We start from the raw sequence: 144,179 nt of genomic DNA on the forward strand, positions 1-144,179 counted from the left end.
AAAGTTTCCAAATCATGTGTCTCCATGAGAAAAAGGAAGGATCATTCAATAGAGTACCATGTTTTCATGGATATATGACTATATTTTCTATACACGAGTTAATCAAATAATGTGAAGGTGCATCAGGGAAGCTGAAATTCAAGACATATTTAAAGCCTATCATGATGGCCCTGTGGTTGTTAGTTTGCAGAAAGATGTATTGGTCATAAGGTGTTATGCATGGGTTATTATCGACCCACCATATTTCAAAATGTTAAGAAATATGTTAAAGTATGTAACAATTGCTAGAGGATGGTCCAACCCATCCATTTTGATCAGAAGCCATTAAAGACGCAGCTAGTGATCGAGCCATTCAAGAAATGGGCTAATTATTTCATATGAACAATCAACCATCCATCGTATAAGAAATATTACATCTTGGTCTACATTGACTATATGACCAAATGGGTTTAGGAAAGAGCTCTTCTCACGTGCCACAAAACAAATTTTCATTGAATTTTTGTATAAAGAAATTTTCGTCAGATATGGGATACCAAGAGAGATAATCATATATGGTTGAGCTAAGTTCAGAGGCGACTAGGTTAAACCACTTCTTGAAAAGTATAAATTTGGAATTGGGTCACTTCTCCTTATCATCCACAAGAAAATGGGCAGGTCGAGAGAACCAATAAAGTATTGGAAAATGTTCTTACTAAAACAATGGCCAACCATCTTTATGTTTGGGCTAATTGATTACTTGAAGCCTTATGGGCTTACAAAAAAACATGGAGATATACAACAGGGTTTTCCCCATTTGAGTTGGTATATGGGAAATATCATCCACAAGAAAATGGGCAGGTCAAGAGAAAAAATAAAGTATTGTAAAATGTTCCCACTAAAACAATGGCCAACCATCTTTATGTTTGGGCTGATTGATTGCCTGAAGCTTTATGTGCTTACAAAAAAAATGGATAAATACAACAGGGTTTTCCCCATTTGAGTTGGTATATGAGAAATCTCCAATATTTTTTATAGAGTTTGGAATCAACACACTCATGGCTATAGTGGAAGTTGGCTTGGATTTATCAGTAGCACAAAAGAATTTGCCAAAACAACTAGATGAGCTAGATGAAATCTGTTTGGCCACATTAAAACACACAAATCCTATCCAACAATAAAGGGCCAAATGGCATGACCAACTAATAAAAAATAAATTGTTCAAACCTGGTGATTTCATGTTGTTATATGATTCCCAATTCAAATCATTTAAGGGGAAATTAGATATTAGATGGTTGGGACCATATGAAATAGATATAGTCTTTGACAATATAACAATCAAGCTAGTAACCAATCATGCACAACACACCCATTTTCTAGCTAATGGGCATCAACTTCATATCTATCATCATCCAACTTTAAGGGATTCCTTTTTCAAATAGGTTTTTGCTAGTCTTCAAGTATAAATCATGCCCAAATAAAAGCAACCCTCCACAACTATTTTCACATCTCTCCCTTTAAGAAAAAAAACAAGAAAAAAGAAGAAGAAAAAACAAGTAAAACTATAATAATCTTCAACTATGAAAATTATTAGGAGCATAGTTGGGGTAGCTTACAAGTGAAAATTAGCTTGGTGGCACTTGTCAACTGATTAAAAAAATAAAAATAAACAAAATTCCTCTATATACATTTGTTTGTGTGTTCTCCTAAATATACGATAATTCTTTTTTTAAAATAAATTATTGTTACTTGTTATTTTTTTTGATCCAAACCAAATGTTGTTACTTGTTGAGTAACAACTTGTTATTACTTATCAAGTAAAAACTTGCCGATAATTCTTCAATAATAACCTTCTATTACTTCTTCAGTAATATCCTGCCGATAATATCCTACAATACTTCCTTAGTAACAAACTACTCATATTTTAAAGCAACAGTCTTCTACTCATCCAACATCAGTTTTACTTGAAAATATTGCATTTCTTGCTATCTCCATCTGTAATCACAATGTATTTATTGCCACCACTATCTGTAGTTCCAACCTTGCCAAAATAACAAGTGACTTTGTTGTTTTATCAAGTCTCCTGTCGTCTTTTCTAACTGATTTGGCGGCACTATGCATGCCATGTGCAAGCATTATTATGAATTTTTGTCTCATCAACAATTAATCATTTGACTTCTGCCTCACATATGGTAAGATCAAATCAGGTATGGGTTTCTTGACATCTATTTATTATTTTAAATTAATGTGGATTAATATTGTGCCACCACCTCCTTTTCCCATGAACGAGATCATTCAAGCATTTAAGTTGGGATGGGGGGTGCCACCACCCTCGACGATTGAACCTCGCATGAACTGTTACAATACCCAATCATGTTGAACCCTACTACCCATACCTAATTGCATCAAACCATACTTGCCAAATTTAAATGTGAAACTTACCAAATTGTGAAAATCCATAGCATCATTCCCCCATCCTCTACATGCATAGCGAAGAGTAGTGTAAAACTTCAGTTATTTGGAATTAGTTTCAAAATGGGAGGCTCTCTAGTCTTCCATGAGCCTGAGGATGTGACACAATTGCAGAAGAATCAAGTTGTTTATCATGTATTCCAAAACGTGGGATGGACGATATATTTTGAAATATTACAGGATTTTGATGAGGATTTCATACTGGAGTTCACTCAGAATTTTGAAAATGAAAAGAATGTGGTTAAAGGAGTGGAAATCATGGTAACAGAAGAAATGGTAGCAAAATTCACAGGGATTAATTAGCAAGGGGAACGTTGGTTCATGAGAAGAACGTCATCGTTAAAGCGGTAAAAGAATTTGTCAAGAGAAAGGAGTGTCTCTAACCATGTAGAAAGGGTTACGTGTGTGACTCTTTGATGAGCTTGTGGAAGGGCGTAGATTTCTTTATACAAAAATATATAACCTGTGAAGGATGATACAAGGTAATTTTTTCTTACCATATGAAGTCATTATTACAACTTCATCATAATAAATTGATAAACATTTCATACTTCTTGTTGAAAACACTACAAAAAATGGATCATGCTATAAAGGGTGTGAAGCACCCCGTAAATATAGTAATAGACCATGGATTAGTGAAACTCCTAGTCCTTGAATATATAAACGAAACTCAACAAGCTTGGGAATAGTTCTTAGTATTACAGGTGAATCGGTGATAGCAGAATAGAGTGCAGAGGAAACATGGGAAGCTAGTGAGCCTGTGAAAAATAATGAAGGGTTTTATGATCAGGACAATGACCCTCAGGAGGTTGAAATTGGAGAGAAGTATGACATGCCTGAGATTGAGGTTGATTATCCAAGTAACTTGGAGGAATGTTGATTGTCTGTAATTGAAAAAGAAGTAGTAGAATCGTCGACTCCTCCTAAAAAAATAAAGAGGTCTATAAAGGAGTTTGTAGTCTTCTTACCGAAGAAAAGAACAAGGTTGATGGGATTTTATGCAAAAACTCAAGTTACACGACTGATGTTGAGAAAACATGATGTTGAACCTGATACACAAGAATGAGGGATCAACGAAATTGAGGTGATTGATACAGAAATTGTTGATATGATCATTAAATTAAAGAATCAAATTGCTGCTAACACGCAAGAACCAACTATATAAAGATAAATTAGCAAAGAGGATGTTCAGGAAGAGAAAAGGGAAATTGAGGTTGAGCCTGCAGTTGTTACACAAGAACCAATTGTGGAGGAGAAGTAAAAGTAGTGCCATCCACACAAGAACCTGACATAGATGAGGAGATGGGAATCACAAATGATACACAAGAACCAGGTGTAGAAGAGGAAAAAGAAGTGTCAATTACACAAGAACTTTACACAATTAAAGAATGTGAGCTTGCAACTAATACACAAGAACCAACTGCAGAAGAAGAAGTAAGAGAAGTGTCAATTTCACAAGAAGCTGACACAAATGAAGATATGGGCATCGAAATTGATACACAAGAACCAACTGTAGAAGAGGAAATAAAAGTGTCAATTACACAAGAACCTAACACAATTGAAGAATTTGGCATTGTAACAATCACACAAGAACTAGTTGTAGGAGAAGAATTGAAAGGAGTGTCTGATACACAAGAACCTGGCACAAGTGAAGGGCTCGATATTACAACCCCAGGGAATGAAGAAATTGGTGTCGAAGCTATTCCAGTAGAAGAATCCATGATTGAAGCATCTGAACTTGGCATAATTGAGGATGGTTTTTTTATTCCTAATACACAAGGACCAATCATAACGGAAGATCACGTTCCAATAGTACAAAACCTTAATGGGAGTAAGGAAGTTGATACTATATCATTATAACAATGGGGGTCAACAATGGAAAAACCAATGGGTGTTGAGGATACTATGAATAATGAAGAGGAGAAGCTTAATGTGGAGAATTTTATGAGAAGTGGGAAGAAACCCTTAGCCTTAGTCAGAAAAGCAGTAGGATTGAATAAATAGAATTAAAGACAAAGAGAAATAATTAGGGTATTAAGAAGTCAAGTGAGATTAGTGAAATTAAATACTCTAGTTAATAAACTAAAAATAAAGAAGAAACCTCTGCAGGAAGGAAGTCACAAGTTTTACTATATAAAGAAATCTTTACACAGACAGAAGCAATAGAAACCTATGATTCCCATTCCTTTGTATGTTACAAGTAGAGTGTGATAAATGGATAATTCTTGCTATGACTCGTCAGGAGTACATTTTTCTTTTGCACACAAATTAGAAAACTATTAGAGAGTTTGAGGAAAGGAAAGAAAATGCTTTTATTTTTTATCAGATGAAGAACATACAATGGAAGGAAGATAAGGAAAAATTGCAGAGTGCATAGGAGTAGGTAGAAAAGTTGAAAAGAGAGAAGAAAAAGATATGAGTACTCATCCAAGAATTGTTGGAATGTCCACCACCATCACCAGTGTATGCCTTGTTAGTTGTTCCTATAGGAAAATTTTATTTCTTTCAAAGTTACAACCATATTTGAAGACACACCTTATCAATTTCCATATGTAAGGAACTTTTGGAAATATTTTTATGAAGTCGATATTGCCACTCAACATGCCCTATGTGAATTCTACTTACATGATTTTATTTTTCCTTATGAGAGGAAATTTAACCCTATGCCCTACATACGAAATATTTAACTACGACCTTTGTCTCTCATCTTATGCATTAGGTTAAATGGAAGATAGCCCAAAATAATGTGGAACGTGCCTAGGCTACTTGTGAACTCAAAATTAGGGAAAAACCATCCACTGTAGATGAATGCATTTAGACCTAGAATTATATTTCCAGGGGACCTAGGGTTGCGAATATAGTTGTGATACTTCAAGCATAAATAATAGACAAATGTGTAAAGGTTATTGCTGATTTAGCTATTGATGCTCTACAAGGCTCTAATAAGAGATGGGAGTTTTTCGCCTTGCTTATCAGGACTAGAGAACCCTTTGGGTACCCAAATCTTCTTAGGGCCATGGGGTGGATAAAAAGGTATCTGAAATGTATTGAGCAAAGGAGATCTCATTGGATAGGTTTAAATTTTTTCTTCCCTTTGATTTGGTTACCTTTGGATATATATAAGCCAATGTATGACTTAACATAGGTGGAGCAGTTCTAGGCAACAAAAGTCAAAGTGGCAACAGGATTTAGGACACCTAGGGAAGCGACAGAGGAAGGTTATCAACTCAACACACTACATGAGACATATTCATGGGAAAATAAGGACCTCAATTTAAGATTGAGTACATTGGGACATGCAACAAAGTAAGTTGGGGGGAGATGTTGAGCCCTCAAATTATTCCTTTTGTTACCCCTTTTTCCTAAATCTGAGTCTACATTAACTACTTTATGTTATCCCTTTTTATGAAAATATCCTATTCATTATCACATTTTGATTAAGAATTGGCAGCACTTATAAAACGTTATTATTCAAGTGATAATTTAGAAATTTAAGTAGTCTCTCCCTAGTTTTGGTTTCTTATGTGTTGGTTTGGAGACATGTTTGATTGGATGTAGATTCGTGAAGAGTGTACAATTTTTGGTATGTTGTTACTCTGATGTTGTTACATGTGAGACCACAATATAATTATTCTATTATGCTATTGGAGCTTGAGCATCTAGTCTTTGACCAATGCTCAAGTGGAAAAGTGACAAAGGCCAATGTAGTATGGGATCTAAAGCTACTATGACAGTTGGAGTGTATTGTAACAAGTCACTCTCTTTTTGAACTACGAATGTAACAACATAAGATCTATAACAAAGTATTGCCTTAATATGTACAAATTAGTTTTTGATTTTCGATGGGTTTGTTACTCATCCAATTTGTATAAACTCAAGTGCCTTTGAGGCTACCATGAATATTGAACATTTTCTAGAATAGGGGATTGAATCATAGATTGTTGTACCATTTTGATATAATATATTATACAACCTCTTCCTTTCTGAAGTCTTAACTGCGTGAGTAACTTTCTTCAACCTTGATTGGTGAAGGAGCCCACCCTTCATTGATCAATTGTTGCGACCAACATGTCGAACCAACGTGCATATGCACTTTTATCAAAGCGAACCAGCGTACAAATCTAAAAATACTAACTTAAAACATCACAACTATTCCAAACTTCAGTCATTTCCAGATCAGAACATTTATAGCGTAAATCATGCATTAGCATTCAAATATAGACTATCCATGATTAGACCACATAATGATAATTCATTTCAGGTCTTATGATCCTGATCCATCATTAGATCTCTGTTGGAAATAATACTTAGAGGGGGGGGTGAATCAGTATTATACAATTCTTTTAATAGATCTTCTTTGTTTGTTCTTTGAATTATTTTTGCATGTCAATACCATAAAATAATGAGCATGAACAAAAGAAAATAGATAGTCACACCAAAGAACACAAGATGTAAGGTGGAAACCCAATGTGGGAGAAAACCACCTGCTGCAATATGTCTCTATCTTCTTTCAAATTAGAAACTCCTTTTACAATGGTTTTGTACTGGTGCAGTCCTTTACCAGTACGCAGGCTGCAACTTGCAGAGAGCTACAATTCTCTCTCGTTTTCCAGTCTTTCCTGGAAGGGAGCTACAACCCCCTACTTCTTTTCACAAGGCATCAAATGATCATCAAGTACATAAAGGTTACAGTCCACTACAGTGATCAGATCAGAAATAACAGAACTAACCCAGAACACCTTATCAACAGAAAGATTCAATCAACAGAACATTTTAAGACAGGGACGCAGTTTTCCCTTCTGTGGCCTGCGTGCCCACGCACTGTTCCTTTAACCGCACTGCGTACTATTACTGCAGGGACGCACCCAAATATACTATCGCGCCGCGTACTTTTACTATGCGGACGCACCTGAACCTTAGTCGCTCTGCGTACCGACGCAGCTCTCCTTCTTCTGCTCTGCGTACCGATGCAAGTCTCCTGTGTCTGCTCTGCGTATCGACGCAGATCTCCTGTTTCTGCACTGCGTACCCCCGGGCATAGATGATTTCAAGACTTCAGAAGTAACCCAGACAGTCAGATCTACAGATCTGAACATGCGCCGAAGAGATCTCGGTCCATCAGTAGATTCGCCTTCTTTAGATCTAGACCAGATCTAGCCCTCATGAGATATTCAACCCAAAAACATGCTCAAGCCAAATGATCTCCTTTGCTTTATATAGACAAGCTCCTCCTAAAATCATGGAACAATACCACGAGCCGACACCATAGTAACCCAATACCGTCGGCTAAATACCAAGAGTAACACATAAGAAAACCCCACATGTGAATTTCTTTGCCTTGAAATGTGTGCACTGGGGGGACGCACCTCCTGAACGGCTGGCCTGCGAGCCTGGACGTGGTCCCTGCATGGTGTACCTGCGGGTACGCACCTTCTGAATTGATTACCTGCGTACTTCTTAATTTTCAACAAATTGAGAGCCTTGCCACGGGAGTTGCCATCAAGTACAACATCTGTAACATATAGCCATACCAGAAACATAATGCCAACAATCTCCCCCTTTGGACTTGATGGCAACCTCACAAACTTCAGCTTCATTCTCCCCCTTTGACATCAAGGGCAAAGGGGTATGCTCCCCCTAAGATCATGCACCCCCTGAAAATGAACCAGATCTGCAGCAAAGAACCATAATCCACCATGAAATAGATAGAGACATATTGCAGCTATTTCCAAGATCTCCTTCTGACCATCCTCCATAATGCCAACAATGCATTATATGCTCCCCCTGAACCTGTACCATCAATTAGAAAAGGTTCAACAATAAGATGATGCATCAACAACCCCCAGCTTTTGCCTGAGGTATTCAAAAGTGTCCCTGGGCAATGGTTTGGTGAAAATATCAGCAACTTGTTCCTTAGAAGGAACATACTCCAACTTGACCTTCTGTTCAAGTACTTGTTCCCGGAGAAAATGGTACTTGATTGGTATGTGCTTGGTTTTTGAATGCATAACCGGATTCTTTGAGATGCTGATTGCACTTGTGTTATCACATAAGATGGGGATAGGTGGTGTACAAGTGATTTGAAAATCCTGCAAAGTATGCATCATCCAAAGGAGTTGAGTGCAACAAGATGCAGCAGCAACATATTCCGCTTTAGCTGTAGACAAGGCAATCGAACTCTGTTTCTTGCTGAACCAAGATACCAGTCTGGAACCCATAAAGAACGCACCACCACTTGTGCTTTTCCTGTCATCCACGCTTCCGGCCCAATCTGCATCTGTATAAGCATGAAGTGTAAGATCTGTATCTCTAGGATACCATAAGCCATAATTTTGAGTCCCTTGAAGATATTTGAAAATTCTCTTCACTGCCTGAAGATGAGTCTCCTTCGGATTTGCCTGAAATTTTCCAACTATTCCAACTGCATGCATGATGTCCGGTCGTGTACCTGTCAAATAAAGTAAACTTCCAATCATAGATCTGTAGGTTGGTTGATGTACTGCTGCAGATTCATCATTTGCACTGAGGCTACATCCTGTGACCATGGGTGTACATACTGGTTTTGCATCTTCCATACCATATTTCTTCAAAATCTGTTTGAGATATTTGGTTTGAGATAAAAGATTCCTCCTTCTTTTTGTTGGATTTGCAAACCAAGGAAATATGTCAATTCTCCTAGCAAAGACATTTCAAATTCTTTCTGCATGACCGAGGCAAAGCTTTGACTCATAGCTTCTTCATTGCTCCCAAAAATAATGTCATCTACATACACAACAAGTATTAGCAATTTGTCATTTTCAACTTTTATATAAAGATTTCTATCTGCTGATCCTTTTGAGAAACCTTGTTGATGAAGATATTTTTCCAAATGGTAGTACCAAGCCCTTGGAGCTTGTTTGAGACCATAGAGAGCCTTTTTCAATCTGCATACAAGATTTGGATCATTTCCAAGAATGAACCCATCTGGTTGTTCAATGTATACTTCTTCTTCCAAGTCTCCATTCAGAAAGGTTGATTTCACGTCCATTTGAAATACTTTGAAGTTTTGAAAACTTGAGAGAGCAAGGAACATTCGGATGGCCTCAAGTCTTGCAACAGGAGCAAAGGTTTCTTCAAAGTCTATTCCTTCTTGCTGCGCATACCCTTTACAAACAAGTCTGGCTTTGTTTCTAATTACTTCCCCATTTTCATTCAATTTGTTTTTGAAGACCCATTTTGTTCCGATAACATTCTTATCCTTTGGTCTAGGAACCAGCTCCCAAGTGTTGTTCTTTTCGATTTGCTCAAGTTCTTCATCCATTGCTTTCACCCAACATTCATCTTTGCATGCCTCTTTCACATTTTGTGGTTCAGTGGAGGAGAGTAATGCCAAATAGCTTGAGGCTTCTGCAATTGTTCTTCTTGTTTGTACACCTGCTTCTTTCTGCCCCACAATCTGAGATTCTGGATGATTCTTCTGAACATATCTGGATGGGGTTTTCTCTTCTATTCTTGTCTGCTCCTCTGGTTCTTCTTGAGCTTCTTCTTCTTCATCATTCTGTCTTTGAGGGTAGCCTTCATCTTCTTCGATGTCTTCATGATGTACTTGCCTAGGAATGTATCCCTTCTCATCAACCACTACATCAATGCTGTCAACAATTTTGCCAAGTCTTTTATTGTAGCATTTGTATGCTTTGCTATGTGGAGAGTAACCAAGAAGAATGCCTTCATCTGCTCTAGGTTCAAGTTTGCCAAGCTGCTCATCAGTATTCTTGATATAGCATTTGCTCCCAAAGATTTTGAAGTGCTTTACCAAAGGAGTCTTACCATTCCAGAGTTCATGAGAAGTTTGAGTGCTGTTCACCCAGACATTTGTTTTGTTGAGAATAACAACCGCAGCATGTGCAGCTTCACCCCAGAAAGTTGCGGGAGTTCCTGATTCATCAAGCATAGCACGAGCCATTTGTTGGACTGTTCTGTTCATTCTTTCCACAACTCCATTTTGCTGAGGAGTTCTAGCTGTAGAGAATTCTCTTCTTATCCCATGTTCTTCACAGAAATCGAAAAATTCATTTGAAGTAAACTCCCCACCTCTGTCGGATCTGAGGCACTTAATTTTGTGACCTGATTCATTTTCAACCAAGGCTTTGAAGGATTTGAATTTTTCGAATGCTTCATCTTTGTGCTTCATAAGTCCTAGCCAGACAAACCTGGAGAAATCGTCAATGAATAATATCAAGTATTCTTCTCCTCTATGTGTTCTTTTCCTGAATGGACCGCATGTATCTGTATGTACTAGCTCAAGAGGCATGCTAGCTGATCCTTCCTTCTCTGGAAAGTTAGTTCTGGTTTGTTTTCCAAACTGACATGATTTGCATATGGTGTTGTCAGGAATTTTGATATCTGGAAGATCGCGAACTGCCTGATATTTGCATGCTTTCCTTATTTGTGAAAAGCTTAGATGTCCCAACCTCCGATGCCATAGCCAGTGCTCATCATCCTTGCTCAGATAACATTGTTGTTGTCCTTCTTCAAATATGTACAGATTATTTGGAGTTCTTCTGCCTTTGATCACTGTTTTACCTGTATCAAGATCACGAACAAGACATCCATTTGATCTGAATATAACCTCGGTTCTTTGATCACACATCTGGCTGACACTTAGAAGATTATGCTTCAATCCATCAACATACAAAACATTTCCAGCCTTGACCTTTTCTTTTAACTGAGCAATGCCTTTTCCTTTTATAGTTGCAGGAGTATCATTTCCAAAAGAGACTTTCTTTCCCTTTTCTAGAGCAGAATAAGACTCAAGTTTTTCTTTATCACCTGTCATATGCTTCGAACATCCACTGTCAATGTACCATAGATTTTCCTGTCCCTCTGCATAGAATGCTATCCCACATCTTTCTGTTTGAGGTTCCTTTATTCTCCATGTTTTGGTGCCTGAGGCTTGTTCCTTTTTCTGCTGAAACCTGCTTCTGCATTCAGAGTCTTCATGACCAAAGTTATTGCAAATAGAGCATTCAACTTCATTTTCAAGAACCGAAAAGTTGTTATAGGTCCTTTTTGTAATCCCTTTCATACTTCTTTGTTTTTGAGCTTCCCTATTCATGATCGTTTTATATGCAACACATTGAGCTGCTTTGTGACCAAAGTTATGGCAAGAAAAGCATTGTCCATTGAAAAAACTTCTGCGGTTATTGAATCTACCAGCCAACTGATTGTAATTTTCATCTATTCTTGAACCAAATTGAGAAGATTTTACCTGTGGTTGGTTGTAGCTTTTGTTCACCCTTAAGATGGATTGCCCTTGATAGTTTCTGTTTGTAATTCGTCCCTGCTTTACCTGTTGATCTTCATTGTTCTTTTGCTCATTTCTTCTTGCTGCATCAAGATAACTTTTTGAGGTGGATGCTTGAGAAGTTTCTCCATTATAGCCCAGACCTGTCTTGTTTAGTGGAGACCGCTGCACATTGATAATCTCATCCAAAGTTTCAGATCCTTTGACAAACTTGAGATTAATAGCTTTTGTTTTCTCAATCTCTTTTCTAAGACCAACAATTTCACCTTCTAGTTTTTCAAGATGTTTTTCCTTTTCATCAATTTGAAATTGTAGAGTATCAATGATCATGTTCTTTTCTTCTATACATCTCTTGAGTCTAGTAATTTCATCATATAGGTTATCCACATCTACAGCATCCATATAATCATCATCTTCAAATGCCATTAATAACTTATATTCATTACCTTGTTCATCTTCATCACTGTTTGATAGACCATCACTATTTTCATGAGTGTAGTAGCTTTTCTTATTTGCGTTCTGTTTCTTGTTCCATCTAGCAGGTTCCTTTCCTTTATTCTTATGAGGACATTTTGCAGCATAATGACCTACTCTTCCACAAGCAAAGCATTTAAAAGGTAACTTACCTCTGAACCTTCCAGAACCCCTTTGAAGATTTCTGACAAAATTTGATTCTTCTTCCTCTTCTTCTGGGATGTGGCTTGCTTCATAATAATCTCCTTTGCCTGATGCCTTGAAAGCAGCTTCTCTTCTGTCTGATGGACCTCCCTTTCTCATTTCATAAGCAGTTAGAATTCCATGTAGCTGAGACATAGTAAGAATTCGTAGATTTTCCTTTTCTTCTATTGCAGATACTTTAGATTCAAACTTGGGGGACAATGATCTTAGGACCTTTTCAACCACAATAGCCTCTTTTATTTCTTCACCCAAATTTTTCATACAATTAACAACCTCATCTACCCGAAGAAAATAGTTAGCCACACTTTCATCATTATACATTTTGAGAGTCTCATACTGAATTCTGAGAGTTTGAAGTTTAGCACGCTTTACCTGTTCGTCTCCTTCATAGCTCGTGACAATTTTGTCCCATATCTCTTTTGCGGATTTATAGTGCATTACCTTCATGAATTCTGATTGAGATATACATCCTAATAGAGTACTGACTGCTTTCGCATTTGTTTCATACTTCTTTTTCTCGGCTGCATCTGTAGGAGTAGCTGAAGGAAAAGCATAGCCTGTCTCTACAATGTCCCAAACTTCTGTACCAAGAGATTGAAGATAGGCAGTAACTCTTACCTTCCAATAGTTGAAGTTTGTCCCATCAAAAACCGGTGGCCTGATTGATGCTTCTCTCTCGTAGTTGCTCATGATGAACGACCTACCTTCAAGCGATCAAGCTTCTCTGAAGGACCTGCTCTGATACCAATTGTTGGAAATAATACTGAGAGGGGGGGTGAATCAGTATTATACAATTCTTTTAATAGATCTTCTTTGTTTGTTCTTTGAATTATTTTTGCATGTCAGTACCATAAAATAATGAGCATGAACAAAAGAAAAAAGATAGTCACACCAAAGAACACAAGATGTAAGGTGGAAACCCAATGTGGGAGAAAACCACCTGCTGCAATATGTCTCTATCTTCTTTCAAATTAGAAACTCCTTTTACAATGGTTTTGTACTGGTGCAGTCCTTTACCAGTACGCAGGCTGCAACCTGCAGAGAGCTACAATTCTCTCTCGTTTTCCAGTCTTTCCTGGAAGGGAGCTACAACCCCCTACTTCTTTTCATAAGGCATCAAATGATCATCAAGTACATAAAGGTTACAGTCCACTACAGTGATCAGATCAGAAATAACAGAACTAACCTAGAACACCTTATCAACAGAAAGATTCAATCAACAGAACATTTTAAGACAGGGACACAGTTTTCCCTTCTGTGGCCTGCGTGCCCACGCACTGTTCCTTTAACCGCACTGCGTACTATTACTGCAGGGACGCACCCAAATATACTATCGCGCCGCGTACTTTTACTATGCGGACGCACCTGAACCTTAGTCGCTCTGCATACCGACGCAGCTCTCCTTCTTCTGCTCTGCGTACCGACGCAAGTCTCCTGTGTCTGCTCTGCGTACCGACGCAGATCTCCTGTTTCTGCACTGCGTACCCCCGGGCATAGATGATTTCAAGACTTCAGAAGTAACCCAGACAGTCAGATCTACAGATCTGAACATGCGCCGAAGAGATCTCGGTCCATCAGTAGATTCGCCTTCTTTAGATCTAGACCAGATCTAGCCCTCATGAGATATTCAACCCAAAAACATGCTCAAGCCAAATGATCTCCTTTGCTTTATATAGGCAAGCTCCTCCTAAAATCATGGAACAATACCACGAGCCGACACCATAGTAACCCAATACCGTCGGCTAAATACCAAGAGTAACACATATGAAAACCCCACATGTGAATTTCTTTGCCTTGAAATGTGTGCACTGGGGGGACGTACCTCCTGAACGGCTGGCCTGCGAGCCTGGACGCGGTCCCTGCATGGTGTACCTGCGGGTACGCACCTTCTGAACTGATTACCTGCGTACTTCTTAATTTTCAACAAATTGAGAGCCTTGCCACGGGAGTTGCCATCAAGTACAACATCTGTAACATATAGCCATACCAGAAACATAATGCCAACAATCTCATCCCTCATCAACCATTAAGCTTCATCCTTAGTTTAGATCAGCAAAGCTCCAGAAACCCATAACATGCATATTTGCTTTTGATCTCACTCTTCATAAGATATTCATTGCTTGCACACCTATCCCTTTGAGCTTCTTCTCCTTATATAGTTTTAGGCCTTTCTCAATACCTCAGACCAAAAACACTTAGGACCAATACCTCGGACCAAATACTTTGGACCAATACCTCAGACCAAATACCTTGTACCAATACCTTGGACCAAATACCTTAGCCTAATACCTTAGACCAAAACCTTGATTTTCCATTCCATACACGCTTTTCCTTCTGTGAAAGTGTGTGCATACATATATGCTCTTTTTGTTCCGTGAGACAGCGTGTATAGGTTACTTGGACAAAGTGAACCAACATATACTTCTTAAACTACTATCTTTCTTCAATCTCTGGATTCTGATATGTAATCCTTTATTGTTAACCTGTTGCACTATGAACTGTCATCTATGTGAGTTGCCATCAAGGACAACAACTGTATCATAATGCCAACAATTGGTATCAGAACGGGTCCTTTGGCAAAATCTTGATTGTTTGAATGAGATCAGTAGAAACAAGGGGAAAGAAGCTGTTGTGCTCTACAACAACCCCCCATTTCATATCATTATTTATTTAGGAAAACTATCATATGAAATGGGTCCCTTTAGTTTTGATTGGTATCAACATTGTATTATTCAAAAAAGGTCCAAAAACAAAATGAAAAAACATTATGAAAACCTTTTCGATAAACCCATTTTGATCTTAATAATACAAATAATCAATCTTTTATCATTGCGATAAAGTGATCGCAAGATCGCATATCACAATGACATAGGAAGCATACTTTAACGACCCATTCATTTTCCCCAATGCGATATTGCTATCGGCAATCGGCGATATGCTATGCGTGTTTTTAAAGCACCCCAGGTAATTCACTCTGATGCGATGCGATATTGCTATCGACGATCGGTGATATACCATCTATGCGTCCGTAAAAGTGCGAGAACAGAGGTTGCAAACTCTGCCTCTAGATCTGTTAGTGACAACCCCAACAACATCATCAAGCGAGCCTGAACAGGAACAGTCAAAGGAACCTCTGGTTACAACAAAAGAACAAGAAAAACCACAAGAGGAAATTCAGACTAAAGAGCAGGAGAAAGTGCGGGAGGAGACCCAGACTAAAGAGCAAAAACAGACCAACATTGAAGTAAATGTGGATACTCACATTGATCCTAAATTGCTCCAGGAATGGCAGCAATTTGATTATATTATCAGCAGTCTGGAATGTTCAAAGAACACTGAAACTTCGAAAGCAGCAGACACACAGGAAACCACTTCACAACAGGTTCAAAGTGGATCAAGCGGCCCACCCATTTCAAAGGAAGTAGAAATAATACCAAAGGACCCCTCCGATCAAATTATTTTGCAGGTAGAAGAGATTCCTCCCTTGGATGTCTTCTACAGCCCAAGGCATAAAGCTATAGTAAAACGATAGAGGAAAAGAAGAAGCACTGATCAACCTTCCCTTTTCCCAGAATAGACGGTCACGGGTAATGTGGTTTGGAAGGAGGAATTTGACCCCTCTGATGACCTGACAAAACTGTCACAATATGCTGGAGCCTATTCAGCAGCAACAATAGACAAGGCATCAGAGGTGAGTCTTTTATTGAAAACAAAAGACCAGGAAATCTTCTTATTACAGGCACAGCTAACTGAAGCAAAGCAGAAAGCGGAGCAGGAAGAACAGCAATTGTTGACACAACAGCAAGTGAACAATCAACTAACTCAACAATTGTAGGCAAAGAAACAAAGGATTGACCACAGCGCAATCCAAAAGCAAAAAGAATTGTCAGAGGCCTTGGCACAACTGAAGGCAGCAAATGAGAAAATGTTGAAAACCAAAGATGAGCAGATTGCTCAACTATCAGCAAAGCTTGAGAAGACAAAGGGCGTTCCACAAATAACTGAATTCAGAGTAGAAGCACTACAGATAAATACGGCACTGATAGCACAAATCAAACTTCTATGTCAACAAATCGCCCAGGCAGATCCACTATGTGAGTTAACGGCATCAATAAGTGAGAAAGTAGAAAAGGCTAGGACGGAATTGGATCAAGCTGAAGAAACAATAGCTGCATTTCTTGACTGGCAAGATACTAACCAAGGACAAGCGGCGAATTTACCAAGAATTTTAGAGTCACATAAAGATATATTATTTACAGAATGGCAGTCCCAGTTAATGAAAGCGGAGAGGGCAGTTTCAAGGTGCAAATCAACTTCAAGCAATTTGGTTGAATTAGTTAATAACACTCTCTACTTGTCAAACATGATTTCCCAATGCACACCAGGAAAATTGACAGCGATGAAAACATTGGAGCAGTCATGTTATCCAGATCTAGAGGAAAAGGGGAGATTAGTTGCTGGAATTAACAGTTTAACATGGGACACCTATTGGTTCTTCTTGGTAAAACCACACACTCAAAGAGCCGCTCTCAAGTGCCTTACAGATGCAATCGGGTATATTATCCCCGATATTCAGGATGCCACCTATGCTGCCCAGCTTAGCTCTCGCCTCAACAGACCACCCGAAGTGGAGCCGATGCTTGCGATAAGTCAGCTCAGATTCAAAGGCAAACAGCCTACCTGATGAGTCATGCGGCCGACTGCCAGATTGCTGAGGAAATTATGATCAAAATTAATTCATACCAATTAAGTAGGATTTCAGTTTCATAGATAGTTAGCTTAATTAAGTATTTATAGACCCTTTCATGTTTTTAGAAAGGGTCATAAAGTTTTGTACTTGACTTAAAGACTGAAGTTGCACTATTGTGCTTCAACCATATTCTTTTATAAAACTGGACCAGTTATTCTAATTTTGACAAGGAAGCTTTTATGCAAATGTGCGCTATTGTCTTTGTTTGAAAGCATCTCTGTGTTGGAAGAAGAATCTCAAATAGCGATTGATATTGGGAGTGTCTAGCAGCTCATATGGTACTATTATCTATGTCTGAATTCATTCTTTTCATATGAATTGTTATTTGATTGCCTTTGCTATTATCGAATATATGTATGTGTTTTAACAACATTTCTTTATTCTCTCCACTATTGGATGTTTATGGGATGCTTTTCCTTTGATCATATATGTATCGATGATATATAAAGTGTAGCAATATTGCGCTAATCCCTTTGTTTAACGATTTAAGCAGAGTAATTCTTGAATGAGTAAAAGTCCATGTTTATTGAATAGAGTCATCTACATGCCTGTTTATAAACATAGATCATCAAGCGCTACACTTTAAAAAATACAATAGTTCCCGGGATTAGTAGTATTTCTTTTATTTCACCGATAGATTAAGTTATTCGCCTATCATTAGATTAATCAACCAATCATTCATTCATCCCGTTTATCCATTACTGGGAAACTGGTCCCATTATCCCCAGTCGGAGCCACCATTCCAAACGGAAAAGGAGCTGTACTAAGGTCCGGCACGGGTGGTTATCCCCCAATGTTGATACAACGATTTTCGGGGCATCAACATTTTTGGCGCTAGAAGGAGGGCCCAACTGTGAATGGCAAGAAAACCCAAATTTACAGGCCATTCTAAGAGTAATTCTCCCTCCGTATCACCTCGTACTTCCCAATTGCATGCTGGTTCTCCAGTATCCAAACAAGAAGAAGAGGAATCAACTACCACTGCTCAAACCCATCATACTCCAGAACAATTAAGTCTTGAATCCCTTGAAGTCCAGTCTCTTATCCACAAACTTCAGAGCTTCTCGATTTCACCACAGAAATCTGAGGTATCACAAAGCAGTGCGACTTCGCAGTTCAATTTATCTCACCCTCTCACCAGACTTCAAAGCGAAAAGCTCGGTATTGAACCCACTGAGTTCCCTTTACCCAAAAGGAAAAAGGCGAAGAAATATACTGAAGGATCTGACAGTGAAGAGCTTTCATCCACATCCTCCATCTCACTTTCCCCTGTGCGAAGTCAACCATCCACTCCCCCATTACATATTGTTGCTCATCAGGGATTAGGAACTTTAACATCCTAGCCTGCTCACTCCGCAATATCATTTCCTTCCCAGACATTTGGAATTTCAACAGTAATATCATCTACTACTGCTGTTATAATGGCAGATCCATGGACCAGGCCTTGTGCAGTCAACATGCCTGCACCATTGCATGCATTTCCTGATGCTCCTGAAAAATGGCTACCCAAGTTTAACCCAGATGATGGGACCCAAGCTGAGGAACATATTAATAACTTCATGTTGGCAGTCAACTTGAAAGGAGTAACAGAACAAGATGTTGTTGTTAGACTTTTCCCTTATACCTTGCAAGGATCAGCAGGATCCTGGTATTTTTCTTTACCCTCTGGTTCCATTACCAGTTGGAACACTTGCCAAGAGCAGTTTCTTACTAAGTATGGAGATAATAGGTCTTTGGCTACACTAATAAACGATCTCTCCAATCTTAGGATAGAGCATAGGGAACCGATTAAGGAATTTAACGCCCGATTCAATAAACTCTTGAATAAAATCCCAACGGCCTCCAAACCAAGTGAGCAAATCCGAAGCAAATGGTATATAACCACGCTACGTGCCAATATAGCTATTTTTGTAGACAGGGCTGGGAAACCTACTTTAGCTGAAAATATGAAAGAAGCACTTGCTGTGGAGAAATGCATTAATGCTCTAGAAAAGAAAGCTGCTCTAGAAGACAGAAAAGCCAAAAAGGTTTCTTTTAAAGATGATTCAAAGAAGAAAACCCCAAAAGATCCATATGACATGGAGGGTCTGCAAAAGGTCCTCAAGACTTTGTCAAACGAAATGGTTGAAATCAAAAAACAGGTAGCCGAAACCTCAACCAAAAGACCCTTTAGAAATTTTAAGAAAAGTGAATCTAAACCACCAAATGTTATATCAAATGCAGATTCAGATCTTGAGGAAGGAGAAGAAGAAACAGTTACACCTACTGATGAAGAAGAGGAAGTTGTTGAATGTCATGGAATGTGGGATTTCATACTGCCTAACTCCGATACAGATAATGAAGAAGAAGCGTTTCCTGTTACCACTAGGAGTAAAAGTACCTCCGAACCTGTTCAGGCAACTTCAAAGAAAAGGAGTGCGGGTGCTGCTACAACAAAGGAAAAAGTATCTACAAAGAAGCCACCTGCAACAGGTCCTCAAAACCAACCTTCAACCTCAAACACTCCTCTAACATCTAAAACGTTGGTAGTATCTGATTCAATGGATTACAATATTGTTGATGATATGAAGAAAACTAAGGCAAACATTACCATGTTTGAACTTAGCAAGTTAAAACATCAGCAGAAATTGCTTCTCAAAGAATTAAATGCTGTTCCCACTTCACCTCTTCCCAGTGCTAAAGCCGCTAACGATGCAGGTCAACCACCTTCTGGCATGGTTGAAGCTACTGATGCAGTCCTAATAGGAGATAGATCAAACTCTCATACTCCACCTTTCCTTCTAACCTATGAGATCTACAATAGAAACCTGCACAACTGTTTGATTGACTCGGGGGCATCTTCTAACATAATGCCAGCTTCAGTTTGTTCCAAACTGAACATTGAACCCCAGAAGTCTGCTATTCATATTGTACAGCTGGACAGGACTAAAGTACAGGTTTTAGGAGAAATTAATTCCGTAACTATCAGGTTATCGGCTGATCCCAGAATAGTACAAAGGATCGATATCCTAATAGTCGATATACCTGAATTTTACGGTTTAATCTTGAGTAGGGATTGGTTTGAGAAACTACATGGGTATATTTCTATTGATTGGTCACATATGTGGCTTCCCTATAAGGGTAAGCCAAATCAAATAAGGATCGATCGAGAAAAGCATATGACCCATACAGTCACTGAGTTTGAGCAAGAAAACCAGCCAATAGCATTTAATAACAACATTTTGGGGAATTATTCATCAGAATCATTCTTTGGCAACTTCGCTGCCCAGCCATCCCCTTTCTCAGTAAACCATTTTACATCTCAGATTGAAATTTTTTCACAAATAGATAGGTCAAGATGTTTCAATGGTACTGAGAAAACTGTAAATAAAATTGTTAATACTTCTTTATTTTGGTCGTTATATTTCTATGGGTCCAAATCTAGTGAGGGCTCAGGAGCAGGATGTATTTTGATTAGCCCACAAGGGGAAAAAACAATGTTGTCCTGTAGGTTAGAATTTGAATGCACAAATAACACAGCATAGTATGAAGCCTTAGTCCAAGGACTATATAAAGCCATCGGCCTCAAGGTCCAATATTTGAAAGTGTTCGGAGATTCTGAAATTATTATCAAACAGGTAAGGAATACAATTCATTGTCTTTCCACCCATCTCAAGCATTATCAATCGCTGACACAGGAACTTACCGCCCACTTTTTGGCATTCAATATTTCTTCTATTCCCAGGTCTCAAAATTCGGCAGCTGACCTGCTAGCCAATGTTGCCTCCAAGCTCCTACCTTCTGAAGACTACAGCCCAGATAGATTTTCAGTAGAATTGCTTTTTAGGCCATCAATTCCTGAAAATGTCACTAATTGGAGAGTATTCAACCATGATGAAGACATTTTACAGTTCTTAACTTCCGAAAAGTCCTATGATGATCAAATCATCGAGGAAAATGAGCATGACCTTCAAATAAGAGGTAAACCTGAGGAAAATTCAATCCCTAAGCCTGTGGTAAAACTTGAAGATCTTTATGATATTAAAGACAAGTTTAAACTTGTGACTAATGCAAAGCTCCAAAGTTCTACCCTAAGGTTTGAATTGATAAATCTTGGCACTGAGCAAACTCCTCAAAACATTAATTTAGGATTAGGACTTTCCTTGGAAGAAAAGGAGGCATTCATTAGACTATTAAGGAAAAATAAACAGGTTGTTGCTTGGAAGTATGATGATTAAAGACATATGATACATCCATCATCCAACATACCATTCCAATGCTTCCCGATCAGAAACCAATTCAGCAGAAGTTGAGGAAAATACTTCCGAACTTAGAGAGTCAAATAAAATCTGAACTTAACAAACTCTTGAAACCTAAGATTATTTTTCCCGTTCGGCACTCAAACTGGGTCTCCAATATGGTGCCAGTTAGAAAGAAAAATGGCGACATTAGGATTTGTATTGATTTCAGAAATTTGAACAAGGCGAGCTTAAAAGGTAATTTCCCATTACCTACTATGGAGCAGATACTCCGATCAGTAGCAGGCTCTGAGTTAATGTCCTTTCTAGACGGTTTCTCAGGATATAACCAAGTTCTAGTCCATCCTGATGACCAACTTAAAACCACATTCAGAACAAAATGGGGAACATATGCGTATCAGAAAATGCCTTTCGGACTTATTAATGCAGGAGCGACGTTCCAAAGAGCGATGGATATAGCCTTTAAAGGGTTGATTAATAGAATAGTAGTCGTCTATCAAGACGATATTACTGTATTTTCTAAGGAAAAGTCCAATCATTTGCATGATCTAAATCAAATCTTTCAACGCTGCAAAAGATATGGTATTTCTCTTAACCCTAAAAAATATTTCTTCGCTCTTGACCAAGGAAAGCTCTTAGGCTTTATTGTGTCTAAAGACAACATTTATATTGATCCTGACCGGATCAAAGAAATCTCTGAAATCCCTTTCCCTCATAATAAAAAATCCATGCAGTCATTTTTAGGCCAAATCAATTTTGTCAAAAGATTTGTTCCAGATTTTTCTCAAATTATTTTGCCACTTCAAACTATGATTAAGAAAAATTCAGTCTTTAAGTGGGGATCAGCAGAAAAGTAAGCGTTTGATTTAATCAAGCAATCAATAATCAATGCCCCGACCTTAAATACTCCTAATTTTTCTAATCATTTTACATTGTATACTATCACATCCAACTTGTCCTATGCAGCAGTACTCACGCAGCTCAATGATCACAATGTGGAAGCACCTATTTCATTTTATAGTTCAAATCTTCAGGGTGCTGAATTGAATTACTCCGAAGTAGAAAAACAAGCCTTTGTTGTATATAAAGCTGTCAAACATTACAGACCCTTCCTTTTAAAAACCCACACAAAAGTTATAGTTCCTTTTCCTGCAGTAAGGCAACTATTGATCCAAAAGGAACTAGGTGAAAAAAGGGCAAATTGGGTTACAGCACTTCAAGAATATGACTTAGAAATTAAACCAGCAAAGATTGTTAGAGGCCAAGGTTTTTGCAGGTTATTGGCAGGAGCATCCAACATTCCAGAATCAGGTGATACAGATCAAATCGAAGAAATCAACCAGATAAGTATTACTGATTCTGAGTCACAATATGCTGACTTAATATTTTATTTGAAAAATGGATATGCACCTCCTAATCTGTCTTACAAAAACAAAAGGGCCATTAGATTGAAATCAAAAAATTTCACAATTATTGATGATGTGCTTTTTAGGCGAAATTATGATTTAATCTTATTGAGATGCCTAGAAAAACCTGAAGCACAAAAGGTTTTGCAGGAATTACATGATGGACCAGCAGGAGGACATTTTGGAGCTGACACAACAGCCCATAAAATCATTCATGCTGGCTATTATTGGCCCACTCTGTTTAGAGATGCTCATGAATATGTAAGGAAATGCCAAAATTGTCAAACTTCTAGTGGAAGACAAAGAAAATCAGCTTTTCCTTTGCAGCCAGTCAACATTGAGCAGTCATTTGAGCAATGGGGATTGGATATCATTGGGGAAATTACTCCGCATTATTCCAAACAACATAAGTATATCCTTACTGCTACCGATTATTTTACTAAGTGGGTTGAAGCAATTCCTTTGAAGACAACAAATTCTGAGGCAATCATTGAGTTTATAGATCAATTCATCATTACCAGGTTTGGTGTCCCAAATGCTCTTGTTTTTGATAATGCATCTTACTTTTTAGGCAATGCTATGTTTGATTTCGCTATTAAAAGAGGATTTAAATTAAAATATTCCGCTAATTACTATCCTCGGGGTAATGGTTTAGCAGAGTCTACAAATAAAAATCTGATTAAAATTATTAAGCGAACTATCGAACAGAACCATAAAACATGGCACAAATCCTTAATATTCGCACTATGGGCTGATAGGATAACACAGAAGGCTTCCATAGGATCTTCTCCGTTCAATCTTGTGTATGGAAAAGAAGCAGTATTACCAACAAATCGTGTTCTTCCTTCCTTAGCCCTAGTTCAGTTTATTGAGGAAAGCCCTTCTTCTTCTATTCAACTTAGACATGACCAAATTCTAAAATTAGAAGAGGAAAGGGAAAAAGCCAAGGTTATTCATGCAAAACATCAGCAAATCATCAAGTCATCCTTTGATTTAATCTCATCCGGTTCAAAACAATTTCAAGTCGGTGATTTAGTTCTGAAATGGGACAAAGCCCATGAGGACAAGGGAAAACACACCAAGTTCCAGAAGATGTGGCTTGGGCCATTTCAGATCTGTGAGAAGATAGGCCATTCGACCTTCATATTACAAGATTTATCAGGTTTGAGAGATTCTCTCCCTGTTAATGGCCTTATCTTAAAGAAATTCTTTAATTGAGGAGGTAACCCCTTCTCCTTTTTAGTTTAATAGAGTTTTGTAGTTTGTAGGACCATTAGAAAATAAAGTTGTAAGGTATCTTCCATTGACCTTTGCTGTATTTAAAAGTTGCTCCACAGAAGTAGTGTGGATATTTAATTTTAAATAACAGAAGTCTTATATAAGAGGTATAATTTCTAGGAAACTAGGTATAATTGCATTCCAAAATCACAAATCAATTCTTGTGAACCCTTCTCAAAGTTTAGAAGTATTGTAAATCATTTTATGTTTTCAGATTGGCCACAAAAAGGGTTATCAGTATCAGAACAGAAACTAATCCAACTTCAGCATCTGTAACTCTTACCTTGTCATCCATTTACTCTTAAGGAGAAAATTGTCCATCCCATTCACCAAAGTTTATGGTTACTCAGAGTGTAATTCTAAAAAAATCTGATATTAAAGATAAGAGTTCTTATTACAAGCCTGCTTACCATGTTCATAGGGAAACAGTTTAACCGACATTACCAATACTGCATACCAAAATAGGGTAATGGCTTAGAATTATAAGGCAAGGGGTCTCATCACGAGCCAGCTTGTTCGGTTAGATTACTACCAGTGAATGGCATTGTAAATAGCTGGCCACCAAACCAGGACAATGGCTTTTTATCTTAGCAATAACAGAAAAAGAAAGGAAATACAAAATGTGAGAACATGTTTTGAATTCATTTTGTTAATCACACTCTCAAATGGATGGGACAATGGACAATAATATGGTTTAAAGGTATCCCTGTCGAAACTATGAACGTTTGCTGGCAGCAGAGGCTCTACCTATGACAAAGGAGTCAATTCTAAAAGCTGATTTGGAAAGGTTCTCTGTTTTATCATTATAAACCAATAAACGCCAATTTAAAACTTAGAATGTATATAATTTTAAACAAGAGAGGAAATTAACAAAGATAGATTCATTTTATTAGAATGCATATATACCTAGTTATATTAGAATTTTCCCCTTTAATGAGAACTCTATTTTGAAAAAGTTAAAGTATTTCCATACTTTTCAGAGATAACTGTTTCTTCCAGCGAATCGCCAATTGTTGTGCTCTACAACAACCCCCCATTTCATATCATTATTTATTTAGGAAAACTATCATATGAAATGGGTCCCTTTAGTTTTGATTGGTATCAACATTGTATTATTCAAAAAAAGGTCCGAAAACAAAATGAAAAAACATTATGAAAACCTTTTCGATAAACCCATTTTGATCTTAATAATACAAATAATCAATCTTTTATCATTGCGATAAAGCGATCGCAAGATCGCATATCGCAATGACATAGGAAGCATATTTTAACGGCCCATTCATTTTCCCCGATGCGATATCGCTATCAGCGATCGGCGATATGCTATGCGTGTTTTTAAAGCACCCCAGGTAATTCACTCCTATGCGACGCGATATTGCTATCGGATCGGCGATATACCATCTATGCGTCCATAAAAGTGCTCACACTCCCGATGCGATGCGATATCGCTATCGGCGATCGGGGATTTCAAAAGGTATCAATATAAGGAGTTAAGTTTTCCCCGACGCCCGATTGCAATAAAGCCAAAAGCGCAAATTTCAAAAAAAGCCGTTAAGACAGAGTGATATTATGATCAATTCATATTAAAAGCTTGATCTGTCGAACAATGATTTAACTGCGCTCAACCGCCAAAACATCCAGGCACGCTTAAACAAATCATTTGGCCGATTAGTGATATGATGGGCATTTAAAGGATTGGCAGGTTCTAAACGACCATTTAATGTAATTGTAAGTCCTAAAATCTTCCCATAGATTGTATCCGCAGCCACTTTAAAGTTAATCCCTCATCACGCATTGATCAATATATCTCTCTCATATTCGATTTTCACTACCAATTCTCTGTGTTACGCTTATTTTCACGCCTGTGCAGAATTCTTCCAAAGCAGAAAACTCAAACAAAATGGGGAAGAAGTCTAAGAAAACCACAATCGCTTCCGCTGCGCCAGCCACAGGACAAGCCGTCGCTGATCCAACAAATAAAAAGAAAGGATTGATATCTGATACTACATGTTCTGGTCTCGGCAAAACTACTTGGCAAAGTACCTACAATTTGATTGAAGCCGAAGAACCTGAAGTGACAATAGTACAAGCCTCTGTAGATTCAACTCGGAAATCTGATGGTACTTTAAAGGACTTAGCTGACTCCTTCCTTCATCGAATAGCAGCTTGGGAACAAATTCTCCCATATACGGATGTAGTACGGTGGGCAATTGAGGAAATCCCAATCATGGACAGAACCTTCTGTACCAGAGACGGGAGAATTTTCGGGTCATTCAAGGCTGATGATTTAAGGCAAATGTATCATTTGCCTGAGCCAGAGAAGAAGTACAACAAGGCGTTCTTGGAGAAATTCCGAAAAGAGAATGAAATTGAATCCGAACCCATCCAGGATTGGAGACAAAATCCGGAAAAACACAAACATGAATCTTCCGGTAAGTACTCGGTTGATTCCCTATGTTCTCCTTATTGTTATGCTGGAATAATGATGTGTAGATTGTGGGGGTTACACGATTCCGCTAATTTCACTATAGAAATGGTTCCCTTGATGGAAGCGGCGTGTAATAGTGAAATAATGGATTGGGCAACTATACTCTCAGATAAACTAGCAACAGCTTTTCTTGAGTTTATAAATAAGACCCGCGTTACTGAAAGGTTAATTCCCCCATTTTACTACAGTGCCTATATTTTAGATACCTTGTGTTTTAATTCTGAATTTCCTGTGCTCGGCTGGAGGTGGATGTCACAAGACCCCACGCCTATTCACATATACCATCAGAAATTGTGGAAATCTTCTTATAAGCACCATTTATACCAAGTCTGCAATGGCTTTATGTTACCCATTCATTATTCTATCTTTGATAAACCTGCTCCCAAGATTTCCTACCAAGCCGGGATTGACTTAACATCAGTAGGAAGATGGTTCAGGGAGGAAAAGTTCACTTATATAAGAGTTTTCGGTAGCCAAGCCGAACCTCATGTCCTTCCCTTGTACATACCTGATAAACTGCTGGCGAGGGAAATAGCTTATCAGATCATTACCGAGGGAGTCACACAGACCCTCAAGAAAAATAAGAAGCAGGGCTGGCCCTCTTTTCCTTTTAGATGCGGTGTCTACACGTTACATGATTTCAAACATGCAGAGAAAGAAGCTACAAAGATAAAATCATTAACTCTAGCAACTCTCCCTAATAGGCAATTTGATCCCAACAAAGTCACCTATAATGCACTTGAACAAGCCAAATTGGCAAAGTTTGATCATAAAGAAGATATGTTCGATGACCTGTTCTCCTCAGCTGAGTCAATAATGCAGGTTAAGGAATTTGCCAGAATGAAATATCAAGATGAAGGGTTGGTTGAATTCAACAGACTTAGAGAACAGAGGTTGCAAACTCTACCTCTAGATCTGTTAGCGACAACCCCAACAACATCATCAAGCGAGCCTGAACAGGAACAGTCAAAGGAACCTCCGGTTACAACAAAAGAACAAGAAAAACCACAAGAGGAAATTCAGACTAAAGAGCAGGAGAAAGTGCGGGAGGAGACCCAGACTAAAGAGCAAAAACAGACCAACATTGAAGTAAATGTGGATACTCATATTGATCCTAAATTGCTCTAGGAATGGCAGCAATTTGATTATATTATCAGCAGTCTGGAATGTTCAAAGAACACTGAAACTTCGAAAGCAGCAGACACACATGAAACCACTTCACAATAGGTTCAAAGTGGATCCAGCGGCCCACCCATTTCAAAGGAAGTAGAAATAATACCAAAGGACCCCTCCGATCAAATTATTTTACAGGTAGAAGAGATTCCTCCCTTGGATGTCTTCTACAGCCCAAGGCATAAAGCTGTAGTAAAACGATAGAGGAAAAGAAGAAGGACTGATCAACCTTCCCTTTTCCCAGAACAGACGGTCACGGGCAATGTGGTTTGGAAGGAGGAATTTGACCCCTCTGATGACCTGACAAAACTGTCACAATATGCTGGAGCCTATTCAGCAGCAACAATAGACAAGGCATCAGAGGTGAGTCTTTTATTGAAAACAAAAGACCAAGAAATCTTCTTATTACAGGCACAGCTAACTGAAGCAAAGCAGAAAATGGAGCAGGAAGAACAGCGATTGTTGACACAACAACAAGTGAACAATCAACTAACTCAACAATTGCAGGCAGAGAAACAAAGGATTGACCACAGCGCAATCCAAAAGCAGAAAGAATTGTCAGAGGCCTTGGCACAACTAAAGGCAACAAATGAGAAAATGTTGAAAACCAAAGATGAGCAGATTGCTCAACTATCAGCAAAGCTTGAGAAGACAAAGGGTGTTCCACAAATAACTGAATTCAAAGTAGAAGCACTACAGATAAATACGACACTGATAGCTCAAATCAAACTTCTATGTCAACAAATCGCGCAGGCAGAGCCACTATGTGAGTTAACGGCATCAATATGTGAGAAAGTAGAAAAGGCTAGGACGGAATTGCATCAAGCTGAAGAAACAATAGCTGCATTTCTTGACTGGAAAAATACTGACCAAGGACAAGCGGCGAATTTACCAAGAATTTTAGAGTCACATAAAGATATATTATTTACAGAATGGCAGTCCCAGTTAATGAAAGCAGAGAGGGCAGTTTCAAGGTGCAAATCAACTTCAAGCAATTTGGTTGAATTAGTTAATAACACTCTCTACTTGTCAAACATGATTTCCCAATGCACACCAGGAAAATTGACAGCGATGAAAACATTGGAGCAGTCATGTTATCTAGATCTAGAGGAAAAGGGGAGATTAGTTGCTGGAATTAACAGTTTAACATGGGACACCTATTGGTTCTTCTTGGTAAAACCACACACTCAAAGAGCCGCCCTCAAGTGCCTTACAGATGCAATAGGGTATATTATCCCCGATATTCAGGATGCCACCTATGCTGCCCAGCTTAGCTCTCACCTCAACAGACCACCCGAAGTGGAGCCGATGCTTGCAATAAGTCAGCTCAGATTCAAAGGCAAACAACCTACCTGATGAGTCATGCGGCCGACTGCCAGATTGCTGAGGAAATTATGATCAAAATTAATTGATACCAATTAAGTAGGATTTTAGTTTCATAGATAGTTAGCTTAATTAAGTATCTATAGACCCTTTCATGTTTTTAGAAAGGGTCGTAAAGTTTTGTACTTGACTTAAAGACTGAAGTTGCACTATTGTGCTTCAGCCATATTCTTTTATAAAAATGGACCAGTTATTCTAATTTTGACAAGGAATCTTTTATGCAAATGTGCACTATTGTCTTTGTTTGAAAGCATCTCTGCATTGGAAGAAGAATCTCAAATAGCGATTGATATTGGGAGTGTTTAGCATCTCATATGGTACTATTATCTATGTCTGAATTCATTCTTTTCATATGAATTGTTATTTGATTGCCTTTTCTATTATCGAATATATGTATGTGTTTTAACAACATTTCTTTATTCTCTCCACTATTGGATGTTTATGGGATGCTTTTCCTTTGATCATAAATGTATCGATGATATATAAAGTGTAGCAATATTGCACTAATCCCTTTGTTTAACGATTTAAGCAGAGTAATTCTTGAATGAGTAAAATTCCATGTTTATTGAATAGAGTCATCTACATGCCTGTTTATAAACATAGATCATCAACCGCTACACTTTAAAGAATACAATAGTTCCCGGGATTAGTAGTATTTCTTTTATTTCACCGATAGATTAAGTTATTCACCTATCATTAGATTAATCAACCAATCAGTCATTCATCCCGTTTATCCATTACTAGGAAACTGGTCCCATTATCCCCAGTCGGAGTCACCATTCCAAACGGAAAAGGAGTTGTACTAAGGTCCGGACTGGGTGGTTATCCCCCAATGTTGATACAATGATTTTCGGGGCATCAACAGAAGCTAAAGAAGAAAATGCCTCAGAAAAAGAAGACATCTCAAAGGAACAATGACAGTAGGAGAGACAATTGGCCATTAGGTGGAAGCAAGTATTTAGATTCAGAATCACCTCAGGTTGAAGATGAACAAGAAAAAGAAGTATTAGGTACAAATTTTTGGTATTCTAGTGATACTTTTCTCTATTCATGCAATATTGTAGATATTGGAAGTGGTCATGAAAGAAACATAGAGGCAGAAGTTAAAAGACTTGTAGATAAAATTAGAGATCAACAAGATCTATTTAACAAAAGGGAGTGTTCCTTAAAAGAAGAAGTTACCAGATTAAAAGCTTAGTTGGAGGAAGGAAACAAAGTAAGGAAGCAGTACAAGGAAAAGGAATAACAATGTCAAAAGCTGCAGGATGATATAAATGAAAAGAGCACAACAATCAAGAGACTTAAAGATAGATCCAGTTACTATGAAAGTCTTGAAGCTAAGATCCTCTCTCTAAAAGAAGATCTTGAAAAATCAAATAAGCAGAATGAAGAACTACCTCAAGCAGATCAAGAACAATAAAATGAGATTCTAAAATTAAGGCAACAAGTGGAAGAAGGAAGAAAGGCTGAAGAAATCATGAATAAGCAATATCTTGAAAAGGAAGAACAATATCAGGTTGAGGTAAATATCTTAAAAGGTAAATTAGAAGAAAAGGATACACTGTTACAATTTCAAGATAGTACTATTATTTTGGATAATATTCTTAGTAGTCAAAGGTATCCTACCATCAAAATTAGTCTTGTTTTTCATGAATCTGGTGTAGGTGAATCTATCTCTCAGGATGAGGCAAGGAAATCTAATGCAAAATCTGAAATGATCAACAAGGAGATGAGAAGTCAACCCCATCAACAACCAAGGAAAGAAAGTCTTCAAAGAAAACCTTTTACTCCTAACGATGGAAGTGATAGTCGATTATTTCCTCTGATGAATAATCTTGAATGTTTTATATGTCATAATTTTGGGCATGTTGTAGTGAGATGCAGAAGTAGAATGGTTCAATACTGTCACACATAAAGATCTTCATATTCCAGGTACTTTAAGGGATATTGTTTTTCTTGCAATATGTTTGGTCACAAATTGATTGAGTGCTATAGAGCGAATATGAACCATATAAGATGTTATGCTTGTAACAAGTTTGGGCATATAGAAAAAGAATGCAGGAGAAAATTTTGGCCAACATACCAAAAGGAGAAAACATCATCACACTCCAAGGTATGGAAGAAGAAGGAAGTACAGTCAGAGAGATGTGGCATAGCAGAGTATATAGATATAACAGACTCAGGGGGAGTTGAAAGTTTGAAACTTCAAGATTCCAATACTCATACACAGTTATCATAAAGACAAGTCACGTATATACATGAGTTAGAAGCTGCACAGTCGAATATATGGTGCTTTGAGGAAAAAAGTAGTGGGATAGACTCAGGAAAAGGGGTCTGATATGGTTCAGTCAATTATCAAGTATCTTTTCTATTCTGATTGATGATGATTATAGTCTGCTGATGATATGTGGAAGTGTTTTTTACCCTCATAAACTGTTGATAGTTTCATGAATAACTAGTTGATGATGATTCCTTGATTATTCTTACTGACAAATGCAATGATCAGATCTGACAGTGAACAGATGGCACAGGTTCAGGGGGAGTATATGCTTCTAATAATGCATTGTTGGCATTATAATAGAATACCTTGGTATATGATGATACTTATAATGCTTTATTCACATAGTTGCTTTGATTCAGATGACTCTTTTGATGATGGACATATACAGGTTGTTGATCTTGATGCTGCTGACAGATGCTGATGGTGCAGATCATATATGGTGTATGATAGTTGTTGATGACTATCATGGTCTTGTTTAGATTGTTGGTCCTTGTTATAAATGTCATGTATATCATTTGATGTAAAGGTCATGAAAAGACCTAATTTTTAACCCCACTATGCATGGGAAGGATGATGTAATAATTGCTATTTCAATCATGTATAAACATTTGGTATATCCCCACTTGGTTGGGTGGATGAGTCAAATTTGGTGTATCCCCACTTGGTTGGGTGATTGATGTATGTATGAGTCATTGGTCTTAGGGAAGTCATACTCACTTAGTTGAGTTATAGAGTCATGTTATTCTTTTGAAAAATATCTTTGCAGACTCTGCATGTACTCAGGGGGAGCATGGACAGCATAATGAATATCAAAGAGGGAGAATATCTTGGTCCACCCTTTGCCCTTGATGTCAAAGGGGGAGAGTATCTTGGTGTTGTGGTTGCCATCAAGTCCAAAGGGGGAGATTGTTGGCATTATGATATAGGTGTTGTCCTTGATGGCAACTCACATAGATGATAGTTCACAGTGCAACATGTTAACAACAAAGGATTACAGATTAGACTCCAGAGATTGAAGAAAGAGAGTGGTTTAAGAACTACATGCTAGCTCACTTTGTCCAAGTAGCGTATACACGCGGTCTCACAGAACAAAAAGAGCATATACATATGCACACACTTTCATAGAAGGAAAAGCGTGTATGGAATGGAAAATCAAGGTTTTGGTCTGAGGTATTAGTCCGAGGTATTTGGTTTGAGGTATTTGGTCCGAGGTATTGGTCTGAGGTATTTGGTCCAAGGTATTGGTCCTAAGTGGTTTTGGTCCGAGGTATTGAGAAAGGCCTAAAACTATATAAGGAGGAGAAGATCAAAGGGATAGGTGTGCAAGCAATGAATATCTTATGAAGAGTGAGATCAAAAGCAAATATGCATGTTATGGGTTTCTGGTGCTTTGCTTGATCTGAACTAAGGATGAACCTTAGTGGTTGATGAGAGATGAGATCTAATGATGGATCAGGATCATAAGACCTGAAATGAATTATCATTATGTGGTCTAATCATGGATAGTCTAGATCTGAATGCTAACGCATGATTTACACTGTAAATGTTCTAATCTGGGTATGACTAAAGTCTGGAATAGTTGTGATGTTTTAAGTTAGTATTTTCATATCTGTACGCTAGTTCGCTTTGATAAAAGTGTGTATACACATTGGTTTGGCACATCGAAGTAGCGTATACATTATGAAATATGATGTTTGAATTTGCAGTTGCTTATGGTTGTTGATGCAGAGTTCTGGTTTCTACTCTGTGTTCTGGTAACTATGTTCTGGTGACAGTGTTCTGAATCTTCAGATTGATTGATTGTGATTTGCTTCAGTGATGATGGGTTTTCAGTGATTGGTTGTATTGAAGTGGTGATTGATTTTGAGCTTCAATGTCACTGATGGGTCCAATATGAAAATCGGATGAAACATGGACTTCAGATTGTGCTATTATGTTCTAAGGGTATCTAGTTTGAAAATTTATGAAACGTGGTCCTTGGAGGAAGAGAGAAGGTCGTAGCCTTCTGTAGGCTAGCCCCTACATACTAGTAAATGGATCAGCTAGTACAAGAGATAGGGGGTTGGAGCTCCCTTCTAGTAGCAGCTGGAAAATGAGTGAAGGTTGGAGCCTTCTATAGGCTGGCGCCTACGTACTAGTAAACAGATCAGCTAGTACAAGAGCTAGGGGGTTGGAGCTCCCTTCCAGTAGAAGCTGGAAAACGAGAGAAGGTTGTAGCCTTCCGTAGGTGGGTGCCTTTGTACTGGTATGAGTCTGCACCAATACAATATTGTAAACAAGTTTTTCTTATATTAAAATAAGATAGCAGCAGGTGGTTTTTATCTCGCATTGGGTTTCCACCTTAAATCTTGGTGTTCATGTGTGTTTCTTATGTGTGATGGTTTATTCTGTTATTACTGTACATGGTTACTATTTATATGGTTAATTAAGTACTGATGCACTAATTAAAGATCAACATATGATGAATTAACTAAATCATAAGTTTGTTGGATATATGGTGGTTGCTTTAAACACAGTTTCATGTACACACGAGTTACCTTCATTGAAGTAGCATATATAAATTTGAGTATGAAAAGAAAAGGTTATTGATTTGTAAATACTGGTTCAACCCCCCCCCCCCCCCTCTCAGTATTATTTCCAACAATTTCTTAACTACACGACCATTGGACAACCAACATTAGAAAGCATCCATCGCTTGCATATACCTTGCGCACAACCTTGAAACAACAAGATGAACCATGGTTTTAATAAGTAAATAAAAAGTGTTATAGTTACCTCAAGAAGACAATTCTACTGGCCGACAAAATGCACCAACTACCTTTTTGTATTTGATGAAAAGTGTTTTTAGTAAATATTTGGATAAATTCAAGTTAATTTTATTGATGATAATTTGATCTATTCCAAGACATTAGAGGAGCATAAATAATACCTAGAAATAGTTTTGAAAATGCTTCATGAACATCATTTGTATGCTAAGTTCTGTAAATGTGAATTTTACCTGGACAAAATATAGTACTTGGGTAATGTAATCTCTAAGGATGGGATAAATGTAGATCTTGAAAAAAATCCATTCTTAATTGGCCAATTCCCAAGGATGTAGCATATGTTAGATTGTTTATGGGTATCACAGGACATTATCATAGATTCATAAAGGGTTTCTATAAATTGTCTTACCCCATAACCTTCCTGCAAAATAAGGGGTTAAATTTGAATGGACACAAAAATTCCATGAGAGTTTTGAGCAGTTGAAACATCTGCTCACTGTTGCACCTGTGCTTAAAATAGTAGATATTGACAATGATTTTACATTTTTTACTAACACTTATTTATAAGGATTTGAAGGAGTAATAATGTAGGAATATTATGTGGTAGATTAAGAATATATAAAATTAAAGGACGATGTAATTAATTATGGAGTCTATGACTTGGAGTTACCTACAACTATCCATGCACTTAATATGTGATGACATTACTTAATCGGTAAAAAGTTTACCCTAATCATTGATCATCTTAGTTTAATATACTTTTTTCATTCACCTTGAAATGAATGCTAGACAAGATAGATGGATGGCCTTCTTTAGTGAATATGACTTTGACATTAAGCTTATAAAAGGGAAGAAAAATAAAATGGTCGTTGCACTAAGTTGAAGTTTGAAGTAGATTTGTGAGGTAATAGTAAGTAGTACTAAAACAGATTTTATAGAAAAAATCAAGATAACAACTTTGGAAGATAAAATTTATAATCATATGTGGGAAAAGATAAAAGATAAAATTGATCATATAAAAGAGAAAGAATACACAATTAATGAAAATGATTTCTAGCATTTGAGAACATAATTTATGTCCCTGATGTGTCCAGGGTCAAATAGTTAACTCTTGATGAACATCATAAAAGGATTTTTTCAGCTCACCCAGGTTATCATAAAATTATTTTAGCACTCATAAAATAATTCTTTTGGACTGGCATTAAAAAACAAGGATTCGTGTATTTGGAAAAATGCTAAGAATGTAAAAAATTAAAGGTAGAAAAACAACATCCAACAAGATTTCTAAACCCTTTTCCCATACTATTATGGAAGTGGGAGGTAATTTCACTAGATGTTATCACTGGTTTACCTACAACTAAAAGACACCATGATTTGATTATGGTTGTAATAGATAAATTGATAAAGGCTGCTCGTTTTATACTTGTTCAATCTACTTACAAAGCTATTTAGGTGGCAAAAATTTTCATGAAGGAAATTTTTAGATTACATGGAATACGAAAAACTATCATATTTGACAGAGATGCAAAATTTACTTCTAACTTTTGTAAAGCATTGTTTGCAGGAATGGGCACACAACTAAAATTCAACACTACATATCACCGACAAAAATACAGGGAAATCAAAAGGACCAATTATATCCTTAAAGACATGTTATGCATGTATGTAATGAATTCTATCTAAATGGGGTGATTATATGCATTTAGTTAAGTTTTCGTATAATAATATTTATCATGCATCCATAAAAATGGGTTTTTTCGAAGTTCTATATGGGTGAAAGTGCCATATTCCCTTGATTTGGAGTCAACTTGAAGATAGGCTTATGTTAAGACTAGATCTTTTGCAGGAAACACAATAAATTGTGAAGTGAATAAAATCGAACCTAAAAGTAGTTAAGGACAGGAAAAAGAGTTACACATTTGAAGAGGACATACAAATAATTCCAAGTATGGAAACATGTATATATTAAATTCTGACCAAAACAGAGTACCCAAAAATTGGGAATTTGTGCTAAGTTAGCCCCTCGATTTTGTGGTCCATTTGAAATACTAGCTAGGGTAGGGCCAATGGCCTACCATCTAGAATTTCCAACCCACATTAAGGTTCATAATGTATTTCATGTGTCTCTTTTGAAAAAGAATATTCATGATCATGCTAATTTGATTGATTGTAATGTTGTACAGGTCAAATCAAAAGGAAAATTCTAGGTCGAGCATCTATAAATATTGGACCAGAGGGAAACTATACGCTAAAATTGAGCCATCACCCAGGTTAAAGTGCAAAGGAAGCACTCTGGGCCCGAGGAAGCTACCTGATAGATAGGAACAAATGAAAAAGGATTTTCTTGTGTTGTTCCAAAGGAAATGAGTGAAGAAAAACACTAAGGACGATGTTCCCTTTTAAGGGGAGGGGAAATGTAGTATCCCTATTGGAATCAAATTTTATTTAGACTTTCATGATTTTGAAAAATGTGAAAATGCCTGAGAGGCTAAAAAATAAAGTGAATTTTTTTTTATAAGATTGTAAATATTTATTTACTATTAATAACATAATGTTGTTTATTTATATATTTCTATTAATGAAAATACTAGAGAAACCACCACGTGATTTGTTAAACTCCCAATTGTTAGGAAACAATTAGAATTAGTTATGGTCCAAGAAAAGACAAAAACACAGAAAAAGAAAATCCTTTGTTTCAGAAAGGGGAAGATTCCTTTTGTTCCAACCATTAGATTTATCATGACTGGAGATAGATGTCATGGGTGGAATATGATTTAAGAAGAAGATTGTGGTAGATAAAGGCAATTTGAATTTAAAAACAAGGTACTAGTGGGAGATAAAGACTGGACCTGTGTAGAAAAATAATTTAGCCCATAATTAATAGGACATTGTTAGGGATTGGGGAGGTGAAATTGTGAAAGATTTCTCATTTGTTTCCTAACAAGAAAGGAGTCTAGAGATTTGGGGGAACTAAAAATACAATAGTTCAATGATTGGGAGGAGCAAGGAAAATCCCTATATAAGTATCTGGGTTATTTGTGATTCTATGCTAAGTATGTGATTTCAAGATTAGTTTATGTTTGAAGTAGGAATAAGAATGAGAACGCTCAAAGATAAATTTTGTATATAAATATTAGGATTGGTATTATTAGATCTGTTGTATATGAATACATTATGGTCAAATCATTTTATGACTATTAGTTTATGTGGAGATATGTGTGTGTCTGTTTCTATTTAAATGTTTAAACTGGGTTGAAAGGAATGGAGAAGTGTTTAAAAGGGATCCTTAAGGCTATCTTCATGAACCCTTATAGACCCTAAGTATCTCTCTGTTGTGGAAAAACAGATGAGAAAACCTAGGACCAGGATCCCAACATCAATTCCTCGTATTACAAAGAGAGTGAGTTATTTTTCTTATCATAAAATCAAAAGAAAAAGGGCCTAGTTATATTGGAATGAAATGTAATACAAACACACACATGTGTACATGGGAAAATTATCTTATAACATAAAAATGTATGCTAATATTCATAATAATTGCATTGTAAATAAAGTATGTACTAAAGTCTTAGACAAGGTTAACAAGCATATAGGTTGGTAGCAAGAAAAAGAGTTTTCACGCCTACCTATGAATGTAAGTAATCCTTGCCTATTTTACTAATGGCTCTATGGGAACCAGATGCAGAAACCCATTTTTAGGAGTATTTAGGGTTACCCTAGCCTATATATACATCTACAGTTATATATAAATTTAGTGTAAGTATATGTATATAACACATAGTTAAGAGAGTGGAAACTATATGACATTGAGAAGCAAGGTTGTAGAAACCATTATAAATATGATGAACATATCATAAAATACATTTGCATATAAATGTAAACAAATGGAACATAATTTCCAAGCCATCGTGATGAAAAAAATCTTCATTGTATTCCCATATATCAAATGAAACCAATTATAACATAAAATTCATATTGGATGTTTATAAGTTACAAATGAAGTTTTTGTCATTTTTTCCTTACAGTCATAGCCAAATCAAATAGATATTACATTGCATGAGTGAAAACCCTTAATAAACAACTCAAAACATTTTTTTCAAGGTACAAGGGTTTAACCTTGTGTATATATGAATTACATAAGTAAATAACCTATCTAGACCGACTTGGCTTAGCCGGTTGGTATAACATCCTGAAATGAAAGACCCGTGACAGAGAAAACAACTCCATAAATTAAGTACCTGGAAGAAATCGAAAGGGAAAGAAAAAAAGGAAAACCATGACAAAATTCCTCCTTCTTGAGATTTCAAGTGCCATATTGGAACCAACTTGCAATGTCATTGTTGTTAGCAATAGGAAGGAGGATAAACTAACTAAAAATTAAAGAGAAAAAGTATTAGGGTATAAACTGATGATTACTTGGAAATAAAAGGTATAAATTCCTTTCTCTTGTCATGAAACAAGAAGGGGTTTTTCTTTAGTAACCCAATTCACTGGAAAACACAAGGGAATTATTAGAAATTAATAGGGTTCAAAGAACCAATGAACATGCATATACTTGAATAAACTAAGATAGTAGAAAAAATCAAGCCATGGAGCCAGGAGATGTGTCATGATAGAGAAAGGGAATAAAATATCCCTGCAGAGCCAATAACTTAACCAAATCAAAAGACGTAAAACCCAACAGTAAGAAAAAATAGTCACTGGAGGATAACTTTGTTACTAAAATTAATGAGGCAAGAAAATAATCAGAGGAAGGAATACAATCCTAATTATTAGGTGGAATGCAAAGAAATTTTCATTGACTGTATCATTTAGCATAATATTAGAGAAGAAAAATCTTTTTTGACAAAAATTTTCCATAGCAGCTTGCTTGGGTAGAGAACCTTGATATCTTGAAATTTCTCATAGTTACAAAGCTTCAGTCGCAAGAACCAGTTGTACAAATGATGGAGGCAACAAAAGAGGGTGAGGAGGATAGTTACGCTAACTACCAAATATCACATTTCCACGTTGATTCATCAAAATAATCTAAACCATCCACGTCCATCCACCATATGATAGGGGATGGGATGGATCAAAACTTCTAGGACATGTGGCCTCCGTCACCTGAAGGGGAATACAGTTGGAACCCCCTTGGTAAATAAAAAATGGTGCCATGGAAAAACCCCCCCAACGCAACATAAATACTCATATAGGAAGCCAAATTAGTATACAAGTTCAACGTAGTTAAGGACTTAATGAAATATGACCTTGGCACTAACTTGTTATGCATAAAACAAAATATATGTTATGAGAATACCTCTTACTATTGAAAATTAACATGAGAACTTATGTTGATATGAAGAACATATAGATTGGAATAAAAATGGTCCAAGCACCATGGCTAACATTTTAATTTTGAAGCTATGTAATCCTTTAAAAGGAATAATAAACATTGTCTTGTAATATGAAGAGTGAACCTAATTTTGTAAATGGAAATGATCTCTATTATGTTAAGATATGAATGGTTAAGGATAATAGTCTTATTTTCCATATTCCACCTAGCTTATGCATCTCTGATGTCAACCAAATACGATTTGAAACTCCAATTTGGCAATAGACTCTAGATTTCACACCTTCTTGGTTTTAGCAAAATCCTCCTCACCTCCTCTTCATAGATCAACAATGTTATTTCATCACTGTCATTGAACAGATGATCAAGGACGCTACTTGGACCCCATTTTTGGTGCACCGTGAGTACTCATGCAACATCTATCCCTTCCAAGAGAAAACCATAGCATTGTTATAGGAAATAGTCGTGGTGACGTGATCTTAAGTGAAGAAGATTTTTGTGGGATTTATCTCTCACCTCAACACCTAGATCAATCTGCAGACCCTGACTGACCCTGATTGCAGCCAACACTTCGACCACTCTAAGCTCCATCTTGTTGGCTGACTCTTGATTTCCTTCATGGGTCAATGATCTCACTTCATGGTGATCCTTTATTGCTCCTAATAGTGTGAGAGGATATTCTCCCTTGAAAATATACAAGGCGACTTTTCGTAGTGTTACCTCTATGGTTTCAACCTCACACAAGCAACTTCTCGTTGCTCAACTTTGTTGAAGAAAGTGTAACTAGGTTCGGTCTTCATATTGACTAAGTAATTATAAATCCATGTAATGAAGAGACAAAGATAATAAAACGTATTTTGTAATGCTTGCCTCATGGGTTTCATGAGCAAGGAGTTTTTTATAAGACAAATACTTCTTCTTGATGTATTTATGGATTTGTCATCTTATCATATATATATATAATTTAGAGTCATGTATATGAAGTGTTGTTACACTTCAAAAGAACAATTTATTGAAGTAATTTTATGCTCCAAGACCTTGTCAATAAGCTCCATAGAAGTCGGCTCAACTATGATTGAATATACCCCTTTTTGAAGTCGGCCTATCCATAGATGTCAAGTCGGCCTAGAAGAGGGAGACACTCCCTATATAAATGAGGAATTGCAGTCTCATTTAGAGACATCAATTCGGTCAAGTTCTAAGATTGAAGTGCAAGAAAAATTTAGTGTTCTGATGCGTAAGGAAGAGGCTATTCAACAAAGAACAAAGGGAGTTTAGTGATGTAATAAGGGCTATCTGTTTTGGGTTTGTACCTACCTCGCATCTCTAAGATAGGCCGAAGGTCACTTCAGGAGAGAACAATGACATAATGGATCTGTTATCTAATGTCGAAAACAAGTACGAAGAGGAAGGACCATAAAATAGGGAGGAAGGGACTACAAGGTGTGCAAAAATAGAGATGATATTATTCTCTATATTGATCTCAGATATTTCAAGAAAATACCAAAAGCATACATAGTATGAAGGAGGATTTCTACAGCAAAAAAGAGACCTTGATACTGTGTATCAAGTGTGTACAAAGAAGGACTGAAAAGGAATCTCTAGAAGGCCGAGTCTAAATCTAAGGAAGGTTGGAACGAAACTTATTGTAAAGGGCTATTAGACTAAGGACTGAATTTCCTTGGTTCTAGTGCAAAGCAGTACAGGAAGGAAGATCAACATAAGGAGCCTAGAAGAGCAGTGACAAGGTTTTGGAGGCATACTGAAGTAAAGGGTCTAGGGTTTGGAATTTGTCAATCAAAGTTTCAATAAGAGAAAATTGCAGAAGGGTTTTCCTCTATAGGTGAGATAAGCTTTTTTCCCTAACTGAGAGCCAACATATTATGATCTTGTCTCTTTTAATTTGGTAACTATTTGATGAAGTAAAGAGAATACAAACTAATAATAATAAGTAAAGATTGCGCTAACAAGAAAAAGAAAAATTACCTCACAAATAGTTATCATCGTAGAAGAATCTCACTATAACCCAGATGCCCTAGATTCTTCAACATGGTATCAGAGCTAAGGTGTTGAAGCTAAAGGAAGGGCATAAAAGAGACATTCAATAAAAAGTTTCAAGAAGGGCTTCTAAAGTTATGGTTACAGTGACACTCAAGGATTGGTTTACAATCATGAATGGAGATAAAATCACCTATATATACCCTCGACATATACCACATTTCGATGGTATACAGTCTTGATATATGTCATACCACAGTGATATGCCATAAGAATCTTCAATTCAGTGATAAGATCAAATCATAGTGCCACAGTTCAGTGAATGCTACTGATAAGAAGAATAGAATTTATACTATATTACAGTCACAGAAAAGAGTAATGTTTGGTATCTCATTAACACATTCTCATGTTGAAGTTTTGATGGTGACCACACTCCTCCTTAGCTTGATAACTCACACTTGATCTCAATCTAAGATTACCTCAATCACAATTTGGAGAAATGTTGTGACGAGGCCAAGTCTCCTTAGGCCTCCTCAAGAAAATTATCTCAATGTTGATCTACTATAACAATAGCTCTATCCTGGGCAGGTAGTGCCAACTCTCGGTTCTATAAAGTGATGATATGATATGGTAGTATAAGAAGGTCTCAAAGAAAGTCTAATTTCAGTGGTGTCAAGGAAGTGTTAGTTCATCAATCAAATCAAGCAAAGATCTCATCCTTACCCAGTAAAGAAGATCATTCAAGGAAGCATCAAGGTGAAGATTTCATCTTCACTTGTCAAGTAAGTATCTTTCATTCTATGATCAAGTTTGGTTAAATGACTTCGTGTTTGCAAGGATATATATAAATTGGTTGGTTCATCGAAATTCCTTACATAATAAAGGAGGATAGATATAGTCCTCGAAAAATAAGTCATTGATATGTATGGAAAAGTCTCTAAAGGTCAAGAATTGTTTGAGTGCATGGAAAAGGAGAAAGGGGCTCATAGGATTCTTACGAAATCCGTCAAAGGTCCTCTCATCCCTATGTAGTAGAGGAGACATCAAAGAGATATATGAAATACTAGATATATTATTTGAAAATGCAATAAAGAAGTTCATATAACTTAGACATGATCTACACAAAATTCAAGGTGTCAAAAAATGAAGGGATATATTTATAATATCTCAATCGAGAGATGATAAGAAGATAATCATAATTGTTCTTAAATGCATTAAAGTTACCTCTTTTGAAAACTTGTGGCCTCTATGATAGATAGGAAAAGACAAGGTGAGGGAAAAAGTGTTGAAGGTTAAAGGACTCAAACATTTGCAGAAAGTAAAGGGAAGTTTGGTCCTCAAACAAGACAAAAAATTATAGCTAAGTTTCAATGTTATGGAAGGAAAGCTCATATCACCAGAAAGATGGAGGAAGCTGAAGAAAAAGGCCAAGGAAAGAGGGAGTAACATATCTCTACTATGATTGAGATGGTATCCCTCACAAAAGGGTCTTATCATAAGATCGTGAATCTTTTGTTATAGGTATGACCATGATAAATAATAAGATGCATTGTGGCATCATGTAAACATTAGAAGCAAGAGCTTGTGACATCACCATGGGAATAATGAAGGATAGAAGGAAAAAATCCATGGCAACCAAACATGAAGGATATAGATCTTGGGAACCTCATTGGACATTGAAGGAAAGGATGAAGTCATCCAAGTCAAGGCTCATCATGCATCAAGTAAAAAAGGAAACATCTTCCAAATGAGGATATGCAAGATCCTCAAGATTCTTTGATGGAATCCTCATTAGAGGGTTCACTAATCTAGAGAGGAAGCAAGTGTTCATCAGGAAATTCAACTTGTGGAATTCATGGATGATGGTATGATAACATAAGAGATGAAGAAAATCAAGGGGTTGAAGACACTTCAATCAAGAAAGTTGTTGAAAGAGGCCTAGATGACCTAGAGATAAATTAGGTATGTATGCTTATGTTTAAAATTACAAATTCATGTTGTATGGTTGCAGGTAACACGGATCATTACTTCTATCTTGAGAATCATGATCGAAGAAAGGAAATATCCTCCTCTGAGAAGATGCAAAAAGGCATGAGTCACACCAGATGAAATCAACATAATATGTCCTCATATGAAGTATGAGATAGTTGACTACAATTAAGGAACTCTGATTGGAAGCTCGTGGAAGTGGAACATGTAAGAGAGGAAGAGATTGTGAGATATGAAACCATGATAGAGGAAATCAACATCCTTCATAGGAATGGGCATATACTCCCTAGTTGAGAGGGAGAGATAGACACAACATTATTTTCTTCACTTGGGAAGAAAGAATGGATTATTGGGTAATCATCTGGCATCCAATGCTCTTTGAGGATGTGTAGGGCATCCAAGATAAGAGTAGGCAAGAGGACTAATATTCTTTGAGGATTGGGAACCTAAGATAAGAATAGTCCTAGAAGGTCATACTCAGTGAACACCCAGATGGGTATGTACCTTGAGAGACAATGATGAAGGTGTCTATAGTCATTGGTCTCACCAACATTATGCTATGATCTAATGAGAGATAGAGTTGTTAGTCAAGGCCTTGCTATGGAAACAATGTTGGTTACTATGATGCTATAAAAAATGGATTGCTAATTCAATTTCTCTTATGTGAATTATTCATATTGAAAATGTCCAAACACCTTGTAATGATGTATGAATACCTCCCTAGTTAAGATGGAGTGTTGATGAAAGTGTAACTAGGTTCGGTCTTGATATTGACTAAGTAATTATAAATCCATGTAATGAAGAGACAAAGATAATAAAATGTATTTTGTAATGCTTGCCTCATGGGTTTCATGAGAAAGGAGTTTTTTATAGGTTAAATATTTCTTTTGATGTCTTTAGGGATTTTTCATCTTATCATATCTATATATATATATATATATATATATATATATATATATATATATATATATATATATATATATATATATATATATATATATATATATATATATAATTTAGAGTCAGGTATATGAAGTGTTGTTACACTTTAAAAGAATAATTTATTGAAGTAATTGTATGCTCCAAGACCTTGTCAAGAAGCTCCATCAAAATCGGCTCAACTATGATTGAATATACCCCTTGATGAAGTCAGACTAGTCACAGAAGTCAAGTCAGCCTAGAAGAGGGAGGCAATCCCTATATAAAGGATGAATTGCGGTCTCATTTAGAGACATCAATTCGGTCAAGTTCTAAGATTGAAGTGCAAGAAAAAGTCTACATTCTAATGCGTAAGGAAGAGGCTATTCAATGAAGAACAGAGGGAGTTTAGCATTGTAATAAGGGATCTATGTTTTGGGTCTGTACCTACCTCGCATATCTAAGTTAGGCCGAAGGTCATTTTAGGAGAGAACAATGACATAATGGATCTTATATCTAATGTCGAAAATAAGTACGAAGAGGAAGGACCATAAAACAAGGAGGAAGGGATTGCAAGGTGTTCAAAAAGAGAGATGAAATTAGTCTCTGTCTTGATCTTAGATATTTCAAGAAAAGACCGAAAGAATACATAGTATGAAGGAGGGTTTCGATAGAAAGAAAGAGACCTTGATACTTTGTATCAAGTGTGTACAAATAAGGAATAAAAATGAATCTCTAGAAGGCCAAATCTAAATCTAAGGAAGGTTGGAACGAAACTTATTGTAAAGGGCTATTAGACTAAGGACTGAGTTTCCTTAGTTATGGTGAAAATCAGTGCAGAAAGGAAGATCAACATAAGGAGCCTAGAAGAGCAATGACAAGGTCTTGGAGGAATACTGAAGTAAAGGGTCTAGGGTTTGGAATTTGTCAATCAAAGTTTCAATAAGAGAAAATTGTGGAAGGGTTTTCCTCTCTAGGTGAGAGAGGTTTTTGCCTTGGATAATATCCAACATCTTATTTTCTTGTCTCTTTTATTTTGGTAACTATTTGATGAAGTGAAGAGAATACACACTAATAATCATAAGTAAAGATTGCGCTAACAAGAATAAGAAAAATTACCTCACAAATAGTTATCAACGTTATAATAATCTCACTATAACCCAGATGCCATAGATTCTTCAACAAACTTGTGTGATCCTCCATGTGATCATCCACATTACTCTTGCTAACAGTGATCCTCAATGCAACACATATTTTGTGTTGATATCTCTGTCTTGCATGCCACATAAATCCTTGGCAATAGACCTGTCTCTTTGAAGTCAAAATCCATCCACCTTCCACTTTGATACCAAATGTAAAAGTTACTTAAGGCAAAAGATATAATTACCAAGAGGAACATATATTCTTTGAGAGGAATGTTGATCTGATATTTGATCTTAAGTAATTATTAAGGTATTACAGACTCATGTGCATGGATATGCTTATGTTACTTTATGCAATGGATCGATAAGATTGCGAAATACATAGAAAATGAAGCAATAAGAGAAACATAATAGACAACACACATAAACACAACAAGTTTAATAAGGAGTTCACCCAACACTCTTGGCCTACATCTCTTGGTCCAGCCTTCAGTGGTGACCTCTCTATTATGTCTTCTAAATAGAGTTTTACAATAGTGACCTCAATTTGAGCCTCACACAACAGATACAAAACAATAAGGCTTTACTTGGATCCCCCAAGTCTCTTTTGAGTACACAGACTCTCCTCAATAACTCTCTGTCTCTGTTTCTCTGTCTTAGCACTGCCTGTCCCTGCTTGCTCTCTGTCTGTGGCTTTACAGCCAATCTGCACAGTCTGTTCATTTCTCCTTCTTGAGCTCTCTGTCTTCCCAACCTCTTTCCATTCAAATCCCCCTCCGAGCATTAGAAATTATTGCTAAATGCTTTCAACGATGGTGGCCACCTGTTCTATAACAAAATGGGTAATCGGGCCTTTGAAATCCCAAAATTGGTCGTTTTCTGTTTACACAGAGAAACGCTGCAAAACACAGGAAAATCCGCCAAATCACTGTTCATCGGATCTGAAATATTATAAGTTCTGCCTTATAACTCTTATCGGGTCTGCCTATACACCAACATCGCATCTCCACTGTTGATCTGAGAGGTCTTGATCCAACGGTTGAGATCCATTTCGGGCGTCTCTTTCATATGGGAGTTAATCGCCCAATGAGGGTGGTTTTCGCTCTCCTCAGCCTGGACACATAGCAGCCATTGTATGGGATCGAGCAGAGCTCGACTCAAACCACTTACCACCCTTTGCCCGCTCGAAATCCCGCTCATATCGTGATTTCCCTTTGTATTGAAAATACATTAAAAACATTGAAAAACCCCGTAAAATGGCTTTATCGGACTTGAAATTATATATAATAGTATTAATAAACCCTTTCGGGTCCGTAATATTGCATCAGTGCATTTTCTTTGGTTTTTCATTTATTCAACGAAAATGTGATTTACAAAAGAAAACTCTGTTTTCTAGATCTTAAATCATATCAAACATAATTTATAATCTTTATCAGGTTCGGATATTGGTCCTGCTCCGTTGTAATGTTCTGATGCGATATTGTGATGCGATCGATCACAATTGCATATCACACATGCCCCGGGCCAATTGTAATCGCTCCATTGTGGTTTGTTGACGCGATATTGCGATGCAATGTGGGCCGTCGATCTGCATGCTTGATCGACGATCCTCGTTGACCCTGCTGATCACTGTAGTGCATTCCTTGTAGTCTTCACCGATAGCCTCCCTTTAACACTGCCATTTGTGAATTTCCAATCAGATCTAGACCGTTGATCGGCCAGATCTAATGGCTCCGATTCAAAGTTGCTCTAAACCACCGATACTCTGTTTTTCAATGATTTCTCCATGTTTTTGCCTCTTGATAGTGTTATCCGCCTTCTTTAAAGGTTTTTATTAGGCGACAATTTTGAATGTTTAGAATATTTTGAATGTTTAGAAGATTTTGAAGACTTAGAGGTTTTCTAGGATCCATTTGGATCACGCCTTCCCACTGAAAAAGCTTTTGGACCACCAAAAGTTGGTTTTTAAGCATCAATCAAGTGAGGATACAACTTCCTCACTTGTCCAATCTCTATCCATCTTGCATTTCTTGGTTTTGAACCTTTGAGCCCAATTCTGAGGTACTCAACATCCCCTCTATGCATAGTTCTCACCTTCCTATCCAAAACTGTATCTTCTTGCAACTCATTGAGATATTCATGCAATAGATCATCAATAGAAGGCAATTGACATTTCTCTTCAGGATCTTCAATCAACAAAGGTTCAAATAGTCTCAAGTTCTCTGCATTAGCTACTGAATAGATGTGCATGTAAGCTGGCAAATCAAGGTGAAAAACATTCTCACCAATTTTCTCAAGTATCTTGAAAGGCCCATACCTTATTGGCTTCAGCTTCTTACCTTCACCTTGCATTCTATATTTGTTGATGTACAGCCAGAATTTTTCACCAAATTGGAAGCTATGCTCAATTCGATGCTTATCATGCCTTGCATTGTACTTGGCATGGCTCTTTTCTAGCTGTTCCTGCATTACTTGGTGAATTTCTTGGATCTATTCAATGAAATTGGTTGCTTTGTCCACATCACTGTGTTCATCAAGTGCTATGTCTTTACTAAAGACAAAATCCAAGGGAGACCTTGGTGTAAAACCAAAACAAGTCTCAAAATGATATCTTTGTGTAGAAGAATGTTTAGCACGGTTGTAAGCATGCTGCACATAACATAAATGTTCATCCCAAAGCTTGGGATGCTTACTACAATAGCCCCCAAGCAACTGGATCACTGTCCTATTAACCACCTCTGTTTGGCCATCTGTTTGTGGATGAAATGTTGTGCTCTTATTCAATCTAATGTCCATTAACTCCCATAGACTTGACCAAAACTTCCCAAAAAATTGGGAATCTCGATCAAAGACAATAGAAGTGGATAACCCAAAATGAACCCATACATGCTGAAAGAACAACTTTACTGTTTGTTCAGCTGTAATCTTCTTATTACAAGGTACTAAAATACACATTTGTTGAACCTATCCACAATAACATATAAATAATCATGACCTTTTCTAGATTTTGGCAGTCCCCCAATAAAGTCCATGGAAACACTTTCCCAAGGATGAGAAGGAACTGAAAGTGGAGTGTACAAGCCTAGTTTTCTATTGTTGGGCTTGATTTTAGCACACATGGTACACCCTTTAATATATCTAGAAAATGTTTCATGCATTCTTGGCCAATAACAGAATCTTTGCAGCTATGCAACTGTTTTACTTACACCAAGATGACCTGATATTAGACAAGTGTGTGCTTCTCGGATTATGTTAACTCATTCAGTTTGAGGAATGCATAAATTTCCCAAATGATACAAGAGATGGTCCTTAACATGATAATCCAATTCTTCTACTTGTTTTCCATGACTTAGAGTTGCATATACATATTTAAAATCTACATCTTGAGCATATTGTTCAATGTAGCTTTCATGCAATACTGAATTATGCTTAAGTATAGTAGATGCATTTATAATTGGTCTGGATAACATATCTGCAACCTTATTGTGTATGCCTTTCTTATATTTGATGAAAAGATGAAACTGTTGTAGAAAACCCATCCACCCATAGTGTCTTGATTGCTGCAATTTAGTTTGTGAGTGCAAATATTGAACTGGTTGATGATCAATATGTATAACTGTTTCTGTGCCCAATAGGTAATGTTTCCACTTTTTCACACTCTGTACTAATGCATACAATTCTTTATCATATGTGGGATAATTAACTACTGCAGAATTAAATGTCTCAGAATGATAACATATGGGTTTACCATGTTGCATCAATACTGCTCCCATGGCATAGTCACTGGCATCTGTTTCAATTTCAAATGGTCTTTGATGATCTGGCAATGTTAGTACTGGTGTCGTACTAATCTTTTCCTTCAAGGTGTTGAAGGCTTTCTGCTGTTTTCCTCCCCACTGAAACACCTTGTTCAATCCTGTTAAAGCATGTAAGGGAGATGCAATCAAGGAAAAGTTAGCAATAAACTTTCTCCAATACTGTGCTGCTCCTAGGAAGCTCCTAACTTCTATAGAAGATTTGGGTTTAGGCCAGTTCACAATGACTTCAACCTTAGAGGGATCTATCTTCAATTCACCACCCCCTACAATATGACCCAAATAATTCAAAGATGTTTTACCAAATTCACATTTTGATAATTTAACATAGGGATTTTCTTTTTTCAAAACATCTAGAGTCTGCTTTACATGCTTCAAATGTTATTCCCATGTTTGACTGAAAATAAGAATGTCATCTAAATATACAATTACAAAATCATCAATAAAAGGCTTGAGTACATCATTCATAACTCTCATGAAAGTGGCAGGAGCATTAGTTAAGCCAAAAGGCATAACTAGCCATTCATACAGCCCTTTCTTTGTTTTGAAAGCAATCTTCCATGCATCTTGTTCTGCTACTCTGACCTGATGGTAGCCAGTACGCAAGTCTAACTTGGAAAAGTAAACAACTTCCTTCAACTAATCCAATAGATCATCTATGTGAGGAAGAGGATAACGATTCTTGATCGTTATATTATTCAGTGCTCTGTAATCAATGCACATCCTCCACGAACCATCTTTCTCTCTCACCAACACGATTGGAGATCCACATGGTGATGTTCTTGGCCTTATGAACCCTTTTTCGAGCAGCTCCTGTACCTGCTTCTTGATCTCTGCATTCTCTAAAGTGGATAACCTTTTATACCTGCAGCTGTGACTATTGTTTCATGACCTGAGTCTGACCCCAAATCTTTCTGAATAACAGTAGCAGTCTTCTTCTTCTTGCCATCAAACTTCTTGGGTTTTAGCTTCGGATGCAAAGACCAACAGTGTTTGTTATATATCTAGGGGGGATAATATGGGGTACCAAGGGAGGTACCCAAGGTAATAATGTAATAATGTGATGGGCCATAGTAATAAATAAAGTGGTTAACCCATATCATGTAAGGGACCACAAGTAGTTAGTAATAATGTAATGGGCCCATGGTATTAGTTTGATGGTATGAGGGAACCATGGTGATGACCCATGGTATTGTATGTATGAGGCCTATATAGAGGCTAGAGACTCCAGGTCAACGAATAATGTCAAGGAATATTGTATGAACATGCATATGGCTTGTGGAGTGTTCTCCTTCCTTAAGGAGTGCATGTATGGTGTTGCCCTACCATAAGGGTTTTGAATCAATAAAGAAGCACTTCTATCTATTTTGATCTTGTTATTCTTGGGTTTATTTATATTATCATATATTTTTGGGTTAGATCTATAACAAGTGGTATCAGAGCTATAACAAGTGGTATCAGAGCACTTTCTTGGGCAAAAAAGTGGAGATTTTTTTTTTTTTTGCAGGATTTCAAGGGCGGTGAGTTTACAGATCATATCTGTACGTTTTGGTACAAGATCTGCAAAATATAATTACATATCTGGATTTTATGTGAAAAAATACCCGATTTCAAAAAAAAAATCAGCTGAATCGGAGTCTGGATGAAGGAGATATCACTGATCTAAAAATCAGTGGTGTTGTAGACAATTTTCCGGGCAGCGAATTTGCAGCGCAGATCTGGCTGTCCTGGCACAAGATCTACAAAATCTAATTGCAGATTTGGATTCTTTGTGAAAAAATACCCAATTTCAAAAAAAATCAGTCGAATCGGAGTCCAAATGAAGGAGATATCGCTGATTTAAAAAACAGTAGGGTTGCAGACAAATTTTTAGGGCAGCGAGTTGGCGGCGCAGATTTGGATGTCCTAGTGCAAGATCTACAAAATTTAATTGTAGATATGGATTCTTTGTGAAAAAATACCCAATTTCAAAAAAAAAAATCAGTCGAATCGGAGTCCAGATGAGGGAGATATCGCTGATTTAAAATCAACTCTTTTTTGCAGAAATTTTGGTGGCGGCGGGAGAGTTGCAATGCAAATATGAAATTAGAGTGCCTGGATCAAGATTTCTATCATATGAGCAGATGCAGAATGGTTGTTTCATTTCCAAAAACAAGTCATTATAGGGATTCTGAGCAATATTGACAGAATTGTGGCCATTTAAAATTTTCGCCAATTTTTTTGTGATGGCGGGCCAAGATTGGAGTTTGAGGGACTTGTATAAATTTGATGGCTCTCATCCAGCCAAATGGCTAGCACAAATGGAGAAATGTTTTAGTTTGAATTACATCATGGATGATGAGACTCGGCTGAGAATGAGAAAAATGTACTTGGACAATGAAAGATGGCAACGGTGGCAAAGACATCAACATTGCTATCAAAGGCCCTTGACTTGGGACATATTCACAAAAGCTATTATGGACCACTTTGATCGTAAAACTAATCTTGTGGATAAGCTCACGCAGACAGACACACAACCTAGCAAAGATTTTATTTTTACAGAAAAGAAGGAAACCACGGAACCTAAAGGGTTATTTTCTGCTGGTATCTCCTTATTGCAGGTTCATAGATTGATTCAGAAGGAGAAAATCGTTGTGTCTATAAATCCGAGTTGCAAGAAAAATCTCATAAATGTCAACTTGGAAAAAAAATTACAAATTCCAACAAAACACATTGAAAACACACAAGTGGATGATGAGGATGTTCAAGTGTACAAGGATTTGAAGATTTCTATAGATAAGTATATGTTACATGGTGATTTTTATGCTTCAGATATGGATAACATGGATGTTTTTTTGGGATACCCTTGGATGGAATCAGTGGGTACTATCAATATTAATGTACAGAAGAAATTCTTGAAGCTCTGGTATAAAAAGAAGAAAATTACATTACAGGATATTTCCATTAATAAACAGGTAGAGTCCAAGGAGGTTGAATCAGAAGATGTTCTAGGGTCTAACATATTAGATGATGAGCCAGTGATGATAGACAATCAAACACAAATAGAGGCTGAAGCAAAAAAGGTTACAGGTGCTGATACATTAGAGGAAGGCTCAGTGGTTGAAGTAATATTGAAAGATAAGACACCACAGCAGGCACCACAACATGCACCAGATAACAGTCAGGCTCCCGTAAGGGGTGAATTAAAGAAAAAGCCATCGTGGGTTAAAACTTCAACATATCATCACCCACATCACCCCGCAAGACAACCATCAAGATGGCAACCAATTAGCCACACGGACAACAACCCCCGCAGGACAGATAGAGAGGAGCGAAGATCCACCTACTACACATCAACACAGAAGAGCTACCATGGTCCACTTCCATCTCAAGCGAGCGAGGCACCAGCGAGACCGAGGGTTCACCTTTCTCTTGGATGGCTAGATGCACATGCATGGTATCAATGGACTAATATTTTGAGTATATCTTATTAATTTGTGTTCTTCCCATGTTTCGGGGACGAAACATGCTAAGGGGGGTGGAATGTTATATATCTAGGGGGGATAATATGGGGTACCAAGGGAGGTACCCAAGGTAATAATGTAATAATGGGATGGGCCATAGTAATAAATAAGTTGATTAACCCATATCATGTAAGGGACCAAAAGTAGTTAGTAATAATGTAATGGGCTCATGGTATTAGTTTGATGGTATGAGGGAACCATGGTAATGACCCATGGTATTGTATGTATGAGGCCTATATAGAGGCTAGAGACTCGAAGTCAAGGAAGATTGTCAAGGATTATTGTATGAACAAACATATGGCTTGTGGAGTGTTCTCCTTCCTTAAGGAGTGAATGTATGGTGTTGCCCTACCTTAAGGGTTTGATATTAAATAAAGTGAATCATTTCCATCTATTTTGATCTTGATATTCTTGGGTTTATTTATATTATCATATCAAATCTATAATATTCTGGGTTAGATCTATAACAGTGTTCCACATCATGTCCAACCTTCTTGCAGTGAGTGCATGAAGGTTTGTCTTTCTGTACAACGTTTGTCTTACTCTCTTTCCATTTCTACTTCCTCTTTTCCTTGTTCTTGCTTGCAGCGGGTTTTGATGATCCCCCAACCTCTGGGTTCACATTCTTGCCTCTAGCCTCTAGATGTGTAGCCTGAAAAGATACCTCATCTATGCTAGTAGGGTTAAACATGAGAATGGTGTGCCTCAAATAGCTGTGTAGACCACCTATATACTTCAAAAAAGTTTTAGGTGAGTCTAGAGAAATGCCTAGAATTAAAGCTCTTTTTCTACATTCATGGGTATAGCTTTCTACACTTTATTTTTGTTAAAGAGAGAGTCCATACAGGTTGGTAGAATTTATTTTTGTTTGTGGAAAAACCTGTGAACAATTATTGAAACCAATGTTTCGGACTAGTTTAGTGAGTCCATCATCAGGGCAATGTGATTTGTATTTTGAGAAGAGAGAGCGTGAAATTATGGAGCTATTAATAGTTAATTGAAAAATTATTCGATGTTTTTCTTTTAATTGTCGGCTTACAAATGACTAACTAATTAATAATTATTTCTTTATTGATTTATATTTATTTATTTATATACATATTTATTTATTTAGTATTATTAATTTTGTTTTTATTTTTAATTCTTAATTAATTTATTTTTATTTTTTGTAATTGATTATGTATATGTTTAAATTAATAATTTATATTATTATTATTATTATTATTATTATTATTATTAGTTTATCTAATTAATGTGTTTGTCTTAAGAAAAATTAATAAATATTAATCTAGGAAATATCTAAAAGATTAATGTTTAAGGAATTAATCTATTATTAGTAATAGTTTATATAACTTAATGTATTAATATAAACAATTAAATAATTTATTAATATATTATTTATTAATTGGAGAAGAGTTTGCAAACTCATCATAGCTTGTTGCATATATGCTAGTGGATAGAAATTTTTTTAATGGCAGAAACAAATTCACTCCAGGTAGAAAGAATTTTACTATGCTTCTTCAAATCAGCTTATGTCCTACCTTCCCACCACACTAGGGCAGTTCCTCTAAGGCAAAGGCTGGCCAACTAAACCTTTCTCCTTTTTGAATCGATTTTTTGCATCCTGCAATATACATCAATCTGTCTAATCTAGTTATCTAGATTTTCTACATTTAACTCTCCATCATATATTGGCAAATCAAATTTTACATCTAATTTAATCAAAGGGATAGAAGGAGATGTTGATAGGGGAGGCTCTTTCCCTTTTCCTTTGCCTTCTGAATGGCCATCTAGAAGAGGTTCCTCTATTCCTTTGACTTGTTTGGAGGTTGAAGTATCTTCAACTCGACCTTTCTTAAATTCTTGATACATCTCTTCTACCATGGCTCTCATGGTCATGAAACTCTCCATGAACTGAGAGTATGATTCCAAGGGAATTTCTTCTGCCATTTTTCTCCTAGGATGGACTCTTTCAATTTTTGGGTTAGTCTCAACCAGTTCTCCTTCTCCTAATTTGGTCTTTGACCTAGTTAACATTCAAAAATCCAACACAAGCTTGTCTAACCTTAGCAACCTAAAGCTCTGATACCACTTGATCTGATATTTGATCTTAAACAATTATTAAGGTATTACAGACTCATGTGCATGGATATGCCTATGTTACTTTATGAAATGGATCGATAAGATTGCGAAATATATAAACAATGAAGCAGAAAGAGAAATATAATAGACAACACACATAAACATAGCAAGTTTAATAAGGAGTTCACCCAACACTCCTAGGCTACATCTCATGGTCCAACCTTCAGTGGTGACCTCTCTATTATGTCTTCTAAACAGAGTTTTACAATAGTGAACTCAATTTGAGCCTCACACAATAGATACAACAAAATAAGGCTTTACTTGGATCCCCCAAGTCTCTTTTGAGTACACAGACTCTCCTCATTGACTCTCTATCTCTGTTGCTCTGTCTCAGCACTGCCTGTCCCTGTTTGCTCTTTGTTTGTGGCTTTAAAGCCAATCTGCATTGTCTATTCATTTCTCCTTCTTGGGCTCTTTGTATTCCTGACCTTTGTCCATTCAGATCCCCCTCTGAGCATTAGCAATCATTGCTAAATGCTTTCAGGGATGCTGGCCACCTGTTCTGTAACGAAATGGGTCATCAGGCCTTTTAAATCCCAAAATTGGTCGTTTTCTGTTTACACAGAGAAACACTGCAAAACATAGGAAAATCCATCAAATCACTATTCATCGGATTTGAAATATTATAAGTTCTTCCTTATAACTCCTGTCGGGTCTGCCTATACACCAACATTGCATCTCCACCGTTGATCTGAGAGGTCTTGATCCAACGGTTGAGAACCATTTCGGGTGGCTCTTTCATATGAGAGTTAACTGCCTGATGAGGACAGTTTTCTCTCTCCCTAGCTTGGACACGTGGTAGCCATTGTATGGGATCGGGCGGAGCCCGACCCAAACCACTTACCACCCTTGGCCCGCCCGAAATCCCGCTCATATCGTGATTTCCCTTCGTATTGAAAATACATTAAAAACATTGAAAAACCCCGTAAAACGGCTTTATCGGACTTGAAATTATATATAACAGTATTAATAAACCCTTTCGGGTCCGTAATATCGCATCGGTGCATTTTCTTTGGTTTTTCATTTATTCAATGAAAATGCGATTTACAAAGGAAAACTCTGTTTTCCGGATCTCAAATCATATCAAACATCATTTATAATCTTTATCGGGTCCAGCTATCAGTCCCACTCCATTGTAATGTTCCGATGTGATATTGTGATGCGATCGATCGCAATCTCATATCGCACATGCCCCGAGCTGATTAAAATCGCTCCACTGTGGTTTGCTGATGCGATATTGCGATGCAACGTGGGCCGTCGATCTGCGCACTTGATCGATGGTCCTCGTTGACCTCGTTGATCATTGTAGCGTATTCCTTGTGGTCTTCGCCGATAGCCTCCCTTTGCCACTGCCGATTGCGATTTGCCGATTGGATCTAGACTATTGATCGGCTAGATCCGACGGCTCCGATTCAAAGTTACTTTAAACTGCCGATACTTTGTTTTTCAATGATTTCTCCATGTTTTTTCCTCCCGATAGTGTTATCCGTATTCTTTAAAGGCTTTTCTTAGGCGACAATTTTGAATGTTTAGAATATTTTGAAGACTTAGAGGTTTCCTGGATCCATTTGGATCAAACATTAACAGTAACCGACAACAATAATAAAACATGTAAACTTTAACACAATTTTTACCGTGGGAAAACCCCATCTCTAGGGAAAAACCCAGCCAATGGATTTCTATTAATCCTTGGCCAAAACCCTGTCCAAGCTGGACAATTGATGTTTTTCCGCTCACATCTCTATCCTTTATTACAATGAAGTATTCCAAGCCTTTTAAGGGCTTCATTACATGTAATCCCATTGGCAGAAAAACATGAGTACGCTAAACCGTGTGCCCAAAACCACCACTAATGACCTAGTCAACTTTGACTCTTTCCCTCGAGTCAAGCTTACCAAACAATCTTGAACAATTCAAGTACCTCCAAATGGTTATGTGTGTATTGACATTAAAACTACTCACTTCTGACATTTTTAGTAGTAATACCAAATTTCATCATTATTGGAAGGCATAACCCTTCTTTCCATCCTCTTTCGACCATCATATGACCTCAGACTCATTGATTACATCTTCTTAAAACATTAAAATTGAATAAAAGCGACTAGTATAAACATTCCCCATATAAAGTGAAATCAAACAATTAAGATAATACATCCAAAAGTTACATTGCTTAATAATAAAACCAATTTTCACTGTTTTTATCCCTCATGAATATGCCCAACTAGGTATAATGGGAGGTTAGTTATATGTGGACCATCCTAAACCCCAATTACTATTGTTAAACTCAAGTTGGTCATATTTACTCACTATCTTGAAGAAAAATAAAGGGGATTTAACTACTTTCATTATAAATATAATACTTGAGGTCACTCCATCTATTGATGATCACAAATAATATTATATTATCAAAATATCATTAGAATATTATGGACCTCTTCCTCTTGATATTATGTTTCTTTCTTAGGTACTTTTCTTATCAACCAAGGAGAGAGTCACAAATAGATCAAAGAAGCCAAGTACACACCGCAAGGAGGGGATTTTGAGTTCATCAACTTCAACAAGCTCATCTATCAGGTGTGTTATTTGGCCTTCTCATTGGTAATAAAAAAGATATTTTCATTAGTTTAGATATCCTATCCATGTTAACCATAACTTCATAAAGAATGCTTGTAATAAAAGTCTTTGAAACTAATGAGATTTAAAATTTAAATGCTAACTAAAAGTTAAGACAAGTACTAAAGCGAAAGGTAGTCTTTCAATATTTCAATGATCCTTCTAAAGAGATCTAAGCATCAATTAATTCACATCAACTATACAAACTCCTTATTCAACCTAGATATGGACTATGATTCAATGAACATGTAATTTCAAATGGAAGAGTAATTTTAATAAGTCAAATACTAGGAAAAGAAGAAGATTATATTGTTTAACTTGTCTATGTTTTTATTCTAAAATTAAATACCCATTATAAAAAGCAATTAAAAAGGGTTCAAAGATAATAAAAACTTGAGTTGGTTTGAAAAGGAAAAGCTTAAGGATACAAAGAATAATTAAAAAACCAAGGACAAAAACTAATGCAACATGGAGGGCTTATCTTCCTCCAAATATTTTGTAATCTTAAGCACGTTTAAGAGATATTCAAGCAAGCTATGGTTATGAGCTTAATGTGTCAAAATAAAATATGTAACACAACCAAGAGAAATTTGAAAAGTTGAAGGTACTAGAAACCCTAGGGGCCTTTTTCCTATCTACAAAATTTCCCTAAAAACACACTATAATACAACAAAAACCTATAATTCTAAGAGATCCTGTAGGAGCACTACTTGGACTAAGAAAAAACGAAAAATGTAAAATATTTTGAATTTTAATAATAATACCTAAAAGCACCCAAAAAGGTACATTGAAAATACAAAAATAGGTCTTGAAATGTCTTGTATGAGTGCTCAAAACACCCTAAAAATGTGTTAGACTAGTGTAGATATAGGTGTCAAAATTTGTGTTGGATGAGCATAGATACTGGGTCAACTACATTATTGGTCCTTAAAATGATATTGCAAGTTTCCAATCTATATTTTCGGCAAAGATGAAGGGTTCCAAGCTAGTGACATATAGAAAAATAGAACATATAGAAATATAGAGAAAATCTAAAATCTAAATTACGAGTAAAAGGAGTGAGATGGATGACAATAACACTCACAACTAGGGAAAATTATATGGATCTTATCCCTATTGGAGTTTGCACTTTGTTGGGTGGAATTTATTGCAAGGATAGACAAACCACAATACCTTAATGGTTGTATTTCAATCCTACACAAAATGGATCGTAGAGGTAGAAAATCAAATCCTAAGCCTACTTTGCATGCTTCAAATCCTAACTTATTCTTGGAATAAAGAACAAATGAAATAAACAATTGCTTTAAGTTACTCATATTTTGTAGCTTTTATTTTTGGGTATATGTTTTCTCATAGAATTTGGTTTCAAGAAAAAAAAAATAAATATAAATAGATATGTAGATTCCATGGTAGGAATTGTACTAATTTCATATTATTTTCTCATTGGGGTTTCACTTTGGTTTCTAAATTGATTTTAAATTTCAATTGTGGAATATTTCATGAGATGTCAAACATTGTGGCAAGAAAACATCAGGACAAAAGGATGTGTTATCATACTTTCAATGACCTCAGTTTGCATTCTCTTCATGCTTTGAGGTATTTTTAATAACATTTAATTGAAGGATATGTAAACTCTTGTGATAATACATGTAATATCCAAATAAAATATGAGAGAATGGGCACATATAGTGATCAAAGTGGTATAAATGCATCTTCAATAGAAATTGACAGTGAAAATGTTGAAGGTTTTTCCTTGGAAGAGGATACAACACATTCACAAAAAAGGAAAAAAGGCCAATGAGACATAGGGAGAAACTTCCAAGAATTATATCTCTCAAAATCTACATCTGAGATTTCATGAAAAGTTAGATGCAATGTATGTAGTTGGAAAACTGACAAGGAAGTGGAATTTCAAAATAAGTTAGATACATAGACAAGCATGCAGGAAAGGTGTATGAGAAGAAATTTGTAAATGGTGAGTAGAAACATCTTATCACATGGAAATATTCTAAGGAATTTTAACGTGTCAAATTTGAAGATGAATATAAGAAATATTTAATAAGGTAGAACTTGAGGCAAATGGAGAAACTGTCAAATTTCTATTTGGAAATACAATGTAAATAAATTTGTTATCCAAGATGACATAGTTAAGCATTGTATTTCACTCCTGATCTAAAAGTTTTCCAATGACATATTTTCCATATTTCATCAAATATTTGTTTTCTTAAAGTGTCAAATTTTCCATCTTCACGTTGGTTTACAACAAGTGGTTGGTTCTGGGAAAGATATCTAGCTTAAGTAGAAAAGGATGTTATAAAACAAATATCTCAAAATCTAGATTTTTGTCAATGTTATTGGATGTGGTCACAACTATTGATAATACTTCATGGGTCTACATGAGTAGTTATATAGTTAATGACCATATTAGGCATTCGCATGTACTTGGGTTTTATAAAACGAGGGAGAATTCTAAAACTGCAAATATTTATGAACTTGTTATTAATAGTTGGAAGGAAATTGGTGGTATGGATAATTTAATGATTGGAAAAAGGTTGGTATGTGTCAAAGTAGATGGAACAACGATAATGCAAGGACAAAGAAATGGTATTTGTGTTAGATTACAACTATCATCTTCATTGTATAGACTAAGTATTCATTGTGTAGCTCATAGGATGAATATTTGATTTAAAATAGCAAGAAAGTTTTCTAAAGTTGAAGATGTTGTATTAGAGGCTTATGCATACTATTATTGTAGTACCAAATGGTTTTTTGAGTTTCAAATATTTGTTGATGGTGTTATAAATGGAAACAATATATTAAAAGACATTGATATGAGATGGATCTCATTAAATTGACCAACTGAAAGGCTATGTAGTAAGACCAATCATTGGTAGGGGTGATGTATGAACATTACTTAAGTGAAGATGAAGCTCAAGATATTCTCTTCCGATTAACTCACATATAGACATTGTTAACATTGAGTGGAATTCTTCCTATGCTAGATGAAATGAATGTTCTTGTGAAAATGTCTAAAAGTTGCACAATGTACATAGAAGAATACACAAATACAAGAAAATTAGCATGTGTTTCATTACATAATTTGTATACGATGTTGGAGACTTTTACTTGTCCACAATTTACAAATTGGACTACAATCATTAATATATAAAATACTAAAAAAATTGAACTTTGATGAAAAATGGATACTATGTATGGAAATGCATGGGTATATAATTCCCTTTCATTATATTGATAAGATAGGATGGATCACCAAAGGGTGCCTCATGTCAAAAGACCTTTTCAATAATTTTTTCATTTCAATAAGACATAACTTGACATAAATTGCATGATAACTAGCATTAGAGATAAGATAATGATTTCCTCGAGATGAATTGTTAGAGGCCATGTCTGTGGTGTATCCTCAAGATTGGAATAATCAATAGACTCAAAACACTTAAAAATATGACTTTGTGGCTAAAATTAAAACTTTAGTACACCACTTTTTCCATAAGATCCAAATACATGGATAACAAATTCAAAGTATTTTAGGTTAACCAAAATTGTTTACAAGCCAAAAAATGTGGAAGCATTTTAATGTTTTAGAGAATCATATAGAATATGGTGCAATAACAATATTATGGACTATTTTAGGTGCTATATAACAGCTATAAGAAAATACATCAGAATATTTGAAATTAGCATATTTGTGTCAATCATGATTTTAGGATTAGTGGAGGATGAGGGGATTTTTAGTGCATTATCATTTTTGAAGTCAAAGTTGAGGAACAAGCTTAATAAGAATATGGTATATGTTTAATATTATATGTAACAAAGTATGGCATTAACAATTTTCAATATGAAAGAACACTAGCTCTTTAGCGATTAAATTGTGATAGAAGTGGTGAAAACAATATAACAAACTTCTCTAATGAACTTGATATCAAACATAATACTTTAGAGGCTCAAAATTATAGTCCATATAGATAATATTGTGTTCAAAATGAAGAATATGAGCATAAAATGAGAACAGGGAAATTGATATACCACAAGATTTTATGTAGTCCAATATACATGAAGGCCAAGTGGACACTTATTTTTGTATACATGTTACATTGGTAGTACAACAAATAGTGAATGGAAATGAAATGATTATTTTTATTTGATTGAATTTATTGTTCCTTTTTTGGTGTAGGTTCAAAATTATTTATCATAAAAAGATTATTATGTGCCAATTTGATGTTGCATTTGAGGTAAAGATATGCTCTATAATTTGTATAATTTCATTGTAACATTGGAGCTACACTTCCTTGATGCAAATTATTTTAATAATTATGTCTTGATAGTTAACTATTACTTTATCTCTTTCTTGTATATGATAAGAAATGAAGCTAAAGTTTGATGATGTCGAGATCTATCTCTTCACATAGATAGTGTCCTAGTATCAAAGGAGAAATGATTGATTTAACAAGACTAGTGTTAAGCAAGATTGGGCTAATTTCAAGTCGATGAAGTATTTTCACAGTATTTTTGATGCCTAGCTCTAATATCTTAGCCAATATTAATGGTTTGTTTGTTTGTGCATTTGGAGTTTTTTTTTTCCAAGTTTGAAATTTTGGGTTTATTTTGGTTAAAAATTATGTTATTCCCTTGAGTGCTTCTAGTTATCATCTGATGTTTAATTGAAACTTTTGTTGTGGCATGATTGGTTTCATTTGACTTTTATTCATTCAAGGGTTTGGGTTAAAGTTAAAGACATTTGTTGAGTAAAAACATATTTTCTTTATATTTGTTTCATGTTTATTTGAGAAATACATCATATTAGGCTTAATGTATGGTTTTGATTATTCTCTAGGAATTCAATGTATTTTCCATAATAATAATTAATTTCTTTATATACTAGATGGTTCAAGGAAATATTTTTTTATTTCCTTTCACTTTGTGGCATGAATGAAGCATGTTCATGTCATGGAATCTACAATGTTTATTTTATTTTTCTTTGAAAATACTTATTGATTATTGAAAAAGGGAAATGTGCTCTTCTTAGCTAAATAGAGAGAAAAACAGTCTATGCACTAGGTTCCTATGTGTGAAGCTTATGATATCTATTATCATGACATTGAAATTCCTCTAATGCAATTATACTTTTGAATCCAAGACTTAAAGATACCACATGTAGTCAATGGAGGATAATATAATGTTTAGTGCACTATCATTCTCAAAGTGAAAAATCCCTTAATGATTATATTGTAACATCTTCTACTAAGTAGTGAACATGCAGAGACTGTTTCTTGAATTTATGTGGTATATTTTTGAATTCATAAATTGTGGGTTTTTAATGAGTTTTTGTTATCACTTTTTTGTTTATCATATGGAAAATAAGGTTACAATGTAGTTGTATCTTCCATTCAATCTCAATTTTGTTTTTTTTTTCAATTTCAAGGAATTGTTTGCTAGTTGAACATTATTAGAGTTATGAACAATAGAATAAAGTGAAGAAATAGATACAATAGTTACAAGTGAAGAAGGAAGTGAAAGACCCAAAATAGTGATGAAGAAACAAATCTTAAAGTTGTTGGTTTATATGAAGCCAAGGAACTATAAAAGTATCTAGTTGTTAGAGAAGCAATGTATAAGACAACAAAATAATTTTATGAAAAGATTCATGATTTTGAGATAGTTATTCATAGATATTATTTTCATGTGAAGCCTATAAAATATGAATTACACACCTTTGGGGTGCTTCTCCAACTATTTGCCCCTTGGGGGGCAATACGACCTTTGTGGTAAAAAATGATAAAAACATGCAAAGAAATTTCCAAGAGTGTATAGTAAGAACCTAGGCAAAGATAACCTATGATGTTTATTTTATCAATCATGGAAAATGAGTATATTATAGTGTAATTAAGTTTCTTTCATATTATTATATATGTTTGTATACATTATCAAGACAATGTTTTCTAATTTTGTGAAAGATTTTCCAAGATTTTACTGTGTTTTATAATTTTGTGAAACATTTACCAAGATTTAACAAGATCTTGTAATTCATTGAAAGATTCACCAAAAAATTATGTATGCATATTATATTATTAATAAAATAGGCTATACATTTTCCTATGTATCATGGAGATTCACTCATTTATTATACATATAAATTTGGGGGGGATTCTTGAAAATGTCCTTGTGCCCATGTCGCTCTTGTATATTTGAAAGCCCCCATGGGTGTAGTTTTCTTGGTGAGCAATATAAAAATGTTATGTAAACTATTATGAGGTCCTTAGTTCAATCGTCATAACTTATTCGTGTCCATGTTAGGATAATCATGGTGTACCTATTAGAAATACTGAGAGTGGGGGTGAATCGATATTTATTTCAATTGTTATGTTATGCTAGTTAAAATTTTGATCACAAGTTAAACTAGGGCACAAGAAATAGAAAAACAACTAATAATTTTATTGATGAAAATAGTGAGGACTCCAATCCTATTTTACAAGAAATTAGGCTCCAACCTATACAAAAAAATATTTGACTTCTTCAAGGCTCCAATTTTGAACAAGAACTCCAATCCTGAAACAGAAATCTAGGCACCAACCTTGTTAAAATGAGGAATACAATCCTCTCAACAAATCCAAGCACCAAGTTGGTCAAAATGAGGAATCCAATCCTCTTAGGATCTGGCCTTCAACTGCTTCTAAGAATTCAAACGCGGATTCATAATATCCTCCAAATAACTTCAACTCTATGACAAATTCTTCACATGCTACTCCAAAGAGGTTGCTACAAAAATATTCAAAAACTGCTATGAAGAACATGAAGTTTGTTCACAAATAGAGGTTTCAAAGCACTTCAAAGTCTGATACAAAAACTAATCTAAGTCTGCTTCCAAATTGGTTTGAACTTTGGTCCAAATTCAACTCATAGACTAATCAAATTGTGTTCATAAACTAATCCAATTATACTCTAAAAACACGATTAAAAAACTCAGGTCCAAAATACTACAACGAAGCCATAGTCTGAGGAACTATAATGAAGCCACAGCCTGAGGAACTACAACTAAGCCATAATACGAGGGTGTACAGTCTGAGCCATAGTCCGAGGAGCTACAATTGAGCCACAGTATGAGGGTTGCAGGAGGCCAAGAGTTGTAGGAGGCCGAAAGTTGTAGGAGATAGAGGTTTTCTGATGTAAGTCAAGTTCTAGTCTGATGTAGGCTGAGGTCTACTCCCAAGGAGGGCTAAGATTTATCCACAAGAAGATCGAAATTTAACAATAGACTTCCTTAGAAAATGTTGATCAGAAGAACTTCCAACAAATCTTGATCAATAAAATTTAAGAACATATCAAAATGTCACCAAAACCATATCCCATGACCCTTATAATCTAGAAACCATAAACCCAGGTGTATCTTCTTCAATCTGCTACAAGGTTCATGAGATATGAACTTGTAATTCTTCTTTCTACAAACTGAAGTCCTTGTCTTGTCCTTGGATGAGTTTGAGGAAAAATGGAGGAGAAGAGTTAGCATATTTATATTGATTCGATCATAATTGAATGAACATGTCTGTTGGGGAGGGGGCTGACTTGAAAAAGATAAAAAATAATTATTTTCCAACTTGTAAATTCAAATTATCTTCAACGAGGAGGATTTAGGAGGCAAGTAAATACTCATTCGAAAGGGCTTAAAGTCCTCTTTAAGCTTATGTTGTTTTTATCTTCATTTGAACAAACTTTGACATCAATAAAAATTAATTTCTCCAATAGTTCCTGTTGGTGTCCAGGTATGAACGATCTATTCACCCCTTTTCCTACATTAATGTATCAATCTAGGTGCGTATTATTTTCAAGGCAACATGCAAGGTATATCCATGGGCAAGGTTACAGCATTTCATCGACCAAGGGTTCGCGATTACCAAATGAAAGCATTGCTGAAACAGAAATAGAAACTCAACTACATAACTTAAAAAGGTATTCACAGTGATCTAAAGAATTTGCAACAATAATCAAGAAATAAACACAGCAATGAACAATACACACATAACAAGGAAACACGCAACACCTGATTAGAAGAGCGGGGCCAGCTCTCTGATCAAGGATGCATTACTCATAGTGGAAGATAGACTAGCAAGAAGGGTTGTATTTTAATAATTTGAACAATGCTGTTACAATAAAATGCTGGGTCTGGCTAACCACTTGTACAGGAATGACCCATATTTTATACAGTACAAAGGGGAGTAACATATCTCCCCAAAACCTGGCAACTATATGCCCAAAGATATACATCATTTCAACACAGCACTAGCGCTGAAAGAGCAAGAACAGGAATGATCCAAAACATGTTGAGAACAACTGCAAATCAATTATGATGTTTCATCGTGATCAATCAGCTGTTGTGAATCGCAGAACTGCTGCGATATGCCGTGAGTTCAACACCTGCGTTCCATAATCTGCAGTCATAACATGTTTTATTGGTTCACATAGGTAAAACCCTCATGACTCTACTTCATTAATTAAATATCCCAAGAGACGATAAAAGGGGAATTACCTCATAGTTTTACATAGTAAATGTATGTGAATGAATACAAAAGGGATGAAAAGAGGAGTGGAAATGCAGGGAAAAGATAGGCCATTTTGGTGCCCAACATTTTCCCCCAACTAGCCTTCTACACGTCCTCATGCAGATCGCCGTCTCCGCAGGTCTGGGTTAGATAGGCTGTGTGCTTCATGAAGCTAGGCGAGATCGTATTCCTCAACCATTTCTGTTCCTAGAACCTTAAACCCCTCTGAGAGAATAAATTCCTTCCACCAATCATTTGGTACATTATATGCTAGGGTGTAGTGCTCTGTTGGCAACCAAAGGACAGTGTACTGAAATCGAATTCCCATCCACCGGACCCCACATGTTTGGATGCATGCCACGTATATTGGCACCCTAATGAGTGCTTTTGCAAAATTTGGTGCTCCATACGGTTCTCTGTTCTGGATAGATGTAGGTGACATCATCCACCTTTTCTGACAACTATCCAAGGCCTCAGCTTGAAACATGACTAATTGTTTGACACAGAGATCAATGCACCAATTTTGTGTCCTCTGTTGGCATTATGACATAGGTTTGGCGCTATGACACAGGTGTTGTCCTTGATGGCAACTCACTCAAATGACAGATCATAGTTCAGGCCCTCAGAATGAAGGAAAAAGAAATATACGCAAGTTCCTCTTAGCCAAGTCGCGTATACACACAGGATAGGCGATCAAAAGGCGCGTATACATATGCACGCACTTTCATGCAAAGAAAAGCGCGTACATTTGGGTAAAATTATTTTTGGTCCATGGTATTTAGTCCTTGGTATTTGGACCTATGGTTTTGGACCATGGTATCTCGTCTGAAGTAGTGAACCTAGGTATTGGGTCCATTGTATTGATTCTCTATGGTTCTAGACCATGGTATTGAGTAAGGCCTAAGACTATAAAAGGGGAAGGAGATCATTAGGCAAAGGCATTCACTCAAGCATTGAAGATCTTATGAAGAGCAAGATCTAGAATTAGGTTATGGTGCATAGTTGGATCCGAACCAAGGAGGAACCTGAGCGCTAGATGAAGGATAAGTTCTATTGATGGGTCAAGATCTTAAGGGTTGAATAGTAGTATCTTTGTGTGATTTTGATCTGTTATATTTGGCGCATGAATTGATCTATAAATCTGATAATCTGGGTCTAACTGATGTCTGAATAAGTGAAAAGGGTAAATTATCTTTTATAGATCTGTATGCAGGTTCGACATAGCAGAGGCGCGTATACCCGCTGGTTAATTAATTCAAAACAGCGTATACACAGGTTGGCCTTAATACAGCAGCGTATGCATGCAGGTTATGCATATTGAAGTAGTGTACGTCTCATGAAATATGTTTTAGCTACTTCTGTTTATTGTTGTAGTGATCTAGGTTCAGGATTGGTTCTGGTTAGTGTAATTGTATTCTGGTTACAAATTTCTGAGAAGTGATTGGTTGATTCAATAGTGGTTTGTACAAAGGAGAATGGTTGATGCAGATATACTTGATGTTATTTATGGATCCAGTCTGAAAATTTATGAAACGTGGTCCCTAGAAGAAAAGAGAAGGTTGTAGCCTTCTGTAGGTTAGCGCCTACGTACTAGTACCTCAGCTAGTACAAGAGCTAAGGGGGTTGTAGCTCCCTTCCAAGAGAAACTGGAGAACGAAAGAAGGTTGTAGCCTTCTTCAGGTAGAAGCCTGTGTACTGGTATAAGACTGCACCAGTACAAAAATACTGTAAAAAGAAGTTTCCTATTAAAATAATATAGAGATGAATTGCAGCAGGTGGTTTTCACCCACATTGGGTTTCCACCTTATATCTTGTGTTCTTATGTGTGACTACCTATTCTATTTTACTATTCCTGGTTACTGTTTATATGGTTTTATGCACGGATTAATGATCAACATCTAAAGAATAATTTAAATTACAAGTCTGTTGGTTATACGCTAGTTTCCTTAACTGCAGTTGCGTACATATGCGGTTTTTACTAACTGAAGTAGTATATACAAATCTGATTGTGAAACGAAAAATAATTGACCTGATAATATTGATTCACCCCCCCTCTCAGTATTATTTCCAACAATTGGTATCAGACCAGGTCCTTCAGAAGAAGCTTGATCGCTTGAAGGAAGATTTATCGTCATGAGAAACTATGAAAAGGAGGCATCTATTAGGCCACCAATCTTTGATGGAAGCAACTTCATCTATTGGAAGGTAAGAATCATAGCCCATCTTCAATCTCTTGGTACAGAAGTTTGGGATATCGTGGAAACAGGATACACATTTCCATCAGAAACTCCTACAGATGCGGCTGGTAAGAAGCGGTATGAAATAAATGCAAAGGCTGTCAATACTCTATTAGGGAGTTTATCTCAATCAAAATTCATCAAGGTTATGCAGCTCAAAACTGAAAAAGAAATATGGGACAAGATCATTCTGAGCTATGAAGGAGACGATCAGCTAAAACATGCAAAACTACAAACTCTCAGAATTCAATATGAAAATCTCAGAATGCACAATGATGAAAGTGTGGCTAATTATTTCTTACGTATAGATGAGATTGTTAATCGTATGAAAAACTTGGGTGAAGAGATAAAAGAAGTTACTTTGGTTGAAAAGGTTCTAAGATATTTGTCTTCTAAGTTTGAATCAAAAGTTTCTGCCATAGAAGAAAAGCAGAATCTACAGAGCATTACCATGTCACAACTGCATGGAATCCTAACTGCCTTTGAAATGAGAAAAGGGGGACCATCAGACATGAGAAGATCTGCATTCAAAACCTTAGGAAAAGGAGAATACAATGAGTCAAGACATATGTCAGAAGGAGAGGAAGAATCCAACTTTGTCAAGAACCTTCAATGGGGTTCTAGAAGATTAAGAGGTAAGCTACCTTTTAAATGCTTTGCTTGTGGAAGAGTCGGTCACTATGCAGCCAAGTGTCCTCATAAAGATAAGCTTGACAAAGGTAAGGAACCAGTTAGATGGAACAGAAAATAGAATGTAAGTAAGAAGAGCTATTATACACATGAAGACAGTGATGGATTTTCAAATAGTGATGAATATGAACAATGTAATGATTATAGACATTTGATGGCTTTTGAAGATGATGATTTCTTGGATGTTGTAGATGAAGAAGGTATTTATGAAGATATTTCTAAACTTAAAATTTGTTTAGAAGAAAAGAATATGATTATAGATAATCTGACATTCCAACTTGCTGAAAGGGAAAAACACAATAAAAAGTTAGAATGTGAAATTGTGGGACTTAGAAAAGATATTGAGAAAACAAAAACTCTTAATCTTAGATTTGCTAAAGGATCTGAAACTTTAGATGAGTTTATCAAAGAGCAGCATTCTCCTATAATCAAGACAGGTCTTGGATATACTGAAGAAGCATCTCAAGCACAGAGGCCATCGACCTCCAAAAGTTATCTTGATGCAACAAGGAGAAGTGAACAGGTTGACAATCAACAATGAAGGCATAATGCAGATCACCAGGTAAATCAGGGACAATTTACTTCAAGAATGAACAGAGATCACCAAGTAAATCGGGGGCAATCTACTTCAAGGATGAACAGAAGCTACAACCAACTGCAGGTAAATCATTCTCAATGTTCCTCAAGAATGGATGTCAATGGAAACTACAATCATTTGGTTGGTAGGTTTGATAATCGCAGGAATTTCTTCAATGGCCAATGTTTCTCTTGTCATAACTTTGGACACAAAGCTGCTTAATGTGTTGCGTACAAGACCATCATGACTAGAGAATCTCAAAAACAAATGAGTCTGACTAGGTTCATGAAAGGGACCTACAATATCTTTTTTGCTCTTGAAAATGAAATAGAATGTTCTATTTGTAACAACTTTGGTCATGAAGATTCTGAATGCAAGAGTAGGTTTTGGCAAACAACTCAGAAGGAGAAAGCTTCATTGAGTCCCAAAACATGGAGAAAGAAAGAACCGCAACTAGAAATATGTGGTATAGCCTTATATGCGGAAGGGTAGGAAAATTAGTGGTACATCGACAGTGGATGCTCGAAACATATGACAGGTGATAAAGAAAAACTTCAGTCATATAGTGCCTTAAAAAAGGAAAGGAAGGTCTCATTTGAAAATGACACCCCTGCACTCATAAAAGGTAAAGGTTTTGTTCTTTTGAAAGAAAAGGTCAAAGCTGGAAATTTTATGTATGTTGATAGCTTAAAGCATAATCTATTGAGTGTCAGTCAAATGTGTGATCAAGGAAATGAGGTAATATTTCGATCAAATGGATGTATTGTTCGTGAGCTTGATACAGGAGAAATAGCGATCAAGGGCATAAGAACTCCAAATAACTTATACATACTCAAGGGAGGACAACAACAATGCTATCTAAGCAAGAATGATGAAAACTGGCTATGGCATAGAAGATTGGGGCATCTAAGCTTCTCTCAGATAAGGAAAGCATGCAAATATCAGGTGGTTCGTGATCTCCCTGACATCAGAATTCCAGACAATACAATATGCAAATCATGTCAGTTTGGTAAGAAAACTAGAACTAATTTCCCTGAGAAGGAAGGATCAGCTAGTAGGCCACCTGAACTTGTCCATACTGATTTATGTGGTCCATCAAGGAAAAATTCACCTCGTGGGGAGGAGTACTTTATATTGTTCATTGACGACTTTTCCAGGATGTGTTGGATAGGACTTCTGAAGCATAAAGATGAAGCCTTAGAAAAGTTCAAAGCTTTCAAAGCCTTAGTTGAAAATGAATCAGATCGCAGAATCAAATGCCTCAGGTCTGATCGAGGAGGGGAATTTACCTCGGATGAATTTTTTGATTTTTGTGAAGAACATGGAATAAGAAGAGAATTCTCTACTACAAGGACTCCTCAGCAAAATGGATTAGTGGAAAGGATGAATAGAATGGTTCAATAAATGGCTCGTGCTATGCTTGATGAGTCTAGAACTCCTGCAACCTTCTGGGGTGAAGCTGCATTTGCTGTTGTTATCATTCTCAACAAAACAAACGTCCGGGTGAACAGCACTCAAACACCTCATGAATTGTGGTATGGTAAGACTCCTACGGTCAAATACTTCAAAATATTTGGAAGAAAATGTTACATCAAAAGGACTGATGAAAACCTTGGCAAGTTTGAACCTAGAGCAGATGAAGGCATTCTTCTTGGTTACTCTTCCTGAAGTAAAGTATATAAGTGTTACAATAAAAGACTTGGAAAAATTGTTGAAAGTATTGATGTGGTGGTTGATGAAGCAACAAACAATCCAAGGCAGGTAAAATCCGAAGATTTCGAAGATGATGATGACTATCCTTCAACATCAAATTAGACTAATGATGAAGAAGAAACCTATGAGGCACCAAAAGAATAGAAAAGGGTAGAAGAAAAGACTCCATCCAAGTACATCTAGAAGAATCATCTAGAAACTCAAATTTTGGGGTAGAAAGAGGCAAGTGTTCAAACAAGAAGAACTATTTCAGAAGCTTCAAGCTATCTAGCATTGTTGTCCTCCATTGAACCAAAAAATGTAAGTGAAGCATGCAAAGATGAATGCTGGGTCAAGGCCATGAATGAAGAACTTGAGCAGATTGAAAAGAATAACACTTGGGAGTTGGTTCCTAAACCAAATTACAAGAATGTCATAGGGACAAAATGGATATTCAAAAACAAGCTGAATGAAAATGAAGATGTTATTAGAAACAAGGCCAGACTTGTTTGTAAAGGGTATGCTCAACAAGAAGGTATAGACTTTGAAGAAACTTTTGCACCAGTTGCCAAACTTGAAGTGATAAGAATGTTTCTTTCTCTTTCTAGCTTTCAGAAGTTCAAAGTATATCAAATGGACGTGAAATCTACCTTTCTGAATGGAGACTTGGAAGAAGAAGTGTATATTGAGCAACCAGATGGGTTTATCCTTGGAAATGATCCAAAACTTGTATGCAGACTAAAAAAGGATCTCTATGGCCTTAAACAGGCTCCAAGGGCTTGGTATTATCATTTGGATAAGTACCTCCATCAACAAGGTTTTACAAAAGGATCAACAGATAGAAATCTATATATAAAAATTGAAAATGATAAGTTGCTAATACTTGTTGTGTATGTTGATGATATCATCTTTGGTAGCAATGAAGAAGACATGAGTCAAAACTTTGCCTTGGTGATGCAAAAAGAATTTTAAATGTCCCTGCTTGGTGAGCACACATATTTTCTTGGTTTACAAGTCCAACAAAACAAAGACGGTATTTTTCTATCACAAACCAAGTACCTCAAGCAAATCTTGAAGAAATATGGGATGGAGGATTCGAAACCAGTATGTAACCCTATGGTAACAGGATGAAACCTTAGCGCAAATGATGAATCAACAAAAGTACATCAACCAACCTATAGATCCATGATTGGTAGTCTGCTCTATCTAACGGGTACCCGACCAGACATCATGCATGCAGCGGGAATAGTTGGAAGATCTCAGGCAAATCCCAAGGAAACTCATCTTCAGGCAGTTAAGAAAATTTTCAAATATCTTCGAGGAACTCAAAACTATGGCTTATGGTATCCTAGAGATATAGATCTCACACTTCATGCATATACAGATGCAGATTGGGCAGGAAGCGTGGATGACAGAAAAAGCACTAGTGGTGGTGCATTCTTTATGGGTTCTAGATTAGTATCTTGGTTCAGCAAGAAACAAAGTTCAATTGCACTATCTATAGCTGAAGCAAAATATGTGGTTGCTGCATCTTGTTGCACACAACTCCTTTGGATGATGCAAACACTGCAAGACATTCAAATCACTTGTACTCCACCTATCTCCATTTTTTGTGATAATACAAGTGCAATCAGTATTTCAAAGGATCCAGTCATGCATTCGAATACCAAGCACATACCTATCAAATATCATTTTCTCCAGGAACAAGTGCTTGAACAGAAGGTCAAATTGGAGTATGTCCCCTCCAAAGAACAAGTTCCTGATATACTCACCAAACCACTACCCAGGGAGACATTTGAATACCTCAAACAGAAGCTGGGAGTAGTTGATGCATCATCTTGCTGTTGAAATTATCTGTTTCAGAGAATAGTGGTTGTACGTGAGTTTCATGAAGCGTATCCACGTACATACGCAGGTTTCTATGGATATAGTCGCGTATATGTTGGTTTGAAGAAAAACAGTGGGGCCAGACTCAGGATGAAAAGAGTCTGATATGGGTCTGACAGAGACCATCTAGCATAGGCTTAGGGGGAGAATATACTTCTAATAATGCATTGTTGGCATTATCTTAGAAGCTCTTGGTTCATTTTCACAGCTGTTTTTGTTTCAAGTGGAACAGGTGCAGAGGGAGATCATGGTTGCTGGTCTTGATGATTGACAGATGCTGCGGATGTTAGTTGCTGATGACTATCATAGTCTTGTCTCAAATGTCTAGTCTCTATGTCATGTATTTCTTTTATTATCAAGGTCATGTAATAGCCTATGTTGGTTTCCCCACTATGCCTGGGATGGATGACGTAATGGTCTTGTCTTATCATTTGTAAACTTTTGGTGTATCCCCACTTGGTTGGGAGATGGATGTATGTATGAGTCCTTGGTGATAGGAAGGTCAATTATGATGTATAGGGTCATGTTCATTCTTGTAGAACATCTTTTTGCAGACCTTGCCTACAGTTAGGGGGAGCATGGACAACACATCACAACAGAGATTTCAGCATGTACTCAGGGGAGCATAACCCTTTGCACTTGATGACAAAGGGGGAGAATGACTTTTGAGTGACTTGAGGTTGCCATCAAGTCCAAAGGGGGAGATTGTTGGCATTATGACACAGGTTTTGTCCTTAATGGAAACTCACTCAAATGACAGATCACAGTTCAGGCGCTCAAAATGAAGGAAAAAGAGATATACGCAGGTTCCTCTTAGCCAAGTCACGTATACACGTGGGATAGGCGATCAAAAGGCGTGTATACGTATGCACACACTTTCATGCAAAGAAAAGCGCGTACATTTTGGAAAACTTATTTTTGGTCCATGGTATTTAGTCCTTGATAGTTGGACCTATGGTTTTGGACCATGGTATCTCGTCCGAAGTGGTGAACCCAGGTATTGGGTCCATGGTATTGGTTCTCTATGGTTCTGGACCATGGTATTGAGTAATGCCTAAGACTATAAAAGGGGAAGGAGATCATTAGGCAAAGGCATTCACTCAAGCATTGAAGATCTTATGAAGAGAAAGATCTAGAATTGGGTTATGGTGCATAGATGGATCTGAACCAAGGAGGAACCTGAGCGCTAGATGAAGGATAAGTTCTATTGATGGGTCAAGATCTTAAGGGTTGAATAGTAGTATCTTTGTGTGATTTTCATCTGTTATATTTGGTGCATGACTTGATTTATAAATTTGATAATCTGGGTATAACTGATGTCTAAATAAGTGAAAAGGGTAAATTATCTTTTATAGATCTGTACGTAGGTTCAACACAACAAAGGCACGTATACACACTGGTTAATTAATTCAAAACAACGTATACATTGGTTGGCATTAATACAACAGCTTATGCATGCAGGTTATGCATATTGAAGTAATGTATGTCTCATGAAATATGTTTTAGCTACTTCTGTTTATTGTTGCAGTGTTCTAGGTTCAGGATTGGTTCTGGTTACTATTACTGTATTCTGGTTACAGCTTTCTGAGAAGTTATTGGTTGATTTAGTATTGGTTTGTACAAAGGAGAATGGTTGATGCAGATATACTTGATGTTATTCATGGATCTAGTCTGAAAATTTATGAAATGTGGTCCCTGGAAGAAAAGAGAAGGTTGTAGCCTTCTATAGGTCAGCACCTACATACTAGTACCTCAGCTAGTACAAGAGCTAAGGGGGTTGTAGCTCCCTTCCAAGAGAAATTGGAGAATGAGAGAAGGTTGTAGCCTTCTGCAGGTAGAATCCTGCGTAATAGTATAAGACTGCACTAGTACAGAAATATTGTAGAAAGAAGTTTCTTATTAAAATAAGATAGAGACGAATTGCAGCAGGTGGTTTTCACCCACATTGGGTTTCCACCTTATATCTTGTGTTCTTATGTGTGATTTCCTGTTCTGTTTTACTATTCTTGGTTATCTTTTATATGGTTTGATGCACAGATTAATGATCAACATCTGAAGAATAATTTAAATGACATGTCCACTGATTATACGCTAGTTTCCTTAACTACAGTTGAGTACATACGCGATTTTTACTAACTGAAGTAGCATATACAAATCTGACTGTGAAATGAAAAATAATTGACCTGATAATACTGATTCACCCCCCCTCTCAGTATTATTTCCAACATCCTCAGCATCCGTTCCTTATTTCCCATAATTTCTAAAAATGTAGTGTGCTTATTGTACATAGTCACTGATCTCTCGGGTTCTCCTCTTACCATAAAAGGCTTTGTGACCTGATTTGACTCGAACGTATTAGAAGCCTTCTGCCAGCTTATCTGATTGAAAGTGTAAGAGGTGAGGGCCCTTAAATGAATGTCCCCCACATATGGAACCGGATTAAATTCTCTATCAACACGCAAGAGATACCCATGCATGTAAAGCTCACACATCAAATGCTAAGTTGGCACATCATGGGCTCTCAATATCCGGAGGAACTGTACACCATCCTCAATCTCGTGACTAATTTCTTTTTGGATGCTTTCCAAACAGAAGAAAAGAAAACGTTCATGCAAAAATAAAGAATAACTGGAAGCGGGAGGGCGACATGCCATCACCTCCTGTGCTAAATGGAGCATCTGTTCTTTGTCAGTTTTCAACTCTGCCACTTTCCTTTCCAGCCGCTCCACCTTGAGTTTCTGCTTTACATACCTCAATCGCATTATATCTATGTTCTCGACATGTTTGAAGATAGTTGTGGATACTCGTTCTTGGGCTTTCTTCACTTCGTTCTAATATCACGCGCGGTGGATTTCGAGGTTTGTACTCCAGCTGTCAAAGAAAACTCACGGACTTCAAACAAATACTCTATAGGGTATGTCTGAGTGGAAATAGAGGTTGTTACCACTCCATCTACCTGTGTCTCTGCTTCGTCCATCGTGGCTTTGGGCTTCTTAACCCGCTGCTTATATTTCTTCACCTGTTTCTTCAACCAGTGCACCTTCCTTCTCAACCTCTTAACCTTTGTTTCGAGCCCCATTATTTCTTTGAATTACAGCTGATATTTCTGCTTAATAGGTAGCCTCCATTGCTCACACAATTCTACCAATTCTTTTTTTACCACCACCTCATCTGGTATTGCAGCGAGTTCGACAGGTCGTGGATTACTCGAGGGAGTATCCACATGGTTAATCGACGAGGCTGATTTGCTTGGTCTCTCTGCATTGGGAGCAACCACTTCCTCACTGACTCTTGCCTTGACCTACTGTGAAGCTATCTTGATAGGTGGTGTTAGCGCTTGAATTTTTCCTCAGGCTGAAAAAGACAAAATCCAAGGCAACATCAAACCACTTAGCCTCGTAGCTAGCCCTATGGGGACAGGAGAGGGCTCTCTCCGGGTCTATCTCAGCAAAAGGTCTTCAAAGGGCTGAGATGACCAATAAAGAACACTGATTTTAGGCTAGTAAACTGATGGGGAAAGTTTGATTTTAAATTTTTAGGGTTTTGTTGGAAATCTGAGCACGGCAATTTTAGGTGCGGGGATGAGACACAGTTCTTGCAGAGGTCTTTTTGGGGCAAGGTAGGAGATTGTCTTGATGAATTTAAAATAAATGAATGGGTAGATATGACTGGTGAAGAGCTAAGGAGAGCAAGAAACCGTCGATATTTCTCCTTAAACAGATGAAAAAATAGATATTAAGCAAACTTAAATTCAGAGCATAGAAACCATGAATTCTACCTTAACACTTCATTTACTTAATTTGCAGAAGAGAAGAGTAGGAAAATGATACACATAACAAACTTACAAGTACATGAGAGAAACACACCATCAACACAAATAACCACAGGAATCCCAAATAGTGCTGCAAAACCCTGGTCTTTCCTTTGCCAAAATTGCAGAGATACAAAGTGTAAAACAGTCTAAGCTTATCCCTCAAGAGTCCAACCTCTCCAACCCCTGAAAATGATTGAGAAAATACATAATATAGGCAAGTTAACACATTCCCTTGCCTCTAGGGGTCGAGCTCATCATCCTAGGAGCTGTTTCAACCAATTCTAAACAAAGCACTACAATCTAGGCAATCAAAACAACTTGCCTCTATAAGCTAGGAAACCAATTCATTCATTAAATGTTTGCTATTTTATGAATTAATCTTCTAGAAGAGATAAATAAGTGCCATGACATCATAAAATTACATCAATTGCATCAAGGAGGATGAAAAATCACTCCAAAAAGTGAAAACTAGTCAAATCTGCTTTTTGCTGAGCTGTAGGTGAAAATCTGGCAAATGTCCCTGATGCGTAGCGCCCCAATTCTCTACGTGTAGCGCGCCTTTGAGCCAACTTTTGAGGCACTTCCCGGAATCCAAATGAGGCAAAAGTAGGCTTGTTGGAAAGTTCTGGATGTCTACTTTCCAACTCAAGTGGAATTTCTCAATTTGGTGTCCATTTTCCCCTCCAAAATTGCAATCTCCCAAGACTGCTTCCTGTGTGTCCAAAAAGTGGCAGAAAGTCATTTTTTGCATGTTTTTTGACCTTTTGAGGGCTCAAAACCTGATGAAATGTCTTGGCAATTGCTGAGCAAGTGTAATTTGTCATGAAAAATCCAAAAATGCTGAGTTTTTGAGAAATGGACTTGCCCATCTTCAGGGTAGCGTGTGGCGCGCTACGCGTTGAGGGCAAAAACCTGTTTTTTGACCAAAAAAAATCAAAAAAGACCAAAATTGCTCCAAATTCTATGAAATTTGAGCTGAAGGTGTGTCATTTAGTGCCATGCTCCTTCAAGGAAGCCTCAGCCAAAATATGAAGGGGATGGGGCCTTTTTCTCCGTTTTAGTGCCTTGGCCAACCGTCCTTTGAGTACCTTCATTCTTGCTTTACACACATGCATTCGAGCCCAATAGTGATTCTTCATGTGGCGAAGCATGTCTTTGTCCCTGTTTTCCTTTGCTATCAACCTCTCTAAATGTGTATTCACCCAAATGAGCATAGAGCTTTGCTCCTTAGGTGTCAAATCACCGGGTCTCTTGCGAGCCAAGTTTCGGTCTTCTCGGATCCTCCGCAACTCATCAAGAGTGTGTTCATCCTCTAATTGCTTGTTGCGCTGCTCTAAATATGTGATTGTCTAGTTTGCCATCTCCAACCTTTGCTGCAACAAGTCATTTTCAGCCCTTAGTTGCTGGATGATCTCCTTTGACTCTGGGCTAGGAGAAATGATATCAAGGTCAACAACATCTATGCCTGGATCACCTGATGGCCCCTCATCAATCTTGGGCTGCTTGCCTCTCTCTGGTACCTGTGCTGTTGTCAAAAGCGAGGTCCCTTCCACATGAGGTGGAGATAACACTCGTTGTGCTGATGAAGAAGGCGACACCCCTTTCACCTGGTGTGAAGATAATACTCGCCGTGCAGATGCAAATAAGGCCCTGTGGCCTCTCTGATATGTAACAAATGGAGGGGAGCTGACATGCTCGGGCTCTGGAATGTCAAACTGATGTGAAGGCCCTCCCTCATCACGGACAACCTCAGGAGGTGGCTGTGGCACTGTGAACAAGTCACGAGAAATGAAATTCTCCCATGGAATACCCTGTTGTGCCAACTGATGCATGACCACAATCTTGATCAGTGCATAATGATAGATGCTCTTGTGTTGCTGTGTTGGGCTCTTTCTTTGCACCAAGGGCACCATCCTCTCTATATTTCGGCACATGAAGAATGGAATGTTCATCATTCGTACCCGTGTGAAATGCATCAACAAACGGATATGGTACGAATATAAACGTGAAAATCTACCCTCGTAAGTGAAATAGCAAATGATGATCCTCATAAAAGGTGCATACTCGTCTCTTAAGAATCTGAAGGGAAAAACAGCAGTTAGGTGCCTCATATATACAGGTTTGATATATGGCTCATAATGAAATCTGTCCAACTGCTGGCGCTTGTTCTACTCTTCTCCAATATTGGGTATCCCTGTTACTTGAGCAACAATCTCGGGTGACAATGTGAAGTCCACTCCTGCAAGATTCACATGCCCATTGTGCAAATGTAGGACAAACAAGCGGACCAATTTCCTGTGGTGTTGAATTTGGGAGATTCTTTCGCAATATTCATAACATGATTGGTATCGGAAACATGTCACTGCGAGTGGACAAGCTTGTAGATAAGCCAAAGAGGTGGGCTCCTCCCTGACATGCTGACCACCTTTACCACCCCTGTGATGCCTCCTTGGCACCTCTACCTCTGGTGTTGATTCACGGTCATCACTTTGCTCATAATCTGTTTCGGTTTCTGACATGGTTTAGGAGGCAAGTGACTGAAAAATAATGCTGACTGTGCACCCAATGAACTGTTGTTTTGACTTGTTTAAATGTTGTTACCAAGGGGACAAACACACATGGGAAATGTTAGGGAAAAGGGAACATTGAGGGGATTAGGGAAAACAAATGTGAAAGGAAATTTTAGGAAAGGAACATGGAACATATACAATCATAATTTGTGGGATTTTAATGGGAAGTAGGGTTTAGGAAATTTACATAGGGTTTTAGGAATTAGTAGGGTTTAGGGATTTTAATGATTTTTAATAGGGAAATTATATGATTGCATGGAAAAATGTCAAGGAAAATGGTGATGAAAATATGGGGAAAGAGGAATGTAAAATGGGTAACCTTGGGCAGCAAATTTCAATGAAACCCTAGCACATTTACATTTTTAATTTTTGACACAGCAAGGTAGGGTTTTTACTCCATATTAGCATGGCATTTTTTTTTTCATGTTCATTGATCATTCATCTTAGCCAAACCAAAATCACCATGGATTAGAGGCCTACCTGAAAAGATTTTGAGAGAGAAGTAGTTTTGGTGGCTTGCTGGCGATTTCCTGAGCAAGAAACCCTACGCATAGCGCGCCCAGCCTGATGCGTAGCGCACCTCCAGCGCGTAGCGCCTGAGTTAATTTGCACTGGAAAATGCGCGCTGATGCGTAGCGCGCCCCCAACGCGTAGCGCGCCTCCTCTGATGCATAGCGCGCCGCGGCCCGCTGTAATTGCCCAATTCACCCAATGAACTTTGAAATCGACTTGAAAAGTATTCTCTTGAATTGTTGAGAGGCAAATGAGTTACCAATGAGGAGGGAGGGGCTTTTATAGGCTCACTTTTGAATTTAATTTGCCCAAAACCCACTTTATAATGTTTTTGAAATGACACTTTTTTGAATTAATTGCTCTGACCTTTAATTTCATTTCTTTGAAAAATTGGTTGAAATGATGATTTCTTATGAAAATTTTTGCAGGGATAGCTTCTAGGATGCTTTGGCAAAGGAGACCAAGGCTGCACTTCGACATTTGAAGAATTTGAAATTTTGAGAATTTTTTACAAAAATGAGATAATGACCTTTGTTTTCAAAAACAGAGTTTTTGAGAACAAAGTGAAAATTTAGCTGTGCAATGATGAGAATCTTTGAAAAAATATTTAAGGAAGAACATCCCTCTGGCCTGCTGGTCCTTTATGACCTCTCAAGACAAAAATGGACTCAACCCTAGACGTAAGACCTTAAAACTTAAAACAAGATGAATGACCCTTTTGAGGATTTTATTTACTTGAACAAACCTGAACCAGCAGTGCCAAACAAGAGGGGAATAAAGACACAAACTACCTCCACCAAGATTATGGCATGCCTAACGGAATGCAACATGATCACACTGATGGGACACCTAATCATGAAATGCAAAGAGCTTTGATCTCTGGTGGAGGGCTACTAGACCAACTCTAACATTGGCCCCAATGGGGATGGTAGCTCCTTGGAGGTGCCAAGAACCACAAACCTCTGGGAGAGCAGACCAGTGCTTTCAACCATTGGGCGATGGAGTCATTATTTACTAATTTGACACAAACTCTGACTACTTTAGTGACTGCAGATTTGACTGAAAATTGGACACAACTTTGACCCAAACTAACTCAATTGTGGACAGAAAATGGACTGATAAAAACACCTTGACAAACCTCAAACCAACCAATCTCCATCTTCAGAATTATAGCCTTCACCGCGGGCCCCAGACTGAGGATGAAAGATCAGTACACACATGCGATAAAACAAAAGTAAAACGGTATATACAATGATGGTGACAAGAACAGAAAATGCATCAGACATGGTACCTCTTCAGCAGCCGACCGTTGATCGACCCTCTGGGATAATCATCTCCGTTCATTTCCTTGAGAAGAAAAGCATTTTTGCCACGATATGCTGCGATCTTATAGGGACCCTTCCATAAATTATCAAATTTGTCGTGCTTCCCTTTGTCTTCATTCCGAGCATCCCACTTCAAAACCACATCATCTATTTGGAATTCATCTGATTTTGATTTCCTGTCATAAATCTTCTTTATGCGCTCTTGCAACTTGAGAGTATTGTGAAGAACCTCCTCCCGTGTCTGTTGTAAATGAATCATTTGATTAATCTGCCTTTGCATGGGGTCTTCCTCACTATCAGCTTCTTGAAGCAACTTGACTACCGGAATAGCAAGCGAAGTAGGAAATACTGCATCTGCCCCATACACCAGCTCAAAAGGAGACATGCCAATTGACTTTTTATGACTTACCCTATCAGCCCACAGTGCATTCACTAACTTTTTATGCCAGCTCTTCTTATTGATTTCCAACAATTTTTTAATGATATTTACCAAGGACTTATTTGAAGATTCTGCCAACCCATTTCCTTGCGGATGGTAGGCGGTAGAATGCCCCAAGCTGATATTATACTTGTAGAAAAAATCAACCATTCTCTTTGATTTAAATGCTGTTGCATTATCTGTAATTAACTTGTTTGGACAGCCAAAACGTGACAATATGTTATTTTCAAGGAAAGAAATAATTACCGCGTCCGTGGCCTACCGGGTGGGAATGGCTTCAATCCATTTTGTAAAGTAATCTGTAGCTGTCAATATCCATCTATGCTGTCCTGACGATGCCGGATGAATCTCACCGATAAAATCCAAGCCCCACTGCTGAAATGGTGCGCTGACTTCAATTGGTTTGAGAGGCAATGGCTGCAATTTCTGTTTCCCTTGGAAAATTTGGCACTCATGACAACTCTTAACAGCTTTATATACATCTGAAAACAATGAAGGCCAATAATAACCTGCTCTTAGGATCTTATTTGCTGTAGTCTTCCAAAACAAATGACCCCCACAGTCACCTTTATGAAAATCTTCCACCACTGTTTTGGCTTCCTCCTCAACCAAACAATTCAACAATATTCCAGCGGGGTCTTTCCAATATAGTGCAGATTTAAGGATGCAAAACTTGGCTGCTTTCAACTTCAATGTCCTACTTTTATTTCGAGGCATCCCGGGAGGTGAAGACAAATTTTGAAGTACATATACAATATCAACATACCAAGGAGAAGAAATAAAGATGTCAGATACTTGTTGTGCTGAATTCTCCTCATTTTCATCGGACATGGCAGCTATCAAATTGATGTCTAGGACATGTAGATTTGTTTCAGCCATCAATTTGGCAAGACCTTGCCCTTTGATCAGCTTAGTGGGTTTAATTTCCACATCATACTCCAATAACGCAGCTATCCACTTTCCCCGCCTTCCTTCCGGTTCTGTCTGTACCAACACATCCTTTACTGTCGCGTTAGGAACATAAGCTATAATGTGGGAATGCAATACATACACACGGAAATCCTTCAAGGCCTTCACAAGTGCAAGTGCTTGTTTTTCAATGATGTTATACTTTAATGCTCCATCTCTAATAATACGGCTGAAAAAAGCAATGGGCTTCTCAACTCCATCTCTCTTTTGCATTAGTACAGCTGCCAATGTGTGCTCAGAGGCAAATGAAAACAAAATAAAATCTTGTGTGTAATCCAGACTGATTAGAGTAGGGGCTGAAGATAAAACCAACTTTACCAAATTGAAATATTTTACCGCCTCTTCGGTCCACTTTAGCTGGCTGTCCTTTTTCAGCATGTTTGTGATTTCTCTAAGATGCTCAGCAAGATTTGGAATGAAGCGAAGCAGAAAATTCAGCTTACCATTAAAGGACTGTATTTCTTTTTTGTTCCGGGGCTGCTCAAGTTGCTAAATAGCTTCAACACGTGCAGGATCTATACGGATACCATCTTTAGAAATGATGTGACCCAAGAGCTTGCCTTCACTCATGGCAAAAAGACTTTTCTTTGGATTCAGTGAAATACCATATTTTCTGCACTTTTGAAAAACAATTTGCAAGTGATATAAATGTTCTTCATCAGATTTTGAAAATACAGTCAGATCATCAAGGTAAACAACTAAAAAGACATCTTTCTCATTGGCAAAGGCCATGTCCATTGCACGCTGAAAAGTGGCACCTACATTTTTCAAACCAAATGGCATTTTTGCATAATGAAATGTACCCCATGGAGTAGTGAATGTGGTTTTATCACGATCATCCTCATGCACCAAAATATGATTGTACCCAGAATAGCCATCGAGTAGCGACATCCTTGATGCTCCAACTACTTGCTGCAATATATGATCCATTTTGGGCAGCGGATAATTTTCCTTTAAAGACACCTTATTCAAATTTCTGAAGTCAATGCATAAACGGATCTCACCGGTCTTCTTTCTTACGGGAACCAAATTTGATATCCAATCGGAAAATCTGATAGGTACTATGATTCCAGACTTGTACAACCTATTCACTTCTTTTTCTATCAATGGCAGCAATTTAGGATTGATTCTCCTCAACTTTTGGCGGAAAGGCTTTTGATTTGGCTTTATAGGAATAGTATGCTGAATGATATTAGTATCATATGTTTTCAGATCTGAATAATCCCATGCAAAGACATTAGAAAACGAAGACAACAATCTGACATACTCTTTCTTTACCTTTGGTGACAATGACTTAGATAACTTTACCATCCTGTGATTCTCAGCTGCTCCAATGTTTACCTCTTCAACACCTTCTTCAGTTGGTTTCAATGTCGGCTTGCGGGCCACATCATCTTGATCAAACAACTCTTCCAAAGGAATCAATCCTTTAGGAATAAAATTGTCCTTAAGTTGCAGCACATCCATTTGATTTACTTCGTCTGTTTCTGTATCTATGGAAATGTCTTTAAACTCACCTTCAATCTGCAAAAAATCTTTGATTTCTTCATCATCCTGGAAGACTTGCCAACATCGTTGATTATCCGGAACAGTGGGGCGGTGTTTCACATAAATCTCAAATTTGTTGCTGGAATTCATTGGAATTTTTAATTTACTTGCTGCCTTGGCCAATGCATCAGCAACACCATTTTGTATGTGGGGCACACATGTCAAAGTATGTTCAGAAAATAATTTCAAAATATCTAGGACAACATTTCGATATGCTCTCATGCGAGGATGCTTGGCCTGAAACTCACCTTTAACTTGCTTTATCACCAACTCGGAGTCGCCATAGACTGCAATCTTCTTTGCTTTCAGCTTGCGAAGAATTTTAAGGCCAACAATAAGAGCTTCATATTCTGCCTCATTGTTTGAACAATCAAATTCTAGTTTATAAGAGCACACTCTCACCTTGCTTGGGAATTTGTCTCGGGCAGAAAAGGGACTTTGAATCCACACACCAATACCAGCACCATCGCTGCCCACAGCGCCATCGAAATCCATGGTCCAAAGACCATCTTCATCTTCCTCCAACTGCTGAAACTGTGTTGCCTCTGTTTTTTCTGTTTGCTGCCCCTTAGCTTCATCTATTTGCCTCATGGTAGCTGACTTTTCTTCTCTTTCCTTTTGTAGAACTTCTCTAAAATTTTCAGTAATTTCTGGTATATCTTCTGCCTGAACTAACTGACTATCTACCTCATTAAAATTATCAGCAAACAAAACAAACGACTCCAAATCTGTATGTACATAATTTACAGGATGATTTATTGGCTTTTCTTTGCTAGTTATCATGTATTTCATCTTTTGCTCCCAATATAACTTTCTCATTTGACCGAAGACTGGAATTGTAGCATAAGAAAAGTCTAACTGAAGTGTACCTTTCAACTTAGCTCCCCAAGATCTTGAAAGCAACATACCAAAACACGGAGGAATATCCGCCACAACCACATCCATCAAAACATTCTTAGCTAGAATTTGATCTATGCTTACCACCAAGTCCTTGATCAATCCAATACACTTTACTCGGCTGGAATCAAATGAATACAAATCATGATATTTTCTTGTGATGTCCAATCCCAGCCTTTCCATGATTGCTTTCGGCATCAAATTATGCGAAGCACCCGAGTCAAACATAGCATTATGTAAAATATACTCGTGCAACCTCAAACTGATATAGAAGGGAGGAACATCATTTTCAGGAGACTCACCATTCAAAGCAGGCCCAAAAATTAATTCCGGCTGATCATCTTCTACATTTACCGTGTCAAGCATTGGATCAATATTTAGAATTTTGGAAATTTGACCTCAGTAGGTGGTGTTTTTCATGATTTCAGTCAATGGAATAGACACTTTCAGCTTTGAAATTTCATTCTCCAAACTAAATGCTGAAACTTTTTCACCTTCTTTGGCCGGAACTTCTCTTCTTTCAACTTTATCCTTCATTATGCTTGGTGGCTGATTTACCTTATCCGCTGAAGATGATTGACTTGTTGGGGGATCAATTATATCTTTTCCTTTTGTCTGTGGGGAAGCTGAATCATTTTTTGCTGAAGTATCTTTCTTTTTCTGAATGGGATTTATGGGAACAACTCGATTTCTTAATTATGTCTGCTAAACGGACAAAGCATTGAGATATCCTCTTTGGTACTCCTCCGATTCTTCCTTAAGTGCTGCATCATTTGATAGGATATAATTCTCATCTTGATGTATGATGGAATTTCTCACAAATTCTTCTTCTTCCGTAATATAGGTAGGCAGATAATCAGGAGTGAAAAAGTGATTTTCCTCTCCTATAGTATCACCTTCATCCTCAGATTCTTGGCTAACAAAATTCTGCTGAAGCAGAGGTTTTACTTGCTGCTGAACTGCTGTTTCTTGTGCCCTTGTTTCACGCTGCTTAATTCTGTATTGTGGCTGCTGTGGACCTCGGAAATTAGGATTACGGATCTGCGGTTCTGGCTTGCTGAGATGAGTACTTTCAAGCAACCTTTCTACCTTGTGAAGGAGTTGATCTGATGTAGAAGCTTCTTCTTTGATTGTCACTCGCTTTTCGGCTTTCATCCTCGCTCTCTTATCATTCAAATTTGCTTCAACACTAACAACAATTTTCTGCATATCCTCCAAGGCAGCCGGATCTCTATCTCGCAATGAATAAGCCATCTCCGGATCAAAGCCATCCGAGAATTTGAGAAGTGCTGATTTTCTAGATGGTCTTAAATCATCTAGAATAGCATTATAAACTGTATTAAATCTGATAATATAATCTTGGACCGACTCACCATGATTACGTTTGAGATTGCTGTACTCAGCATTGATCTGAAGTGGATCCTTTCTGATTTCCCATCGATCTAGAAACTGCTTCTGAAGGTCATCCAATGTGGGTATGCTTCTAGCTGTCAAACCTCTGAACCATTTTCTTACTTCTCCATCGAATGTTTGTACAAAGAAACGCATAGTTACATCTTCCTCATCTATCTCATATAGATCAAAGAAAGTTGTCATCTTGTCTATATGTTGCTGAGCGGAAACACCCTAAGGAGTGCCATCAAACATGGAAATTTTACTCTGATAATCAGCTGGCATATCATGCAGATTTTGAGGAAGAGCAAGTGGGGCAAACCGGGCAGCCATTGCTTTAGGTAGATTGGGTCTAGGAGTAGCAGGTGGAGTAGGTGTAGCTGAAGTGTGAGCGGTATATGGAGGTGTAGGCAGAGGAGAAGCGATACGAGATGAAGAGGGAGAATTAATTGTTGATTCAGGATGTGTGACTGTAGGGGATATAGAAATAAAAGGAGGATTGGTCTGTTCGTGCGGAACTGAAGCCGTGATAGTAGATCCAATATTGCTAGATATAGTTTCGAGGAAATCAGCGAGATTAGTGACTTGGATATCTGTCTGAAGGTGTCTTAGGATGAAATTTTCAACCAATTTATTATGTCTCTCGATTTCAAGAGCAGCAGCAAAATCAGGGTTGGGAACTAGAGAATCAAGTGCACTTTCAGATTTGGTTTTGAACAAGGACAACTCAAAATTCTCATCAAAATCGATGTCTTCAAGATACTCAAAAACAGCTGGACATGAATAAGATTTGAATATGTGATTAGAATCTGAAGCCAGTTTGGATATCAAGGAACAAATAACCAATCAACCCGTGAAAACTCTCAACTAATCATCCGAAAGTTCAGAGCTTTGTAAATGAACTGGGGTAAAATGCAATCGAAGTGGCCGTATTCACAAGCTCACGGAGATTGACTGAAGCAGCGTTTATCTACTTCCGCTTATGCAAAGCAAAAGCGTTTCGAAGGCTACCTGGCATAACTTCAGGCTCCGTCTAAGACTTATGAAACAAACACATCAATCCACAAACAAGTTTGTTCTCCCCAGTATGGTCACCACTATGTTAGCGCTTGAATTTGGCCTCAGGCTGAAAAAGACAAAATCCAAGGCAACATCAAACCACTTAACCTCGTAGCTAGCCCTACGGGGACAGGAGAGGGCTCTCTCCGGGTCTATCTCGGCAAAAGGTCTTCAAAGGGCTGAGATGACCAATAAAGAACACTTATTTTAGGCTAGTAAACTGATGGGGAAAGTTTGATTTTAAATTTTTAGGGTTTTGTTGGAAATCTGAGCACGACAATTTTAGGTGCGGGGATGAGACACAGTTCTTGCAGAGGTCTTTTTGGGGCAAGGTAGGAGATTGTCTTGATGTCTTTGAAATAAATGAATGGGTAGATATGACCGGTGAAGAGCTAAGGAGAGCAAGAAACCATCGAGATTTCTCCTTAAACAGATGAAAACATAGATATTAAGCAAACTTAAAGGCAGAGCATAGAAACCATGAATTCTACCTTAACACTTCATTTACTTAATTTTCAGAAGAGAAGAGTAGGAAAATGATACACATAAAAAACTTACAAGTACATGAGAGAAACACACCATCAACACAAATAACCACAGGAATCCCAAATAGTGCTGCAAAACCCTGGTCTTTCCTTTGCCAAAATTGCAGAGATACAAAGTGTAAAACAGTCTAAGCTTATCCCTCAAGAGTCCAACCTCTCCAACCCCTAAAAATGATTGAGAAAATACATAATATAGGCAAGTTAACACATTCCCTTGCCTCTAGGGGTCGAGCTCATCATCCTAGGAGCTGTTTCAACCAATTCTAAACAAAGCACTACAATCTAGGCAATCAAAACAACTTGCCTCTATAAGCTAGGAAACCAATTCATTCATTAAATATTTGCTATTTTATGAATGAATCTTCTAGAAGAGATAAATAAGTGCCATGACATCATAAAATTACGTAAATTACATCAAGGAGGATGAAAAATCACTCCAAAAAGTCAAAACTAGTCAAATCTGCGTTTTGCTGAGCTGTAGGTGAAAATCTGGCAAATTTCCCTGATGCGTAGCGCCCTAATTCTCTACGCATAGCGCGCCTTTGAGCCAACTTTTGAGGCACTTCCCGGCATCAAAATGAGGCAAAAGTAGGCTTGTTGGAAAGGTCTGGATGTCTAATTTCCAACCCAAGTGGAATTTCTCAATTTGGTGTCCATTTGCCCCTCCAAAATTGCAATCTCCCAAGACTGCTTCCTGTGTGTCCAAAACGTGGCAGATTAGGGAAAACAAATGTGAAAGGAAATTTTAGGAAAGGAACATGGAACATATACAATCATAATTTGTGGGATTTTAATGGGAAGTAGGGTTTAGGAAATTTACATAGGGTTTTAGGAATTAGTAGGGTTTAGGGATTTTAATGATTTTTAATAGGGAAATTATATGATTGCATGGAAAAATGTCAAGGAAAATGGTGATGAAAATATGGGGAAAGAGGAATGGAAAATGGGTAACCTTGGGCAGAAAATTTCAATGAAACCCTAGCACATTTACATTTTTAATTTTTGACACAGCAAGGTAGGGTTTTTACTCCATATTAGCATGCCATTTTTTTTTTGCATGTTCATTGCTCATTCATCTTAGCCAAACCAAAATCACCATGGATTAGAGGCCTACCTGAAAAGATTTTGAGAGAGAAGTAGTTTTGGTGGCTTGCTGGCGATTTCCTGAGCAAGAAACCCTATGCGTAGCATGCCCAGCCTGATGCGTAGTGCGCCTCCAGCGCGTAGCACCTAAGTTAATTTGCACTGGAAAAAGCGTGCTGATGCGTAGCGCGCCTCCTCTGATGCGTAGCGCGCCGCTGTAATTGCCCAATTCGCCCAATGAACTTTGAAATCAACTTGACAAGTATTCTCTTGAAGTGTTGAGAGGCAAATGAGTTACCAATGAGGAGGGAGGGGCTTTTATAGGCTCACTTTTGAATTTAATTTGCCCAAAACCCACTTTATAATGTTTTTGAAATGACACTTTTTTGAATTAATTGCTCTGACCTTTAATTTCATTTCTTTGAAAAATTGGTTGAAATGATGATTTCTTCTGAAAATTTTTGCAGGGATAGCTTCTAGGATGCTTTGGCAAAGGAGACCAAGGCTGCACTTTGACATTTGAAGAATTTGAAATTTTGAGAATTTTTTACAAAAATGAGATAATGACCTTTGTTTTCAAAAACAGAGTTTTTGAGAACAAAGTGAAAATTTAGCTGTACAATGATGAGAATCTTTGAAAAAATATTTAAGGAAGAACATCCCTCTGGCTTGCTGGTCCTTTATGACCTCTCAAGACAAAAATGGACTCAACCCTAGACGTAAGACCTTAAAACTTAAAACAAGATGAATGACCCTTTTGAGGATTTTATTTACTTGAACAAACCTGAACCAGTAGTGTCAAACAAGAGGGGAATAAAGACACAAACTACCTCCACCAAGATTATGGCATGCCTAACGGAATGCAACATGATCACACTGATGGGACACCTAATCATGAAATGCAAAGAGCTTTGATCTCTGGTGGAGGGCTACTAGACCGACTCTAACAGGTGGCAGACTCACTTGATGGGTGTCCATCGGTGTTTCAACCAAAATTTCCCCTCCAGGTTCCCTTGTTTCAAAAACACCTGCCTCTTCCTCTATTCTGGGTTCTTGGGAAAGGTCTCTGTGGAAGTCTGCGACCAACAAACCTGTGGCAGCTGGTTCCTTATTCGACCCATCAAAATTCAAAATCAGTGGAATGACAACATCCTCCTCCGCATGTCGGGAAGAGCGAGACACCCTTGCCCCTTTTGGAATGGAGAAGTAAGAGGAAAATTGAAAGAATTTTCCTACCTGATCTATCTTGGCCCTAGTTGTGGCCTCGGGCTCTTTCCCTCTATCTGCAACATCTCTTCTCTGGGTTGAAACCCCTTCTTTTGTAGCCCCCTGTTCCAAGGTTGACGCTGGTTCTTGTGGAGCAGCGTCAGTCTCAGCATCTAATTCTTCTGCAATCTCTAGGGTCGGACAGGTTGATGGTGGTTCTTGTGTAACACCACCTTCCGTATCCAGCAATTCTTGAAAATACAATGTTGGCACTGTTTCTTCCAGCATGAAATTGATAAAAATGGATTCTTTCATCATTATATCAATTCTGTCCATTATACCCATAACCTCTCCTTATGTTGGCCCCACGGTTCTTTCAGCTTCAGGCCCCTCTCATCCTGGTTCATCTTCCTCCATTGGTTCCACAGTCGAGGGTGGTTCTTGTGGGACACCCCCGGCTACAATATTAACGAATTCCTCCACCTCAGCCTGATGTGGTACCTCTTCTCTTATTACAGTGCTGCTGATTTTCTCCACTGGCTCCATGGTCGAGGCTGGTTCTTGTGAGACAGCCTCGGTCATGGTGCTGGTGACCCTTTCTATATCGGCCCCTTGCTGCAGCACTTCTTCTTCCATCAGTTCTGCGGTTGAGGCTGGTTCTTGTGGAGCAGCCTTGACTATCCTCTCTGGTTCACACTCCTAATTTTGTTCCAGCCCCTCGGGTTCCATCTCCATTTCCTCTGGTTCTTCTTGATCTATGTATTCGTCCTCTGCTCCGGGTTCTTCCTCCATTACTTCCAACTCTTCTTATCTAGCGGATCTAATAGATGTTATCTCTTCCTCTGTAGAATCCCAGAATTTTTCCCATGAGATTTGAAGTTGATCAATTGCATGCATGACTAACAGCCGAACCAGCCTATGGTTGGTAATGACTGCCGCCACTTGTCGCAAATGCTGAGCAGATTGTGCCATCAGCTGGAGAATTTTTAACAGGAAGAAATGCATATTCAATGAGAAGGCTTCCGACTGTGGGAACTGAAGGTGAGCCAACATTCTGAAATGATATTTAAACATGGTGGTATACCTCCCCTCGCAAGTTATGTATCTCACTACAAAACCTGTTACCTCACCCCATGGGTGTGGTAATGAATTCTGGTCATACCCCCGGCCTTTCTGAACAACATTTCCTCCAGCTTGCAAAAATTCTTCAGGGAACTCCGAGAGGGAGGTTCTTTGCAAAAGCCATCTCTACCCCTATTGGGGTAGCCCACTGACCTCTGCAATGGTTTCCTCTATAACAGGGATTTATATCCCCCGAACCCGAGAGCTCCCTTCCTCTAAATTGAGTGAATAATCGCAATTGCCTTGTTAAACCCCTGCAACCTGTCGAAATAGATGTTCCACCCTGAATTTTCAAAAACCTGCCATACTTCCTGATTATTTCGGATCATTGTCATATCCTCTGGCTCATGGTGCACAGCCAACCCACCCATCGTTATAGGAATTGGATCAACACGATGGATACAATTGGCTGGTAGGGGGAGAGTAACAGCAACCCAACTGATAATGAAAATAATGTAAGCATGGTGGCCGCGGGGTAAAAGAGTGGTAATAATGACTGGTACACCTCGAAAAACACAACAAATAATGGCAGGGTATAGCAGTATAGGTGAATGATTATGGTGATTGAATAAAACGTACTGGGAAATGACCAATAAGGTTTTTGGCATACAATTTCAAATTCCAATGCGTCAGAATCATGATTACAAAATCGCACTATTTTTGGTTTCCATTCGCATTAGATTTGATAATAATTTGATATGATTACAATTTAGGTATGTCGTCGTTTATTTGTGATGGGACCCCCCCCCCCAACTTAAATGCGGTCATCCACGGCACGTACTAGTCTCTTCTTTGGAATGTTTTAATTAAATATATAAGAGTCAATGAAGGTTTACCTGGTGACCTACCTCGTGGTGGAGCAACAACAAAAATAACCAGTGGAGTAACATTAACGGTGAAGTAACAACGCCGATAGAGTAACAGCGTCGACGGAGTAACAGCACCGGTAGAGTAACAGCACGGCGGAGTAACAACAGTGGTGGAGTAACAACAAGTACGGAGTAACAGAACGAATGGAGTAACAACAATGGCAGAGTAACAACATCGACGAAGTAACAGCAATGGAGGAGTAACAACACTGACGAAGTAACAACAATGGCAAAGTAACAGTAACTGCGGAGTAACAACACCTATGGAGTAATAGCAATGGAAGAGTAACAACACTGGTGGAGTAACAACAACGGTGGAGTTATAGCACCGGTGGAGTGACAACAACGATGGAGTAACAACACCTGTAGAGTAACAGGAATGGTAGAGTAAAAACATCAATGAAGTAACAACAACGTCGGAGTTACAACACTAGTGGAGTAATAGCAACGGTGGAGTAACAAGATCGATGGAGTAACAACAATGGTGGAGTAACAACAACGACTGTTACTTGGAAAATTTCTCAGTTTCTCCTTGTCATAATTCGGTTCTTATTCCCACAAAAAGACAAACAAGTAAGTAGTAATAGCATATTATTATTATTATTATTATTTTTTAATTTTTTTTTTAACATAAAGCAAAGGGAGTATTCTCTGCACCAACAACCATCAAACCAAATGTATCAGAAAGATGTTTGATGAATGCATCCTTAGATGTTGGACAGTGATATAACTTCAGATGGTGTTTGTTCACTAGGAAGGAAGTACGATTTTCATCTATTGTAACCAATCTGTTTGTTCCATTGTCGAATACAACATCCACCTCATAGGGTCCCATCCAACGAGTGCAAAGCTTTCCTTTAAAATCTTTGAACCGGGAGTCATAGAGCAATGCCCAGTCTCCTGTATGAAACACCTTATTCTTGATAAATTTATCATGCCATTTCGTTCTCTGTTGTTGGATAGCAGTGGTTCTATGGACAGCCATTGAACGAATCTTGTCTAACTCATTAGGTTGTTCCAGTCGGTGTTTCTAGGCCTCTTATAAGTCTAATCCCACTTCCAAAGCCGTTCTGAGTGTACTAATCTCAAACTCTACTAGAAACAAGGGGGATTTCCCATAGACTAGCTCAAATGGTGAAAACCCGGTTGTATTCCGCCATGTCGTCCTATATGCCCAAAGAGCTTTTGGAAGTTTCTACGACCAATCGCGGCGACGACTTGCTACAGTTTTTGTCAAGATATTTTCCAATACCTTGTTTGTGCTCTCTACCTATCCATTCACATGGTGATGGTAAGGAGTTGTCACTCTGTGTTTAACCCTGTATTTCTACATAAGCCTCTCTATCATGTGGGATGTGAACTGTGCTCCTCCATCTGAAACAATTTCTCTCGGGGTACCATATCAGGCAAAAATATCTTCAAAAAGGAAATCTACCACCACCTGTTCTGTTGCTTTCGCAACTGCTCTAGCTTCCACCCACTTAGTGACATAATCAGTGTAGACCAAGATGTGAACCTTCTAGTGAGAAGGTGGGTTGAAGGGTCCAATGAAATCGATGGCCCACTTCTCAAAAGGTTCAAGGACTATCTGGGGTTGTAATGGCATTTCATCTAATTTCCCAGGTTGTCCCATCTGTTGACAACTGTCACATCTTCGGACATAATCTCTAGCATCACGAAAGATAGAAGGCCAGTAGTATCCCATTTGCAGCACCTTGTGGCCTGTTCTTTTATCTGCAAAATGTCCTCCACAAGGTCCACCATGGGCGGCCTTCAATATCTCATAGATATCATCCTCTGATACACAGTGCTGAATCTGTTGATCAACCCCTATATGAAAGAGGTATCCTGCCATCCATGAATATTGGGTACTATGATGAATAATTTTCCGTTGATCCTTATATGACAAATGATGAGGTACCTTCCCTGTAGCAAGATAGTTAGCAATATCTGCATACCACGGAGTGTTAGCAGAAATTGCAAAGAGATATTCATCTGGAAAGCTATCTTCGATAGGTGTACCTTCGACATTATTTTATAACCTAGACAGAAAATCAGCAACCACGTTGTCCTTCCCTGGTTTATCTACTATGGTAATGTAAAATTCTTGAAGTAGCAAGAGCCATCTTGTAATACGACCATGAGTAAGGGGTTTATTCATCAGGTACCTGATGGCTGCATGATGTACAAAGGTGGGGTAACCAGTGATATAGTGTCGGAACTTGTTGATGTCGTAGATGACAACAAGGAATTCTTTTTCAGTCATTGTGTAGTTTAACTCAGCAGGAGCCAAGTTCTTAGTAACATAGTAAACTGCATATGGTACCTTATCCACTTACTGCCCCAACTGCTATCTGGGAAGCATCACCATGAATATGGAATGGTAATGCCTAGTCTGGTCCTCTAAGGATCAGAGCACTACAAACCAGCTCCTTGATCTTCACAAAGGTTGCATCACAGTCATCTGTCCACATAAAGTCTGCATCTTTTTTTAGTAATTGAAAGAGCGGATGTGTTGTTTTAGCAAAATTTTCTATAAAGTGCCTGTAATAACCAACACAACCGATAAAGCTACGTACCTGAGTGGGTGTTCTGGGTATTGGGAAATGATGTATTACCTTTATCTTAGCTGGATCCATTCGGATTCCTACAGCCGAAAGCATGTCTCCCGGGACTATTCCTTCGTTCATCATCATATGGAATTTTTACGTACTTAAAGAGACATGTGCCTGCTTGCATCTTTCAAGAAATTTTTCTAGCTTCCCCAACGCTTCTTTGAATGAATCTCCATATGCCGTGAAATCGTCCATATAAATATCAACACTATCATCCATCAGATCAGAGAAAATCCCTAAAATTTCCCTCTAGAATGTTGCAGGCACATTACAGAGACCAAATGGGAGGACCCGATATGTGAACGTTCCCCAAGGGCATGTGAAAGTGGTCTTATCCTAATCTTCAGGAGCTATCTAGATCTGGTTGTACCCGCTAAATCTGTCCAGGAAGGAGAAAAACTTCTTCCCAACCAATGTATCCAAGACTTGGTCAATGAATGGTAATGGAAAATGGTCTTTCTGAGTTGCCTTATTTAATTCTCTGTAATCCACGCATATTTTCCATTTACCATTTTTCTTAGGGACCAGTACCAATGGGGAAACCCATTGGCTATCTGAAATGGGGTAGATAAATCCCACGTCCAGCAGCTTTTGGAGCTCTTCCTTAACAATTTTTTTCAGAGCAGGGTTCATTCTTCTCTAGGGTTGCCTCACAGGACGACAGTCCTCCTTAATGTATATGTGATGGGTGCATAGATTAGCAACAATCCCCTTCATATCTGAGTAGTCCCGGGCGAAGGCTTCTTTATGTTTCCAAAGAACATCCAAGAGTTGTTTCTTTTGGGACTTTGGAAAATCTGGGTTGATATTCAGGGATTTTCTTGGTTATAATTCCATGGAAATACTGTCATGGGGCATAGTTGTAGGTAGCTCATCAAATCCATCTATTGTTCCAATACTTTCCTGAGTCTCACAGCTCAAGACGGACTCCAAGATTTGCTGATTTAAATCTGAAACAGAACAAGGATCACTAATAAAGGTAGTAATTGTGTCATCTTCCATTTCGGTTTTCAGCTAGAGGGCCTATCCAATAGTAAGAATTGGTCTTAACTCCTCATTTTCTAATTTAGACTCTTTCCTGGGTAAAGATATCTTGCAGCCTCTTGCTTTTTCTAATGGGTTAGGTTCTGCGAGAGGATATAATACTAGATTCTTAGTGTATTGTCCATTTGAAATGATCATATGTCTAGACCGACACCCAATATAAGCGTCTGTGGTTGCCAGCCATGGTTTTCCCAGAATCAGTGGATGGCTTCCAGCTGGAGATTGCATTTGGAGTACTAGGAAGTCCACAGGGTAGTGCCATGAATCAACCAAAATTGTGATATCTTCTAACTTCCCTACTTGTTTCACTGTAGATTGATCTTCTAGTTCTAACACTGTAGGTGTGTGTTTCAAGTTATGAAGACCTAATGCATGCATAGTTTCAACAGTGATTACATTTATGGCAGCACCAAATCTACTAGTACATTGGGAATTTCTACCCCATTAATTTGCACAGTTAAAATTGGGTTCCCAGGATCCCCATACTTTATAGGCATGGACCTTCCCATCATGAAATCTGATAACTTCCCCATTACATGAATGGTGAGCGAGTCTCTTGATTTCTTTTTAGGCTTCTTAGCACAATATTCCCTAAGAGTTTTTGCATACGTACGTCCCTCATATCTTGCAATAGGAGAATCTTTACAAATAAATAATATAACTCCCCTAACAAGTCAAACTTAGCTTGAGGGGTTGGTTTACTCAAAGCCAACCTTTCTGGATAGGGCGGTTCATCTTTGTTTTTTTGAGTGACTGGCGGTTGAGGAGGTGTATGATTTTTGTTGACTCGATTTGATTCCTCTTCAACCATTTCTGGTTCCTTTTCCTCACTGTCAATTTGTTCAATGATAACTGGTGAGGGTTGAGCATCTACTATCCGCCCAGATCGTAAATTCATCTCATAGAATTCTGCGGTAGAGATGTTGTATGAAGGTAGGTTGAGGGTGTCAGCTTGCTGAGCCCCTTTATTGTTAGGATTCGGATTGGGTTGGATGGGAAGTTGGGGACGAATAGGCTGATTACCAGGAGGCACATTAGAGGGTAACTAAAGTTGTTGTTGTGGCATTGATTAGGGAAACTGACCAGGAGGAGAAGGTCCCCGCCAGTTCGGAGCCCACGAGGAACTCAAACTAGCTTGAGGATCCCACTGCTACCAAGGTGGAAAATAGTATTGGGGCCACATGGGAGGATAAGGCATGGACTGGGGACCCATATTAAAATTACTAAAATATTGAGATGGATCTAGAAACATACCTTGATTTCCCATTGATGGCCAAGGTTGCCATGGCTTTTTAGGTCCCATAAAGTATAGCTGCTCCATCTCTTCGCCTATCCCTTGAAAAACCACTTTTAGTCCTGGAAAGGATGGGCATGAACTTGTCACATGATTCAACTCATAGATTGCACACTCCTCTACAGAGTTTAATGGAAATTCCCTCTATGGGTGTTTCTTCCTGCATGTTGGGAAAAATACAGCCATAGTTCTTTCCAATTCTAGCTGTTTCTGTTTTACCTGTAGTGTGTCTATTTGTTCAGACAAGGTACTCAGGATATCAGTCCTCAAGCTGTCCAATAGATTCCCAATTTCTGCTTTTGTAACACCTCCACCAGATACTTTTTTTGATCGAATCCCTTGTTTATTCCTTGCAACTCCCCTTGAGCACTGGATGCACAACTTGCAGATGGTGTCAAAGTTCTCCTTTGATATATCTCCCTTTCCGACTATATTTAACAATTCCAAAGAGTCCTCTTGGAAGGACTGAAGAAGGATAATTTTCAAAATCTCCTTATCCAGGTCAGAGTGACCTGATCTCTACAATATGTATTTAAAGCGTTCCACACAATCTTCCATATTTTTTCCCTCTTTCTGTGTAAATTTGAAAAGTCCTTCTTTAATATCCTGTGATTTACATTAGTCCTGGTACTTCTCCAAGAAAGCAGTTCTCATCTCCTCCCTTGTGGTGATAGACCTTCCCCCAAGACCCATAAACCACCGCAGGGCTGTCCCTTTTAGCGTAGCAAGGAATATTTTCAATTTTTGAGCATCGGTTATATAATCATATCCTCGACACACAATGTCAAATTTAAACAAAAATGTGTCAGGGTCTTTTGAAGTAAGCCCGTGGAAACTGGGTAAAGCTGTTAAAGGAATGGGCTTTGTTGGTGCACCAGTCCCAAGATCCCCAATTGGGAAGTCAATAGTAAAGATTGTAGGTGCCATGAATATCCTCCAATACTCACTAGGGATTTCAGCAAGCTCTGCAGGGAGGGCTTTTATCACAGGGGTTCGAATTTCCTTAACAACAATCCATCTATCCTTTGGTGATAGAAGTGTCTCTACAATTTCTTCCTCCCTGTCATAGTGGCTTGACTCTTCAGATATCCTTTCTACAACTTCTTCTTCCCTACTAGGATGGACCATTCCCTCGGATGCTTTACTTGCAACTTCTTCTTCTTCTGTTACGAGCAATGGTATCCCTTTATCAAGCGTACTATTGCTTGTCTCTCCAGCTACTGGAAGGGCCTATTGTATCGAATCAGTAGGGGGTGTTATGGACAACACTGGTTAATCTATAGATTGTCCCTTATGTCTTGTTTGCACACCTGGCCTCACGGCTGCACGAGAAGACGCCTCTGATTCAACTTTTGCAATGATTTGCTGGATATACGTTTTCCTTCCCAAATCCTGTCCTCCCTTCTTTGGGGCTCTCCCTCTGCCCCTTTTATTTGGCTCTATGTTCATGCAAGTTGGTGTGATGAAAGATGTTGCTACCAAATCACAATGCTCAAGACCTGGAGTAGGGAAAAAGACCATTCCCTCCCCAGGACAAGAGATCACGTTGAAAAGAGAATAGTTAATGAAAAAAGAAAAGAAAACAGAAACCTAGGGTTCAGGGCCTGGAGCAGGGCGTCAAAGGACTCCCCTCCCCGGGACAAGAAACCCAATCAAGAAAAATAACACACACATGAGAAAACCTAACACTTCAAGACCTGAAGTAGGGCGTCAGAGGACCCCTCCCTCCCCAGGGCGAGAGATTGGGTTTCTCAAAACCAAAACAACAAAAATGCTAGGGAAATCTAAGCTCAAGGCCTGGAGCAGGGCGTCAAAGGACTCCTCCCTCCCCAGGGTAAGAGATCAGCCCTAATAAAATAGGAAAATAATAAAAGCACAAAACAAATGAAATACCTATGCTCAGGACCTGGAGCAGAGTGAGAAAGCTCGTTCTCTCCCCAAGACGAGAGATTGACCCTCTGGTTGATATAGATCATGTCTTGCACCTTGCTAGCCTCCTCGGCAATGGCACCAAAATGTTGGTTTCTAGGTATGAACGATTTATTCACCCCTTTTCCTACATTAATCTATCAATACGGGTGCATATTCTTTTCAAGGAAACATGCAAGGTATATGCAAAGGCAAGGTTACAATCTATCATCGACCAAGGGTTTGCCATTACCAAATCAAAGCTTTGCTGAAATAGAAATAGAAACTCAACTGCAGAACTTAAAAAGGTATTCACAGTGATCTAAATAATATGCAACAAATATCAAGAAATAAACACAGCAATGAACAATACACACATAACAAGGAAACACACAACACCTGATTAGAAGAGTGGGCCCAACTCTCTGATCGGGGTTGCGTTACTCACAGCGAAAGATAGACCAGCAAGAAGGGCTGTATTTTATTAATCTGAACAATGTTGTTACAATACAATGCAAGGTCTGGCTAACCCCTTGTACAAGAATGACTTGTCTTTTATACAATACAAAGGGGAGTAACATCTCTCCCCAAAACTTGGCAACTATATGCCCAAAGATATACATCAGTTCAACACAGCACTAGCACCGAGAGAGAAGGAATAGGAATTATCCAAAACGGGTTGAGAACAACTGCAAATCAATTATGTTGTTTCATCGTGATCGATCAGTTGTTGTGTATCACAGAACTACTGCAATATGTCATGAGGTCAACACCTGCGCTCCATAATCTGCAGTCATAACATGTTTTATTGGTTCACATAGGTAAAACCCTCATGACTCTACTTCATTAATTAAATATCCCAAGAGACGATAAAAGGGGAATTACCTCATAGTTTTACATAGTAAATGTATGCGAATGAATACAAAAGGGATGAAAAGAGGAGTGGAAATGCAGGGAAGAGATAGGCCGTTTTGGTGCCCAACAATTCCTAGTGCTTATAGTGGTAGTAGATGAAATCAACCCCATTGCACACGAGTATGAGACCACCCTAGTTGTCAATTCCACTAGTCACAGAAAAAAGATGGGGTTCTGACAACATGCATCAGGGTGTGTTAATGAAAATGCATTAGTTAATGTTGTTAGAACATACACCAAAAAACAAAATTTTGTTCAACCAATTTTTTTTTAGTTATAGAAAACATCGATTAAAACCTCCACTACGAATGGTAGAGGTTGCAAAGAATATTTTTTGGAATTTTTTCCTAATCTTGTAATGCTAAAAACCTCCTCAGAAATTCCTTTATAAGATGTTTTCCTTATATTATATTATTTTGGAAAAGGTACCATCTGCATCACCTACAACTTGTATTTATGCATATACAGTGAAGTGAGAAGCCACTACAACACATTATAAAACCATTGTTAGTTGAAACTTGTATATTTCAATTTTGATACATCTCCTTGCCACATAATATGAGAAAAAGTGACTAAAACATATTTATGCATTTCTAACTCTAGAATATCTAAAAAAAATGGTCGTAGTAGTCACAAGGAAAATTAGGATTTGTATAAATTTAGTTGATTGTTGAATCTAATTGAGTGTGGCTATTTGAGTGGTATAGAATATATCCAACTATGGTAATAGGTATTTATAAGTAATTTGAGGTGTTATAGGTGCTAGAAAAATAATTCAATCTCATCTAATGTTTTTTATGCATTTTTAATCCAACCTTTCTTACACATTAAAAAATATTTTATTTCATTCTTTATTATGAATAATTAATTTCATTATCTTAAAGTAATGCTAATATAAGAAATGGTGTTGTTGAGGGTCATTTAGTTGTTTTTATAAATTTAATAGGTATCTCCGAATTGAAGTTCCAATAGTAAAGAGATTCATATGATATTACACCATTAAAACTATTTTCTTCCATGTATATGTTATTTGTATATGAAGGGATATAACACATCATCAACAAAGCTTTTGAGGCTTTTAAATTAAAAATAAGGGGTTAATTTTTCTAACTTCTTACTGCATGCAATGAGACTATTGGACCAAGTATAGATTGGATTGAGTATAATATGCATCTCTCATATTTTCTTTCTTTTCTACTAATTCCTTCTTTCAACTAATCCATGTACCCTATTGTGATTTTAGCATTGCTCAAACACTATAAATTTGAAAACATTGTTCAAGATTCAATAAGTTATTCTCTAAGAGCTACATTGTTTTTCTTCCATTTAAAATTTCAAAAGAATCAACAAAATCATCCACAATGACATCTTCAAAATATTGGTAATTTCTACTTCTCCTATAATTCTAAATCTTGAGGTGTCTATACACAATGATTAAGATGTAATTATGTTTGAAGTAGAGAGGAGGAACCCTTGTGCATCCTTTTGTGGGTTTGGGCTCTAGTGGAACTACCCCCTTTGGAATTCTCTCTTTTGGATGTTGCTGCTTTCAAGCTATAGTGCCTATGTTTGCTATTTAATGTTATGTTTGGGAACCAAATGGTGGAGTAGTAACCACATAGTCATCTCTATGTGTTGAATGGAAAGGAGTACAACCATAGGGGAATGGTTAATTGAAAGAAAATCCATAAGATATGGAAGTGGAAGAAAGGATGCAGAGTGAAAGTATAATGGTGCCATGACAATGGTTTACAGTTGAAGTTTGATTAGGAGAGGCAAATGAAGTGTTAATGGAACTATTTCAGGGTTGGGTTGAAATCATAGTTTCCTATAGGATATGACCCATGCTAGCCATTAAGGGAGTAGTGGGTTGAGGTTTCTCCTTAATGATTAGGGTTGGGAAAGTGATTCTTGTTTTTAACTAGAGTGTACAAAGTGGACTATGATAGAGGAATGGTAGAAGGATAAAATAAGGAAAAGTATACCCTTTGAGTGTAGAGAGGGTTTGGGAAAAGGGTTAGAGGACACATTTCAACCAAATGTTATCAACATTTCTAGTGTTCGAATTGTTTACAACTATGAATTAAAGATATTTGAGGCTACAATGATTTGTATTCCAAAGTTCTAATGTTACATTTTTTATCCTATCTCTGAAGTGGTGGAGGCCTTTGAAACTTTGAACTTTGTTCTAATATATGTCTCTTCTTTTACTAAGCACTACTAAGAAAATAAAGTTTTTTGGAGGTATTTAAAGATATTTTAATTGTTAATTATGGGCCAAAAAATTAAAAAAAGATTCAGTAAAATCATTATATCTAGAAGAACATTTTTTGGTAGATGTTCTAATATATGCTTTTGGAAAAGATTTAGGATACTTTAGGTTGATGGGTGAAGGGTTTTGTTGAGGTGTTTTTTAGCTAGTGAATATAAATAAAGAAAACCATTGTGACATCAATATAGGTGCATTGCAAGAATCTACCCATCTAAGGGTGTGATTCAATCTTTGGTGCTAAAGGAAAAAATGAAACACTCATGTACTTTGTTAACAAAATGCACTACAATGAAAACATATGTTAGTATTGTGATACCCATTTTTGAAGAAATTTCTCTTTGGTACATTCAAATAATTAGTAATATAATACGAAATGGATCATCATATGCCTTTTTATCTATATTAGTACTTTCTAGGTGGATTTTGTTTTAGGAATTGGCTTGTAGGACCCATTTCAAGGGCTGGTCATAGTTTCATGATTTGAGATCCAAAAACTTCTAGAGCTAGTTTGAGGCATAAAATGATACTAATTTAGGTAAAAAATCTTGTGAGAATAACTTATATCTTTTCAAAATTCTTTCCACACACTAAAATATTTCTAATGATTTGATAATCACCTCAATCAGAATTTGTAAGTAGAAGTGATGAGTCTTGCAACTTGATCTATCATGTTAACCACCAAGGTATGAAGTGGATGCCATATCAGTCCCATCACTCATACATGGGGCTATTCATGTGTGAACTTTAAAGAAGAGTATATAGGGTTCAAAACCATAACAATAGTTGGGGTTCAAGCATGTAGAAGCCCTACCTCACCTCTAGCCCTATATGACTATTAGGCTATGCGGGATGGTTGGATTCACCAAGGGATAGGCGCCTTGGGCTCAGATGTGGTGGATCTACTCAAGGCTGGGGTGAACTCATGTTGTCATCTTGAAGGTTGAGTCATTCAAGCAGACATATAGAATCTCTCTCATTCATGTGGGATATCGAATCATAAATACATGATATAATATTATGTCGCAACGTTTTAGGTTATAATTTCCATGACAACCGAATAGTGAGTGCACATTTCTTTGTACTTACATTTCATAACTAAGGAAAAAAAACAAATCATAGACCTCACCTAATACCTAGGTTTTCTCATGTATTTGGCTTCATAATCACTATCTTCATTGGATACATATTTTATAATTCATTATTAGTTAGTTTTATTTTGTTTTATAGGGTGATTTGCTTCCCCTCCAACTTATACTATGATGTGGGAGTGATTGAAATTATACTTACTTTTACTAAATCATACCACTTGTTTCATTGTTCAATAGTATCTTACGAGTAATAAAATATATTTCATTTAAATACTTTGTAGTCCCCTAGAAACCCTTCCATAGCATTCAACTATCCAAGTGTATTTTTCTTAGAATATCACTATGCATTAGATGGGAAACGTGGTGTGGGGCACTCTTCTGACTTGGTAGACACATTGAAAATCATAAAGGAAGAAATAAGGAGTTTCAAAGTAGACAATGACAAAATCATGTAGGCACAAGAGAAATAGGTAGAGGTGAATGCGAGATTACTTCAGAGTTTGTCAGATTTGCAGCAATAGGGGCCTCTTTGAATTAGCCATGGACATGAGGACATAACTAATGGGGCATATGACAGTAGGTATCATAGTATACATAGGTCAGATAGTTCTGACACTATCAAAGATGGCAGGATATTGGACACTCTGGATAGGAGGGGTGACAGACACATGTATTAATCTAGTTCTGGTTTTGATAGACATCGTGATCATCATCATTATCATCCATATAGGAAGAATGATAGGGGATACTTGCTGGATGATTTGAAGAAGGCAAAGTCACCTAATTTTGATGGAGAGATGAAGAAATCACAAGATGTGGAGGCTTGGTTTCTTGGCATGAGGAAATTATTTAGATTGCATGATTACTCAAAAAACATGAAAGAAAGGATAACCTTGTTCAGTCTCAAAGGTAAAGTGGATATTTGGTGGGAATACGTGAAGAATGTCAAGGACATACATGAGGATGATTTGACTTGGCATGTGTTTGAAAGGTTCTTCAAGAAGAATTACTTGTCTAAGAGGTAATATGATGATAAAACTAAGGAGTTTTATGAGTTGTAGATGGGTTCTTTGATATATGAGGAGTATACTAGCAGATTTTTGGAGCTGTTGAGATATGTGCCTTACCTCAGAGAGGAGAAAGCTAAGGTTCAAAGATTCATCAATGGATTTCCATTTGAAAACAAATATTGGATCGAGTTTGACGAGCCTAGATCGTTTGAGGAGGCCATCTAAAATTTGACGCATTGCTATGAGCAGTCAAAGCACAAAGTTGTGCTGAAGCATGACTTGAAAAGAAATGAGAAAGCTAAAGGAAAATTGATACCAAAGTGAGGAAGACCTTAAGATGCAAGTGAGAAAGATAATGCAATTCCTTACAAGATATTCAATACAACTGAGAAGGGACATGGAGAGCAGCAGGGTAGAGGCAGTGGTACAAAACCATTGTAGTGTTGGATATGTAGTAAGGATCATCTAAAGAGTGATTATCTATAGTATCATAGTGGTGGTAGACCCCAGATCTACAGTTCTTAGGAGGTGCATACAATTGGTGATGTTGGTCATAACATTCCTCGAATTTATGCAGCTATGGACAACATGCAGGCAGATCATCAGGCATTGATCATTGAGATGGACTGTAAGCTTTGTGATCTAGATGTTTCTATTTTGATTGATCCTAGATCTAACTATAGTTATTATATTAATACTGACTTGGTGGATAAGTGTGGTTTGAGAAAAGAAGTGCATGAAAAATCTTTGTTGGTACAATTGGCTACAGGTACAAAGAAGTGAGTTCACCATTGGGTAAGAGCTTGTGCATTTGAGTTAAATGGTATGCCTACAGTAGCACATTTTAATGTATTTACATTGGCATAGTATAGTATGCTTTTGGGTATAGATTGCCTATACCTTCACATAACCAAAGTTGATTGCTTCAACAAGGCCATTGAGTGTGTGGATGATAGTGGGGAAAAGAGGACCTTGCAGGGAAAGAAGAAGCCTACATCAGTGAGGATGGTTACTGCTATGTAGGCTAAGCGTAGTTGTATAAAAGGTTGTGTTATGTTTGCAGTACACATTTCTAGTGACAAGGGTAAGGAGGTTTAAGATGTGGATGTGTTGAGCAGGTACCCAGTATTGCAACAGTTTTGGGATGTATTTTTGGAGGACATTTCAGAGTTTCCACCTCACAGGGAGGTAGACTTTTCTATTGAGTTGGTACCAGGGGCAGCTCCAGTATCAAAAGCACCTTACAGGATGAGCACACCTGAGTTGGTAGAGTTGAATTTGTAGCTAAAGGAAATGTTAGACAAAGGATACATTTGACCCAATATATCACCTCGGGGCGCACTAGTGTTGTTCGTAAAGAATAAAGATGCTACTCTCAGATTGTGCATTCATTACAGGCAGCTGAACAAGGTAACAATCAAGAACAAGTACCCATTTCCAAGGATTGATGATTTGTTTGATCAACTAAAGGAAACATCAATGTTCTCTAAGATCGACTTGAGATCGGGATACCATCAGGTATGCATCAAGGAAGAGGACATATTCAAGACTGCGTTCAATACCAAGTATGGGCATTATGAGTTTGTTATTGTTCCATTCGGTTTGACTAATCCTCCGTCTACATTCATGTGTTTTATGAATAGTGTGTTGCATCCTTATTTGGAAAATTTTGTTATTGTAATCGTTGATGACATACTGAGTATTTGCTGAGATGACAATAAGGGTATCAGGTTCTCACCAAAATAACTCGAGATCCCGACTAGGAAAAATCCTAGTGAACCCAGAAAGATGATACAAGCTCAAAAGAAATTACTTCTTTTTCGAGACCCTATTATAGGTTCTATCCAGAGCCATTTGGATCGACGATTCATAAAAATTTGTATTCAATTCCATCCTATTGAAGTTGAGGGAATAGCCAACCTTTTTAACAACTCAAATAGGGGAAGTGCCGCCCATATTCACATGGGCAGATCTGAAAAAGTAAGCTTCAAATTCGGTCTTAGCAAGTGCAGCTTCTTTCAGACTGAGGTACTCTGCTTGGGACATGTTGTCTTGAAGGAAGGCATAACAGTAGATCCATAAAATATAAGGGCCATCATGGAATAGCCAACTCCTAAGAATGTAGATGAGGTGGGATCATTCATGGGATTGGTAGGTTACTGTCGAGCCGTAAAAGGGGTCTTTTTCACCTCTAATTACCTCACATTAACTTGTTAATCCACGAACGATTTGTTATTTCAAAGCGTGTACTCAGTTTGAGGCTGTCATTTTCCAGAGTAATGCTAGCAGTATAGTGCTCATAATACAAGAGTAAACGGATGCTTAAAACAAGATCTACTTACAACAAAGCACTTTAAAGCCTAAATCATGCATTCAGAAAACTAAGCGATTTATCAGTCAAGGGTCCAGTAATAGTAACTCATCCCTCTGTAAACTGATGTAATTAAATATAATCAAGGAACAGATCATCAATTTGGGAACTATACAACAAATGTCAATGCCCACTACAGTTTTAGATCGTTCTGCACACCAAAGCAATGAGAACACAAATAACAGGAAATGGAACAACAACTAGGAAATGGAATAACAACTAAGAAATGGAATAGCAACTAGAAAACGTAACAGCAACTGATTCTTATAAACAATAACACTTTAATCTACAGGAATAAGTGCAGCAATCGTATCCTACAGAAATCAGATAGCAATCTTTACTCTAGGAATAAATAAGACAGCACACGGAAATAGAACGACAACTTATTAGTAATGAAATATAGAACAACGCTTGGAACCAAATGGAAATGCACAATAAACTAAGATAAATAACACACACGGCACACCTCAGTATTGAGAAAAACAATAATCTGATTTCGGTACTACAAATATCAATCTTAGTTATAAAGAATAACGATTGTAATTCATAATGGAACAACAATACCAGTTGAATCAACAATCGCAATTAAATGTAATCTATAGATGAATACAGTAATACTAATTTATGACTGTTACAACACGGGTACTCTGTAATTGAACAACAATAACATTCTGTAAAGACCGGCAATGTTATATTAATGATTAAAGGAATAACAATGCATTAGAGAGTCAGAATGAACAATCTGACATTCCTGTCACAGAGAACGATATTACTCAGTCGAACATGAATCAAATATAACAGAGTCGTGATGTAAAATAACAAAACACATCAGATTACCGAACAAAGATGATAATGAAAACCACGCACGAACTAAAGATAATGATACAGGAGCAAGTGTTCCACCAGGGCCGGGACCTTAGCCTCCAGGGACACACCGCTTGAAATTACTCCAGGATCAAAGACGAAACAACAACCAGATTTATATTAAAGAATTAAAATAGAGTTGCAGCGAATCACTTCTCAACGAGAGTCGAAGATCAAAGTTTCAAATACAAAGAAAATTTACATTAAAAAAATAACAGCAGATCGTCGCCCAGGCTAGGAGTGCTGCCCCTTTTTATAACAACTAAAGCAGAGATATCAAGGATGCAAAAATAGTTAAGGCAGCAATCCCTCAGGATCAAAGGATCCTGAGGGATTCGCCAAACTGTTAATTCCCAGTTATCCATTTGTTTTCTTGCACCGAGTCGATATCTCCTTTTCCTTTCCTTGGCTGATATGTTTTAATTTAGATCGCCTTGTTTGCATATGGTTCCCCACCAAAGGGACAACAATTAACTTGGCCCTGTCTTTTTCTTTGGAACGAAAATCTTTCATTTTTCCCTTTTCCTGCATAAGAAATAGCAATTATTAGTGTTTTTGTGTTGCGTATAAATCCTATAGATTTTGTCATGATTTCTTATTATCTACCTAGTTCATGATGCAAAGAGGTTACGAGTTCTAAAGAAAAGATGAAAAAATAATCAATAAAAACATACCTTCTTCAGTACTCCACACACCCCCCTGCTTACCCTTTTTCATGCCCTCATGAAAACATTGTAGTTGACATGTAAGGCAGTGAGAGAGTAGGCTGGAGATGGGATCTCATGTGGTGGTCTACAGCCATGATGCCTAACTAGGTGTTCAAAAAGATGGCCTGTCTGACCCTTAGGCATCTCATACAGGGCTTGGTATCCAGGTGCAGGATGCCAAATAATCAGACTCCGAAACCTATATCCTAACCAAGATGGCCCTGCCCTCAAGATAATTTCGCCATAGAGGTTCAAGCGATTGGCAGCTAATTGAAAGGTCTCATAATTAAATGGTTCCTTGAGTTGAATATTCGGATTAGAAATCTGATATCGAAATTTAGCAGCATCAATGGCAAGGTCTTTAATAGTGAAAAAGTATTCTATTCCTTGCTGATTGATTGTTGTATGAATGGGTCCTAATGCTTCAATCACACCTGGAGTCCTCATGAGATTCCTATGTTTCCTCCATAACTGCACTGGATTTCTAGGCTCAGCTCTTACCCATAAATCTAATCTGTTTTCTTGTCTTTGGAAGGCATTATAGGCTTTAAGCCATTTAATTTGATTAACCCCAAACGAAATAAATGCCTACAGTTGGATATCCCCAATGAAAGGGCCAGGGTTTTGCTCTATCTCTTGATCTAACACAAGGTTATGCAGATAGAATTCACATAATAATCTTTGAACCTTTACTCCATAGTGCTTACAACAATTTATAAAATCATCAATAGTATTAATTTGTATAGGGGCTCTTGCTTTGACAGCCTTAATTTTCAATTTCAAATATCGTTCCATTAAAAACAAGGCATAATTCTTAGCAGGGGCTCTACATGCTAGGACGTCAGTGTACAAAGAGCATAAGGTATCCATCTGCTTGATAATGACATCTAACCTATGAGTTACCTTTGTGACTTTTTCTTCTTCCTTTTTCCATCCTTCAAAGCCCTGGCTTTCGGATAAATTGACATTCCTTAGCTGTTGTTGTAATTCTTCATACTTTTCTCGAGAAACTATTTGTTTTGTGAGTTTTTCTACTTCTTGCTGAGCTTGTACCAAACCCTCTCGTAAGTTATTTTCCTCAGATTACTATCCCACATGGTAGTGGTAAGTGGAAGATTCACTTGAATCTTCTTATTGCATTGTCTTGTGTTCATGGTTTGTAATTCTTCCGAGGGTTGTGCCTCTGTCTGAAATTCTTTGTCACAGGCCGACATATCATCTGTTTGTACTTCAACATGGGTAACAGCTGAATGCTGTTCCTTTTGGTTTTGAACAACAGGCTGGACTTGAGTCCTCCTTACCTTTTACTTGAGGGGTCTTGCTAGAGTGGTTGCATGTCTTACCCCCGAAGTCCTTTTTACTCTCTTTCTCATTTTCAAAACCCTGATTTGTTGTCGAAGTTGAGCTATCACATTCAGTAATCTTTGTTGTTCTTTTCGTAATCTTCTAATTTCTTCTATTTTCTTAGAAGGAACAACTGTCTGTTTACTCGGGCTTGGACTGTTATCTTGGACAATTCCCTGGTTTTCTTCTTGGGGTGCTCCTTTTTTGTTCTATTCGGGTTTCTCAGGAGTAGAAACCCTAGCTGGCTCTGTTATTTCCTGGGTAACTTCTTTTTCCACTCCTTCTCCATGAAATTCTTCTGGTGCACTCCGGCTGGGAATAGATTGTTCCTCTTCTGTATCTTCATCACTTTTCTCTCCTGTCATACTTACATCATGAAAAAAATTATTCTCTTAGTTTTCTTCCTCATCGCACAATTCTTCGGGTGCATTTTTGTCCTAAGCAGAATGCTCCTTTTATTCTTCTTCAATATGGAGGCCTAGCGGGCTGAGAGGTTGGGCATATTCACCCACATTGGGCAGAATTTGGGCCAATTCGTCCTCTTGCAATGGATTTTACAATGGGCTTTCTTCGCGTTTTTTTGTCTCTGCCTCCGCCTGCCCAGGTTGCTCGGTCTCTTCCTCTGTTTCTTCTTCCTCATTTCCTTCCAATTCTTTCGCATTCTCTCCTCCTTCCAATTGTGGGGGTTGCTCGTCCCCGGAATCATCTATCTCCATAGGTTGGCTGGTATTCCTTTGGAGTTTTTCCAAACTCCCTCTAATCCATGCCAATCTAACTGATTTTCTTCGTTTCGATGGTCTATCTGGTGTACTGGTAGCACGCTTGCATTTCAGGGCTGGCAGAGTCAGTCCCCTGTCTATTATGGAAATTAGCTCTTCCTAGCTACTTTGTTGTTGAGCAAGACTGTGGCTAACTATCAGCTGTATCAGCCCATGGTGACTTACTACCGATTCTACATGTTGTGACTTTTTCATGCTTCAGGAAACATCATGAAGTAATGAATTTAAAAATGCAGGTAAGTTCACAGAGAATTTTTGTTTTAATACGGCTAAGAGTTTAAGGTGTCGTGGTCTTATTACGTCTTTCATACCTTCATAGGTGATGTAGCTCTGGATGAATTTCACCAATTCTGCCCACAGCTCTCCTAATGCTGCTGGTAGAATTCCCTTTCCTTTGACTGTCAGGTTCTGGCCTTCATCTCGGAAGATTTTTATAATCTTTCGCAGTCTCTCCTTCTTTAGAGTCCACACAGGTCCAGTGGCTGGCAGTCCCGAGACTTCTGCAATTATGTCATCAGTGATTGCTATGTGTCTTCCCCTTACTGTGGAGTGATATTCTTGCAAGTTCTGTAAGAATTCTATTGCTACGGTCTCGTTGGATTCCTATAAATGATTAAGATAGACTAACCATCCCGCCCTTGCCAGGCTTTCCTGTGCAGCATCAGAGACTGTCAATACCTGTGGTTCTCTTTGAATTGACCTTCCTCCCATGCTTTAGCTCACTATAAAAACACAAAGATAGCAATGGAACAACGAGTTGTTCAAACTGTTAGAAACATAGAGAAAATAATGAAACAAAAAGGCTCATTCAAATATTACTAATTGTTGTAGAGTATAATATGGAAATAGCTTAGGAACAGCAAGGCATGCAAATTGAAAATGAGATACCGTTAAGCCTTGCTATTCCCAAGTAAAATTTTTCCGAATAATAGTCTGACACGTATGCCAGCAAATTATGAGGTCAGCCTCCCCCTGCAATGTGATAGGCTGTCCTCGGCCGTCAAATGAGGGAGCGGTGTGCCGATATGCTATGGTATAGAGTCATAAAGGAACAGCGTATGTGAACATGCCATGTTTACAAAAGGAGCAGGTTGCCGAAATCAAGGCATATAATAGGATCGCTTAACAAATAAGAGAATGTCGTGATATGATGCGAGGCTAGGAGGATAAGACAGCTGCCGTGCACAACAAGTATAATGCGGTCATTATCGACTTTTTCGTCATGATTGGTTATGATAGATTTTTCATGTGTTTAATGGTTCGGGGAAGTGATATACATAATCTTGTTTGACGGATTACAAAGGTATAAGACAGAGAAGGGTGTTAATGATTGTTATTGGTCTATAAAGAATGTGACTTCAATACCATTAACAGAGCTCCACTACCGATAGGTGTCCATAACCTTGACAGAGTTGTTTGTTTCACCCATGGAACCATGATCCTTTGTGTATGCTTAGGAAGTGTTGTTCCATGTCAAAATGGAGGTCATTATGCTGGCTTGGTAACCAGTTAAACCATAATGCCATTCACCAGGAAGGAGTGAAAGGTGGGCAAGCCGGCTCGTAATGAGACCTCCTCTTCCAAGGGCTCTTTGTTTTTCTGATGTGCCTCTTGGATCATATCCCTGGTGTGGTGGCCATAGTGGGAATGCCACTTCATTTCTTCCTTATGATCATGGTAGGCTGGCTCTTGATGAGACCCCCTATCCTACATTTGACAACTCATATAAACAAGTCATATAAACATTTTTTCTCCTCTTTTTTTTTTCTAAAGTACTTTCCTATTTATACACAAAGGGTGGTTCAGCACTCCTTAAGAGTGGGAATGGTGGAAGAAGTCTTAACATCCCAATAGAAAAATATAGACCCTTTGTTCTTATTCCTTAATAATGATCAAAGAAGATTATGGGAATTTAAAAGAACCAGCATGATAAAGATAACCAATCATATCAGTATTAGTAGGATAATGACAACAAAAGTGATGGATAATTGTGTCCTTTCCTCTTTCCTCCCATCAATTCATAGCAATTTCTTGTAAAAATAGTGATTTTATATAATTTGCTGATTTCAATATGCTCTAGCTTTGTATCCATTGCATAAGTGTATAGTTGTGCTCCAAAATACTTGAAATAGGAGGAACGACAAGTATCTTTAAATTGGAACAGAAAGGAGAACAAGCATAAGTAACATGAATACGAGAATGTTGTCGTTTGAAAAAGGAAGTGCAAAAAAAATACAAGTGTTGTTCCTTTGAAAAAGGAACAGCAAAAAATGCAAATGTCGTTCCTTTGGAAAAAGAACAGCAAAAACCAAAAGTGATGTTCCTTTGTAAAAGGAATAACAAAAACACAAATGCTAAAAGTGTCATTCCTTTGGAAAAAGAACAGCAAAAACGTAAATGTCGTTCCTTTGGAAAAGGAACAACAAAAATGAAAAGTGTTGTTCCTTTGGAAAAGGAACAACAGAAAACTCAAATGTCGTTCCTTTGGAAAAGGAACAGCAAAAATCAAAAGTGTCATTCCTTTGGAAAAGGAACAACAAAATGAAAGTGAAAAGGGAACTGTTGAAACAAAAGGTGCTATTCCTTTGAAAAAGGAATAACAAAAAAAAAATGTTGTCCCTTTAGAAAAGGAACATCATAAACAACAAAAGTGCACACAAATGTTGTCCCTTCAGAAAAGGAATGGCAAAAAACTACAGTGTTGTTTCCTCTGAAAAAGGAACAATAGAAAAAAATGCAAGTGTTGTTCTTTTGAAAAAAAAAAAGGAACAACAAAAATGATGGAATTGTTGCTTCTTCGAAAAGGAACAGCAAAGTGCAAATACAAAAATATGTACAGAAAATGATTTAACAAAACAAAGAAATTATGTACAAAGTGTAAAAATAGGTGAATCACTTAATGAATCACAGGTGAGGAAGATTTCTCTTCCTCCTGTAAAATTTTCATATCGGAATCTTTGCAAAGTTGCTGGTAGAAGGATTCACGAGTAAGTGGTTTGCGGTATAATCAAACTCGGTGGCCATTTACTTTAAAGGTATGTCCAAATCCATCAATAGTGACTAAAGTAAGGGTGCCATTATCATGTACCTTATGGATTTCATGTGGCCCCAGCCAGTGAGTCTGAAGCTTCCCAGGAAAATCTTGAAACCTGGAATCGTATAAGAGCGCCCAATCTCCCTCACGGAAGACTTTATTTTTAATGAGAGCTTCATGTCATTTAGCTCGCTGCTGTTGGATCAATGCAGTGTGTTGGAGGGTAGAGAAACTGATTTCATCCAACTCATTGATCTGCTGTAATCTATTAATCTGTGCCTAGTTTAGATCTAAGCCGACTTCTTGTGTTGTTCGCAGTGTTTGGATTTTGAATTCTATGGGAAAGATGGGTTGCTTTCCAAACACCAATTGGTAAGGTGAATAGCCGGTAGTGCTTCTCCATGTTGTTTTGTAAGCCCACAAGGCTTCTGGTATTCTTGCAGCCCAATCTCATCTATGTGATGCAATGGTTTTTGTTAAGATTGCTTCTATTATTTTATTGCTGCTTTCTACTTGACCATTTTCCTATGGGTGGTATGGAGTGGTGATTTTGTGTTGGATATGATAGTTTTTTAGTGTTGCAGCAATCTTGTTACCAGCAAACTGTGGTCCACTATCTGTAATTATATCTCTTGGAAGCCCATATCGCACGAATATACGGAACAGGAACTGTATGACAAAATCCTCTGTAGCTCTCGGAAATGCCTCTGCTTCAACCCATTTGGTGACATATTCTATTGCTACTAAAATATATGTTTTCTGGTTCGAGGATGGGTTAATTGATCCAACGAAATCGAGGGCCCATTGCTCGAATGGTTCAATAACTAGTTGTGGGTTCAAGGGTATTTCGTCAGACAGACCAGGGCATCCTGCTCTTTGGCAACTGTCACAGGCTTGAACAAACTTTTTTGCATCTTTGAAGATTGTGAGCCAATAATACCCTGTTTTCAGGACCTTATGTTCAGTTCTGCAATGGGCGAAATGTCCACCACATGGTCCGTCATCAAAAGCTTTCAAAATGTCAAAATTTTCATCCTCGTGGATGCATCTCCTGATGTGCATATCTACCCCTGTATGGAACAGGTAGCCCCCAATCCAAGAAAATCGAGCACTTCACTTGACAATCTGTTTTCATTCATTGGGGGTCAGATGTTTTGGTAATTTCCCTACTACTAAGTAATTCGCAACATCAGCATACTAGGGTGTTTTAACAATGACAACAAACAAATGCTCATCTGGAAATTGATCTTCAACTGCTGCTGTGTCCACTGGTTTTGGCATTCGTGAGAGAAAGTTAGCTACAGGATTTTCTTTTCCAAGTCTGTCCTTGATTGTAATATCAAATTCCTGCAATAAAATCAGCCATCTAGTTATTCTACCATTTGTGATTGGTTTATTTGCTAAATATTTTATGGCAGAGTGATCTGTATACAAGATAACAAGATATCCAGTAATGTAATGCCTGAACTTATTGACAGCATGTATTACAACTAGAAATTCCTTTTCAGTAACAGTATAATTCAATTCAGCAGGGGATAAATTCTTGCTAATATAATAAATTGCATATGGTTTTTTATCTTCTTCCTGCCCAAGGACTGCTCCAATAGCTATATCTGAGGCATCTGATGAAATTTGGAATGGCAGGTCCCAATTTGGTCCTCGAAGGACTGGGGCTGTGGACACAAGCTTCTTTAGATCGTAAAAAGCATGGTCACATTTTTTTGTCCATATAAAGTCAACATTACCTATCAGTCCATATAGAGGTGCAACAATATGCGAAAAATGTTCTATAAACCTTCTATAATAACCATAAAATCCAAAAAAATTGTGTACCTCTGTTTGAGTGGTAGGAGTGGTAATTAGCAAAATTATTTGAATTTTGGTTGGGTCTACCTATATGCCAACTGTTGAGATATAATGGCCTAGAATAAGTCCTTCAGTCATCATCATATAGCATTTTTCATGGCTCAAACAAAGCCTGGTGGCAATGCAGTGCTGCAGGACTTTTTCCAGTGTATCCAATGCTGAGTCAAAATCATCTCCGTATGGTGTAAATTCATCCATGTATACTTCAAGCCCTTCATTTATTAATTCTGAAAAGATGCTGAGGATAGCCCTTTGAAATGTGGCAGGATCATTGCATAAGCCAAAAGGTAGAACTCTATAGGCAAATGTTCCCCAAGGACAAGTAAAATTGGTTTTGTCTTGGTCTTCAGAGGAAATCTGAATCTGATTGTATCCACTGAAGCCGTCTAAGAAAGAAAAGAATTTCTTCCCTGCCAAAGTGTCTAATACTTGGTCAATGAATGGAAGGGGAAAGTGGTCTTTTTGTGTTGCTTTATTTAGCTCTTTATAACCTACACAAATCCTCCACTTTCCATTCTTCTTTGGTACCGCAACAAGTGGAGAGACCCATTTACTATTGGAGATAGGGTAGATGAAGTTGACATCTAAATTTTTTTGAAGTTCAGCTTTTACAACATCTTTTAGATGAGGATTAAGTCTCCTTTGTGGTTGGAGAACAGGTCTCGCATCCCTTTCTATGTAAATGTGGTGTGTACATAACTGGGGATCAATTCCTTTCATATCAGGGTAGTCCCATGCCAATGCTCCTTTATATTTCCTCAATAGTTGGATGAGCTTCTTTTCTTGCTCGGAAGTCAGGTTGGCATTAATGTTTAAAGTCTTTCCTGGCTCAATTTCTACAATTTTACTATTTGAAACAAAGGTAGTAGGTATTGTTTGATCGTGTGTATATTTAAGAGGATCTTCTTCTAATTCATTATCAAATGATGCTTCTATCATGTGAAATTGTATGTGGGATCTGGGTTCAACTTGGCTAATAAAATTATTAATGGCATCATCTTCTATTTGGTCTTTGAAATCAAGGGCCTCTTCTATGGTTAATGGAGATCTAATATTTTCGGTGAGGTATGATACATGATGCTTGTTAGTTTTTATTATTGTGACACTTGGCTGCGCTAGAGGATATAAAGCTAGGTTCTTGATATATTCCCCTCTAGTTATGGTCATATTGCCTTGTTGCCAGCCAATATAAGCATTGACAGTTGCAAGCCAAGGTCTACCTAAAATCAATGGATGTCCATCAAGTCGGTTTTTGAGGTTTATTATCAGAAAATCGGCCGGATACTCCCAGGAGTCAACAGATACCATGACATCATGTAGTGTGCCTTTTGGCCTAACCACAGATCGGTCAGCCAGTTCTAGTAAAGTAGAGGTCGGTTCTACTGATGTAATGCCCATTTTTTAGCAAGTGGTGGTTGTTAAGATATTAATTGCAGCTCCTAGATCAACTAAGGCATTTGAGAAGGTTTGACCATAGATTTGTACGGTTACTATTGGATTTCCTAGGTCTTCATATTTAATGGGTGTTTCTTTTCTTGATAATAAGTCAGATAGAGTGACAACTACTTGGACTTTTGGGTTATTTGTTATTTTCCTCCTTGGTTACTTTATACATAATTCTTTGATAGTCCTTGCATATATGGGGATGTCTTGAATGGCTTGGAGGAATGGGATATTTATGTACAGATTTTTTAGTTCTCCCATAATATCAAAATTAGGGTGTTGTATAGGTCGAGGTATAATTAATCACTCTAGGAATGGGGGAGAGGATGTGGTTGTTGGGTCATAAAATTGTTGTCTGGTCACATCCTCTTCTTGTAGTGGTTGTTCTGTAGGTAACTAATTTTCAACTTGAGTTGTTTTATCTCCCTCTATTTTGATGATACGCCTAGATCTTAATTGAAGGTCATTACACTCCCTTAGATCGGTTCCTATTTCTGGTGTTTCCACTATTTGAATAGATTGAACCAGTCTGTTATTCGGATTAGGTTTGGGTTGGGCTGGGAGTTGCGGTCTTAAATTAGACTGGGGGTTTTCTTGTAAGGCTGGCAGTGTAGGTTGAGGGAGTGGGATGGTTCCTACTGGCTGATTCATCGGTCTTTACCAGTTTGTCTGCCAGGCTTGACTCTGTGAGATAGGAGCGGTCCATTGTGCTGGATATACGTTGTTTTTCCAATATGGTGGGGTATACAGAAAATTTGGCCAATTGGGTTGGTTTGCTTGATTTGGCCATGGAGATGATGAAGGAAATGATTGGTGACCAATTCGGGAAGGGAGGTTGATTTTGCCACATTGTATTATATTTTTGAGCATGATATTGTGGAGGTTGAAAAGAAGAAGCTGGGTCTGAAAACGTACCTGATTGTCGTGGCTGCCATTGACGACGCTGATTGAGTAGATACACTGGTTCTGGTTCTTCTTCTGCTTCCTTGTATGCTGCTTTCAATCCAGGAAGTGAGGGGCAACTCTCTGTAGAATGGTCTTTTGTACAAATGGCGCAAACTTGGACTGCATCTAATGGACACTCCTTATGGCTATGTTTCTTTCTGCATCGGGGACAGAAGATTGCCAAATTCTGTTGTGCCTCTGCTTGCTTTTGTTTGGCCTGCATAATATCAAGTTGTGTTTTCAGTGTCCCCAATATGTCAGTTTTAAAATTTTCTAATAAATTTCCAATTTCTGCACGAGTTACTCCTTCTACCGAAATTCTATTCTCTTACAAACCGATCATGTTCTGCTGGTTTTAGTCTTGTGTTGCCTCTCAAGCTCCTGATGCATAGATTAATAATGTCAGCAAAATTTTCCTGATAAATATATTCTTTTCCCATAATATTCAATGTTTCAATCCATTGTTCCTTCATTCCCCTAATTAATGTTGTTTTTTAACACATTATCAGGTAATGGTATTGATGCATAAGGATATCTTTGAAGATTATACTGGAAACATTCAACATACTCTTCTAATGTTTCATTTGGTCTAGCTACCATCTGAAATATTTCATCTTTTAACTCTCTAGACCTCCAATAGTCTTGATATTTTGTTAGAAAAGATTCTTTCATTTGATCCCAGTTATTTATAACACCACCACCCAATCCCATAAACCATCTTAAAGTAGCCCCTTTTAATGTAGAGGGAAATAATTTCAGTTTCTGGGGATCAGTGGTATAGTCATATCCTGTACACAGCACATCAAATTCAAACAGGAATGCATTCGGATCTTCTAATGTAAGGCCATGGAATGTAGGGATGTGTTGAAGAGGAATTGCTTTCGTAGGTGCATTAGCTGCAGTATCCACAATGGGGTATTGTAGTGTAGAGGTTTGGGTGTTTGGTTGGTTTTGGGCCATTTGGTCAAATATATGCCAATAACCTTCTGGGATATCTAGGAGGGTATTCCTAGGTTGTCGAGGGGACTGGCTCTAATGGGAATGGTCTTGACAGCACTTCCTTTATCTGGGATAATGAGAGTGCCTAACGTTTGGGGGGATTCAGGTTCTTGAATTTCGTTATAAATGATTTTTGCAGCACTTCCCTTATCTGGACTGCTTAATGGCTAAATTACCCCAAGGGGAGATCTTGGTTCTTTAGTCTCTCTGGTTTCTCCTCTTCCTTCACAGAGGTTGCTAAGGTTCCCTTCTTGTAATGATTTTGGGCTAGAATTTTCAATTTCTTGAAAATATTGCTCTTCGGTTTGACTATGCACCTCAGCAAAGGCTATAGATGGTGATCCTGTGGCCTGAAGGGAACTAGTAGGCTGTCTAGAAATAACTTTTCTAGGTCCTACTGAAGCTTGAGATTCTGCTTTCTTAAGGATTTCGTCTATAAAGGTCGATCGGCCAAGGGTCACCAGCCCCTTAGATTTATCAGGCTTGGGTAGAGGTTTAGGGTTCTTTTCAGGCTTTTTCTGCTTAGTCATGCACACAAATCAACTGCTAGGTTCTACCCAAACATAGTAGCAACAAATCTACAGGAAAGCGGGCAGGGGAGTAGGGATATTACATATTCCATACGCAAGTTCTTACCTTCCGTTTTTAAAACCCAATCCTTTCCTAACAGGATCTTACACTACTCTGAAAAGAGACAAATGGCTACACTCTTCCCCGGCAACAACGCCAAAATATCGAGCCATAAAAAGGGTCTTTTTCACCTCTAATTACCTCACATTAACTTGTCAATCCAGGAACGATTTGTTATTTCAAAGAGTGTACTCAGTTTGAGGCTGTCATTTTCCAGAGTAATGCTAGTAGTATAGTGCTCAGAATATAAGAGTAAACAGATGCTTAAAACAAGATCTACTTATAGCAAAGCACTTTAAAGCCTAAATCATGCATTCGGAAAACTAAGCGGTTTATCAGTCAAGGGTCCAGTAACAGTAACTCATCCCTCTGTAAACTGATGTAATTAAAGATAATCAAGGAAACGATCATCAATCTGGGAACTAGACAACAAATGTCAACGCCCACTACAATTTTAGATCGTTCTGCACACCAAAGCAATGAGAACACAAATAACAGGAAATGGAACAACAACTAGGAAATGGAACAACAACTAGAAAATGTAATAGCAACTAATTCTTATAAATAGCAAAACTTTAATCTACAGGAATAAGTATAGCAACCGTATCCTATTGAAATCAGATAGCAATCTTTACTCTAGGAATAAATCGGATAACGCACAGAAATAAAATGGCAACTGATTAGTAATGAAATATAGAACAGCACTTGGAACCAAATGTAAATGCACAATAAACTAAGATAAATAACACACACGGCACACCTTAGTATTGAGAAAAACAGTAATTTGATTTCAGTGCTACAAATATCAATCTTAGTTATAAAGAATAATGATTGTAATTCGTAATGGAACAGCAATATCAGTTGAATCAACAATCGCAATTAAATGTAATCTATAGATGAATACAGTAATACCAATTTATGACTGTTACAACACGGGTACTCTATAATTGAACAACAATAGCATTCTGTAAATACTGGCAATGTTATATTAATGATTAAAGGAACAACAATGTGTTAGAGAGTCAGAATGAACAATCTGACATTCCTGTCACAGAGAACAATATTACTCAGTCGAACATGAATCAAATATAATAGAGTCGTGATGTAAAATAACAAAACACATCAGATTACCGAACAAAGCTGATAATGAAAACCATGCATGAACTAAAGATAATGATACAGGAGCAAGTGTTCCACCAGGGCCGGGCCCTTAGCCTCCAGGGACACACCGCTTGAAATTACTCCAGGATCAAAGACAGAACAACAACCAGATTTATATTAAAGCATTAAAACAGAGTTACGGCGAATCACTTCCCAACGAGAGTCAATGATCAAAGTTTCAAATACAGAGAAAAGTTACATAGAAAAAATAATAGCAGATCGTTGCCCAGGCTAGCAGTGCTTCCCCTTTTTATAACAGCTAAAGCAGAGATATCAAGGATGCAAAAATAGTTAAGGCAGTGATCCCTCAGGATCAAAGGATCCTGAGGGATTCGCCAAAATTTTAATTCCCAGTTATCCATTTGTTTTATTGCGCCGAGTCGATATCTCCTTTTCCTTTCCTTGGCTAATATGTTTTAATTTGGATCACCTTGTTTACATATGGTTCCCCGCCAAAGGGACAGCAGTTAACTTGGCCCTGTCTTTTTCTTTGGAACGACAATCTTTCATTTTTCCCTTTTCCTGCATAAGAAATAGCAATTATTAGTGTTTTCATGTTGCGTATAAATCCTATAGATTTTGTCATGATTTCTTATTATCTACCTAGTTCATGATGCAAAGAGGTTACGAGTTCTAAAGAAAAGATGACAAAATAATCAATAAAAACATACCTTCTTCGGTACTCCACAGTTACCAACGGAGGTTCATCAAAAAATTCTCATGCATTGCATATCCTATCACATCATTGCAGCGGAAAGGTAAAAAGTTTGAATGGACGGTGGAATGTGAATATAGTTTTGAGCAACTTAAGTAGTTGTTGACACATGCACCAGTGCTAAAGATTGCAGATCCAGAAAAGGAGTGTGTAGTGTGTACAGTTGCTTGTAAGAGGGGACTAGGTAGAGTTCTCATGCAAGAAGGACATGTAGTATGCTATGAGTCGCAGAAAATGAATGAGCACGAGCATAACTATCTGACGCATGATCTTGAGCTAGCAATGATTATACATGCATTGAAGATGTGGAGAAATTATCTTATGGGCAAGAGATTTACATTGATGAGATATCACAGTGGGTTGAGGTATTTGTTTGACCAGCCAAATCTAAATTCCATGCAAGCTAGATGGTTGGCTACACTTAGTGAGTTTGACTTTGAGATCTGATACATCAAAAGGAAGGAGAACCGAGTTGCAAGTGCTCTTAGTAGGAAGGTATAGGTAAATCATATAGCAGTTATAAGTTCCTATGGGACAAAATTACAGGACAGGATCCTGCAGGAAAGACAACAGGATAAAAAATACAAGGAGATCATGCACAGGTTACAAAAAAATATAGGTGTAGATACAAGGAATCAAGATGTAGATTATCGTCTCACAACATATGGTTTGTTGAAGTTTCAAGACAAGATCTATATGCCAAATTACAGTGAGCTCAAGAAGCTTATCTTGAGGGAGTTTCATGTGAAACTGTATTTGGGGCATCTAGGATATCAGAAGACATTAAAGGTGGTGAAGAAATTTTATTATTGGAAGAATATGAAGAAGGAAGTGGCAGAGTTCGTGGCTAGATGTTTAGACTGTCAACAGGTAAAGGCGGAATGCAAGCATCTAGGTTGTCTACTACAACCTATTGCAATTCCAGAATGGAAATGGGAGGTCATTTCCATGGATTTCATCATAGGTATTCTAAGGACAGTGAGGCAACATGATTCTATTATGGTTATGGTTGACAGGTTGAGCAAGGTAGCTCACTTCATTCTAGTGAAGACTACATATTCAGCCAGTGAGGTAACACAAGTGTTCATGAGAGAGATAGTGAGATTACACGGTGTTCCAAAGAAGACTGTGTAGGACATGGATGCAAAGTTCACCTCTAAGTTTTGGAAGGAGCTATTTGCATGATTGGGTACATAGCTAGCCTTCAATACAGCTTATCATCCGTAGACAGATGGTCAGATAGAGAGGGTCAACAAGATCTTGGAGAATATGTTGAGGATTAATTAATGCACCAACAGAGGAAATGGGAGGAGTATCTTCCATTGGTTGAGTTCGTATAAGATAATGGTTATCAAGAGTATTTGGGGTTGAGTCCTTTCGAGGCATTGTATGGAAGGAGTTGTAACACTCCCATCAGCCGGAGTGATCTAGTGAACAGGGTACTTATTGGACCAGACATGTTGACGAACATGGATCAGGAAATGCAGGTTATAAAGAAGAATCTAAAGGTAACAAAAGATAGACAGAAGATTTATGTAGATCAACACAGGGTTTTCAAAGAGTTTCAGGTTGGGGAACATGTGTATTTGCGCATCAAGCCCAATAAAAACTCTTTGAGGATTGGTTCATGTGCCAAGTTGGCACCACAGTATGGCGGACCTTTTGAGATCCTTGAGAGCATTGGACCAGTGGCATATCGACTTGCACTGCCTCCAACAATGAAATTCCATGATGTTTCCATATTTCATTGCTTGAGAAGTATATAAAGGATGTTGATCATGTTATTGATTGGTATGTATTGCAAGTGGATCAAGAAGGAGAGTTCCAACTGGAGCCTTAGTGCATATTGCAACAGAAACATCTCATGCTAAGGAATAGAGCCATAGAGAAAGTTAAAGTGAAGTGGAATCACTTTGGGATTGAAGAAGCTACATGGGAGATGGCGAATTAGATGCATGCACTATATCCTTCATTGTTTGTTAGTTGAGGCAAAGCAGTTTTTATTTGATGTTGGTTATGTTTGGCATATGTTTTTATGATGTTTTGATATTTGTATATGTATATATATATGGATGTAAATACCACCATGAGCTAAGTTCTAAATCTCCAATAAGAAGTATGGGTGTGATGTTATTATGGTTATTAGATTGTCATGTTGTCATGATGTTTTTCTTTTAAGTAGGTTCTTCATTATAAATACTACAACACTCTAAGTTATAAATCTCCACAGGTAGTATGTTTGATTTTCAACAATTTTGATGAGATCTTGGTGTGGTTTAACACTGAGGATGGTCTTCCCCAAGGGGGAGGGTTCTGTAACATCCCTAGTTAAAGTTTCATGTAATAAAGTTAATAAAGGAAAAATAAGACCACGGTTAAGGGACACTTATTCCAAGATGAACGTTGGCCAAATATATCCTAGTGGGCATCACTCGATGTGTGTTTTGACTAAGGAAAATTGGCAAAGGCTAAGGCAAAGGCACTAAAAGGAAAAAAGGAATTTTTGGCACATTTACTTATGAAAATAAAGGAAATTAGGAGAAAAGGAAGGTAAAAGGTCACAATTTGCATGTGAGCAGGCATTGAAGGAAAATAATGGAAAATGAAGAAATTAGAGACCTCATGCATAAAAAGGATTCTGAGGATCAATTCATGGGTTTTGCCAAGTTCAAGTTTGGATCTCTCTCATTATTCTCTCTCACTCTCTTGGTCACTTAGAGTTTTCTTGGAGCACTCTAGTTTTGAGCAAAGTGAAGGGAAAGAAAGGAAAAGCAAGCAACGATCAAGGAAAGGAAAGAAAGGTCAAGAAACTTCAGCAGGAATACTTGCAAGTAACCTTTTTCATGTGTGATTTCCTAGCTGGTTTGGATATGCATGGCCTTGCATGTTGGTGTATGGTTCTATTGCTTTCAGTGGCATGGTTTTGTCGGGTTATGATAGTGGATTTCAACCTAGCCTAGCCTTTTTCTAGATGCCATGGTATGTTGGTATAAAGAAGTTCAAACTGTGGATTCTCCAATCACTGATTCAAAAGACACAAACCACAAATCTCTTAAATCCAATATGTTGGGATGCTTATTTCGGTTTTTGAAGCTTTGGAATTGATGGATGGATTTCAGAATCTGAGGTGGAGGTGGTCTGAAGGTTCATTCCTGAATGCCTATGAATCCCTTGACCGGTTTTGGCGGGATACAAGGTAAAGCCTAGGGGAGAAGTCTCGGTTTAGGGCCTAGTGATCCAGGTTGGATTGTGGCAAAACCTAAGAGACAAGGAGATGAAAATTTCCTTAAGGATAGTAATGGATTCCGGATGACATTCCAAGTTATATTTGGTTGTGATCAAGGAACCAGTTTTGGTGTGTGTTACACTAAAAAATGTCACCATGGCTATTTACAGTTAGTATGGCTCTATCAATGATCATGCTATCCTCCTGGGCAAGTCTTATGCCTCTTCTCTCCATGTCAAACTCCAAAAGGAGAGAAAGTCTTTGTAAATGTGTTTATCTCTGGGTACGCAGATTCTCTCGGCCTTACCTGCGTATACGCACCTGATGTTCACAAAAACTGCGTACTTGTACGTCTGTATGTAAAGGGGCAGGTGCGTACCCCTGTAAAGGTCAAAAGGCGCAAGTTTCACTCCAAAAAAGTTACTTGTGGTCATTTCTAGAGGCTTCTAGAAGTATGTTTGACGTGTATGAAGCGCCTCCAGATGGTTCATGTATCCCTACCAAAGAGGAACTTATCCCATCAATAAGGGAGCTATCCCATCCAAAGAGGGGATTATCCCATTGATGTTGGACCTGATTAACTTCCTCTTGAGCACTATAAATACAGGCATTGGGCCAGAAGGAGGGGAGGTTGAAAGCTAAACATTTCTAAGGGTAGATGCTGCTGGAATTAGGACTCCCATTTAGAAGCTTGTGAGGAGAGATTACCATCTTTGCTTGTTCTATTTGGAAGTGGGTGAGCTTTGTCAAAGTAAAGGAAAACTCTTGATGGACCCTGGGAGGGACTTGCACAACACCAAGGCTCAGGTTGTAATTGTTCCTTTTGTTTCCTATTAATGCAAATGAGTCCATTCTTCTCAATAACTTGTTATTTATGAGTTGTTTCATGTACTCCTTGGTCTATGTGTTAAATATGTTTTATTTTATGAGATTATCAAGTGCTATTTAATCGTTTGATTGTTAGTGAATGCAGGTTTCAAAGTGAAGGAGGAGCTCATCCGGATCAGCGAGGCTGGACTGCTACAACAGCATTGGACTACAGGTAGGATCTAAACACTTGATTTCTCGTATAGTAAATGCATGTTTAGAGAAAGATTGCTCTTGTTTGTCTTGTTTGTCACTAGAGAGTCTTAGGCTCCTAGGGAGGTTGGTTGTGTCCGCACTATCGACTCTTTCCGCCTGACAAAATGGCGACTCCACTGGGGACTCCATTGATGTGAAAGTTTTTTCCTTTGTATGCAACTTTGATCTGAGAAAAGTCATTTATTTTCTGGTTTTTGGCTCTGTGACTTTGTATTTGGGTGGGTTAGCTTAGGGTTAGATTGAATTTAGTTTTTCTTGGTTTTTCCAGTAGTACGCACCCTCTGAGTATTGCACAGTGCGTACCTGTACGCATTGTTGCTGTGTGCACAGAGCGGGCCCGCACCTGTCTTAACAGGTTGCCTGCGTACCCTGCTAAAAATTAAGAAATTTCCATTTTTTACATTTTTCCTCTTAGATTTTGCTTTTTCTTAGTTTTTACTACCCAGATCCATTAGTCTCTTGTCAAAGATCTTCACCTGAACTTGTTTCGATAGCATTGAGTGTTTTAGTGGATTTCATAGAAATTTAAGCCCTAGGGTTTGATTTTTGAGTAGGTCCTGTAGTGACTTTGGTGGTAGAAGTTGTCAAGCCTTAGATCTCTCTGGTTTTGTCAGCCTTCTTAGGAGTCGGACCTGTCATAAAGTCTACCTGTGAGAGAAACTTACCTTTGAGTTGTCTCTTTGGCGAATTTCGAAGTGCTTGTTGATTGAGTATTGAATTCCATTTTACAAAAAGAACAAAAAGATTTGAGTTTTGTTTTGACTGGTCTTTTGATTCTGCATTAGCTGGTCCTTGGCTTGATTGTGGTCAAGAAAAACAACCTAGAATCATCTTTGTAGGCTTTTGCCTCGTTAGGTTTGCTTTAGAGTAAATTTCCTTTTGATTTGCTTGTAAGTCAATTTTTCATAGATTTTATAGATTTTGAGATTGATTTTCGTTAAAATAGATTTATATGCTTTATTAAATAAGAAAAATACAAAAACATCTCCTTTGAAAAGTTTTGTTTCAAGTAGCTTTGGGGTATTTTGAAAGAAAAAGAATTTTTCGTGCACGTAAGGAGTGGTCATGTTTGTATGCTTGGAAAGATAAAGAGAATTGTTTCTTTGATTGTCTTTACTAAGAAAGTTGTTTTCTATAAAATTTGCATTTTCCAACTCTCTTAGTTAGGAGTTTCATTGAAAGAGAAAAGTAGCATAAATCATCTTAGGTGCATCTTTGTAGTGGTTTGAGTCGAGTCTATACACCATTGGTTTCATTTCCGCTACCTTTTGTCTTTAAGAAAAACCATAAAATTAACGCTTAAAGTAAAATCAACGTAGTAACTTTTATTTACTAGGGCTCTGAAACACCAATTTAGATCAGGCTAGTGTCTTGGAGTAGGAGAGTAATTAACTCTCCAAGACAACAAAACCAAACAAGTAGCTTATCTTGTGATAGAATAAATCCAATTGTCTCATTTGTACTCTGGGGAAGCTCCTCTTAAAGGAGAAGCACGAGCTCGTGTCCGAACCAGTGAGGGGATCAATCCTCCCTCGTTGGGAACGACGCCAGACACGCACGTATTACAAACGGTAAACCTCGGATTAACCATTGTCGAGGAGCCAGGGGTCACTTGTCGGTAAACCTTGGATTATTGTCAAGGAACCGGCAAGGGGATTGAGCTTGATACTCTGCCCTTGCGTGTTGTCGGAGTGTAGACTGTTCCCCCAGGTGCATTTGTTGCGGTTGGTAACCTTAGTGACCAGTATCTTTAGGATTCTACTGAGGTGACGGTGGAGGGAAGATCCCACTGTACCTGGAGCAGACGTCGGCTAGACTCACTTGGATTTTCTGGGGGGTTCACTTCACTCGAGACGGTTAAAGTGGAGGAACTTGTGCCGGTCTATTCATTAAGCAGGTTGTCGGGGTAACTGTTCCACCCGCCACTTCTGTACTGAATCCGGCGATGTTGGGTTTCATCTCCAACTAGCGTTTTCGGTCTGGAAGGCTACTGTTTGTGCTTGGTTTGACGCCCTATATTCTTTAGGCGTGTGATTCAAATTTGTTTGGTTCTTTAGCGACTTTAGGTGGTTTGATTTGAGATTTTACTTTGTTTTCGTGTGTAGTAGTTAAAAGTTTTTAGCTGTGGCGGAATTACCGAGAAAGTCCCGTAGACTTCGGGGCAAGTCACCTGAGATTGTTATCGGAACAGATTTGTTGAGGAAACTTCGTAGATCGCGGGGTGGATCTCCTGAAGACGTCCCGGGTCAGTACGAAGGATTGAAGGTCCTTGTAACTCCTCCTAGTGGCAGTAGAGTAGGTTCACCTGAAGAAGGAGAATCTTCCTTGGTAGTCCATCCAGATTACCAAAGTCTAGAGACAGGTTATAATCCTGAAGCTGTTACAGTTTCCGAGCTTGCTGGTAGTTTTTCATCTACTAGTGATATAGGCGAAGAACCTGAAATATCTGAACCTGTTAATCCAACTTCTAGTGTTCCAGATTCACCAAGAGTAGAACGAGTTATCACCGAAAATCTTCCTACTGGTTTGATTGCTATTGAAGAACTTGCTCCAGAGGAAGAAATAGGCGTCTCTAACCTTGAAGATCAACTTACTATTGAGCTCAGGGAGCGTGAATCTATCTTTTACAGTCCTCCTAGAAGTACTACTTGGCACCTTTCGTTAACCAATTATTTAGACAACTTAGGGATAGGTTTTTCTACACCTCGTACTCCTTTTCCACCTGGAGGTATTTATACTCCTGTAAATATGTCTGGTCAGTCGTCCGTGTTCACTCAATCTCCTGAATCTTTCTTACACGGCGGTCCTTCTGTTCCCACTGGGTATCAGTCACTTTCTGGTATCTTTGCGGGGGCATCTCCTCAACCCGTCGATCATGGGTTATTAGCTGGAAACAATGGTAATAAACTGTTGGGTGTAGGAGACATTTACATGATGTCAGGTTCAGTTCCCGTTTCTCAACCTCAAGGTGGTCAATTACCGCCTGGGGGGCAACCTCAGTTAACGCCTGGGGGGCAACCTCAAGGTACACAAATTGTGTCTGGGGGGCAGCCTCAAGGTCAGTATGTACCTATGGTGCAATACATGCCTCAAGGTCAACCCCAGCCTCAATATGTACCCCAGGGTCAACCTCAGTATCAATATTTACCTCAAGGGTATCAACCCCAAGGGTATCAACCTCAAGGGTATCAACCTCAAGGTCAAGGTCAACCCCAGTATCAGTATTTACCCCAAGGTTATCAATCTCAAGGTCAATACTCGAGTCAAGGTTATCAACCACCTCAAGGTCAGTCATATGTTCTGTTAGCGCTCGAGATTTCACCCTAGGCTGAGGAAGGTGAACCTTCAAGGCAACATCAAACCATTTCACCTCGTAGCTAGCCCTACGGGGTATGAGAAGGCTCTCTCCGGTCTATCTCGGAAAATTTTCAATGGGGCGAGATGACCAATCAAAGGTAACACTGATATTAGGCTAGTAAACTGATTAAAAGGTTGATTTGGGGGTTTTTGGAGTTTTTTGGTGGCAAATTGAGGATCTGCAATTTTAGGGTGCGGGGATTTGACACAGTTTCTGCAGGTGGGTCTTTGGGGCAAGGTAGGAGTTTAAGCTTATGCCTTTAGCTGAGATGGATGATCAAGGAAGAAAAAAGAGAAGCTAAAGAGGGCAAACAATGACTTTGAATCCTCTCTAGACAGTGGAAAACATAAACATTAAACAAATTTGAAAGTTGAGCATGGCAAGCATGAATTCAAACTTTATCACTTCATTTGTTTAATAAGCTGCAGTAAAGAAAGAGATGGAACACATAAACACACTTACAATTACAATAAGAGAACACACCATCAACACAAGAGTCCACAAGAATCCCAATGATTTCTGCAAAACCCTGGTCTTCCTTTTCCTCAAATTGCAGAGATACAAGTAAAATATACAATGATAGCTTCTCCCTCAAGAGTCCAACCATGAAAATGAGCAAGAGAAGGCATAATATAGATGATCTAACTCCTTTCCCCACCTCTAGGGGTCGAGCTCAGCTTCCTAGGAGCTGTTTCAACTAATTCTAAACTGGGCACTAGATAATAGGCAATCAAAACAACTTGCCTCTAAAACTTAGGAAACCTATCCATGCATTAAATATTTACCATTTACATCAAAGAATCTTCTAGAAGTGATGAAGGAGAGTAAAAGTATATAAGTGCCATGAAAATTACACAAAAATCCATAATTTAAATGCCTCAAAAGTCAACCAAGATGAAAACAGTGTTTTGCTGGCCGAACTGGTCAAAACAGGCAAATTTCCCTGACAGGTCGCGCACATCACTCTGACAGGTCGCGCACATTCATAGCTCTGTTTGAGGGCCTTTCCGGTGTCCAAATCAGTTACAAGATAGCTCGTTGGAAAGGTCTGCGATACTTTCCAACCCCACCGGAATTTTTGAATTTGGAGTTGATTTGACCCCTCAAAAGTCATTTCTCCCAAGACAGCTTTCTGCAACTCAAAATAGGGGCAGAAAGTCAAAATTTGCATGTATTTTGAGCTTTTGGAAGCCCAAATCTCCATAAAGTCTGAAACCCATCCATAGGCAAGTGTATTTTTGCATGAAAATTCCAAAAATGCAAAGTTTTCCCCGTTCTGAGTTGCCCCCATGTATGGTCGCGCGCGGGGTGAGACCAGTCAAATGGCCAAAACCTGTAAGATTCCCAAAAATGCCAAAAATGCTTCAAAACTCTCAAAATTTCTTGAGTTTGATGCTAGGAGGATGCTAATGAGTATCATGGTGAGTGAGAGAAGCCTCGGACAAGATGCGGAGGGGATTTGGTTTCTTTCTCTGTTTTTGTGCCTTGGCCAAACTCCTTGGATCCAGCGATTGTAATTTTGGAATTTCTCTAAAACCATGACACCTGTGCAAAAAGTGAAGGAGGTTTTTCTTCTTTAGCATGTTATGGACAAAAACCTCTCTCAATTTTCCAAAATTCATCTTTTATTGCTCTGGAACATCATTTGAGTGCGACTTGTCCCGATGTGTGAAACAAGGAATTTTGTCGAAATGGAGCGAAATGAAGGGGATAGGGGGATTCTAAATTCTTGGAGAAATTTTCGGGAGTGGGGAGGGATGTTAGGAAGCAGGGGAAAGTGGAATCTCAGAGATTGAGTGAGGGGAAGGGGTTGAAAAGGGAAAAACACAGGCCAAACCTAGAAAATTGCCAGGTTGTAGCTAGAAACTAGGGTTTGTGAAAAAATGAGGAATTTGGTGGATCTAAGGGATGGGAAGCATTTGATAGGGTATTTTAAGGATAGGGGAAGGTGTATGAACATCTGGATACAAGTTTTGCTGATTATTTAGCCGCCCAAGAGAAATTGCCTTCAAAACCCTAGGAGAGGGAAATGACCTTGCCAAAGCACAACTGAAGCATGAACAAGATGTAAAATGACTCATTAGACACTGACATGATAATGAAAACCCTCTGAATGATGATAGGCTCAGCTGAATGATGACATGGACTGACACTTGGGCAAACCCTAGACCTAATGCCTAGTGACCAAATTTTGCTTGAAGACTCACTGAAATGACAAAATTTGACCTCGACACTCTGAGACCACTTTGTAAGAGCATATTTGATCACTGGAGGAAGGCTGGGAAGACTGACACTAACATGTTCAAGGTATGGGAACTGTGCCTTTCAGTTATCAATCCTATCCTCAATCCGGTTATGGATCCCAGTATCCTCAACCTGTTACGGGTCAATACCCTGGAATGATAGTGTGGGATCCGTCACAGGGTCAACAGGTGTTGCAACCAAGTATACAGTTGGTACCTCAAACTGGACAACCCGTAGTTTCTGGTCCACCCCAGCAACCGCAACCTGTCCAGTCAAATGTTCAAACTTCTGTAACTTCGGTAGTTACTCAGCCGCCAATTGCTCCTAGTACTCCATCTCAAACGGCTGCTGCAACTACCGCAACATCTGCCGCACTTACTTCTGGAGTATCGACAGCTCCAGTTTCTACTGTCTCTGCAACCACTCCTCAGACATCTTTACCGTTGTCTGGATCTACGATTCAAACCACGGTCCAGATGCCTATAGGTCAGCCTGGTATAAGTACGGTTGTCACTACTCAACCTCAATTTGTTCATCAACCGTACCAGGGACAGTACCAATATGGGCAAGCTGTCCAGCAGCCGGTTTACCAGTATCAACCGTATCCTGGGTACACTTATCAACAACCTCAACAACCCCAGTACGGTCCGGTTAATCCTGGTTTTCCAGGAGGATATAATATCCCTAATGCGATTCCTGTTCCTAGTTATCCTGGATATCCTCCTCCTGGGACTGGTCTTGTGACCCAGAGTTTTAGAGATCCTAACCGGCAATTACCGTTTATCGCAACTTTGGATTTACTAGACTTGACGCGCCTAACGAACGATCCAATTCAGTATCTTCCGTTCTGGCCGCCAATGCCAAATAAGTTGCCCAGTGATATACCCAAGTTCGAAGGTAAGTCTGGAGAGGATCCGTCCAATCATGTGATGACTTACCACCTCTGGTGTGCTTCAAATTCTATCTCGGATGATTCGATCCGCCTACGTCTTTTCCAGCGTACACTCATTGGTCTCGCGGCCAAGTGGTACATTGAGTTACCACGGGCCTCTTTTTACAATTTTAGCCAGTTAGCTACCTCGTTCTTAACTCACTTTCAGTTGCCGGTCAGATACGATAACGGCACGGAGTTATTAACTTCACTAAAACAATCGACGTCCACGTATATTTCTGATCACATTCATGAGTGGAGACGTCGAAGAAGGTTAGTGAAAGTTTTTATTCCGGACCAAATCTTAGCTGAATGGTTTGTTAAATCATTATTACCGAAGATTACTGAAGATGTAGCTAAGGCCGGAGTAGTTACTGAAGAGCAAGTCATTGCTCAGGCGCAGTACCTTGACTTAGTTTATATTCAGTCAGGTACATTACACGAGAAGATCCCAGATCTTCCAAAATCGAATCAAATCGCTGCTGCTCCTTCGGGATCTCATACCGCTGATGGTATGATTGGTACGGTGAACACAAAGAGCAAGAAGAAATCTTCCAAGAATTCTACTACTCCTATAATCACCTTGCCTGATTCCCCGACAGGAGAGTCTTCTCCTGAACTTTCCGCCGATATTCACGCTGTAGAGTCATCTACGGCCAAATCAAAAAACGGTGGAAAGAAGAAAGGAAAGAAGAAGGCTAAAGCAGATAAGGCTTCGAAGGAGAAAACATAAAAGTCGGAAACCAATGACGAAAAGCGCAAACCTCGGTATCCTTGTCTTATTTGTGAAGAGGATCATTTTACAAGAGATTGCCCTCATCGGGCCGAGGTTGTGAAAATAGTCAAAGGTTCTCCCACTCCTGCTGTGTTGAAAGATCCATTTCCAAAGCAGGAGAGTAAGATGATAGGTTCTTCCTCGACTGCCAGTGAAGAACCCATTTTGATGATGTCTCATGTGAGGATTGCGACTCGGTCGCAAGATTATGGTAGTAAGAATCCTGTTGATGGTAAGGAAGCAGAATCTTCTCATTCTAATCCATCAACCTCAGCTCCTGGTTCCGATCCACTACAGATCGAAAAACCTAACCCGGACTTAGTAATCAAACCGCCCGCTAAGGGTGTACTTCGAAGGTCTGCTTTTAATCCACATGCGAGAGCGGCCTAGAATTACAACATTGTTGAGGATTTAGCTGTTTCACCCTCAACAATGTCGGCTTTAGAAGTGCTGCAATCATGCCTAGCACAACAAAAATTACTTTTGTCGGCTATCGGAGCTGTTGATGTTTAGGACCCGAATCTGATAATCTTCGATCTAGAAAATAGTACACCGCGCCTTCCCCATCAAATGGCTTTCCAGATTCCAGTGATAGTCAAAAACAGGCCTATTCATCGGACTGTAATTGATGAGGGAGCTTCCACGTGTATTATGTCGATTCAGTGTTGGAGATCGCTTGGTTCTCCTTCGCTGAACCAATCCCCGACCATCCTTAAGGCCTTTGATGGCCGTGGGTTCCGTCCGTTTGGTATTCTACAGGAATTGCCTATAGGGGTAGAAGGGAAAACCGTTAGTCTGGATGTGGAGGTGGTTGATGCCCCTCTAGACTACAACCTTATTTTGGGTCGAAGTTGGTCATATGCTATGACAGCGGTCGTTTCATCGGTCTTCAGAATAATAAAGTTTCCACATAACGGCAAGATCGTGACAATTGATCAGCTGACATACTTTTCATCCGACCCAGCCTCTTCAGAGAGTATCCAGCATGTTGGTAAGACGACAATCCCTTATAAGGACGTTGGCGTAGGTTTAGTTAAAGATTCCGGTTTACTGGGAACTTTTCCTTTCCCTCCAATCAACGCAGACCCTTCATTTGCGTCAATTCATATGATTACATCAGACACCATTATTTACGACGATCCTTGGATTGTCCCACCTGAATCTGAGATAGACTCATTCGGCGATGCTATGCCTTTGAGTCCATATGAAATTGCTTATGAAACCGTCATGTCTTTTACCGACTCGCATTCGACCCAAATCGACCAAATGAATGTGGTCAGTGAGGAATCACTTTTCACATCAACCTCAGAACGGATAGCGCTTCCCGAAGTCGTGTCATCTGACGAGCAACTTCGCGAAATCCTAAGTGTAGACGATCTACCATGGGAAGATCTCCATCATAGATCTTCATTTTTACCTGAGGATGATGCTTTTGAAAACGATTTTTCATCTATTTTTACCGCTGAATATGTCAAAGACGCTCAGAATCCAACGAAACATTCTGATTCAGAGTTGAATTTAGGGAATATTTCTCGCACTATTCCCATTGACATTTTAGTGAAGCCCGAAATTGAGGAAAACATTCATATAGGTGCCTCATGTACAGAAGATGAAATTCAAACTTACAAGGCCCTATTCCAAGAATTCCGCGATATGTTTGCCTGGTCTTACGAGGAAATGCCAGGAATCGATCCTGCCATTGTTGTTCATGAAATAAAGACCTACCCGGACGCTAAACCCGTCCGGCAACGGTTGCGTCAGATTCACCCTAGAAAAGCGGCTGCGATTAAAGCAGAAGTCGAGAAGCTATTGAAAGCAGGTTTCATTTATCCAATCCCGTTAACGGATTGGGTATCGAATATTGTTCCGGTTAACAAGAAACAAGGAACAATAAGAATCTGTATCGACTATAGGGATATAAATCGAGCTTGTCCAAAAGACAACTATCCTATGCCTTATATCGATCAAATCATTGATGATTGTGCCGGAAGTGAAATGTTTTCCTTTATGGATGGTTTTTCGGGCTATAATCAAATCAATATTCTACCTGCCGATCAACCAAAAACGGCATTCATTTGTCCATGGGGGACATTTGCTTACTGCAAATTACCTTTTGGGCTTAAGAATGCCGGAGCCACTTTTCAACGGGCGATGTCTTACGCATTTCATGACATCAAGCACATTGTGCAACCATACCTCGATGATTTGCCTGCTCATTCTTTACATCGAGCTGATCACCTTGTCCACTTACGAGAAATCTTTATGAGGTGTAGGCATTATCGTATTCGGTTGAATCCCCACAAGTGTGTCTTCTGTATAGAAACGGGTCGATTACTGGGATTTGTTGTTTCAAAAGCCGGCATTTGCGTCGATCCCTCGAAGGTCGAAGCTATCATCAAATTGCCTCCTCCTTCGAGTTTGCGCCAACTCCAAAGTTTGCAAGGGAAAGCAAACTTTTTACGCCGATTCATTCCAAACTACGCCGAGGTCACTAAAGGTTTTACACGGTTGTTGAAACAGAACGCTCAATTCTTTTGGGACGAGATTTCCCAACAATCTTTTGATGCACTTAAGCACGCATTGACCCATGCACCATTGTTGCATCCTCCCAACTACAACCAGGACTACTTCTTATACCTCGCAGCTTCGCATTCCACTATTGGAATGGTGTTAGTCCAAGAAGATGAATTCGGAACGGAACATGTGATATATTATCTTAGTAGGACATTAAACCCCACTGAGCTAAAATATTCGCATGTGGAGAAATTGGCCCTGGCAGCCGTTCAAGCTGTCCAGCGTTTTCGTCACTACATTCTTCTCCGTAAAACTACAGTTATTTCGGATTGCAACCCTATGATTTATATTTTGACTAAACAACTGCTAGGGGGCAAGTACTCTAAATGGATCGTTATCCTGCAAGAGTTCGACTTGGAGTTCGAGAAGTCCAAGTCTAAGAAATCCTTAGTTTTTGCGGAATTGATGTGTGATTTCCCGCATGCTGACACAGAAACTGTGGCAGAGGAGTCCATTGCGGACGAATATTTGTTTCTTATCAGTACTTTAGATCCGTGGTACGGGGATATAATCATCTATCTCCAAACCCAAACCTTTCGGCCTGAAGCTTCAAAGTCGGAACGTCGAAAAATTCGGTTTCAATCCCAGCAATACAAAATTATTGGAGATCACTTTATCGCCGGGGGGCAGACTTACTTTTTCGACGTTGTTTAACACACGAAGAGGCTGAGAGGGTTTTGAATGATTGTCACTCTGGAGCATGTGGCGGTCATATGTCTGGGTATGCCACAGCTCAGAAGGTGTTGCGCGCTGGCTATTTCTGGCCGTCCATGTTTAAAGATTGTATCATTGCGGTCCGAAAGTGCCACAACTGTCAAGTGTTTGATCGCAAGATGCGCGCACCACCTGCTCCTCTCCATCCTATAATTGCCGTTGGTCCTTTCGCCAAATGGGGTATCGATTTTATTACTTGTAACCCTCACTCGGCCGGGGGGCATGCGTATATCATCCTCGCGGTTGATTATTTTACTAAATGGGCCGAGGCGATGCCTACATTCGACGCAAGCGGCAAAACAGCTGCAGTTTTCGTATTCAATCACATTATAACTAGGTTTGGTGTCCCGAAAGAAATCATCACTGACCATGGGAGCCATTTTCGAAACATCATGATGACTGAGCTTACAAGCCAGCTTGGTTTGCGCCACGATAGCTCTACTCCTTATTATCCGCAAGCCAACGGTTTGGTTGAGTCTATCAACAAAGTTCTGGTTATCATGATCCGACGAATCATTGGTATTCATCGGTCGAATTGGCACAACATGTTATTTTCAGCGCTATGGGCATACCGAACTTCAGTGAAAACTTCAACACGGTTCACTCCTTTCCAGCTAGTTTATGGCTTGGAAGCTGTGTTACCCATTGAATGCGAAATCCCATCACTTCAAATGGCTATCGAATTACTCCCAGCTACTTCCGAAGAGGAGAAACGTTTATTATACTTAGCTCAATTAGATGAGACTCGACGTGACGCTGCATTGGCAATCGAGACTCACGCAAAGCGAATGAAAGCTCAGTATGATAGAAATGTGACCCCTCGGAGTTTTTCGGAGGGAGACCTAGTGCTATTATATGATCAAGCTAATGATAAGCTAGGTGCTGGAAAATTCGTTCCTATGTGGCATGGACCCTACATTGTAAAGCGAAAGCTAGCAAAAGGGGCCTATGAGCTGGTAGATTTTGATGGGGACTCTTTGGGTAAACCCAGAAATGGACTTTACCTAAAGAGGTATTATGCTTAAATGGTGGGTATGGAGAATTTTAGTTAGGTTAGGTTTTCTTTCTAGCTAGTATGTTTGTTAGTTTAGATAGTGTGCTTAGCTTAGAAAGTGTGTTTTTCGTCGTTATTCTGGCTTATCTTGGTTTTACTCTTGATATTGCAGATGTCGACGCCTCTCCAAACGTACATTGGATTTGCCGATGGTGCTTGTCGTAGTACACGGAATATCTCTTCCGCAGCTTGGGTTATCTATTCGCCCTCTGACGAGTTAGTTTCTATGCATGGGGTGAGCCTCGGTCAAACGACGAACAACATTGCAGAATACAGTGCAGTGGTTGAATTATTGTCTGAATCTATTTCATTTGGAATTCGACGTTTGATAGTGAGGTTAGATTCTGAACTCGTTGTATTACAGCTTAATAGAGTATACGCCATTAGAAATCCTGTGTTATTAAGGTTGTTTTTGAGAGTGCGCCTCTTGGAACGTGAATTTGATTACATTGAATATCAGCATATTCCAAGGTCTTTAAATACATTAGCAGATGCAATTGCTTCTCGAATGTTGGACAAACATTTACGATAATCATGCAAGTAATTTTAAAAAACATTTCATCACATATGTTAAACAAGATAAGCCGGATATATATATAGATATATATATATATATATATATATATATATATATATATATATAGATAGGAGTGTGTCAAAAATATACATCGTCTTCGATCATAGGTTGAAAAACACCTTATGATCGGCAAAAATGATAAGTACAAAAAACCAAAAATGTCATATGTGTCTACAAAAGTGACTAGCCAATCACTGGTGGTGCTCTCTATATGAGACCACTGCCCGCGCTACCCTACACAGGAACCTCCTAAAAGGTCCTGGGACTGCGACCACATAGCGCTGAAGTCGAATAGGAATGTCATCTATGGTGGTCTCTGGTATACCCGCCGTCAAACGCTCTAGATCCTGTTCCAGCTCGGCTAAGGTCTCTGCGGCCGCATCCTGTGGGGCTGGTGCTGGTACAGCTGGTACTCTCCTCTCAAAAGCCCGGAGGTTGGCCGGACGTCGTGGACCTACATCTGCATTTTGAAAATTTGTGCTGTCAGTTTTGAGGCGATATATATAAAAACAAAAAAAATATACATAATTTAAAAACTTGTGAAAAATGAAATACCTCTGTCGTCCCACTGTTCTCCCTGTGGAAGAACCATGTCCGGATCATTCCGAAAATCCATTCCGGCATAAGGAAAATCCTGAATAGCAAAGACCTGGCTCTCTAGCCAGTGAAAGTAACCATCAGGAAATCGAACAACTGTCGCGCCCTCATCAGGATGCCGGGCCATTACCGCAACCCATCTCGTCAACTTAGGCTCCCGAGGAGCCCCAACTGGAACAATAAGATGCTGGGGGATCAGCATTGGAACTCTCTCTAAGGCAAAGCTCACAACTAAAGGCCCATATCCAAAAGTCTTCAGTTGTCCGTTCTTTGCCCTGGTTAGTTGGCCCTTCATATTGGCCAACACAGCATCGCACCAGTTGAAAATGGTGCGTCGGTAGCAATCTATCGCCATCCGCATTTGGGACCCGGTGGCAATGTGTAAGGCGGCTGCGCCGCAGAGTCTGGTAACAGTAAAGGCTATCACCATAAGTTCGGGCAGGGATATGTACTTGATTTCTATCCCTTTCTCCTGGTTCTGATTGTTGCGCCACTCTAGCCGGAGGCTAGCAAAGGATTGGCCACCCGGCCTAGTCCCGGACAGAGTCAGTTGCTCGCCCCTATTTGGCAAGCCAGAGAGAAAATATATGTCGGAGGGCTCTATCTCGAGCTGGTTCTCTCCGATGTAGAAACATTGATCCTAAATGTTCCACCTTTCAACCAGCCATTCAAGGAATGGCACCTGGCCCCTCATGCCAGGTATGGCCCAGTATTTGTACAGTCCGCATGCTTTTAACACATCAATGGAAGGTTGATGACCAATTGCGGCCAAATCAACGTCCTCGTGTTCTCTTTCTCTCCAATCTAGCATGGTGAATGCCCTACACACCAAAAAACAATAGTTAGAATTCATTTGAAAAAATTTGGTTGGTTGAATTTGGAGTTTGGGGTTTCAAAATGCGTGTTTCACGGGGTACGCACCCCGCGTTCAGAACACAGAGCGACGGTACGCAGCTGGTCTGAAGGCGGGCTGCGTACCTCGACCTTTTTCCTATATACAAAAAAGGTCGGGGTACGCAGGTCGCCCATGGGGCACCTGCGTACCCCGAGAAACATATCTTAAAACCCTAAACCCCCTAAAAAATCAAACTAAAACCTAAAAATGAATTTCAAACGGATGAAATTGAAGAGGAGGATGTTGTGGAATACCTGAAAGAGACGGCGCTCGATTCTGACGGTCGGATTCTCCGCAATGACCACAGGAAGTTTTCTTGTCAAAAGCCCTTTTCTCAACCTCAACAGTAAAATGGTAAAAATGACATGGTAAAAAGTCTTTTTATAGGTTTTTTGGATGAATGAATGCTAAGTTTGTTTATTTTTCACCATGAGAGGACATTTTTCAATGTATTTTTACCCATCTTAAACAGGTATGAGTAATGTGTCGTTTTTGTGCAGGACAAAAGGACTTTAGAGTAAAATCATCATTTTTCACGAACCAAAACATCAGAGTCATCTTTTAAGCTCTTTTCTGACTCCTAAAACATGAAAAGATTGCCGAGCGCTTCTTTTACACTCGTTAAAACGGAATTAAAAGACGGTCCCCTTATAGCTCTTTTCTGACCGTAAAAACAGGAAAAGATTGCCGGGTTTTTGTCGTTTCAAACTCGATATGGAAATAAAACGACGTGTCCTTGATCGCTTTTTACTTTTCAGGTCAGAGACACTAATCATGAAAGTACTCCTTGGTCGCAAGATCAAGCGGTTCTCCCAGGTATTATTTTATACTTTTTCGGGCTTGGGGGACACAAATTTACGAAAAAGTTCAACCTGGAGTCTTCTTAAGTTTTTCAGACTCTCTAAAATTGAAAAACGCCGAGTTTCTCCTATACTGGGCTCGTTAAAATTTCACAGTAAAGGACCTGTTCAATTACAAACAGGAACGAACCACTCCTTCCTAGGGTTTGAATCAAAACTAGGTTGGACTCATCCAAAGGATGAGCTTATAATCAAGCATATGTTATCCTCCTCAAGCTTGTTAAAAATAAAGAGGTACTTGCCAGAAATGGTGGGGGAAAAGAGAGAAGAATGAACCTATTTGTTATCCTTTGTTACAGAAGAACCTTATCACCGCTCTTGAACACGACACTTTCCGTTCACCTGGGTTGGGAAATCCTTTGCCTTAAAAGTTGATCAAACCACTTTGAAAGTCTTCAACCGTTTCTGGGTATTAACTTTGGGTCAATCATAACCAAACCATCTGTCGTGTCGTTATGTGTTCAAGAGGTCTCTGCAAATAAACTTTCATCTGCAAAATACTTGTCATCCATTTGACCATCCTTGAGTCAGTCCTTACAGCAACATTTCTTCAACTTGAACAATGATTTCGTGTTGTGGGCTTGCCTGCAACAGGTCGCTTTCTATCGACATCAGCACATTATCTAGAGAGATGACTTAGAAATCGTCAGTACCTTGAAGTCTGCATGCATCAATGGCAGGTTTCTCGCCTTTGACGTCAGTTTACATCATTGACTTTCGATCGAAGGATTCCGTGAAATGTTCGACATCAACTCATTTATTCACATCTCATGGATTGTACTGGGTACTTTGAGAACCATTGACATTACTGGTGGTCTCTCTCACACTTGTTAACGGTTTACATCATCGACTGGTAATCAAGTGGTTTCTACCATGTTCGACATCAACTCATTTATTCGCATGGCTAGAATCGTACCAATTCGGGGAGTAGAGATGAAGACCCTGGATCTAGGTTCCACCATCCAGGCTGCGAGGAGTTTTGTATTCATTATATAGTAGACCGATTATAAACAGATGGCTGCGTCCATACTGTGTCTACGCAAGTCTATGATTATGATGTACTGCAAGATCATTCCTGTATCAGAGTAGTTAGTCTGTTAGTTAAAGTTTTGATCTGAGTATGGGAATGCCTACCTCAGCGATGATATAATCTTATACATGTATTTTGTGTTGAAAATTGCAGGTTCTGACCAGGCTCTCCATGAGATAATCCTTGAAATGATAAAGCGCTTCACCCTTCCTAGATAATACAAAACCCTAATCTACTACAGGCTTCGCACTTTAGGGGGCAATCTGTTACACTAAAAAATGTCACCATGGCTATTTACAGTTAGTATGGCTCTATCAACGGTCATGCTATCCTCCTGGGCAAGTCTTATGCCTCTGCTCTCCATGTCAAACTCCAAAAGGAGAGAAAGTCTTTGTAAATGTGTTTATCTCTGGGTACGCAGATTCTCTCGGCCTTACCTGCGTATACGCACCTGATGTTCACAAAAACTGCGTACTTGTACGCTCTGTATGTAAAGGGGCAGGTGTGTACCCCTGTAAAGGTCAAAAGGCGCAAGTTTCACTCCAAAAAAGTTACTTGTGGTCATTTCTAGAGGCTTCTAGAAGTATGTTTGACGTGTATGAAGCGCCTCCAGATGGTTCATGTATCCCTACCAAAGAGGAACTTATCCCATCAATAAGGGAGCTATCCCATCCAAAGAGGGGATTATCCCATTGATGGTGGACCTGATTAACTTCCTCTTGAGCACTATAAATACAGGCATTGGGCCAGAAGGAGGGGAGGTTGAAAGCTAAACATTTCTAAGGGTAGATGCTGCTGGAATTAGGACTCCCATTTAGAAGCTTGTGAGGAGAGATTACCATCTTTGCTTGTTCTATTTGGAAGTGGGTGAGCTTTGTCAAAGTAAAGGAAAACTCTTGATGGACCCTGGGAGGGACTTGCACAACACCAAGGCTCAGGTTGTAATTGTTCCTTTTGTTTTCTATTAATGCAAATGAGTCCATTCTTCTCAATAACTTGTTATTTATGAGTTGTTTCATGTACTCCTTGGTCTATGTGTTAAATATGTTTTATTTTATGAGATTATCAAGTGCTATTTAATCGTTTGATTGTTAGTGAATGCAGGTTTCGAAGTGAAGGAGGAGCTCATCCGGATCAGCGAGGCTGGACTGCTACAACAGCATTGGACTACAGGTAGGATCTAAACACTTGATTTCTCGTATAGTAAATGCATGTTTAGAGAATGATTGCTCTTGTTTGTCTTGTTTGTCACTAGAGAGTCTTAGGCTCCTAGGGAGGTTGGTTGTGTCCGCACTATCGACTCTTTCCGCCTGACAGTGTGATCACGGTTGATGAGGGTGGAGGTGGTATAACCTATGGATTCCCTTGGTTGTTCTACGAAATCCTACATTCATGTTTGGAATATGGCACAAGGGTTATTAGCTAAAAGAGAGATTTGGTTCATCTATGTCTATGGTTGGGGGGAATGTGGAAGTCTTGAACCTGGTTGAATTTTCCTATGATTAATAAAAGCTAAGTTCTCCTACTTTTGCATTGATTTATATGTGGATTTAATGGCTATCATATCTCTAATATTTATATGGTTTTATGCTAGTTATAAGCATGGTTGAATGACTATTTCATGTCATGGTTATTTCATATATTTACTTGTAACTCTTAAATGAATAGGTGCAAGACATAATTGATGGTGTAGTAGTTCAATGGACAAGAAGGTGATCCTTATGGTTATGTTTTGATAAGTTGTTTCAATCATTTATGCTTTGTCTTGTATCTTAGACCTGTACATTGCATTGATGCCAAGTGTTTGACAGAATGTCAGCCCCGGTTGGGGATGCTCAAGTCTAGTCTTGAGGGTGATTTTTTATTGATTAATATTGTTATTGTGTTTTTAATGAATTCTAGAAGTTACAACAAGTTTTGGGCAGAGACCAAGATTATGGGCTAGAATAGTGGCTTAAATCCAAGGGTCGCTGGCATAGAACTGGAAATTATGGTCCACAGTCATTGGCAGGCAGGCTTGTGAGAGAGACTTTAGGTTGTTGGATGCTCCCTTGCCCATAACATGAGAATGACTATGGCCTAAAAGCTGCAGAATAGAAGTGGGACCCAGGGACAAGTTATATGAGTAGTTGACTTGTCTCCTGAGGGTTATGTTGATGATGTGGGATGATTTTATGTGATGTTCCATCGATTCCACTTTCTTAAGGTGACATAGGAGGTCAAATCTGATTGTAGTAGCATCTCTCCTCATGTTTACCCCGGTTGACATGGTGACTTTCGGTAGACCTAGGAGGGGGTGTTATAGTTTCCACCTAAAAATCCTAGTGTTCATGTGTGTTGATTTGTTTCTTATGTGTGATGGTTTATTCTATTATTACTACACATGGTTATTGTTTAATTGATTCCCATTCAAGTACTGATACATTGGTTCAAGTTAAATAGATGATGAATTAATTGAAAAGTACTTGTTAACTAGATCGAAGCTATTTGTATGCATAACAATTGCGTACACACGCAGGTTTACTTCAGTATAGTGATGTACAAAAATCAGAATAAGAAAATAAAATTTTGAGTTTTTAAAACACTTATTCACCCCCCCCCCCCTTCTCAGTAATTTTCCCAACAATTGGTATCACATTAGGTCCTTC

This window comes from Pinus tabuliformis, chromosome X (assembly GCF_031772625.1).
Source record: "Pinus tabuliformis cultivar Carrire ecotype Pingquan chromosome X, CPIR1, whole genome shotgun sequence".
Lineage (NCBI taxonomy): Eukaryota > Viridiplantae > Streptophyta > Pinopsida > Pinales > Pinaceae > Pinus > Pinus tabuliformis.